This window comes from Bos javanicus, chromosome 18, assembly GCF_032452875.1.
Source record: "Bos javanicus breed banteng chromosome 18, ARS-OSU_banteng_1.0, whole genome shotgun sequence".
Classification (NCBI taxonomy): Eukaryota; Metazoa; Chordata; class Mammalia; order Artiodactyla; family Bovidae; genus Bos; species Bos javanicus.
The window spans coordinates 60,879,919-61,016,365 of NC_083885.1; the positions used below are offsets into that span (position 1 = coordinate 60,879,919).

A 136,447-nucleotide genomic window follows, 5' to 3' on the forward strand; every position below is an offset into this window, starting at 1 on the left:
TGGCTGTATCAATTTACATTCCCACCAACAGTGCAAGAGCCTTCTCCACACCCTGTCCAGCATTTATTGATTTTTAGACTTTTTGATGATAGCCATTCTGACTGGTGTGAGGTGATATTTCATTGTAGTTTTGATTTGCATTTCTCTAAGTGGATGGCATCATCGACTCGATGGACATGAGTTTGAGTGAACTCCGGGAGTTGGTGATGGACAGGGAGACCTGGTGTGCTGCGATTCATAGGGTCGCAAAGAGTCGGACACGACTGAGCGACTGAACTGAACTGAACTGAATAATGAGCAATGTTGAGCATCTTTGCATGTGTTTGTTAGCCATCTGTATGTCTTCTTTGGGGAAATGTGTGTTTAGGTCTTTTTCCCACTTTTTGATTGGGTTGTTAGTTTTTCTGGTATTGAGTTTTATGAGTTGCTTGCATTTTTTGGAAATTAATCCTTTTTCAGTTGTTTCATTTACTATTATATTCTTCCATTCTGAGGGTTGTCTTTTCACCTTGCTTATAGTTTACTTTGCTGTGTAAAAGTTTTTAAGTTTAATCGGGTCCCACTTGTTTACTTTGGTTTTTATTTCCATTACTCTAGGAGGTGGGTCATAGAGGATCTTGCTTTGATTTATGTCATTGAGTGTTCTACCTATATTCTCCTCTAAGAGTTTTATAGTTTCTGGTCTTACATTTTGGTCTTTAGTCAATTTTGAGTTTATCTTTGTGTACGGTATTAGAAAGTGTTCTAATTTCATTTTTTTCATGCAGCTGTCCAGTATTCCCAGCACCATTTAGTGAAGAGATTGTCTTTGCCCCATTGTATATTCTTGCCCTTTTTGTCAAAAATAAGGTACCCATAGGTGCATGGGTTTATTTCTGGGCTTTCTATCTTGTTCCATGGGTCTGTATTTCTGTTTTTGTGCCAGTACCATACTGTCTTGATGACTGTACCCTTGCAGTATAAACTGAAGTCAGGAAGGTTGATTCCTTCAGCTCCATTCTTCTTTCTCAAGACTGCTTTGGCTATTCAGGGTCTTTTGTGTTTCCATATGAATTATAATTTGTTTTGTTCTAGTTGTGTGAAAAATACCATTGCTAATTTGATAGGGATCACATTGAATTTGTAGATTGCGTTTGATAGTATAGTCATTTTCACAATATTGATTCTTCCTACCCAGGAACATGTAATATTTCTCCATCTGTTTACATCATCTTTGATTTCTTTCATTAGTGTCTTATGGTTTTCTATGTACAGTTCTTTTGTCTCCTTAGGTAAGTTTATTCCTAGATATTTCTTTTTGTTGCAATGGTGAATGGGATTGATTTCTTAATTTCTCTTTCTGATTTTTCATTGTTAGTATATAGAAATGCAAGTGATTTCTGTGTATTGATTTTGTATCCTGCAACTTTGCCAAATTCACTGATTAGCTCTAGTAATTTTCTGTCTTTAAGGTTTTCCATGTACAGTATCTTGTCATCTGCAAACAGTGAGAGCTTTAATTCTTTTCCAATCTGGATTCATTTCTTTTTCTTCTCTGATTGCTGTAGCTAGGACTTCCAGAACTATGTTGAATAATAGTGGTGAACATAGACACCCTTGCCTTGTTCCTGATCTTAGGGGGAATGCATTCAATTTTCCACCATGGAGAATAATGTTTGCTGTAGGTTTATCATATATGTTGATGTAGATTTCTTCTATGCCCATTTTTTTTTATTTTTTTTATTTTTAAACTTTACAATATTGTATTAGTTTTGCCAAATATCAAAATGAATCCACCACAGGTATACCCGTGTTCCCCATCCTGAACCCACCTCCCTCCTCCCTCCCCTACCCTCCCTCTGGGTCATCCCAGTGCACCAGCCCCAAGCATCCAGTACCGTGCATCGAACCTGGACTGGCGACTCGTTTCATAAATGGATGCTGAATTTTGTCAAAGACCTTTTCTGCATCTATTGAGATCATCATATGGTTTTTATCTTTCAATTTGTTAATATGGTGTATCACATTGATTGATTTGCATATATTGAAGAATCCTTGCATCCCTGGAATAAACCCAACTTGATTGGGTGTATGAGCTTTTTGATGTGTTGCTGAATTCTGTTTGCTAAAATTTTGTTGAGGATTTTTGTGTCTATGTTCATCAGTGATATTGGCCTGTAGTATTCTTTTTTTGTGTGTTGTCCTTTTCTGGTTTTGGTATCAGGGTGATGGTGTCCTTGTAGAATGAGTTTGGAAGTGTTCCTTCCTCTGCAATTTTTGAAAGAGTTTTAGAAGAATAGGCATTAGCTCTTCTTTAAATGTTTGATAGAATTCTCCTGGGAAGTCATCTGGTCCTGGGCTTGTTTTTTGGGAGATTTTTGATCACAGTTTCAATATCAGTGCTTGTAATTGGGTTGTTCATAATTTCTATATTTTCCTGGTTCAGTCTTGGAAGATTGAACTTTTCTAATAATCTGTCCATTTCTTCAAGGTTATCCATTTTATTGCCATATAGTTGTTCATAATAGTCTCTTATAATTCTTTGTATTTCTGTATTGTCCGATGTAATCTCTCCTTTTTCATTTCTAATTTTGTTGATTTGACCCTTCTTTTTTTTTGATGAGTCTGGCCAAAGGTTTGTCAATTTTGTTTATCTTCTCAAGGAACAAGCTTTTAGTTTTATTAATCTTTACTATTGTTTCTTTCATTTCTTTTTCATTTATTTCTGCTCTGATCTTTATGATTTCTTTTCTTCTACTGTTTTTCTGTTCTTTTTCCAGTTGCTTTAGGTTGTTTAAAGTTAGGTTGTCTATTCGATGTTTTTCTTGTTTCTTGAGGTAGGATTGTATTGCTATAAATTTCCCTCTTAGAACTGCTTTTGCTGCATCCCATAGGTTTTGAGTTGTCATGTTTTCATTGTCGTTTGTTTCTAGAAATTTTTTGATTTCCTTTTTGATTTCTTCAGTAACCTGTTGGTTATTTAGAAACGTATTGTTTAATCTCCATGTGTTTGTGTTTCTTACAGCTTTTTCTTGTAATTGATATCTATCCTCATAGTGTTGTAGTCAGAGTAGATGCTTGATACAGTTTCAATTTTCTTAAATTTACTGAGGTTTGACTTGTGACCCAAGATGTGGTCTATCCTGGAGAATATTCTATGTGCACTTGAGAAGAAGGTGTATTCTTCTGCATTTGGATGGAATGTCCTGAAGATAGCAATGAGATTCATCTAATGTATCATTTAAGACTTGTGTTTCCTTATTAATTTTCTGCTTTGATGATCTGTCCGTTGGTGTGAGTGGGGTGTTAAAGTCTCCTATTATTGTGTTACTGTCAATTTCTCCTTTTATGTCTGTTAGTGTTTGTCTTATGTATTGAGGTGCTCCTCTGTTGGGTGCATAGATATTTACAATTGTTGTCTTCCTCTTGGACTGATCCCTTGATCATTATGTAGTGTCCTTCCTTATCTCTTGTAATATTCTTTATTTTAAGGTCTATTTTGTCTGATATGAGGATTGCTACTCCAGCTTTCTTTAGTGCTGGGGTCCAGCCCCGGCTGATCCAGGGTATTCGAAGCGGGGACAGCGTCGGCGAGGATCAGGATACAATAACTTCAATTAGATATTAATTAAAGATGTAAAGAGTAATAGAATGAGGATAGCTCAGTAGGAAAATTCAGTGGAGAAAAGAGGCTGAGTAGCTTGGTTTACGCGGGAGACCAATAAAACTTCAAGACAAGAAGTTTATGCCACTTATGTAGGCCACAGGCGTCCTTCCATTCTCCCGAAGGAGGGGAGACACTGAGGCCTCCCCGGTCGGATCTTAGAAGCCCAGGCATAATTAGTAAGTATGGTGGGTTCTGCGCTCCAGATGGAGACTCAGCCAGAGTGAGAGAGAGAGAGACATGGGGAGACCAGTATTTCGAGAAACTGATCCCAATTCTTTATTTTCCAGAGTCTGTTTTTATACACTGAGATGTTATACAAAAGTCACGTGGGGACAGCAGTCCTGACTTTTATTAAAGTCAGGTGCTTCACACAAATGTATACAGAGGTCTTAGGGGTGTTACATCATCTTCTGGCCAGGGGGGGCCTGCTGACAATTTACGACCCTCTCCTTGTGACAGCGGTCAGTCAACCAGGACACTTATTTCTCCAGGGGTGATTATTCTTAAAACAGACGCCACCCAAATAAAGTTACATTCCTATAGGGTGAGGGTGTAGTGGGTTTTAGTTAAGGAAAGAATTTACTTAGCCTAACATCTAACATGATTAATATCAAAGGTTAATACTTATTTCTTCTATATATTCATTAATGTGTGTAAGGGCAGGGGAGACTTAGCAACAAACATTGGCTCAACAAATGAAAAACCCTTCACCAATACAATTTCTAATCAGCCCATTATACTTATACTAATAGTTTTCTAACTTTTCTAAGGAACCTGTTTTTAGAAGTTTTAAAGCATCTCGTGCCTCTCACGGTTGGGAGGCTGTGAGCAATCACATGTGGCTGGACAAGGCCATCAGGCAGGCTAGAGAACCTTCAGAGGAGTTTGTAGGTTAAACACTCTTGTCACGCCCAGGAGTTTTTATTAACTCTAAGTTAATTTTTTATTAGCTCTAAGTTAACTCCTTCTCCGAAAAGAGGTGGTGGGGGACAGACCCCCGTAAAGTCAGAGGTGTAGGTGAGAGCACAAAGTAGTGAAGTAGGCAGGCTCTGGTTATGGGGGTAGATGCTCGAGGATTTCCAGGGGGACTCCTGAGGCTCCATCCCGCCTTTGCGTATGTCGAGCCTCCTTCCTCATGACCTTTGCCATGGGCGGAGTACCTCACTCTGGCCCCCAACACTTCAGCTTCCCATTAGCATGGAATATATTTTCCATCCTCTCACTTTCATTCTAAATGTGTCTTCAGGTCTGAAGTGGGTTTCTTGTAGACAGCATATATATGTGTCTTATTTTTTAATCCATTCAACCAGCCTGTGTCTTTTGGTTGGAGCATTTAATCCATTTACATTTAAAGTAATTATTGATTATATGTTCCTATACTGATATATATGTTCCTATTTGTTTCTTATAGAAGAAAAAAGATCTACAAAATCAACCCCAAACAATTAAGAAAATGGCAATAGGAACATATATATCAATACCAGAAAAGGGTTATTGACTGAATGCTATCTACTATGATTTTTCTGATATTTATTTAGACCTTATTTTCTTAAATACTTTTCTATATTTTTTAGATCATTAATTGTTCTTCCCCGTATGAACTACCTAGCATTTCCTGATGTGTATGTTTAGGACAAAACTCTTTCATCACTCATTACATTCGTAGGGTCTCTCCCTAGCATACACTGATGCCGAGTGAGGTGATGGCTCACTTCAAGGCTTCGTCACATTATTTACATTTGTATGAATCCACTTAAGGTTTGAGTGGCAATTAAAGGCCTTCTACATTCTGTACATTAGTAAGGCTTCTTTCCAGTGTGAATTCATTGATGAACAAGATACGAATGCCTGTTAAAGGCTTTGCCACATTTTGTACATTTGTAAGGTTTCTCTCTAGTATGAATTATCTGATGGTTAGTAATATTTGAGTAACAGTTGAAGGCTTTGTCACATTCTTTACATTTGTAAGGCTTCTCTCCAGTATGAATTCACTGTTGCTGAGCAAGAGAGGAATGCCAGTTAAAGGCTTTGCCACATTCTGCACATTTGTAAGGTTTCCCTTCAGTATGAATTTTCCAATGTCTCTTTAGACTTGATGATTTGTTAAAGACTTTCCCACATGTATTACACTTGTAGTGTTCTTTCCTAGTATGACTTTCCTGATGCTATTTTGAAGACAGGTTGAGGACTCCACCACATTCATTAAATGTGCAATTCTTGTCCCCCATGTGTATGCTCTCCTGTGTAATAAGCTTTGAACTTTGATAAAGTATATTATTACATTAATTCCTTTTACCATGGTTCTCTGAACATTTTCTCTGATACTTCATGAGACCAGAGTCTTGGTCAAAGTGATTCCCAGATTCAAAGCTTGGGTAGATTCTGGTTCCATCGTAAATACTGTTGTAATGATTGAAGATGGAGCTGTTGCTTAAGGCCTCACTCGTTGGATTACACATGGAAGGTTGTTCCATGTTATAATATCCATTGAATGATGGTGTCTAGATAAAGACTTTCTCATTATTATCAACATTATAGATATTGGAATAGGGAGAAAATACCTGTTGGTGGGAAAATAATGAGCCCTCACTAAAGGATCTCTCAAATTGATCATAGCGAGATTTTCTTCCTTCATTTTCAAATCTCTGGCTTCCAGACATGTATGACTGACTGTTTAATTCAAACCTATATTCATACTGGTTTGAGTAATTATTTGTAGCATAGGCTAGATGATTTTCCATGTTTTCCAAAATTCATTCAGAGAATATACATATAATTTTTAATCATGTGGGTCTTACAAAAACTTATTTTTCTACCAAAATTATTGACTTCCAATGAAATTTTTCCCAATTTGATGTATATCCTCAATTTCTTTTGGCAATCATGTTTTCATTATGAGTAATTGTCCCAATTGGTTACATCCAAAATAACATCCTTTTGGCCCTTCACAGGCCCCCTTACATTCCCACTCTTTCATTAAGTGTAAATTTCCAAGCCAAGAGCTCTCAGAATTTCCCAGCACATTACACATGAATTTCCTATGCATGGCTTCTTTGGGAACAAACATTGGATGTCATGCGAAGATATCTCTGAAAGATAACAAATAACCAAGATCCCATTTAGTACTTTGAGTGAATATCCTTTACAATTGTATGCAATATTGACAAACCCTTAGCCAGATTAAGAAGCGATGAGATGCAACTAAAATGAGAAATAAAAGGAGAGACATAATAATTGATACCATAGAGCTAAAAGTAATTATATCATGCTACTCTGAACAATACTACAACAAAAAATTGAAGACCTCAAAAAAAAAAAAAAAAGATAGAATTTCTGGAAATAGAACCCCTTAGGTACTAGCATGAATGAATTAAAAATTACAAAATACCTACAACTATTAAATAGACTAAAAGAGTAATCAAAAAAACCAAAAAAACCTGGAGTAGATGAATTAACTGGATTACCCCAGCAACACTAAGAAAAATTAGCATCAATTCTCCATAAGGGATCAATATGTGCACATGGCTATTTTTAAATGGATGACCAACAAGGACCTACTGTATAGCACAGGGAACTCTGCTCAACACTGTGTGACAGCCTGGATGGGATGGAAGTTCAGGGGAGAATTCATACCTACATATGTTGGCTGAGTCCCTTTGTTGTTCAGCTTAAACTATCTCATTTTTGTTAGTTGGCTACATTCCAATATAAAATTAAAAAAGAGAAGTTTAAAAAAATGAATTCTATGAGTCAATAGATATATTAAATGGTTTTACAATTGGGGTATATACACTTAAAATGTCTAATGTTCATTAGTATTATTTTTTTCAATTCCATACATATGCATTAATATACAATATTTTTTTGTCTTTTTCTGAGATAGTTTACTCTATGACAATCTCAAGGAGTGGAATGGGCATGGGAGGGAGGCTCAAGTGGAGTGAAGATATATATATGTGTGTGTATATATATATACATATATATATATATATATATATAACACTATGATTGATTTGTGTTGATGTATGGCAGAGATCATCACAACATTGTAAAGCAATTTCCTCCAATCTAAAACAAAGAAGGGAAATGGAATTTTAAAAAATGTCTACTGTTCATTCATATGAAGTAAAACAAAATTGGGAGGTAGAAATTGAGGATAACACTTTATGACTTTAGGGAGGTGCTTTACATTCTGATGAAATGACTGAGTCTGAACTTTGGAGACTTATGTTTGAAATTTCAACCAGAAATTAGAATGCAGGAAGTATATATCTGTTTCCAGTACTTCAGGAATTTTGTCAGCTAATTTCAGTATCTCCAGGACTCTCCTCACACCTGTCTGACATGAGGCTGACACAGAACTTTAAAAGGGTTTAACACAGAGTTTGTCAGAACTGTTAGCAGCATTTCCTAGGTTCTCCAAAGCAGTGGAAGAGCAACCAGATTATGCAGGTCCTCACAGACCAGTGAATGTGAGGGAAAACCACTGGAGCTGAAGAAGAACACATGTAGGTTTAAGAGCCTAAGGATTAGGCCGGAGAACTCCCTCTATGACAACAACAGAAATAAACTCAAGTTTCTCAAAGATCATTCTAATGAAGCAGATTTTCCCAAACCAAATTTTTAGCCTGGTTTCCTCTGTGATCTTTAGACCTCTCACCTGTGTCATCTGCTTCATTCATTCACACCTAGCCCAGGGATTCTTCCTTTACTCCACAAAGAGGACTGTTCATTAGAAAAATAAACATAATTAGGAGTTGCATGCAAGGTTGCTTCAGTCTTGTCCAACCATAGCCCATGAGGCTCCTCTGTCCATGGGATTCTCCAGGCAGGAATACTGGAGTGGGTTGCCATGCCCTCCCCCAGGGGATCTTCCCAACTCAGGGATCGAACCTGCCTCTCTTATGTCTACCTGCACTGGCAGGTATGTTCTTTACTGCTAGTGCCACCTGGGAAGCCCATATATACTGTAGTATATATAAAATAGATAATCGATGAATGCCAACTGTGTAGCACAGGGAACTATACTCAATATCTTGCAATAACATGTAAGGGAAGAGAATCTGATTTGACTGATGAAAACGTCTGCTTACAAAACTGGGTATCTCTACTGAACACAGTTGCCTGTTCATATTTCAAAGACAACTAAAAACAAAGAAAACTGGAAGAAATGAGCTTCCACATTAACTGGATTGGCTTATGCACATTCTTCACTAAATCTTTCCAAGACCTTTATTTAAAGACAAAGGGGAAATTACAGGCTTCCCTGGTGGCTCAGTGGTGAAGAATTCGCCTGCCAACACAAGAGACATAGTTCAATCCCTGGTCCAGGAAGATCCCACATGCCACGGAGCAACTGAACCCATGTGCCACAACTACTGAGCCCGCAAGCTAGCGCCTGGGCACTGTAACTGCTGAGCCCATGTGCTTCAGCTCCTGAAGCCTGCAAGCCCTAGAGCTGCTGCTGCTGCTGCGTCGCTTCAGTCGTGTCCGACTCTGTGCGTGTCTGCCCCATAGACGGCAGCCCACCAGGCTCCCCCGACCCTGCGATTCTCCAGGCAAGAACACTGGAGTGGGTTGCCATTTCCTTCTCCAAGCCCATGCACCACAACTAGAGTACCCCCCCCCACCAACTGCCTCCTCCCCCCACCCCACAATTAGAGGAAAGCCCTAGCAGCAACAAAGAGCCAGCACAGCATAAATAAATAAATAAAAAGATAAAGGGCAAATTAGGAACTTCATAGTATGTGAATCTGGCATCAAAGTATAACTGGATAAATCAGTGTCTGGTGACTGAAACACTAAGGATGACTCTCATTGGATGGATGTCTTGGGGGAAAATGAGGAAATCTGAATCTTGAAAAAAAAAATCAATTTCCTGCAAATTTCAGTCCATACATACCTCCCATATTCTGTGTCCCTAATAGTGCATTTAAGTAGTAAGACTTTTGTTTTTCAACCAGTGTAGCGAATAGACTGATTTTTTTCTCAGATTTTTTAAGGAATTCTGGAGCACTAAGGCCATTCTGTTAATATGTGCCTTTTCTTCCTTAATCCTATTCTAAGAGCTGATCTTGTGTCGATTTAAGGTTAACTCCTCCACTTTCACTGTATTCACTAAGATCCCAACACCCACATCCAACCTGATGGGAATCCTGCATATCAATGCCTTCCCGTGTTGATCTCTCACAAAGGAAATCTTTTCAATAACTGAAAGTTATTAATTCATGGTGAGAATGCTTCATGCACTATAGGAAGTCTGAATGCAGACAATAGTAAAGAAACTCAGGGAAAGAGAAGAGAGCTGATTGTGACTCATAAGAATAAAAAAAATATAATAATAACATAAGTAGCTGAAAATAACCTTGCTAGGCAAGAATATCATAAGTAGAGAATTAAATATTTGTATGTTTTCAATTCAGGGCATTTCAGGAGGAAAAGCAGACACAGTCTCTGACCCGGATCAGATCATTTACCTGAGAAGCTGCCATTTGCTCCTCCCTCTTCCTCCTGCCCTGGGTAGTTTTCTCACCAAGGTTACATGGAGGAATCACATCAGCATCATGAGAATATACCTTCAAAGGCATCAGCCAGCTCCTTTGCCTACTCCCAACACCCTCACAGGCAGAAGGACCTTAAAAATCTGAGAAGACCAACCTTTCTTGTCCTTGGTCTCAAAAAATATTCAGGAACAATCAGCTTCTATGTGAATTCCCCTCTGTGAGTTGTTCTTTATTTACATCTCTCCTCTCCTATAGAGGTCCCCAAGTTCTGCTCCCCCAGGGTAAGGGCTGCCTGACATGCCCTTCAAACCCATGTTGAAACAGAACCTACTGCCTCTCCTTGGACTAAATGGTCTAAACTCCCTCAGGAGCTCAAGGATTTAATGCTGGCCACACCTCAGAATCATCTGGAGCACTTCATCTACAGAACACTGATGCTCCCACAGGACCAACTGATGGACTCTGTAAGGAGGGCATATGTGATATTACTTATTAATGCTGGTCATGTGATCCTAATGAGAAACCAATAGGAACCACTTAGCCAAATGTTACTCCCACACCCCCCACCCTTGAGGCTTTACAGTCGTGTCCAACTCTTTGATACCTCATGGGCTATAGCCTGTCAGGCTCCTCTGTCCATGGGGATTCTCTAGGCAAAAATACTGGAGTGGGTTGCCATGCCTTAGTCCAGGGGATATTCCCACCCCCAGGGATCAAACCCATGTCTCCCACATTGCAGGCGGATTCTTTACCATCTGAGCCACCAGGGAGACTACAAAGCCCTTTGGGATTAGTTCTTTCCTCTAAGAAGTTAGTCAGCAGGTTGGAGGTGGGGCCATGAAATGGCTCTTTAAAAAGTTCCCTGTTAGTGCTGATGCTCCCTCAAGACCTATCTCCTTTTCAAAACTTCTTGAACCGCCACTGCACTGTATGTTCATTAGCAGTTTCTGGGCCAAATTGTTGTTGATGTTGTCTGTTGTCTTCGCTGCTTTAAGACCCATGTTGAACTCCAATAAAAATGTTGCTCAAATTTGCTTTTTGTCTAACATCATTTCCATAGTCTAAAATAAACAGCAAGTGATGCCATTAGCAAAAAAAATTAAGTGTGAAATGCACATCAAAATGATGTATAACATAACCACGTTTCAGAATGCATTCCAATATCAAATCCCAAAGTTCAACGATGAAAAACTGCAATTACTTTGCACTTCATCTAGAGAAAGCCCCAATCAGCAATGAAGACCCAGCATAAACAAAAATGAATAAATAAATAAGTAAACTATTAAAAATGAGGATACTATATCTTCTTTATATGTTAGTTAGAATTGTTCTCTAAAACAGTCCAGTCATGGGCTTTTTTGTTGTTATCTTTATTACAAATTTAATCTATTAGTGATGGGTCTGTTCAGATTTCCCTTTCTTCCTCAGTCAGTCCTTGCAGGTTGTTTTCTTGCTTTCTCTGAGAGTTTAAAAATTATATGTAGAAATAATTAGGCATCCTGAAAATGTCCTGAAGTCATTGATTAGCTCTCATAGACTCCTGGTGGAGTCTTCAGGGATTTCGATATACAGCATTTTGTCATCTGCAAGTAGTGACAGTTTTACTTCTTCCCTTCTCATAAGGATTCAATTTATTCCATAGGCTGATTGTTATGCTAGGTCTTTTAACACTGTGTTAATAGAAATGGTGAGGGTGGGCATCCTTAGTCTTGTTATTGATCTTAGGGAAAAGTCCCTCAGCGGGTCCTGGATCCATGGAAATGAGGACAGGGTGATGGACTGGATGCTTATGAGGGCACAGATCAGATCAGATCAGTCGCTCAGTCGTGTCCAACTCTTTGTGACCCCATGAATCGCAGCATGCCAGGCCTCCCTGTCTATCACCAACTCCCGGAGTTCACTGAGAATCACATCCATCGAGTCAGTGATGCCATCCAGCCATCTCATCTTCTGTCGTCCCCTTCTCCTCTTGCCCCCATTCCCTCCCAGCATCAGAGTCTTTTCCAATGAGTCAACTCTTCGCATGAGGTGGCCAAAGTACTGGAGTTTCAGCTTTAGCATCATTCCTTCCAAAGAAATCCCAGGGCTGATCTCCTTCAGAATGGACTGGTTGGATCTCCTTGCAGTCCAAGGGACTCTCAAGAGTCTTCTCCAACACCACAGTTCAAAAGCATCAATTCTTCAGTGCTCAGCCTTCTTCACAGTCCAACTCTCACATCCATACATGACCACAGGAAAAACCATAGCCTTGACTAGACGAACCTTTGTTGGCAATGTAATGTCTCTGCTTTTCAATATGCTATCTAGGTTGGTCATAACTTTCCTTCCAAGGAGTAAGCGACTTTTAATTTCATGGCTGCAGTCATCATCTGCAGTGACTTTGGAGCCCAGAAAAGTAAATTCTGACACTGTTTCCACTGTTTCCCCATCTATTTCCCATGAAGTGATGGGACCGGATGCCATGATCTTCGTTTTCTGAATGTTCAGCTTTAAGACAACTTTTTCACTCTCCACTCTCACTTACATCAAGAGGTTTTTTAGTTCCTCCTGACTTTCTGCCATAAGGGTGGTGTCATCTGCATATCTGAGGTTATTGATATTTCTCCCGGCAATCTTGATTCCAGCTTGTGTTTCTTCCAGTCCAGCGTTTCTCATGATGTACTGTGCATGTAAGTTAAATAAACAGGGTGACAATATACAGCCTTGACATACTCCTTTTCCTATCTGGAACCAGTCTGTTGTTCCATGTCCAGTTCTAACTGTTGTTTCCTGACCTGCATACAAATTTCTCAAGAGGCAGATCAGGTGGTCTGGTATTCCCATCTCTTTCAGAATTTTCTGCAGTTTATTGTGATCCACACAATCAAAGGTTTTGGCATAGTCAATAAAGCAGAAACAGATGTTTTTCTGGAACTCTCTTGCTTTTTCCATGATCCAGCAGATGTTGGCAATTTGATCTCTGGTTCCTCTGCCTTTTCTAAAACCATCTTGAACATCAGGAAGTTCACAGTTCACATATTGCTGAAGCCCAGCTTGGAGAATTTTGAGCATTACTTTACTAGTGTGTGAGAGGAGTGCAATTGTGCGGTAGTTTGAGCATTCTTTGGCATTGCCTTTCTTTGGGACTGGAATGAAATATGACCTTTTCCAGTCCTGTGGCCACTGCTGAGTTTTCCAAATGTGCTGGCATATTGAGTGCAGCACTTTCATAGCATCATCTTTCAGGATTTGGAATAGCTCCACTGGAATTCCATCACCTCCACTAGCTTTGTTCGTAGTGATGCTTTCTAAGGCCCACTTGACTTCACATTCCAGGATGTCTGGCTCTAGGTCAGTGATCACACCATCGTGATTATCTGGGTCGTGAAGATCTTTTTTTGTACAGTTCTTCTGTGTATTCTTGCCGTCTCTTAATATCTTCTGCTTCTGTTAGGTCCATACCATTTCTGTCCTTTATCAAGCCCATGTTTGCATGAAATATTCCTTTGGTATCTCTGATTTTCTTAAAGAGATCTCTAGTCTTTCCCATTCTGTTGTTTTCTTCTATTTCTTTGCATTGATCGCTGAAGAAGGCTTTCTTATCTCTTCTTGCTATTCTTTGGAACTCTGCATTCAGATATTTATATCTTTCCTTTTCTCCTTTGTTTTTCACTTCTCTTCTTTTCACAGCTATTTGTAAGGCCTCCCCAGACAGCCATTTTGCTTTTTTGCATTTCTTTTCCATGGGAATGCTCTTGATCCCTGTCTCCTGTACAATGTCACGAACCTCATTCCATAGTTCATCAGGCACTCTTATCTATCAGATCTAGGCCCTTAAATCTATTTCTCACTTCCACTGTATAATCATAAGGGATTTGATTTAGGTCATACCTGAATGGTCTAGTGGTTTTCCCTACTTTCTTCAATTTAAGTCTGAATTTGGCAATAAGGAGTTGATGGTCTGAGCCACAGTCAGCTCCTGGTCTTGTTTTTGCTGACTGTATAGAGCTTCTCCATCTTTGGCTGCAAAGAATATAATCAATCTGATTTCGGTGTTGACCATCTGGTGATGTCCATTTAGAGAGTGTTCTCTTGTGTTTTTCGAAGAAGGTGTTTGTTATGACCAGTGCATCTTCTTGGCAAAACTCTATTACTCTTTGCCCTGCTTCATTCCATATTCCAAGGCCAAATTTGCCTGTTACCCGAGGTGTTTCTTGACTTCCTACTTTTGCATTCCAGTCCCCTATAATGAAAAGGACATCTTTTTTGGGTGTTAGTTCTAAAAGGTCTTGTAGGTCTTCATAGAACCATTCAATTTCAGCTTCTTCAGTGTTACTGGTTGGGGCATAGACTTGGATTACTGTGATATTGAATGGTTTGCCTTGGAAACGAACAGAGATCATTCTGTTGTTTTTGAGATTGCATCCAAGTACTGCATTTTGGACTCTTTTGTTGACCATGATGGCTACTCCATTTCTTCTGAGGGATTCCTGCCCGCAGTAGTAGATATAATGGTCATCTGAGTTATATTTACCCATTCCAGTCCATTTCAGTTCACTGATTCCTAGAATGTCGACATTCACTCTTGCCATCTCTTGTTTGACCACTTCCAGTTTGCCTTGATTCATAGACCTGACATTCCAGGTTCCTATGCAATATTGCTCTTTACAGCATCGGACGTTGCTTCTATCACCAGTCACATCCCCCGCTGGGTATTGTTTTTGCTTTGGCTCCATCCCTTCATTCTTTCTGGAGTTATTTCTCCACTGATCTCCAGTAGCATATTGGGCACCTACTGACCTGGGGAGTTTCTCTGAGGGCACAGGTATTAATAAAAAGGCAAGAAATGAAAGCATCAAAACACACCTCCCATTTATCTACTTTTGCGTTTGAGGAAATTTTGAACACCAGCTGTGGAGAAGTGCAGAAGGAGCCAAACTAAACCCTGATGTTTTCTCATCTGTTCAGTGAGGTGAGGTCCACAGGTGGGCTTACACCTGACACAGCCTCAGGGGTGGTGGAGATTTGTGTAATGTCTGTTTGTAGGAAGTAAAAGAAAACTGGGAGGTAGAAAGTGGGGATTACATTTTATCATTTTAAGGTGCTTTACCCTCTGATGAAATGCCTGAGTCTGAACTTTGGAGACTTATGTTTTAAGAGTCTATTGAAAATTAGAAAGCAGGAAGCATATATCCTTCCCCAGTATTTCCGGAATCTTGTCAACTAGTCCCAGGATCTCGTCAACTGTCCTCACACTTTTCTGACTTGAGGCAGACACAAACATTTTAAAAGGGTTTAACACAGTTTGTCAGAACTGTTAGCAGCTTTTCCTAGGTCCCTCAAACAGTGGAAGAGCAGCCAGATTATGCAGATCCTCACAGTCCAGAGGGAAGGCTTTGGCTCTCAGTGAATGTGAGGGAAAACCACTGGAGCTGAAGAACACATGGCGGATTTAAGAGCACAGAATGGGGTGCCATGTCCCTCTTTGACAGAAATAAACCCAGGCTTCTCAAAAATCCTTCTAGTGAAGCCAATCTCCCCGAACTATCTGAATCAATCTGGCTTCCTCTGTGATCTTTAGACCTCTCACCTGTGTCATCTGCTTCATTCATTCACACCTAGCCCAGGGATTCTCCCTTTCCTCCAAAATGGGGACCCGTTCATTAGAAAAATACACATAATTAGGAGTTTGGGATTAACATATACACTCTAGTATATATAAAATAGATAACCAACAAGGATCTGCTGCTAGCACAGGAAATTATACTCAATACCTATAATAATCTATAAGGGGAAAGAACATGACCTGACTCATGAAAAGCTCTGCTTACAAAACTCAGTATCTCTACTAAAACAATTGCCTGTTTATATTTCAAAGCCAACTAGGAGCAAAGAGAAACTAGAAGAAATGGATTTTCCATATTAACCGGGATAGCTTATGCACTGCTGCTGCTGCTAAGTCGCTTCAGTCGTGTCCGACTCTGGGCGACCCCCTAGACGGCAGCCCACCAGGCTCCCCCGTCCCTGGGATTCTCCAGGCAAGAGTACTGGAGTGGGGTGCCATTTCCTTCTCCAATGCTTGAAAGTGAAAAGTGAAAGTGAAGTGGCTCAGTCGTGTCCGACTCTTCTCGACCCCATGGACTGTAGCCTACCAGGCTCCTCCACCCATGGGATTTTCCAGGCAAGAGTACTGGAGTGGGGTGCCATTGCCTTCTCCATCCCTCACTAAATCTTTACAAGATCTGTTTTAAAGATAATGAGGGAAAACAGGAACTTCATAAGTGTGGGACTCTGACAGAAAACACTTAAATCATGAACTTCAGGTGTAAGGGGAGAAACTGGTGTCAGGTGACTGGAACACTCAAGAGGACTCATTGTCATTGCTCAGGTATTTCTGACAAAAATAAGGAAATATCAATCTATCTTTAAAAAAATGTTTTATGCAAATTTCAATCCATAGATAACTACTCTTTTTCTGTATCCTTAACCACGCATTTAAATAGTTGAGTCTTTATTACCAGTGTATAGCCTCTAATTTTTTTCAGAACTTTCTAAAGAATCCTGGACCACTAAGGTCATCCTGTTTATATGTGCGCTTTCTTATTCCAGCTCTAAAGAGTTGATGTTGTATCCAGATGTAAGGAAATGACTCCACTTTCCCCTTATTCACTAAGATACCAATATCCCACCCCATCCCAGTGGGTATCTTAGATATTGATCCCTTCCTGTGTTGATCTCTCACAAAGGCCGTATTTTCAATACTTGAAATTCACTCATTCATACTGAGAATTCATCATGCTTTACAGGGAACCTGGGTGCAAACAGTGGAGATGTAAGAAAAAGTAGTCTAAAGGGCTGGGTCTTCATTATCGTAATAAATAAAAGTTTAAAAATACACTTTCAAAACAAGCTACCTAGGCAAGAGCACCAAAAGTAGATATAGGTTTGCAGGTTCTCAAACCATGACATTTCAGGAGGAAAAGCAAACCCAGTCTCTAACCACGGGCAGGACATTTACCTGAGAAGCTGCCATTTCTTCCTCTTCTTCCTCCTGCCCTGGATCATTTTCTCATCAAGGTTATGTGGAAGAATCACAATAGATTTGTGAGATTACGCCTTCAAAGGTGTCAGCATAGCTCCTTGCCTGCTCCCAACATACCTACAGGCAGAAGGACATTGAAAAGCTGAAAAGGCCATACTCTCCTGTCCTTTGTCTCAGGAGAGATTTGGGAACAATCAGCTCCTACGTGATCAATCTATGGGCTTTTCCTTGTTGTCAACACTTCTTCTCTCTTCATATAAATACCCCACAAATTCTGCTAACATGGGGTGTGTGGGCTGCACTGACTTGCTCCTTCAAAGCCCATGGAGAGCAGAACTTGTTGCCTGTCCTCAGACTAAAGCATGGTCTAAACTCACAATCATACCCAGAAAGCCATGTGCTTAACCAGGGCCTCCCCTTACAATCCCCTAGAGCCACTTCCTACAAGCCACACTGATGTTCCCACAGGGCCAATTGAGAAGTCTGTGAGGAGGGTACCGGTGAGGTCATGTCTTAACACTGGTCACGTGATCTTCATGGGACACCACCTGGCTGAAAAAAAAAAATTTTTTTTTTTTCTGAACCTTGAAAATGAAGAAAATCTTTGGGATCATGGCCCCAGTTTAAGAAGTTATGAATCTGGAGGTTTGAGGTGGAACCCGTGAAATGAGTCTTTAACTAAAGTTTCCTGTTGGTGCTGATGCTGCTTTCCCAAGATTCATTTTCAGTAGCCCTGAGCTAGAGATACCACACCCAGCACACCTGAGACCTCTAAGCAGTGTGAGCATTTGGGGTTGGAACTTCTAGAAGCACAAGGTCTGTCAGATTGATATCCCGAGGAGAAGGTTTAAACATGGGAAGTTTGCTTAAATAGTTCAATAAATCTTTTTTTTTTTCCCCTATATTTATTGGCCATGGTGGGTCTTTGTTGTTGTGTGTGGGCTTCTCATTGCAGTGGTTTCTTTTCTTGTGGAGCACGGCTTCTAAAGCACCTGGACTTCAGCAGTTGCAGCTCCTAGGTTCTAGAGCACAGACTCAGTAGTTGTGGTGCACGGGCTTAGCTGCCCCAAGGCATGTGGGATCTTCCCAGACCAGGGGCTGAACCAGTGTCCCTTGCACTGCAAGATGTATTTCTTAACCACTGGACCACCAGGGAAGCCACCAATAAACCTTAATTGGTAAACAGGACTCTCAACTTTCCTGTTTCCTACTGGCAGAAATGTGTTCACAGTTTCTCATACAGAAATTGAGGTTCAAGCCATCCAAATTGCCAACAAAGGCACTCAGGCTACATCGTATCCTATCACGCCCCCTACTGGCAGACAGTGGAGGAGCTCGTCTCACTAACTCTTCTGCACTTTACCTGACAGGGATGTTGTTCAGTCCCTCACTTCTATCCGACCCTTTGCCACCCCATGAAAGACCCTATGCAGCACGCCAGGCTTCCCTGTACTTCACCATCTTCCAGAGTTGGCTCAAACTCATGTCCACTGAGTCGGTGAGGCCATCCAACCATCTCATCCTCTATGTCCCCTTCTCCTCCTGCCTTCAATCCTTCCCAGCATCAGGGTCTTTTCCAATGAGTCGGCTCTTCGCATCAGGTGGCCAAAGTATTGGAGCTTCAGCTTCAGTCCTTCCAATGAATATTCATTGATTTCCTTTAGGATTGACTGGTTTGATCTCCATGCTGTTCAAGGGACTCCCAAGAGTCTTCTCCAGCACCACAATTTGAAAGCACCAATTCTTTAGCACTCAGCCTTTTTTATGGTCAACACAAAGTCAGGGAAGTAGTCAATACATCATAGAACACATCAATTCCCGCTATAAATTCTGAAGCAGCAAAGGAAAATAATAGGATGTTGAATTCATCCAAAGGGTTCTCTTTTGTTATGGTAACGTCCTTCCCTGGTGTGCGTGCAGACTAAGTCGCTTTCAGTCATGTACGACTCTTTGCAACGCCATGAACTGTAGCCCGCCAGGTTCCTCTGTCCATGGAATTCTCCAGGCAAGAATATTGGAGTGGGTTGCCAGTCCCCTTCTCCAGGGGATCTTTCCCACCTAGAGATGGAACCCACGTCTCTTCAAGTGTCCTATTTTGGCAGCCGGGTTCTTTACCACTAGTGCCACCTGGTGTAAACCCTTTCCAAAAACAGTAAGTTGATTTTATATATATATTTTCACTAGGGATTTTAACATCTGAAAATATCAGATGCTCTAGCAATATTACAATCGACAAGTGTTCGAAAGGATTCAAAAGGTAGTTATGAAGGGCTATCATGAACAGCTGTCTGGGTCCCAGGGACATTTCATTTTCCTTTGGCTCTTCACCCTGAGATGTCTGTTGCCTATTTCTCTTTGTAGCTGCCACCATCTAGAGAGTGACCAGGATAAGAGGTTTCCCTCTATCTGCCTGTGAATGCAGCTATGCTTAACCCCACCATCCTCGGGGCTTCCAGGCTCTCCTGTTCTGAGTCCTCTCCACAAATGACATCCCGGAAAATAGGATGGCGATCGTTAGGTAGGTAGGATAGGGGAAAGGAGTCCAAAGTGGCGGTGGTTAAAAGACAAAGAAGGGAAAAGCCCGCGAAAATAGAACAAAAGAAGGTCCGAGGACCGGAGTGAGGACCTCAGGTAAAACAAACAACACTCCGGGCTGGCCCAATTTACATAGGACAGGCCCAGGGAGAGATAAACATATAAAAAGAGGAGCCAAAGCTAGCTCTCTCTTTCTCTCTCCCTGCCCCCCCAGCCCCCACCGCGAGATGGGGCGCTCTTCTCTTTGGACTGACATGTCCTCATGCCTCAGAGATGGATTTTCCTGCTATCTTCTAAATAAAATAGAGCTGTAACACTGAGCTGTAACACTGATTTGTCTAAGAGCTATAACATGGTCCTTTCAAGACCTGAGAGCTATAACACGGTCTATCCAAGACCCGAGAGTTGCGACACGCCGAGGGTGCTTTAACGTCCGTCACTCCAAATCTTTATTGTGACGGGACAAAGAACTGAGGAACATACACTCGCGTGACCGTGATACATGTACCTGTGCGGCTTCTCTAGTGGCTCAGGTGGTAAAAAATCCGCCTGCAATACAGGAGAGACGCATTCCACCCTTTGATTGGTCAGGAAGATCCCCTGGAGAAGCGACTGACTTACCCACTCCAGCATTCTTGCCTGGAAAATCCCATGGACAGAGGAGGCTGTCATTCGGTCCATGGGGTCACAAAGAGTTGGACATGACTGAAGCGACATAGCACGCATACACACACACACACACACACACACACACACACTGACTCACAGCAAACAAACCTAAATTAAACTAATGCATAAACTATATAAAACGGCATGATATACAAAAAGAACACATACTAAAATACTTCATGGCTTTCTTTATTGAAAACAATGCCTGTATCATAATTGAAGGAAACCAGGTACATCAACCTAAAATATACCTGACATAAAATTTATTTTGAGCTGAAGGCAATTAAACAGTAAACACACAAAAAGATCGCTCTGTCCAAAGGCAGGAAATCAATTCTCCTTTTGATGAAGATACTCTAATCAGCCTACAGATGGCGCCAGAGGAATTTGCAAATAAACCTCATTAAATGAAGATAAGGAGTTGCTCAGTCATGTCTGATTCTCTTGCAACCCCATGTACTGTAGTCCCCCTGGCTCCTGTGTCCATGGGATACCCCAAGCCAGAACACTGGAGTGGGTTGCCATTTCCTTCTCCAGGGGATCTTCCTGACCCAGGGATCAAACCCATGTCTCTTACATCTCCTATGTTGGCAGGTGGGTTCCTTACCACTAGCACCACCTGGGAAGCCCTTAAGGTAAACATAACCCAAGGACAAAACAGCTTTAATGGAGCTGTAACCACAACGCTGAGATACGCCACACATAAACTCTACTTCAGCTGGGTTCGGGATCCTCTGTTGGCCTTCACAGGGCACGCCTCTGGATTCTAACCACCCAGCCACCCTGTGCCACAGTTCTCCCACTGGCTTTAGCTCTCACCCCAGGTCTCCCAAGCTGCATTCATCCACGGCATTCGAGTCCTCCAGCTCTCAAAGGCTCCCTCTCCATGACTCCTTTTCTCCAGTTCCCCGGACCTGTCTGAGCTCTGGCTGCTCCACCACCCATGCCCGTGAGCCCTGCTCCAAGCTTATCAAACTCACTCCTGAGGGCTCTAGTCCTCCCCCGCCCAGACCCTCAGATTCCCCACCACGGGCTCAAGTCCATGTCTTTCCCCAAGTCAACCCCCATCTTCACCTAGGACTGGCCCTCTTAAGACGGCCGACAAAGGTCCATATGGTCAAAGTTATGGTTTTTCCAATAGTCACATACGGATGTGAGTTGGACAATAAACGCCAAGCACCAAAGAATTGATGCTTTTGAACTGTGGTGTTGGAGGAGACTTGAGAGTCCCTAGAACGGCAAGATCAAACCAGTCCATCCTAAAGGAAATCAGTCCTGAATATTCATTGGAAAGACTGATACTTAAGCTGAAGCTCCAATACTTTGGCCACCTGATGAGAAGAGCTGACTCACTGGAAAAGACCCTGATGCTGGGAAAGACTGAAGGTGGAAGAAGGGGACGACAAAGGATGAGATGGTTGCATGGCACCACCGACTCAATGGACACGAGTTTGCACAAGCTCCAGGAGACGGTGAAGGACAGGGAAGCCTAGTGTGCTGCAGTCCATGGGGCTGCAAAGAGTCAGACACAACTGAGTGACTGAATGATAACTCGTAAGACAGCTCAGGTCCCTTCTGAGTCTACCTGCTCCCTCCACAGTCAGGACTTGACCCTGGGCCCCAGCCCCTCCCCCAGGGAAAATCCACTTGCATCCCTGGAGCATTGGCCTCCCCAACACGCCCAACCCCTTGCTTTGGGACCTCCGGGACCTGGAGAGGTCCAGTGTGCTGCTTCTGTTCCTTCAACAGCCCGTGTGTGAACATTCAGCAAAGACATTGGCTCATATGCAATTTCAATGTCAGCCATTCTGGTGTTTAGTGACTCCCAGGGCAATCTGACTTTGCATATACCTGGAGTGATGACATTTAACTCATCTCCACTTATTTGACATTTGGTGATTTTACATATCTACCTAAGTCTCCTTCCACCTTGTATTTATTATTTTTATTGGCCACACTGTGCAGCTTGTGGGATCTTAGTCCCCCAACCAGGGGCTAAACCAACACCCCCGGCAGTGAAAGCATGGAGTCCTAACCACTGGACTGCCAGGGAAGCGCCCCCCTTCACCTTTTAATTGACTTGCTGTTGTATTATTGACTTGAATTCTTTTTATCCTTTGTGAATCCTTCGTCACATTTAGGTAAATGTCTTCTTCCAGTCTGCTTCTTGCTTTTTCATCACCTTCATGATGCCACTCGATGACTGGAACTTCGAATTTTCAATAAATTCCAACTTAATAACTTTTCATTTCCCATTGAGAGTTTTCTGTGTACTAAAAAATGTTGCCCGCCCCACAGTACGGCAATCTCCTCTATTTTCTTCTTCTTTTTTGGGGGTGCACTGTGTGGTTTGTGGGATCTTAGTTCCCTGACCAGGGACTGACCCTGCGTCCTCCACAGTGAAGCGCAGAGTCTAAGCACTGGACCACTAGGGAAGCCCCTATGTTTTCTTATGGAACTCTGATAGGCTTTTCTCAACTCACTGCTCCTACACGATGTCTTCCTCTAATAACTAATAGCAACGCTAATGCTAATGAGAACAACAACAGCAGCTAATATTTATTGAGCTTACACAATATTCCAGATACATGTTCAGGGAGTTCACATGTACCAAACTCATCTAATCACCATGACAGCAGTATTAGTTAGGTGTGATTAGCCCCACTTCACAAATAAAGCACAGCGGGTAAGAGCTCATTTTTCCAGTGTCTCTCAGGCAGTGAGAGGTGGGAGGGTGGTGGTAACAGGTTGGGGTAAGTGCCACAAGAAAAGCTCTCCCACACACATTCCACTACCAGAGTTTCACCTTAGAACACATTTGAAATACGACAGAGATGAAACGGTACTGGAAGGTTTCTATGCTCTCCTTGAAACTAACCTAATTCAGGAGACAACCGCTGACAGCTGAGTATGCTGTGATCAGTAAGAAAAAGCGATTTCTCCAAATTCACCACTCACACGACTTCTGATAGTCTGTAAGCAGAAGGGCGACCAGTGAAGGCTTCCTTGCATTCACTCTCAACACGAATCTTCCTCATGTCGTGGAAGAAACGAATGTTGAAGGGAGGCCTTTGTACACGAAAGGCTTTTCAACGGTGGGAATCCTCTCATCGTCTCGAAGGTGGATTCCGTGGTTACAGGTGGCCTTTCCACATTCCTTACATTCAGAGGGCTTCTCACCAGTGTGGGTTTTCTGATGCTGTGTCAGCTGGTGGCTGTGACTGAAGGCCTTCCCACACTCCTGACACCCATAGGGCTTAAACCCCGTGTGAATGCGCTCGTGCTTGACGAGGCTCGAGCCATAGATGAAGGCCTTTCCACACTCCTTGCATCTGTAAGGCGTTTCGCCAGTGTGGATCCTCTCGTGCTGAGTCAGGTGGTAGCCGCAGTTAAAGGCCTTTCCGCATTCTGTACATTTATACGGCTTCTCCCCCGTGTGAATTCTCTCGTGCTTCACGAGACTCGAGCCCCAACGGAAGGCCTTCCCGCACTCCTTACACTCGTGAGGCTTCTCCCCGGTGTGGATTTTCTGATGCTGGGTGAGATAGTTGACGCGGGTGAAGGCCTTGCCGCACTCCTGGCACTCATAGGGCTTCTCCCCCGTGTGGATTCTCTTATGCTGCACGAGGCTCGAGCCACAGATGAAGGCCTTCCCGCAGTCCTTACACTCGAAGGGCTTCTCGCCACTGTGGATTCGCTTGTGCTGAATGAGTTTGTACACCCGGCTGAAGGTCTTGCCACAGTCTTTGCACTCGTAGTCCTTCTCACCGGTGTGGAACCTCTGATGCTGGGTGAGCTCGTCGCCGCGCCGGAAGGCCTTCCCGCAGTCCTTACACTCGTAAGGCTTCTCTCCTGTGTGGATTCTCCTATGGATCACGAGGCTCGAGCCCCATCGGAAGGCCTTCCCGCAGTCTTTACATTCATAAGGTTTCTCGCCAGTGTGGATTTTCTGATGCTGGGTAAGCTGATTGCCCCAACGGAAGGCCTTTTTACATTCTTTACATTGATAGGGTTTCTCACCTGTGTGAATTTTCTGATGCTGAGTAAGCTGATAGCCTCGGCTAAAAGCCTTCCCACATTCCTTACATTCATAGGAATTTTCCCTGTTAGGGAGTCTCTGCTGTGGCCGAACAGGGGTGCTTTCTCTATAAGCGGGGGTATCCCCACAGCTGATTATCCTTTGACTGGCACGTCCCTCTTGAGGGGCCCGTGATCTGTCCAGCTCACCTTCACATGTCCACTCAAGGCCACGGGATTTACTTTTTCTATTTGAGGTCCGTTTGGAAAAATTCATCCCATAAGTGTTCTTTTGTGAAGGTAAACTCTTGGTCTCATATGGTGATTCCAAATCTGGAAAAAAAAAAAAAAAACAAAACCAAAACACACACACACACAAACAAAAAAATCCAACATATTTTGTTATTATTTAAGGAAACAAAACCAAAACTAATCACAAACCAAAACCTTCTCTAACAGAAATAAAACTTCTCCAGTGGGAAAAATATGAATCACCTAGAGCTCTTATTAAGATGCAGATTCCATGTCTAGCATCACAATACTTAATGAGGAAGCACTGGAGACATTCCTGCTAAAATCAAACCCAAAAGGCACTGATTATTATTAATAGCTCTACTATTTCCTATCAGCTGTAACAATTAAGCAAAAAAAAAAAAAACCCAAAACAAAAAAACCTGGAGGGACAAATTTCAAAAATGAAGATGAAAAAGATCACAATTTGTAGATGTGATGACAAGCCTGGAAAACCAAGAAAATCAAATATACTATGACTGTAAAAAATAAAAAGATATAGTTGGATGGTTGTATATATATATACACACACACACGTACTATCATTAAAAGTAATTCCTGATACAAAGATTCAACATTCAAAAGATGATGTGTAGAACTAAATTTAATAAGACTGTGAAACATTTATGAGGCAATGCTTAGAGAAATCTGAGCATCGATAAAGATGCTAACTCAAGGGACTACAAAACATCAAACATTTAAATTAATGAGTTCATAAAAACACTAAAAAAATGTTAAATGGCCAACTCAGAGCAGGCTAGGACACCAACCCTTTGTTATTAAAAGCTAATACTTTTTTTCCTTAAAAGAACAAAGATTTACCTTTCAATGTGAGCAGTTTCACCACACCACTAATAAGCAGGTGGATCATGGTTTCTCTCTAAAGAATTATTACAGTGAACAAATGAAGAGGCAATGATAGAATATCATCATTTTGAACCCCAATGAAATACTGAATCTCGGTACTGAGTGTCAGCAACTGCTAATGACACAAAAAGAGACACAAGCAGATGTTGCTTCATGATGGAAGAACAGAGCACCCAAGAGGCAGTATCACCAAAAATAATAATTATTATTATATATATAATGAAGAAAGCACGTGAAGCTACGAAAATAACCACATTTCAGAAACTACTGATGGCACAGGGTCCTATTTCCTATGCCCTTGTCTCTCAACAGGGGTGAAACATGAGAAGGAAAATCAACTGGAAGGGAAACGGGTGAAGATCAAGTTCAAGGTGGTAACTTCTTCCTCAGAGGCCCTGGGCCTGAGACCTTTGTGGGGAGCCCCCCAAACACCTCAGGGGGGCAGCTGCTCCTTGTCCGAGGTCTGCTCTGCATTGTTTTGGTATCTTTCCCCCTCAACCATCAAAGCTCTCTCCCTTGCTTCCATAAGAGCATTGTGTCTGGCATAGAAATGAGATGTCTTGCTTTCAAAAGAAGAAAAACGCCACAAGAGGCAGAACTGGGGAAAAAACTTGTTGGCAAAAGATTTTTTTGATTGCATTTCAGTCAAATGTGTCATAATCTAAATGTCAAAATGATAAAAGACTTCAGGAAACAGAAGGGATTGGAGGACAGAGAGGAAACCAGCTGGGTAGTAGAACATGCCTCTATACAATATGCCTCAAATCTGGGGCATGGATGGATGGATTTGGGGGCCAGAAACCTTAGGTTCCAGTTTTGCTTCTGCCTCCTTGACTGACTGTCACCCTGTGCCCTAGCATACTGATCTATAGTAATATAGTAACTGTTCCTATCTCATAAACTAGTGAGAATGGGATGCAAGGTATTAGTACACACACACACCATGCTCAGGATGCTTCCTGGTGTATAGTAAGCACAATATTAGCCATGCACATTATGGCTGTTATTTCGCCAACAGAAAAGTAAGAAATTTCCTTAGATGTTTACAGGATGATATCATCTGGGGTTTAACTCAGAATTCACAGATTACAACTTTCAACCTCACTTCAGGTCCAGTGTGTAGGGAGTGGAATATGCTCAGTGTGGTTTTACATGGATTCTGTTTGTTCAGTTTGCATCTACAGAGGCTGGTATGCTAGAGAAACTCACGTCATGTGTCAGGCCATCTTCCCTTAAGGTAGGTCCCCACAGTACCACCAACAGCAATCAGGGTGTAAATGTGGGCTCATAGCATGAAGCTTGGTTTCTCCAAAGATGGTCATGAAATAAATAAGTACATTTATTTTCATAAGTTAAATAACCCTAATCAACCCTTTGGTCATTAAGGAAGAGAAATAATTACATGAGGGCCAGACAGCAGTAGGAAGACTGCTGATGGGTGAGGAGGTACAGGTGTACACGTGATGCCCATTTCCGACTAGACAAAGCTCAAAATGTCCCTTGGGAGCAGGAAGAAAGAAATTCAATGAGGCTCTTGAAAGGTGGTCCTGAAGCTCACCGTGGAGGGAGCTGATGGTGCGAGCACAGAGTCTGGGTTGTCCGAGGCAAGGAACTTACCAAGTGAGACCAGGTTACTGTAGTTCTCCAGCATCACATCCCAGTACAAGTCCCTCTGCCTGGAGTCCAGACATGCCCACTCCTCCTGAGAGAAGTCGATGGCCACATCCGAGAAGGTCACCAAACCCTTGCGTCCCTGATGGAGGAGAAGGACATAACTTGAAGATGAAGGAGGGGGAGGGAGGCCCCTACTCAGTGCAGGGGTGGACACAGTGAGCAGATTAGAGGCCTGGGACCTGGGTGGGGGCCAGGGAGGTCACCGCTGTGACTGACGCTTAGCCCCTCCTGCTGCAAGGAAGACAATCGACACCCTGGGGAACTCTAACCATGCCATTCTGCCAGGAAATGGCTAAAACTAGCCCAGGTTTCTCTTGTTCACAAGTACTGAGCCTGCTACATGCCTGTCTCATAAATTCTCAGCAAGTGTGCATTCCTATAGCATTTCTGTTCTCTTTAAGAGAAAGCAAAAAAAAAAAGCCAGGGGTTTGCTTCCTGAATATAAAATCTTTTATCTTAGAAAATCAGGACTGCAGGTTTGAATGTTTTCAAGCTTCAGGCTCATCATTTTGACAGGTTATCTTTTACGTAGTCGGCCTTTGTGATGACAAAAGCAGTTTTTTTTTTTTTTTTTACTCCATCATATTGAGAGGGTAACAGGCAGGAAAGCCAGGGGTCTCCAAAGGAGGAAACAGGCTGCAACTGTTTAATCTCGCCCTGAAGCGGCAGGAAGAAACAAACTACAAGTGTCAGATTTTTTTGTCTATACAAAATTAAAAGGGGGTTTCTCTTAAAATTCTGTGTTGCCATGACGATACCTAGTTCCACCTGAACTCAACTTTTCTCAAACCTTGAGCTAACCAACGTGCTTTTCTTATGGAAATGCTTTTCTTAAGCTATGTTAATGAAATTATGTATTTGCTTTGGAATTTGCCTTTCTTCAAAATGGTTCCACCTAAGACTAACTTTTTTCTTTTCTCAAACCTTGGGGTGATAACAGCTCAACAAACCAGTATTCATATTAATTGTTTTATGGCTGGGGGAGGACACACCTGTTCTATCCTATCTCAAAAATGCATATTGTGGGGGGGGTGGGACTGGTGAAACTCCCTCAGCCTTGAGGTGAAACTCCCTCATCTCTCTTATCTGATTAATAGCTTTCTAACAAACAAAAAGATGGGCTCAATAAAGGACAGAAATGGTATGGACCTAACAGAAGCACAAGATTTTAAGAAGAGATGGCAAGAATACACAGAAGAACTGTACAAAAAGATCTTCACGACCCAGATAATCACAATGGTGTGATCACTGACCCGGAGCCAGACATCCTGGAATGTGAAGTGGAGTGGGCCTTAGAAAGCATCACTACGAACAAAGCTAGTGGACGTGATGGAATTCCAGTGGAGCTATTTCAAATCCTGAAAGATGATGCTGTGAAAGTGCTGCACGCAATATGCCAGCACATTTGGAGAACTCCGAAGTGGCCACAGGACTGGAAAAGGTCAGTTTTCATTCCAATCCCAAAGGAAGGCAATGCCAAAGAATGCTCAAACTACCGCACAATTGCACTCATCTCACACGTTAGTAAAGTAATGCTCAAAATTCTCCAAGCCAGGCTTCAGCAATAGGTGAACGGTGAACTTCCTGATGTTCAAGCTGGTTTTAGAAAAGGCAGAGGAACCAGAGATCAAATTGCCAACATCCACTGGATCATGGAAAAAGCAGGAGAGTTCCAGAAAAACATCTATTTCTGCTTTACTGATTATGCCAAAACCTTTGACTGTGTGGATCACAATAAACTGTGGAAAATTCTGAAAGAGATGGGAATACCAGACCATCTGATCTGCCTCTTGAGAAACCTGTATGCAGGTCAGGAAGCAACAATTAGAACTGGACATGGAACAACACACTGGTTCCAAATAGGAAAAGGAATACGTCAAGGCTGTATAGTGTCACTCTGCTTATTTAACTTCTATGCAGAGTACATCATGAGAAACGCTGGACTGGAAGAAGCACAAGCTGGAATCAAGATTGCCGGGAGAAATATCAATAACCTCAGATATGCAGATGACACCACCCTTATGGCAGAAAGTGAAGAGGAACTCAAAAGCCTCTTGATGAAAGTGAAAGTGGAGAGTGAAAAAGTTGGCTTAAAGCTCAACATTCAAAAAACGAAGATCATGGCATCCGGTCCCATCACTTCATAGGAAATAGATGAGGAAACGGTGTCAGACTTTATTTTTCTGGGCTCCAAAGTCACTGCAGATGGTGACTGCAGCCATGAAATTAAAAGACGCTTACTCCTTGGAAGAAAAGTTATGACCAACCTAGACAGCATATTCAAAAGCAGAGACATTACTTTGCTAACAAAGGTTCGTCTAGTCAAGGCTATGGTTTTTCCTGTGGTCATGTATGGATGTGAGAGTTGGACTGTGAAGAAGGCTGAGTGCCGAAGAATTGATGCTTTTGAACTGTGGTGTTGGAGAAGACTCTTGAGAGTCCCTTGGACTGCAAAGAGATCCATCCAGTCCATTTTGAAGGAGATCAGCCCTGGGATTTCTTTGGAAGGAATGACGCTAAAGCTGAAACTCCAGTACTTTGGCCACCTCATGGGAAGAGTTGACTCATTGGAAAAGACTCTGATGCTGGGAGGGATTGGGGGCAGGAGGAGAAAGGGATGACAGAGGATGAGATGGCTGGATGGCATCACTGACTCGATGGACGTGAGTCTGGGTGAACTCCAGGAGTTGGTGATGGACAGGGAGGCCTGGCGTGCTGCGATTCATGGGGTGGAAAAGAGTCGGACGCGACTGAGCGACTGAACTGAACTGAACAAACAAAAAACAGCTCGCTAAAATCTAACAAGGGGAGCATGCTCCATCCCCCTTCTGATGTCTATGTCAGAAGCTTCTCTGTCTCTTAATAAAACTCTACTACACAAAAGTTCTTGAGTGATCAAGCCTGGTCCCTGATTCTGAAGCTAAATCTTCTTCAGAGATCACAAATCTGACACTGTTCACTGTAAGTTGTCAATATGAACGGATTAGACTGAATTATTACAGTCACACATTTAGATTGAGTCAAATGTCTTTAAGTTCCCCAATTCCAGGAGTATATGGTCATCTATTACTTTTACCTGAAATGACCTTCTTACCTGTTAATCATCCACTAACCCTGCCTTTTCTTTTTTCCTGATTTAGAGGAAATAAGTATTAAACGATTTGGAAACACAGAGACAGGTCTGTTTAAAACAAAATTCATTTCCTGAGTCCGCTGACAGGAACATGATCTGAGCCAGGGCTTCATCACACTCCAATTCTTCGTAAAGGATGATGAGCCTGGGAAGATCAGTGGAGGTGAAAGAGGAATCTCATGTGGTCACATGGGACCAACATCTAGAACTCATCAAATTGTGGACCTGACTCAAATACTTCTCAAGGTAGTTTCTGCTTCCATTGTTGCAATTACTCTTGACAAAAAAAGTGAGCAGAGGAGAGACACTCAGTAACTAGCTCAAGGGTTCAGTGAAAAACTTCAGCCACAGAGGTGGGCACAGGGCTGCATGGCATCATTATTTGCTGGAGCAGGAAGAGCAGGGGAGCAGGTCTTCAGTGGGACTCACTTGGGCGGAGGCTTCACAGTATTTCACTGAAGTATGCACAGGACCCAGACATCACAGCTCAAGATGCAAAGAAAAACATACTCACGTGGGCCATAGTTCTAGAATTCAAGGACTGATCAGTGCTCCTGGGGTCACCTTTACTGAAGACACAAAATCCAGAGATGCCAGATCTACAAGAGGAAAACGAGGCATGAAAATAAGTGCACCCTGGTCCCCAAATGACTTAGTACAGCCTTCTCACTCCTCTACCTTCACTGCCAAAGAACCCCATCTTCTTCCCCTACAAGCTCCCCCACAAAAACACACGTGGAGAAGATTAAAAGGATTCTGGAAAAATCAAGTTCTCCCTGAAACTCCAGGAAACCCAGCTGATGGGGCAGAGGAGCTTTTATTTTATGTCTTGAAATTAAATCTGACACTGGAGTGGGAGGATTCCTGGCCAGCTCCCTGGTCGGGGATATGGTTGAAAATCCGGCCTTGACCAAAGAGAGGTGCAGCCTTGGCCCTCAGCCTCTGAGAGGTAATGGACATTGCACATAACAGGGATGTCTTTGCTGTGGGTAGGGGCAGGCCACACCGCACCTTAGGGTGGGAGCTGGCCACACCAGGAAGACCACTCAGGTGATGGGTGGGGATGGGGAGACCATGGGTCACGGGCTATGAGTTGACTTGGGGACTGAGATCAACATCTGGACAACAAATCAATCACCTATGTCCACAGGACCAATCAATTATGTCCATGTGATGAAGCCGCAGTAAAAACTCCAAACACTGAAGCTCAGGTGTGCTTCCTTGGCTGGCAGTACTCTGAGCATACTGTCACTCGCTGATGTTGGCACAATAGCTGGCGTACTGACTTCACCGGGAGAAGGCACCGGAAGCCCCAGGGTGGGAACTGGCTGGGCCTTACCCTGTGCACCTGCCTCCTTGGCGGCTGTTAGTCTGCATCCTTGCCCTGTCATTCACAGCAACCGGGAATGGAGCAGCGTTTGGTGAGTTCCAGGAGTCCCTTCTAGTCCTGAGTTATGAAACCTCAGGGTGGTTTAGGGAAGCTCCTGAACCTGCCTTTGGTGTGATGACAGAGGGGGGTTTTGTGTGGAGACCAGGCCCTCAAATTTCACTGATGGAGGCTGGGGGACTCTGGGCAGAGGGCCCGTTACGGTCATTCACACCGTCCAGGGTGGGAGGGGCTGCACCATGCCAACTCGAGCTCTTCCGGCCTGTGGTCAGGGTGAAGTCACCAAGACTTGGCAGGCGGACAAGGCGGAGAGAGAACTACCCAGATAGGGTCTGGCATTCGGAATCCAGCAAAGCTGGCTGCATAAATACATGCAGAATATCAAAGTGAAAATGTACTAGAGGGCTATTCAATGCTAAGTCAGAAGAAATACTTGAAGACATGAAAAATTTTTCAGGTTATATTGTCAGTAGGAAAATCAGGCTATCAAAACGATGTTTCTCAATATGCATATATACATATTTATATACAATACACACCATAATCAAGATACCTGTATCTATATAGATATAAACACACATACATGTTGAGACAGATTCTCAAAAGATAAAGTTCCACTCTCTTTTTCAAAGAGGACCTCTTGAACTTGCAGAAATATCTCTGAATACCTTATTTTGGGGATTTTTTTTTTTTTTAATCTGAATAACATCTCATTTCTTTTTACTTCCTAATACCTAAACCAATTCTGTGATGTCTACATCCTCCCACATACATTGGAGGACTGACTGGGAAAAAAATGGCTAAAATGCCAAGATGCCCCGCAGATACTGATAAGTACCTTGATGCTGCTTAGTCTTAGTCTTGAAGGGAGGGTGAACTCTGCTTTTGAATCTGTCCTTCAGCCAGTGTCCTGTAGATAAACACTAAATAACCTAACCCTGTTAGTGTTCTTGTTGCATGCAATGCTATTAGAAGAAAATATGTAAGGTATAAAACATAGAAAATAAATTCATTTATTGACACATAGAATCCATCAGTTGGAAGTACTTTGGTTATGATCTGACATCATGAGAATGAAGCCCTCTTCCTAGCAGCTCTCAGGGTACATCACCCAGAATTCTCCAAACCCGTAAATCCATAAGCTCATGAGGAAAACCTCATTCCAACAGAGGGGCAGCCTACAAAATACCTGACCAGTTCCTCTTAAAACCACCAATGTTGTCAGAAACAAGGGAAGTACGAGAAATCAACACAGCCTAGAGGAGCTTAAGGAGACATGACAACATTACTTTGTGGTATCCTGGATGGGATCCCAGGATCCCACAGATGAAAACCACTGTTTAAAAACTAGGGAAACCTGTGGGACTTCCCTGGTGGTCCAGCGGTCAAGATGTTGGCAGTTCCACTGCAGGGTGTGAGGGTTCGATCCCTGGTGGGGGAACTAATATCCTACATGCCTTGCAGCCAGATAATAACAAAAAAATAAATAAATAAACGTAGTCAAAACTGTTTAAAAAAAAGCACTAAGGAAACCTGAATAAAGCATGGATTTCAGTTAACAGTAAGGTTCCAGAACTGGTTCATTAATTGTAACTAATATCCCATACTAATATGAGTTGTAAATAATAGGAGAAACTGGGTGCAGGGCACCTGGGAATTCTGTGTACTCTTTGCAATTTTTCTGTAAAACTAAAATTGTTCTAACTGGAAAAAAAAAAAGTAAAATGGTTCTAAAGAATACAATCTATTAAAAAGAACAATTTGCAACCACATGTGGCCCACAAACCACAAAATATTTAATATGTGACCCTTTAGAGAAAAGGTTTGCCAAACCCTGCTCGAGATCCAGAACCCACACGCATCATCAAACCATACTGCCTCTCATCATTCGTAAAAAGATGTAACTGCAACTGTCAGACCTCAAATAAGACCCAGCTGATACAACAAATTTCTATTTACTGATTACTAGAGGAAAAAAAAAACCTTGCCTTCAATGACAAAGACCTCTGCTCAAACTCCATTCTAAAAAACCTCACAAAGCTGAACACTTTGTCATTAACTGACTAAAACAATCAAACCCTTCTCCTTTCTTACTGTGCTCTGAAAGTCAGTGCTGTGCAAAAGACCAAAGATATGTAGCCTTTGATTCCACCTAAAAATTAATATCATAATATTATATTATCATATCACATGCTAAAACTGCTAACATTAACCTCCCAGTGGTATCCCTCGATCCTATTGGATTCTTAGAAGATCACACAGGAGGATGTGAACAATTTGCCTACTGAATACGTGAGTACTCATGGGAGAGGGCTGGTCAATGGGGAAGACACCTGCACAATTGCTTGGGAAGCAATTACTGAGTTAATACAGAGGACATTTCAGGTCAAGGAAAGCAAATATTCTTAAGTGCTAAAGATTCAGGTCATTTACTGAACAAAAAGTTCACCTGGGACTTGATGTGAAGATCTGTGATAATCTGTCTTCTTCTTCAGGATGCTTTTTCTGGAGGATAGCTGGCCTGGAGGAAAGAAAGGACAGAATGAGATGCTGGGGCCTTTCCGGAGCACAGACTACATCAGGAAATACCCTCCCATTTCCAGTCTCCAAATGAAGTAATTGCTTTCCTCAAAGACCAAATTGGCAAACCAAAAACTATACTCCCTGATACATAACTGTACTTTTTTGTTGCCTGCTTAAGTTCAGCTATTTCACACCAGTAGTTTTGAACCAAACCCTTTGAGGGAAAGCTGTGTCAGTCTTGAAAAATAGAAGTTACATAGTTAAAGGCCATAAAGAGATATTTTCATTCTTCCTAAAGAGAATAGACTTTAAGCAGTGAGCTTCGCACAGAAAAATCTAATTAAAGAGCTAAAATTAATTTTAAGGGAAGCATGGGCCCAACCCTGGGTGAGAGCATAAGTCTTTATAAAGCTTAAAAAAAAAAGAGAGAGAGAGAGAGAGAAAATACCCTCCAAGACCACACCTAAGATGTGGTACATATGTACAGTGGAATATTACTCAGTCATAAAAAGGAATGAAACTGGATCATTTGTAGAGACATGGATGGACCTACAGTCTCTCAGAGTGAAGTTAGAAAAACCATTATCATATATTAATGCATATGTGTGGAATCTAGAAAAATGGTACAGATGAACCTAGTTCCAGGGCAGGAATGGAGACAGGGACCTACAGAATGGACATGTGGACACAGAGCTGGGGCAGGGAGAGGTGGGTGGGACGAACTGGGAGATTAGGACTGACGTACACACACTACCAAGTGTAAAACAACCAGGGGGCGCTGCTGTATAGCACAGGAGCTCAGCTTGGTGCTCTGTGATGACCTAGAGGGGTGGGACTGGTGGGGGTCCTGGGAGGCAGGTCCAAGAGGAAGAGGATATAAGTATACTTACAGCTGATCCACTTCGTTGTATAGCAGAAACTAACACAACATTGCAAAGCAATTATACTCAAAAAAGGAAAAAAAGCACCAAAAACAAGAAGGGTGCACCCAGATGTATTTCAGAGATTCCGGGAGACTAGGCTCTACTAATTGGGGGTACCCCGCCACCCCGTCCCCGCACCTCCCAGGTCAGGGACCTCTCCCTTTCAAAACAGAATCTCCGCCTCCCCCCCCCCCACCCCCCCGCCCCGAGACCCTTCCATCTTGTCACTCAGGTGGCCTGGACTTTAGAAGGACGGCACCTCTAGCTCATCTGTCGCCATCTCATGACGAGACCTGTGTTAATTCCTGTCATTTTCTTTTCATTACAGGGTTCGCTCCCACGTCTCTTGGAGGCCGCTGTGCCCCCGCAAGTACTGCACGGTGGGAACGTGAGGGCGGAGGGACCAGCGGAGACACCGGAGCTACAGGTGATACCGTCACACACCCCCTCCCCGTGCTCACACACCCGGGGGCCAGCCTGCACCTGTCACAGCTGAACAAACACACACCGCGGCTGCGACACACCGCCTGACGCCCCCGCCAGAGACACGGCGCCCGGCTCCGCCAATCCCACAGACACGTCAAGGCGGCTCTCACGGCCCCGCCGTCCCCGCCAGAGCCCACGCGCGTGGAACTCACGCGGAGCGGAGGCGTCCGAGCCCGAGGCTCACACGCACCGGGGATGGGTGGGGGGGCACAGCCGCGGGGATGGGGCCGGGTCGCCTCCCCCGTTCACACACTCACGCGCAAGTGCGTCACAACCGCAGGGACCCGGCCCGTGTCCCTCACCTACGCCCACGCGCACCTTAGTCTGTAGACAAGGCCGAGCCCCATCACACACACACACACACACACACACACACGCTCGCACTCCCTCCGCAGCGGCTCCCGAAGCCACAGGCCGACGCTCCGTTTCGCGGCTCTTGGCCTTTTCCCTCACCGCCACCGCCCATTGCCTTCCACTTCAGGTTTCCTCCCGGGATGCTAATTACTCACCGCTCTGGGCCCAACAACTAACAGGCAGGGAGGGAGCGCAGGCGTGCAGGTTAACTCCGGACAGCGTCGCCAGGAAACCAGAGCTTGAAAAAAAAAAAAAAAACGACGCGCAGAAAGCGCGTCTCCCAGCATGCAACTCCCGGCGAGGCTAAGGGGCTCGTGCCCTGAGCCCTCTGGGAAACGTAGTCCAAAAAACGGGGAATTTGCGGAGCTGAAACCTCATGGCCTCTTTTCCCCAGCATGCAACTCCGCAACGGCCCCACTAGAGCTGTGCCTCAGAGCCTTCTGGGAAGTGTAGTTCTCATCTCAGGTAATACACACGGTTCCTCAGAAGGCATCCCTCCCTGCATATAAAAAGGAGCTGTGGCCCCCAGACTTGCGACCGAGTGTATTGCAGAGTCGCAGGGTTTGTAAATGTTGGGAGCCCTGCCAGCCGTTCAGATTTCTTTTCTTTTATTACTCATTTTAGTATTAGTATCATTACTGCTGCTGCTGCTAAGTCGCTTCAGTCGGGTCCGACTCTCTGCGACCCCATAGACGGCAGCCCACCAGGCTTCCCTGTCCCTGGGATTCTCCAGGCAAGAACATTGAAGTGGGTTGCCATTTCCTTCTCCAATGCATGAAAGTGAAAAGTGAAAGTGAAGTCGCCCAGTCGTGTCCGACTCTAGCGACTACTACTACTTAAAAAAAGAAAAAACCTTTTTATTGTATACTGGAGTATAAATGCAACCCACACCAGTATTGTTTGCCTGGAAAATTCTAAGGACAGAGGAGCCTGGCGAGCTGCAGTCTATGAGGATGCAAAGAGTCAGACAGGGCTGAGCACAAATTACACTTATAGCTGATTAATAATGTGGTGATAGTTTCGGGTAGACAGCAAAGGGACTCAGCCATGCATATATATGTATCCATTTTCCCCCAAACTCCCCTCCCATCCAGGCTGTCACATGACTTTGAGCAGAGTTCCCTGTGTTATACAGTAGGACCTTGTTGATTATTCATCTTAAATATAGCAGAGCGGGCATGTCCATCCCAAACTTCCTATCACTTTCTTCCTCCTTCTAACAGGAATAAAAGCTTTATTAAGTTCTTACATACACATGTAAGTTCTTACATGTACATCTTGGACTTCCCAGATGGCACTAATAGTAAAGAAACCCCCCTGCAAATACAGGGTTTGATCCCTGGGTCAGGAAGATCATCTGGAGGAGGGCATGGCAACCCACTCCAGTATTCTTGCCTGGAGAATCCTGTGGACAGAGGAGCCTGGCGGGCTACAGTCCATCAGGTCGCACAGAGACAGACGCAGCTGAAGCGACTTAGCATGCACACATGTACGTGAGAGCTTTCAGAAGAGAATGAAGATCTGAAGAATTGACCAGAGCAGTAAGCTTTTATACCTTTTAGACAAAGAAAGGATAAATTTGTTAAGTATTGACAGTGCAATGGGCAAGTGAGAGTCCAATTAGGGCTTGGTAATCAACCAGTCCATTCTGAAGGAGATCAGTCCTGGGATTTCTTTGGAAGGAATGATGCTAAAGCTGAAACTCCAGTACTTTGGCCACCTCATGCGAAGAGTTGACTCATTGGAAAAGACCCTGATGCTGGGAGGAATTGGGGGCAGGAGGAGAAGGGGACGACAGAGGATGAGATGGCTGGATGGCATCACTGACTCGATGGACGTGAGTCTGAGTGAACTCCGGGAGTTGGTGATGGACAGGGAGGCCTGGCGTGCTGCGATTCATGGGGTCGCAAAGAGTCGGACACGACTGAGCGACTGAACTGAACTGAATCCTTATTTTTTAGACTTCCCTGGTGGGTCAGTAGTAAAGAACCCACTGCCTGCCAATGCAGGAGACACAGGAGACTCAGGTTTGATCCCTGGAAGCACCGAGAATGGTGGGGTTAAGCATGGCTGCTTTCATGGGCAGATAGAGGAAAGCCTCTTATCCCAGTCACTCTCTAGATGGTGGTAGCTACAAAGAGAAATAGGCAACAGAGACCTTGGGGTGAAGAGCCAAAGGAAAATGAAACGTCCCTGGGACCTAGACAACCCTTCATGGTAGCCCTTCATAATTACCCTTTGAATTCTTTCAAACACTTGGAAATTGTAATATTGCTAGAGCATCTGATATTTTCAGGTGTTTAGATCCCTCAGTTCAGTTCAGTTCAGTCGCTCAGTCATGTCCGACTCTTTGTGACCCCATGAATTGCAGCATGCCAGGCCTCCCTGTCCATCATCAACTCCCAGAGTTCACTCAAACTCACATCCATTGAGTCAGTGATGCCATCCAGCAATCTCATCCTCTGTCGTCCCCTTCGCTACCTGCCCCCAAACCCTCCCCGCATCAGAGTCTTTTCCAATGAGTCAACTCTTTGCATGAGGTGGCCAAAGTACTGGAGTTTCAGCTTTAGCATCATTCCTTCCAAAGAAATCCCAGGGCTGATCTCCTACAGAATGGACTGGTTGGATCTCCTTGCAGTCCAAGGGACTCTCAAGAGTCTTCTCCAACACCACAGTTCAAAAGCATCAATTCTTCGGCACTCAGCTATCTTCACAGTCCAACTCTCACATCCATACATGACTACTTGGCAAAGTAATGTCTCTGCTTTTGAATATGCTATCTAGGTTGGTCATAACTTTCCTTCCAAGGAGTAAGTGTGTTTTAATTTCATGGCTGCAATCATCTGCAGTGATTTTGGAGTCAGAAAAAATAAAATCTGACACTGTTTCTACTGTTTCCCCATCTATTTCCCATGAAGTGATGGGACAAGATGCCATGATCTTCGTTTTCTGAATGTTGAGCTTTAAGCCAACTTTTTCACTCTCCTCTTTCATCAAGAGGCTTTTTAGTTCCTCTTCAATTTCTGCCATAAGGGTGGTGTCATCTGCATATCTGAAGTTATTGATATTTCTCCCGGCAAACTTGATTCCAGTTTGTGCTTCTTCCAGCCCAGCATTTCTCATGATGTACTCTGCATATAAGTTAAATAAACAGGGTGACAATATACAGCCTTGACATACTCCTTTTCCTATCTGGAACCAGTCTGTTGTTCCATGTCCAGTTCTGACTGTTGCTTCCTGACCTGCATATAGGTTTCTCAAGAGGCAGGTCAGGTGGTCTAGTATTCCCATCTCTTTCAGAATTTCCCACAGTTTGTTGTGATACACACAAAGGCTTTGACATAGTCAATAAAGCAGAAATAGATGTTTTTCTGGAACTCTCTTGCTTTTTCCATGATCCAGCAGATGTTGGCAATTTGATCTCTGGATCCTCTGCCTTTTCTGAAATCAGCTTGAACATCCCTGCTGCTGCTGCTGCTAAGTCGCTTCAGTCGTGTCCACTCTGTGCAACCCCATAGATGGTAGTGACCACTTAAATATATAAATATCAACTTGTTTTTGGAAAGAATTCACACCAGGTGGCGCTAGTGTTAAAGAACCACCTGCGAAAGCAGGAGCTGAAAGAGACACAGGTTTGATCCCTGGGTTGAGATGATCCCCTGGAGGAGGGCATGGCAACCCACTCCAGAATTCTTGCCTGGAGAATCCCATGGACAGCGGAGCCTGGAAGGCTACAGTCCATAGCGTCGCAAAGAGTTAAACATGACTGAAGCGACTTAGCATGCGCTCACAAACAGAGAAGGAAGTTAACATAACAAAATAGAAACTTTTGGACGAATTCAACGTCCTGTTATTTTTCTTTGCTGCTTCGAAATTTATAGCAGGAATTGATATGCTTCATGAAATATTGAATACTTCCCTGTCTTTGTGTTCACCATAAAGAAGGCTGAGCACCGAAGAATTGATGCTTTCAAATTGTGATGCTGGAGAAGACTCTTGAGAGTCACTTGGACAGCAAGGAGATCAAGCCAGTTAGTCCTAAAGGAAATGAATTGTAAGGACTGATGCTGAAGCCGAAGCTCCAATACTTTGGCCACCTGATGCGAAGAGCCGACACACTGGAAAAGACCCTGATGCTGGGAAAGAGTGAAGGCAGGAGGAAAAGGGGAGACAGAGGATGAGATTGGTTGGATGGCCTCACCGACTCAATGGACATGAGTTTGAGCCAACTCTGGAAGATGGTGAAGGACAGGGGAGCCTAGTGTGCTGCAGTCCATAGGGTGGCAAAGAATCAGACATGACTGATCGACTAAACAAAATAAAACACTGTGTCAGCCAGGCCTGTGGGGTTCCAGGTGGGCTAAATCTGTCCATGACAGGATCAGGTGCTCTTTCCTTATTGAGAAGCAGAAAATCATTGTGAAAGTGTTGAGAGCACAAGCACAAAGTCAGAAAGCTGGGTGGGGAGGGGGGAGGGTGGGGAAGTGAAGCTTTTTTGAGTAATAGAAAAATCAAGAAGCCAAAAAATTTCAAAAAGAAAAAACCTCAAGTGGATAAAATAAACTAAAAAAAAAAAAAGTAAAAAAAAAAAGCAAACAACCAAAACAAGAAGGCAGAATATAATAGGGATTAGGGTGGGGAAAAGTGAAGCAGATGGGAATTCCCTGGCAGTCCAGTGGTTAGGACTCTTTTACAGCTGAGGTCTCAGGTTCAATCCCTGGTCAGGGAACAAAGATCCTGCAAGCCAAGGGACATAGCAAAAAAAAAAAAAAAGGAATTTTTAAAGTGATACAAGGAATCAATGGAGCTAGAAGTTGGTTCTTTGAAAATGGGAAAATCTTTAGCTAGATTGACCGGGGCAGGGGAAGAAGAATTGATTATGCAAGAAGTCAAAGTCAGAGATGCTTCTAGTCTCATCTAGGTGTGTGTGCGGCTAAGGTGAAGCATCACAAAAGCAAAGAAACACGAGTACACTGACACTGCAAATGAACAAACCTGAGTTGCACCAGACCAGAGTTTGCCAAAGTGTTTCTCTTGAGAGCCAAATAGTCAATATTTTAGGTTGTTCAGGCCACATATGCTCTGGACCACATATTCCTCTGTATCTTTATTAACAACTTTTTGAAAATAAAAACCACTCAGCCTCTAGCCCATACAAAATCAGGGCCACAGGCAAGATTTGAGCTATGGACCAGAATTTACCTGACTGCTCCCCTGAACCAATAGGTAAGGATGGGGAAGAAAAATTCTAGATCAGCATTATCCAGTATGGTACATGTCTTGAGCACTTGAAATGTGGCTAGGTGGGAAATAAGTGTAAAATGTACACTGAGATTTGAGGACTGTTCAGAAAGAAGATAAAATATCTCATTAGTGATTTTTACATTATATGTTTAAATGATAAAATTTGTATACTCTGAGCTAAATACATTATTAAAATTAGTTGTGTGTTTCTTTTTCCTTTTTTAATGTGATACTAAGAAAATTTTAATTATATACATGGATTTCATATTTGCTTAGACAGCACTATCCTCTTCTGCAATTTGTCAAAATTTTAAAATGTGCCTTTGACTCAACAGTCCCACATAAGATATACACTATTTTATACATTAATTAAAAACTTGCCCATGACATATACATGGACACTTATCACCTTTCCCAAAGAACCTCCTCTTATCCTCAGGAGCTCACATTGACCCAGGGATCCACAATCGTTGACTTTCTGTGGAGTTGGGGATTTTTTTTGTTTTGTTTTGTTTTGGAGAGTTTTGTTTTGGCTATGTTTTGATTTTGTGGAGTGAGGGTTGTTTTGTTTTCTTGTTGGGGAGGGATTTGTTTTTGGTTGTTTGCAGAGTGTGGGGAATATCACAGTATTTGTATGAAGCAGAAAGTGTGTATGTTAGTCACTCAGTCATGTCTGACTCTTAGTGACCCCATGGACTGCCGGGCCCCTCTGTCCTTGGGATTCTCCAGGCAAGAATACTGGAGGAGGTTGCCATTTCCTTCTCCAGGGATCTTCCCAGGGATCTAACCTAGGTCTCCCACATTCCCAGCAGATTCTTTACCATCTGAGCCACTGGAGAAGCAGAACTCATGCACAAATCCATTAGGTTCTGCTGGAGGCTGTCTTCTCCTAGACAGAATTCACCATTTTTGGGGGCTTCCCAGGTGGTGTTAGTAGTAAAGAATCCACCTGACAATGCAGAGGGGTTGATCCCTGAGTTTAGAAGATCCCCTGGAGGAGGAAATGGCAACCCACTCCAGAATTCTTGCCTGGAAAACCCCATGGATGGAGAAGCCCGGCAGGCTGCAGTCCACAGGGTTGGAAAGCGTCAGGCAGGACTCACATTCTTTAAACTTTTATGTAATGAATGACCTGGCCAATTGTGAAATTTCAAATAAGGTGAAAACTTACAGTATTTAAGTTAACTGAAATACTCAGCTGAAATGAACTAAACTGGCCTACAGGCAGGATCTTTGTGGACGTGGAAAACACAGTACAGCTGTACTTCAGGGCTGCTGGCAAACAGATGAGGTGAGGGGAGAAGCTGGTTTGCAGACGCTATGGAAAACAGTATGGAGGGTCCTCAAAAAACCAAAGTAACTACCACAGAACAACAATTCCACTCCAGGTTATATATCCGAGGGAAAAAAATTAACTTGAAAAGATACATGCAGCCCAATATTATTAGCATTATTTACGATAGTCAAGATACAGAAGCAACTCAAGTGTCCACCAAAAGACAAATGGATAAAAAAAGATGTATATGTATGCAATAGAATACTATGAAGGCATAAGAAAGAACAAAGTTCTCCATTTGCAACATAGATGTACCTGAAGGTTATTATACTTAGTAAAATAAAGTAAGACAAATAACTTACATGTGAAATCTAAAAAATAAATGACTCTGTATTAACAAAAGAGAAGCAGAATCACTGATAGAATAAGCCAGTTAGTGGTTACCAGCCAGATGAGAGAAGGGTTAGGGACAAATGTGGTAGAGGATTAAGAGATACAGACTACTGTGTATAAAATAAGCTATGGGATATATGGTGCAGAACAGGAAAATAAAGCCATTATATTAATATATAATTACTCTAAATGAAATACAATCTATAAAATTATGTCACTGTGTTGTACACCTGGAACTAATATAATATTGTAAATCAACTGTACCTCAATCTAAAAAAAAAAATGAATGAATGAATGGGTAAAGACAGCCGATGGTGTATTAAAACATTCCAGTGGAAATATAGACATCAAAAATCCAACGTTTAAGAATCATTCTATGATGATATCATCTTCAAAATGAATGATGAATGTGCTAAAGTCATTCAATTTCCCTATTTTATCTGGGTTCCAGCTTTACTGAGATATAATAGTAAATTTAAAGTTGTATATATTTAGGATTTTTTTAGAAAATTTTAAATAAACACACAAAATTGTGTTTCATTTCAACAGTAAGAAAAAGAAATCACAACAGCATCAATTAAAAAAAAAGATTTGGATATACCACATGGCTTGAAGGACGGTAGTTCCCCCATCAAGGATCCAACCTGAACCCAGCAGTGAAAGTTCAGACTCCTAACCACTGGACCACCAAGGAAGTCCCTCAACATTTTTTAATATTTAGGAACAATTTCCACAGAGTTCTTGGGAAATAAAAACAAAGAGTTAATGAATGATATTAAAGAAGATTAATGAAATGAAGAGTCACATCACAGACAGCTAAATAAACACAGTGCAACCCTTGACACAGTATATAGTTACCCGTATTTTCTTCCTGTGTAGCAATCTATGTGCTTTTGTTGGAAAAAGGCACACGATGATACTTCTCCCTGCAGGTTAGTAGTTTATTTATTTTTTTCTGGTTAGCTTGTTGTACTGTCTATGAAAATTCATCTTGCTGCACAGGTATGAGGTATGCACTTTTCTGTACATATCTATCATGCTTTGAAACATTTACTGAAAAACTAGACAACAGATAAGTCATTTCATCCACTAGCAATGAGTAAAGGGCCCTAAATTCACCCCCACCGTCACAGTCCATAGAGACTTAAAGTGCCCCTGGAACCAGCAGATTCTCCAGTGCCTGGAGGGATTCCACTCAGCATCTATGTCCTGTGGTTAAGATGACTCAGCACCTGGGATGTTCTTGTCAAGAGTCTGGAAAGCGGAGGCTGCTGGATGTTGCTCACTGTTCTCCAAGCTGTGTCGGATCCCGTATCCAAAGTATATGATAAACCCTAGGAGGAAAATGAGACGATGAAAAGGAAAAGTAGGAGCTGCACCCAGTTACACATGCCCAAAAGGCCTCCTGTTATGGCAGCCAAGACAGTTTAGGGGAGATGCTGTAGAAGAGTATTGGGTTCAATCCCTCAAGCAGTCTCTTTATCCTAGAAAACTTCTTACCAATCACATTCCAGACTCCAAATTGGGCCCAAGTCCTAGAGGTCATCTGTATCATCAGGTAAATGTTCACAAAGATGCTCACCAGTGGGAGGACAGGCAGAGCAGGGACCTGTGGGCAGAGTCAGTTCATCCCTGAACACAGCCCAGACGTCTGAAAGGGAGACCCGACCCCAGGTGGGCGAGAAGATCAGTCCTCAGGCTGTGTGTTCAGTGGCTGCTCAGACTGTATATGTAAAGCACATATACAATGTGGACCAGGGAGGTGGTCCAGGAAAGGGTTTTAACAATTCTTCTTCCCTGGTACAGCAAAGGATGATTAGACAGATTTTTTTTTTTTTTTAGTATTTCTTTATTTGACTGCACTATCTCTTAGCTGCAGTGGGTGGGATCGTTCATCTTCGCTGCACTCACAGATCTCTAGCTGTACCCTGTGGGATTAGCTCCTTGACCAGGGAGGGAACCCGGGCCCCCTGCATTGGGAGCTCAGAGTTTAGCCTCTGGACCACCAGGGAAGTCCCAGTGAAGGATGTTTAGACCTAAAGCACACAGACTTCCTTCACTCAAGGTGGACACTCTGGGCGCGTAAGGTCACCTACCTTGAAGTGAAGAGGTCTGAGGCTCTGGGGCTGCCTCCAGATGATGACCGAGACCCCAGTGATGAGCAGCAGCAGCAGCACAGCCACTGTGGTGAGCACGGGGTCTCCAGAGAACACCTGGCTGGGCCACTGGGACAGAATCAGGCTCAGGATGGTCAGCAGGAGAACTGCAAGGGTCAAGGTGGAGGAGAACAGAACAGGTTCGACTCCAGAAGCCAAAGATGTCAAGACCTTGGGTCACACTCCTCCCCAAAACTTCCCACATCATGAAGGCTCATCGTATCTCCAGCATTCCTCAACTGATGAAATACACATTCCCACCTTATCTTGTCAATTTCAGAATACCACTGGCGAGAGATCCCGATGCTCACCAAGCAGTAAGGCACATCCATAGACAATCTGGCCAGAGGTCCGGGTGGGGATGGTGCTGGCAGGGTGACAGAGACTCTTGAGAATCTTTGAGTTTCCCACTTCAGATGCAGTGTTCAAAGGACTTGCTTCAACTACAGACTCCATCTCAGTTTCTTCCTCTGTTTTCTTCTTGCTTAAATTCTCATCCGGTTGATATCTGAATTAGAAATATTAAAGCAATCTTAACAGCAGCCCCTACTCATCCAACTCACACAGCGTATTCCAAATCTCTGCTGCCTTAAACAGAGCAGACATTAAGAAGGCGGCATGAAGCAGAAGACAATTCCCTTCTCATCAATCCCGAGTATCCAAGACCCACCCAAGGTGTCGTGGGGTCTCACCTAAGGACAAGGACAGAAAACTCCACCAGGGAATAAGCCAGCAGGGTCCCGATGGACATGAGGTCCACCAGGTCACGGAGCTCGAAGAGTAATGCCATGACCCCTAGAAGGAGGGCGCAAACAAGGTGGGGAAGGGGAGTGAGAACCCAGGAGAAATATCCAAACTAAGAAAATTGATCAAAGAAGGCGTGGCCATTATTTCTTTACCTGCCAGAATTCCAGAAGCCAAGGTGGCCATGACGGGGGTACGGGTGCGGGCGTGGATGCGGGCAAGTCCCCGAAAGAGGAGCCCGTCATCTGCCATTGAGTAGATCACACGGGGCATGGGGAACATGGCACCCAGGAGGCTGGGAGAGACAACGAGGACATGTGTGGGGACGTGGAGAAGCAGCAGAGACCAGGGCATCCACTCCCTCGTCTACACGGGGCAAGATTATCTTGCTCTCTTTTTCTCCCATTTCCAAGGGCTGGGATACCTGAGCATCTGACAGTCAATGGGCAGAAACCCGTGACACTGACCTGGATGTAAGAGCACAGAGGGTGCCAACAGCCACCACGTATCTGGCAGGGCCCCAGCCAATGTGGAGGAAAGCCTGCGGCAAGGGGCTTCCAGTATGAATCTGGTAGTAGGGCACCATGAGGGTGAGTGCCGCTGAGACACCAAAATACGCCAAAAAGCAGATCAAGAGTGAGATCACGATGCCCAAGGGGATGGACCGCTGGGGATTTCGGGCTTCTTCCCCTGCAGGATTGGAGGAAGTACTGGGTCAGGAAACATGCCAGGGTGAAAGCACAAAATCCCCTTTCCTGTTGAACCTGCAAAAGAAACCCCTACACCCAAGGGCAGCCCAATCTGTGTCCACACCCTGGATGGGACCATGACCACATTACCTGTAGTAGCAATGACATCAAAACCGACAAATGCATAGAAACACGTAGCTGCTCCTTGGACAATCCCATCAAAGCCAAAAGGCACAAACCCTCCGGCACCCAGAGGGCCTGAGCTATGGTGAGAGAAGGAGCAAGATAGAATGTGGTTGAGGTGTGTTCAGCCATCACTTCTGGACTCTTCCCTTCACACCACTAGTCCTGGGCTCCAGGAGCCCCATCACCTGGATTCATCAGCCCAGGTCTGTTTAGTCTCCACCACGTTCCCATCTCTGCACCCTCCTCCACGTGCATTACTAAGGCCCAGAGAACCCTCCTAACCTAGAAGAATCATTGGATCCAGATATGTTCGGTTTGTAGTCCTCTTCCGTGAGCTTCCAGTTGTGTGGGTCTCCCTTAATGATGCCAGAGATGATGACGAAACTGAGAACCAAAAGGTTCAAGCCTGTGAACACTTTGTTAACCAGGGCTGACTCACCAGCTCCCACAACCAGTATTCCTGTGAGAAAGATGGAATATGAGACATCCAAAAGTGGTTACGTGGGGCTGGGGTCCTGAGGAGGTGGACAGTGACTGCTCAGTGGATACAGGGTTTCCTTTTGTTGTGATGAACATGTTTGGAGCTAGACCGAGGTGATGCTTACAGAACACTGTGAATATACCAGGTCCCACTGAATTGCACACTTTAAGATCGTTAATTTCTTACTGTGACTATCATCTCCCAGTAGACAGGTCTATAAAATCATTAGGTTGTACACCTTAAACTTATACAATGTTGGATGTTAATTTTATCTGAATAAAGCTGGGAAAAATAATAAAATGGTTGATTTTATGCTATGTAAATTACCTCTTGATTTAAAAAAAAATCTTTGATCTTAATACAGAGGAAGAAACTTGTTGGTCTAAGTGAATGGTTCTCAGCGGGGTGATCTTGTTCCCCAAGCAGTTGGCACTGTCTGGGGACATTCTTATTGTCACAGTTTGGGGGGAGGGCGGGCATCACTGGTGTCTAGTGAGTGAAGGCCAGGGATGCCACTCAACACCCAACAGTGATTTAAAACAACAAAAACAAAACCCAGGGACTTCCCTGGTGGTCCAGCACTTAAGACTCTGTGCCTCCACCTTAGAGGGCACAGGTTTGACCCCTGATCGGACATGACTGAAGTGACTTAGCAGTAGCAGGGAACAGAAGAGCCTGGCAGGCTACAGTCATAGGGTTGCAAAGAGTTGGAGGTGACTGAAGTGACTTAGCACGCATGCACACAGGGGAACTAAGGGGCTTCCCAGGCGGCACTAGTGGTAAAGAACCTCCTGTCAATGCAGGAGATGCAGGTTCAATCCCTGGGTCTGGAAGATTCCCTGGAGAAGGGAAGGGCAACTCACTCCAGTACTCTTGCCTGGAGAATTCCATGGACAGAGGAGCCTGGCGGGCTACAGTCTATGGGGTCGCAAAGAGTCAGATACGACTGAGAGACTTAGCACATACACGTGCATGCACAGGGGAACCAAGATCCAGCATGCATTGCAGCACAATCAAAAAAAAAAAAAAAAATCAAATGCAAAGGACAACTGCCACACTTACGAATGATCTAGCCCAAACTGTCAGTAGTGCCAATGGTGGGAAACAATGGTCTATGTCTCACCTTCCTGTCTCTCATATCCTAGAGCCTTCAATCCAGTTGTAATTCTTCTACCATTCTTCCATCCCAAGCCTTTCCTACCGCAGGTCCCCACTTCCACACCCCATTCTTCCCATCCTATCTGTGATCCCTGTCTTACCCGTGAGCAGCAGCACCAGGCCCAGTGCAAAAAAGTCTGGGTACTCGGCCAAGAAGTGGGGCACATGCAGAGAAAAAGTTCCCTGTAATGCCTGAGAGATGTGGTCCCCTATCAAGCTGTCAAAGGTGGAGCTCCAGGCCCTGGACACACTGGCGGTACCTGCCGGAGCAGAAGATAGAACATTCATTAGCAAACATTCATTGAACCCCTACCTGGTGTCACTGGATGTCTTTGGGCAGGGGAAGGGGCTAGGGAGAAACATACAAAATGTTCTAATCTCAAAGAGATTCTTTTCACAGGTTGGGAAGAGTAGACTAGGATGATCCACAAAATAGATCAACTGTTTAATGTTAGGAGATCAATGTTATGTGAAAAAAAAAGGAAAACAGGTCATTGGGAGCAGGAGGTCTGGGAGATGAGGGTTGAAATTTTCGATCAAGTAGCAGAGGGAAATCCCATAAAGGCAACAGCTGAACAAAGACCCTCGATACGGTGAGAGGATGAGCCTGTGGGCCCTGCCTCCCTCTCACCCACTTTCTGCAGTTCCCTTCCCTTCTTTGTTCTGGGTCCATCCTTTAAAGGTAACAGGAGAGAGCTGAGAAGAAGGGAGCTATGAGGTTTGCCTGCTGCTATGACCCACGTCTCCCCACCACCACCAAAGTGGATGGTAGCAACGTTTCCCAAGAATGAGAGAAGACCTAAATCCCTGCTCCCAGTTTCTTCATCTGAAGCCCCACACCTCCCCCTCCCCATCAACTCACCGATGACGTAGGACAATATAAGATTCCAGCCAGTGATGAAGGCGCATAGCTGCCCCACGGTGACGTAGCTGTAGAGATACGCAGAACCGGAGCCTGGTACCCGGGCCCCAAACTCGGCATAGCAGATCCCAGACAACATAGAAGACAGGGAGGCCACCAGGAAGCAGATGATGATCGCTGGTCCAGCTTTATCCTTGGCCACGTCTCCAGCCAGGATGTACACGCCAGCCCCCAGGGTGCTGCCCACACCCAAAGCCACCAGATCGAGGGTGTTCAGACAACGAGACAGGAGACTCTCAGACTTCTCTCTGGGCTCCAGTGGCCTCCGGCGGACCAGCTTCTGACCAAACTGGCGAACAGAGTGACGCAGCATCCTAGATGGAGTTGAGGAGACCACGATCTGCTGAGAAAACAAGACACAAAGTCATCAAGAAGGTCCATCTACCCTTGGCCCTGAGAGTCCAGTTCCACAGAGCAATGGAGTGGTGAGGGGCAGGTGGTATAAAGACATATGGATCAAGTTCTCCATCTCTGAGTGTTGCTTTCTTCAAACATAAAGAAGACTTTTGAGATGTTTCAAAGTTACTGGAAGAGCTGCTTGAAGAGAAGTGAGAGGGAGAAGAATACGTCTCCGTAAACATGCCTCTTTGGCTTGTGGGTTGTTTTGAGCTGAAGGCAATTAAGACCCAAAAGATTCAGAAAAATCTCCTTGCTTAGGCTTAAGTTAGTCTCCCTTAACTGGTCAAAATCATTTAGATTAGGGGACCTACGGCAGGAAGAGAGCTGTTACCAGAGATAACTCTTTATCTCAGGAAGACTTACCTGCAGTGAGTGGCAAACATTAATTTACCAACCTTCCCATCTTCCTGCGGGTTCTCTTCTCCTTGAAGCCCCAGATCCCAACCCACACTCCACCCCCACCCCCGGCCCCCGACCTTCTCCTTAGCTCAGGGGAGCCTTTAAACCTCAGTTGCTTGTCTTTGAACCTCAGCGCGTTTATGGGACTCCCATACATAGGAGTTTATTTAATCTGTCTTATATAAGTTTAATGATTAGAACCTAGAAAGAAAAGCTTCCCACCCCTGCACTGAACAAATGGTGGCAACCCACTTCCAGTATCCTTGCCTGGAAAATTCCATGGACAGAGGAACCTGGTGAGCTATAGTCCATGGGGTCACAAAGAGTCAGACATGACTGAGCGACTAACACACACACACACAGAAGCAAAATCTTTCAACAAAGAGCCTAGCACACAGTAGCTGCTTAAATGGTATTAGTTAAATGGGTAAGAATGCTGGATTTTTTTTTTTTTTTAATCTTTTGGCCCTGCAGCATAGTTTGTGGGATCTTAGTTCCCTGACCAAAGCTCGAACCCATGCCGTTTTCACTGGTAGCACTGAGTCTTAACCTCTAGACCACCAGGGAGGCCCCAAGAATGTTGATTTTTAAAGCAAAATCACCCAGCTCTGCTGGTTCAAATCTGGCACTGTGATGTGTGGCTTATGTGACTTCCCACAAGCTACATACTGCTGTGTCCTCCTTTCTCCTATAAAACAGGGAGATTAATTATTACCAGCATTATTCCCCCCTGCCCTATTATGTGTGATATGACAGCTGAAGGGACTCAGTGATCAGAGCAATGAAACCAAGTCTGCCAGTAACCAAGTTCACTTGCTGACTCTATGATTCATCTCTCCATCCAAAACTGTATTCCCTTTCTGGTCCCAGTCCTATTCCCCTCGGGGAATCCAAAAAAAGAGGGCTGGGGGTGGGGGAAAGACTAGGGGGAGGAGATTGTTAGGCAATTTGGGATGGACATGCACACACTGCTGTATTTAAAATGGATAATCAACAAGAATCTACTATATAGCAGGGAACTCTGCTATACAGGGAACTCTGCTCAGTGTTATGTGGCAGCCTGGATGGGAGGGGAGTTTGGGGAAGAACGGATACATGTATGTATATGGTTGAGTCCCTTTGTCTACCTGAAACTATTACATTGTTAATCAGCTATATTCCAATAAAAAAGCTTAAAAAAGGAAAAAAGGAGGGATTCAACTCAAAGAGGACCCTGCAGGACCCTTCCGGTACAAAAGTCTCCCCATCCTCTCATTTATTTGTAGACAAAAGATTTAATCTCCAAGGTCTTACCTGGGTTCCAAAATGCAGAGTCCACAGTACTAATTAAAGAAGTGACAGAAACAAAGAAAAAGTAGCACCAAATAGTCTCCAAGGGAAAAACAGCTTGATGTTCTTATTTGTTCCCCAGGCTCTAAGTAAATAACACAGTGCCTCAACCATTGTTTTTGCTCTCCTGGAAAGAAGTTGAGGGATCCCAGAGATCCTGATTTGCTAGTTTATCTTGCAGCAACACACAGATCAATCACAATCGCCAATGACCCATTGAGTCACAAAAATGCTGACAGGATGTCTGCAACTGAGATCTTATCCAGAAGCTGAAATCACAAAGACCACCCCTTCTCTGGGCTCCCCAGGTGGCTCAGGGGTAAAGAATCCACCTGCCAATGAAGGACTTCCCTGCCTGGGTCAAGGAGATGCCCTGGAGGAGGAAATGGCAACCGGCTCCAGTATTCTGAATATGTGAACCGTGAACTTCCTGATGTTCAAGCTGGTTTTAGAAAAGGCAGAGGAACCAGAGATCAAATTGCCAACATCCGCTGGATCATGGAAAAAGCAAGAGAGTTCCAGAAAAACATCTATTTCTGCTTTATTGACTATGCCAAAGCCTTTGACTGTGTGCATCACAATAAACTGTGGAAAATTCTGAAAGAGATGGGAATACCAGACCACCTGATCTGCCTCTTGAGAAATCTGTATGCAGGTCAGGAAGCAACAGTTAGAACTGGACATGGAACAACAGACTGGTTCCAAACAGGAAAAGGAGTAAGTCACGGCTGTATATTGTCACCCTGTTTATTTAACTTATATGCAGAATACATCATGAGAAACACTGGACTGGAAGAAACACAAGCTGGAATCAAGATTGCCGGGAGAAATATCAATAACCTCAGATATGCAGATGACACCACCCTTATGGTAGAAAGTGAAGAGGAACTCAAAAGCCTCTTGATGAAAGTGAAAGAGGAGAGTGAAAAAGTTGGCTTAAAGCTCAACATTCAGAAAACGAAGATCATGGCATCTGGTCCCATCACTTCATGGGAAAGAGATGGGGAAACAGTGGAAACAGTGGCAGACTATTTTTTGGGGCTTCAAAATCTCTGCAGATGGTGACTGCAGCCATGAAATTAAAAGACGCTTACTCCTTGGAAGGAAGGTTATGACCAACCTAGATAGCACATTCAAAAGCAGAGACATTACTTTGCCAACAAAGGTCTGTCTAGTCAAGGCTATGGTTTTTCCTGTGGTCATGTATGGATGTGAGAGTTGGACTGTGAAGAAGGCTGAGTGCCAAAGAATTGATGCTTTTGAACTGTGGTGTTGGAGAAGACTCTTGAGAGTCCTTTGGACTGCAAGGAGATCCAACCAGTCCATTCTGAAGGAGATCAGCCCTGGGATTTCTTTGAAAGGAATGATGCTAAAGCTGAAACTCCAGTACTTTGGCCACCTCATGGGAAGAGTTGACTCATTGGAAAAGACTCTGATGCTGGGAGGGATTGGGGGCAGGAGGAGAAGGGGATGACAAAGGATGAGATGGCTGGATGGCATCACTGACTCGATGGACGTGAGTGTGAGTGAACTCTGGGCGTTGGTGATGGACAGGGAGGCCTGGCGTGCTGTGATTCATGGGGTTGCAAAGAGTTGGACATGACTGAGTGACTGATCTGATCTGATCTGATCCAGTATTCTTGCCTGGAGAATCCCGTTGACAGAGGAGCCTGGTGGGCTACAGTCCATGGGATCAGTCAGACACCACTGAGTGACTAAGCAGACTGTGCATCAGGCACAAGATTCTACAACAAGTCTCACACTCCACCCATCTCCCCACCAAGGATCCTAAAATCTGAAGCTTTCTCCTCCATGGCTTGCAGAGTTGACAAGGAATTGGAACTCTGCTTTGGGGCAGAGAAGGAAATGGCAACCCACTGGAGAAGGAAATGGCAACCCACTCCAGTATTCTTGCCTGGAAAATTCCATGGACAGAGGACCCTTGTAGGCTACAGTCCATGGGGTCGCAAGGAGTCGGACACGACTGAGCGACTTCACTTCACTTTGGGGCAGAAAGCAGATGGAATTCACAGGGAGGGACAGATTGTGGCCCAGCTCAGTCAAAGCATCAAACCAGAGTGCCCTCCCAGCTGCCTAGAGGAAGAGGGAACTAGCCTCCATTCTGGATCAGAAATGGCAGGACTCTGTTTCTTGCTGCTGTGGAGCCTGAAACGTCTCCTCCCTACATGGCTCCACAGGGTTAGGCTGATTCAGAGACCACGAGTCACCGTCAGGGGCTTCCACCCTGATACTCCAAAGTCCAAGGTTAGCGTTTTGATTTAGAGTCAGGAAACTCACTAGAATTTTGGCTCCTCAAACACTCCTGTGGAGTCATATACTCCTCTGAACCTGCATTGCCTTCTTGCTCAAATGCTGCTGCTGAATACTTTAGCCCTGTTTGCAGGAATACAAATGGTGCAGCTGCTCCTGATAAAGTATGTTTTTTCCAGGGACTTTGCTGTCTGTCCAGTGGTTAAAAGAGTCCACCTTCTAGTTCAGGGGATACAGGCTCAATCCGTAGTCAAGGAATAAGATCCCACATGCCCTGCTGTGTAGCACAACCAAAAAATAAATTCAGTCAGTTCAGTCGCTCAGTGACCCCATGTTGTGTCTGACTGTTTGTGACCCCATGGACTGCAGCATGCCAGGCCTCCCTGTCCATCACCGACTCCCGGAGTTTACTCAGACTCATGTCCATCGAGTCAGTGACGCCATCCAACCATCTCATCCTCTGTCGTCCCCTTCTCCTCTCGCCTTCAATCTTTCCTAGGATCAGGGTCTTTCCCAATGAGTTCATTCGAATCTTTCTTTAAAAAAAAAAAAAAAGTATGGTGGTCCCTTCAAAAACTAAAAATGGATTTATCACTATGATCCAGCAACTTCTCCTATGGGTGTCTACCCCAAAGAACTGAAAATAAGATCTCAAAGAGATATTTGTACACCTATGTTCAAAGCAGTAGTATTCACAGTAGCTGAAAGATGGAAGCCTCCCAGAAGTTCATCCTCAAAAGAATGGATAAACACTATACAGACAATGAAATATTACTCAGCCTCAAGAAGGAACTCGGAGAAGGCAATGGCACCCCACTCCAGTACTCTTGCCTGGAACGTCCCATGGACGGAGGAGCCTGGTAGGCTGCAGTCCATGGGGTCGCTAAGAGTCGGGCATGACTGAGTGACTTCACTTTCACTTTTCACTTTCCTGCATTGGAGAAGGAAATGGCAACCCACTCCAGTGTTCTTGCCTGGAGAATCCCAGGGACAGAGGAGCCTAGTGGGCTGCCATCTATGGGGTCGTAGAGTCAGACATGACTGAAGCAACTTAGCAGCAGTAGCAGCAGCAAGAAGGAACTAAAAAGAGCCTCTTGACGAAGGTGAAAAAGGAGAGTGAAAAAGCTGGCTTGAAACTCAACATTCAAAAAACTAAGATCATAGCATCCAGTCCCATCACTTCATGGGAAATAGATGGGGAAACAATGGAAACAGTGACAGACTTTATTTTCTTGGGTTCCAAAATCACTGCAGACTGTGACTGCAGCCATGAAATTAAAAGACACTTGTTCCGTGGAAGAAAAGCTATGACAAACACAGACAGCATATTAAAAAGCAGAGACATCAGCTTGTTGACAAAGGTCCATTTAGTCAAAGCTATGGTTTTTTCAGTAGTCATGAATGGATCATAAAGAAGGCTGAGCACTGAAGAATTGATGCTTTCGAACTGTAGTGCTGTAGAAGACTCTTGAGAGTTCCTTGGACAGCAAGGAGATCAAACTAGTCAATCCTAAAGGAAATCAACCCTGAATATTCAGTGGAAGGACTGATGCTGAATCTCCAATACTTTGGCCACCTGGTGTCAACATTGGAAAAGACTCTGATATTGGGAATGATTGAGGGCAGGAGGGAACAGCAGAGGATGAGATGGTTGGATGGCATCACCAATTCAATGGACATAAGTCTGAGTCAACTCCGGGAGATACTGAAGGACAAGGAAGCCTGGCGTGCTGCAGCCCATGGGATCACAAAGAGTTTGACACGACTGAGTGACTGAATAACAACAAAGAATAAACAGGAAAGGGAATTCTCTGGTGATCCAGTGGTGAAGACTCTGGGCCACCGCTGCAGGGGACACAGGTTGGATACCTGGTCTGAGAATTAACATCCCACGTGCTGGGCGGTGCAGTGGGGGGAATGAGGGGGTGGGAAGGAAATTCTGACACAGGCTACAACATGGAAGAACCCTGAGAACATTATGCTAAGCGATGTTTGCCAGGCACTAAGACAAAAGTTGTATGATTCCACTTCTATGAAGTACCTAGTTAAAGTTACTTGACTAGAGACAGAAAGCAGAATGGTGCTTTTCCAGGGTCTGGGTGAGAGGGAAATAAAGAGTAATTGTTAAGGGAGGACACGTTTCAGTTTTACAAGAAGAGAAGAGCTCTAGAGATGGGCTGCCCGGTAATGTGACTATACTTAACATTACTGAACTGAAAGCCTAAAAATAGTTAAGATGGCAAATTTTACGTCACACGGTATTACGTGTATTTCTGTTGTTGCTTAGTTGCAAAATCACGTACAAGCCCATGGACTGTAGCCCATCAGGCTCCTCTGTCCATGGGATTCTCCAGGCAAGAATACTGGAGCGGGGTGCCATGCCCTCCTCCAGGGGATCTTCCCAATCCAAGGATCGAACCCACATCTCCTAATTGGCAGGCGGATTCTTTACCACTGAGGCACCTGAGAAGCCCCTACGTGTATTTTTAAAATGTTTAAAAAAATTCTGCCAATGATAAATAATAGAGCCAGCTTCACAGAATTGCTGGGTGTAAGGAACCTGAAAGTGGTTTAAAGTAAATCACCACACAGCCCTCCTCCATAGGAACCAAACGCTAGACGATTAGGTCCCTTATAGTTGCCCCAGGATCCATAGAGGAGGAACCTACAGAAATGGACAGTACACAGGAGACTGAAATCAGTGGCCCACATGTCATAAATCCAAATAACAGCAATCTTCACTAGTGTTTAAACACCAGTGAAAAAATTAGTCTAAGAGCCTCCAGATCTGATGCAATCTCCTCCCCTGCCCACCTCTCCTCACACAAGCCTATCAACTCCTAACTCCTTCTGCTCTCATCTGGAAAATGGGTCTTTCCACCCTCCAGCTGGAGCCAACTGCACACGTGGGTGGATTGAAGTGGTCTCCTTAGGTGAGGATTCAGTCGTTTTCGACTGTCTGCGACCCCGTGGATTGTAGCCGGCCAGGCTCCTCTGTCCATGGGATTCTCCAGGCAAGAGCACTGAAGAGGGTTGCCATTCCCTTCTCCAGGGATCTTCCCAACCCAGGGATGGAGTGGTCTCCAGTGTCGCCTGCATTGGCAGGCAGGTTCTTGACTGCTGAGCCACATGGGAAGCCCTTAGGCTTTTAGGAGGTCTCTTTAGGAGGATCTGAACTCAGCACCCAGTCTCCGACAGAAGAGGGGGTGACCCAGGACTTACCAAATCTTAGGAGCAGAGCCTGGAGCACGGATATCCGTCAGTGCGGTTGAGTTTAAAGCTGTGTAGGGTTGGAGCTGATAGATCTGGAAAAACCAAACCTGGGAACCCTCCCACAACAAAAAGACAATTCTTAAGCCCTGGGTGGGGATGGGCGGGGATGGGAGGGGCAAATCTGCAGTGGTGCAATCAGCCACTTCTCTTCTGAGCTTGCCCTCAGGGGACAGTTCTGGGATTCTTGAGTCTGCAAGTGGTAAAAATACACAGAACGTAAAATTTAGCCGCTTCAGTCGTGTTAAGTACATTCACATCTTGTGCAATGGAACCCCAGGACTTTTTTTAATCCGGCAAAATGGAACCTCTGTCCCCATTCAACCACAATTTCCTCTTTCTCCTCCACCAGCTCCTGACAATCTCATTTCCACTCTGTCATTATGAATCTGACCACTCCAGGTGTTTCATTTAAGTAGAATCACTTAATTTCACTTACCAATATGTCCATAAGATTCACTAACACTGTAGCATGTATTAGAATTCCCTTCCGTTCTCTTTTTTTTTTAGCTGCCGGACACCTGGCATCTTAGTTCCTCAACCTGGGATCGAACCTGCGACTCCTGCTTTGGAAATTTGGGAGTCTTAACAACAGAACCACAGAGAAGTCCCCCCTTCTATTTTTTAATGCTGAATAATACTCTAGTATATGTGCCTGCCCCACCGGCTTATCCATTGTTTGATCATGGGCATTTGAATTGCTTTCATGCTTTACTTACTGTGAGTAATGCTGCTCTGAACGTGGGTGTACAAGGCACCAGAGTGTGCTTTCAATTCTTCTGAGTATTTCCTCATAGGTAGAATTGCTGGATTGTATGGTTCTAAGACTTTTATATCCTGTGATGGAGAAAATGTTCACATACTGAGGTATGGGGGAGTAGATTTGGTTTATACATGGTTCAGCCTGAACTTTATGTGAACTAAGACAGCCTGTCAGACTCTCACAACACATCAGCTTTAACTGTTGGAGTAAAGAATGTCTGTCCTGCATGTAAAGATGGACCCCTCTTCTCATGGTGTCCATGTTGACACTCTCTGGAAGATAAGGTTTCCTTCCCAGACCCCAGGGTCCTGCTGTCTCACTATCTGTGTACGAAGTCTGTCTCTTAAGAAAGCTTGAAAGAAAAAAAAAAAAAAAAGAAAGAAAGCTTGAAAGAATATACTCTGTCATGTGTGATGTGTGTTCTTTGCTTGGATGAGGTGCAGGATTGTGCCAGACACCATGTTTCAATGGAGCAGCTCCTCAGAGCTCTCTGAGAAGGTGCCTCCCAGACTACAACCCTCAGTTTGGCTCAAATAAAACTCTTTCCTATTTCTATCAGAGATTGTTTACTGACTATTTCTATGGACACTTGCATTCACTTGTTCATCAAGGACCCCGAGAATTAGGGTCTATAAAACTGAAGACCCTGCTCCCACCTTCCCTATCTTTTTGCACTACTTGACTCCCTACAGCCTGCACATTACTTGAGACACTCCAGTGTGGGGACCCCCAAGCCCAGCTGGACCCCAGCCAGGAGAAGGGGAGCTTAACATCTCTGATGTGAATTCAAACAACACAAGCATGGAACAAGCATTGGGCCTGCGTCCAGACTTGCACAAAGGATTGGAAGAGGATAAAGGGGATGTGACTTGGTTCCCTTCTTCAAGTTTGCTGGGAGAGCTGAGCACAGAGGCAGGGAAGCGGAACAGGGTGTAAGGTGTCAGGAGCTCTACACATAAGAGAAGGAGCAAAAACCCAGGAGCAAGTGAGGTGGGTCACTGGTGAGGGGCTGAGAAGATTTGGACACACATCAAAAACCCTGGATACAAACCACTGAAATGGGATTTAAATGCCAGAATTGACTCTTATAGGGCTTCCCAGGTGGCTGGGTGATAAAGAATCCTCCTGCCAATGCAGGAGACACAGGAGACTCGAGTTCAACCCTGGGTGGGGAAGATCCCCTGGAGAAGGAAATGGCAACCCACTTCAGTATTCTTGCCTGGGGAATTCCATGGACAGAGGAGCTTGATGGGCTACTGTCCATGGGGTCGCAGAGTGGGATACAACTGAGCGACTGAGCATGCACACTTACGTTATAATGTTGATGCTCACATCAGGTTTTGAAAAGTCAGCTCCACAAGATTAAATTGCTTAAGCTGTTGTGCAGAGTTTTAGTTGGTTGTGTGGGGACTCACGGGAAACCCCAGAGCTGGTTGAAACAATTATTTTAAGGGAAGACATTTGAGATGCAAGGGACGTAGAAAGAAGCCTTCTCTGAGCCTCCCTTTTCTGACTCAAAGCAAAAAATTCTGGTTAAGTACGGCTGCCAGAAACTGCCTCTTTGGGGAGAGGCTGCTCCCGAGAGGGTGATGGTAAGTTAAACTATGACAATAACTATGCTCTCTTGGAGTTTTCTAGCCTGAAGAAGCTGGAAAGTCCACTTACACCTGCAGAGATAGCATTATCACAAAGTATCTGACCTCATGTTTGCTCTCTCAACCTATTTGTTTTTCCTCAAGGAACTCATTGAAAAAAAAAGAAACACATTTGTTTTTCCCATAGAAGCCTTTTCTCCCTACCCCCACCGCCTACTCCCCTGCTCCCTACTGAGCTGGGTGTTGTTTTTTGTTTACTCGCTCAGCTGTATCCGTGTCCAACTCCTTGCGACCCCAGGTACTACAGCCCACCAGGCTCCTCTGTCCATGGAAATCCCCAGGCAAGAATACTGGAGTGGGTTGCCATTTCCTTCTCCAGGGGATCTTCCCAATGCAGGGCTCAAACCCGTGTCTCTTGCATTGGCAAGTGGGTTCTTTACCACTGAGCCACCCGAGAAGCCCAAGTTGGATATATAAGCCTGTAATTTTAATCATTTTAGCAAGTTATACCTTCTTTTAGCTTCCATACAGAATCATTTTCTCCTGTTAATCTGTCTTCTTTTTTTTTTTGACAAGGTTCAGTCATAGAACCTAAGAGGAGAGAGGAAATGTTTTTCTGCTCCAACAGCGGCAAGGTTTAAATGTTTCAACAATGTAATGTGCTACAGAATAAAATATGCGGCCAAGTTTAGGAAGTAGAGTCTAGAGTTCATCCATTTAACGGTGCCAAAGGGACCTCTCTGTGCCAGACGCTAAACTAGGCGTCAGGGATTTAGAAGCAAAGAACACTGTCAACTTTAACAACAGTGGGACATTTGGAGACACCTTATACTGAAATAAATTTCACATGGTTAAAAGATTAGGCCATGCCGCACAGCATGTGGGATCTTAGTCCCCCGATCAGGGATCAAACCCACACCTCCTGCATTGGAAGGGCAGAGTCTAAATCACAGGACCACCACGGAAATCCTTAATGATGATAACTTTTCAAAACAACAAGAACGTAATAGGAGAACCCACACAAAGCGTTTAAAATAACTCTTTGAAATTGTTGCCATTCCCTCGATAAGTAGAGTCCAATTCTTTGTGACCGCATGGACTGCAGCACGCCAGGCTTCCCCGTCCTTCACCATCTCCCTGAGTTTGCTCAAACTCATGTCCATTGAGTCTGTGATGCCATCCTACCGTCCCATCCTCTGTCACCTCCTTCTCCTCCTGCCCTCAGTCTTTTCCAGTATCAGGGTCTTTACCAGTGAGTAAAGTCTTCCCATCAGGTGGCCAAAGTATTGGAGCTTTAGCATCAGTCTTTCCAGTGAATATTCAGGTTTGATTACTTTTAAGATTATATTAGGACAGATATTTAAGCCTTGAGAATTTTTATGTCCAATATCACATTGATCACATTGTGTAGAATTTAGAAGATCCCAATTGTCAGGCTGTTATGATTCATGTGAGCTTTTTTTTTTTGCTGCAGACTTGTGGGACCCTAGTTCCCCAACCAGGGATCAAACCCAGGGCCTCCACAGTGAAAGCACAGAGTCGTGACCAGTGGACCTCCGGGGAGTTCCCAACTCAGGAAAATGCAATGCATATCCATCCCTGCCGCTTTCTCCTCACCCTCTCATCTCTCCAGTGTCGTTTACCTTTGCATTCATCTCACGGTTACTGTAAAAATGTAAGAGAGATGCTTACATTGCTTTTTCATTTTCATTCAACAATTACCCTTTTTTTTCTTTTTTAATTTTTACTTATTTTTGGCTGTGCTGGGTCTTTGTTGCTGCCCAGACCTTCGCTAGTTGTGATGAGTGATGGCTGCTCTCTAGTTGCAGTGGGCAAGCTACTCCCTGGGGTGGCTTCTCTTGCTGGCGGAGCACCGGCTGTAGGGCCCATGGGCTTTAGTAGTTGTGGCTCACGGGCTCTAGAGCGCAGGCTCAGTAGTTGTGGTACACGGGTTTAGTTGTACCGTGGCATGTGGAATCTTCCTGGACCAGGGATTGAACTCATGTCTCCTGTATTGGCAAGGGAATTCTTTACTATTGAACCACCAGGGAAGCCCTACCCTTACGAGATGGCTCACTCTCTCCGCTGGTTTCCCAGCCTCATGACCTCTATCTCTTAAATAGTAGCATCTGTTCTTTTTCATATACATCTCCAAGTTTATGAAATTAAATCTCAGATGTATAACCATGGTTGAGATTGGGTACTTTGTGTATATATTCAGTTCAGTTCAGTCACTCAGTTGTGTCTGACTCTGCATTAAATATGAATATTTTAAGTTGACCCTGAAAACACTGGCCTGTGATTCACAAGCAGAAGACCTGTCCCCCGTGGCATACACTGATTTTGTCTCACATCCTGTACTACATAAATGGACTCAGGACTCCCCTGGTGGTCCAATGGTTAAGATTCCAAGCTCCCAATGCACAGGGCCTGGGTTCGACCCCTGGTCAGCAATCTAGATCCCATATGCCGCAACTAAGATCCAGCACAACCAAATAAATATATATATTTTTAAAAAGTAAAAAAGATGAATGGACTCAGGCCATGTGCTCTTTTTGGCTTGGTTTCTTTCACTCCGTTTTGAGTTTGCAGGTCCTTCTGCGGGACTGTTGCATGAAGCTAAGATGACCCCTACTCATCACGGCAGTAGGGTCCTACATCATGTCATCATATTGGACACCTTAAACCTACCCAGGGCTATTAGTCAATTGCATATTAGTAAGGCTGAAAGGGAAAAACATGGCAATGTCACAGAGTACCCATAAATCATGTAGACTTTTTAATTTTTGCTTCTTTTCATTCTTTGTCCTTTGTACACACTATTGAAAATTCCTATCCTCTAATCCACTTATTACTTATTTATTTTTGGCCAGGCTGGTTGGCCTGCAGGATCTTAGTTTCCTGACCAGGGATTGAACCTGCACCCCTGCACTGGGAGCTTGGAATCTTAACCATTGGACCACCAGGGAAGTCCCTAACTCACTTATCATCTTTTCCATTTTCTCTGCTCTCCTACAGATGCTCTTGAGATGTTAGATAGCATCAGTGACTCAGTGGACGTGAATCTGAGCAAACTCTGGGAGATACTGTAGGACAGGGGGAGCCTGGCATGCTGCAGTCCATGGGGTGGCAAAGAGTCAGACACGACTTAGAGACTGAACAGCAACAACAGATGCTCTGTACTGTATTTTTCTTCTCCTCCATTGAGTTTCTCAGCTCCAGAATTTCTGTTTGGTTCTTTAAGATCTGCATCTCATTGGCAAAAATTCCACTTTATTTTTTTGAGATTTCATTGAATTTTCCTTTGGTGTTTTCTCATGGAGTTTCTTCAAAACAGCATTTTTGAATTGCTTATCTGCTTGTTCACAAAATTCTGTGTCTTGAGGAACCCAGTGATTAGGATTCTGGGCTTCCACTGTCGGGGGGCCAGGTTCAATCCCTGGTTGGGGAACTAAGATCCCACAAACAGAGCAGGCAGAAAAGGAAAGAAAAAGTTTGTATGCCTATGTGCCTTTCAGATCGATTATTGGGAAAGTGTCACTTTCTGTTTGTAATGACATGTTTCTTTGATTTTTCTTTTCTTTTTTTGGTAGTTTTCCATTGGTGCTTTCGCATTTTAAGAAGCAAGCACCTCCTTAAGCCTTTGCTAGCCACATTCAGTGGGGTATTCTTTTTAATGATAGTGGTGTATTATCTGGGGCTTTCTCTTTCTCTCCCTACACTTGCTCCACTTTTCTTGCTCCCTCTGTGGGAGAGTTCTTAAGCTTTTCTGTCTCTCTGCTCTGACAACTCACCAGGCTGCCTCCTGGAAGCCTGCCTCTGGATTCCCAGAAGGTGGCTCTAGAGCTCCAGTCTGTGGGCGCCCTCGCCCAGAGCAGGAGCCGGTTTGCTGAGCCTGCTTCTTGTCTGTAGAGTTCCTATGGGCACTGCAGGTGGAGGGTCCCACAAGGAGCCCCTGGAGAGAGGGGGCAGGTGTGGGTCCAGCCCTTGGGGCACTGAGGGCGCCCGTGGACCCTGTAGGGAGATTCCCCTGTGTGCTGCTCCCAGAGGCTCGTGATTGGACTCACCGTTGAAAGCAATTGTTTTAGTGCCCTTTGGAATGCCTGTCTGCCTCTTTTCCAAGATCCTTTGTCTCCATCATGGAGGTCCCGCCTCCGGAAGCTGGTGGCGCTGTAGACAAACCGGTGTCTCCAGCGGTGCCCTGCCTATCTCGGGGAGCAGAGCACTTACTCACCACTTTTCTTCTCCTTGGTGGGAGAGGTGGTCTCTGGGTAGATCAGCCCCCGGAGATGTTCCCTGGGAAAGAGGGCCAGGCTGAAAGCTGAGAAATCCTCTCTTGGCCCCCTCTGCTGTGACTACATTGTCTTGGCACGCTGGAATCTCCCCCAGGGAAAACTCACTTTCTGTGATTACTTTCTCTGTGTGTCGGAATTTGCCCAGGTCAATTTTCCCCACCGCCACCACCGCAAGGGAGATGGGGGCAGGCTCACTGGCCCTGCAGGTTCTGCAGCCCATGCAGAGGTCCATCTGCCTGGCACTAAGATGCACAGATAGGCGAGATTCCTCCCAGGTTCCTTGACACGTGGCGCTAGGTCTCACAGGCCCCCGCTTTTGTTCTGTCTGTTGTTTTGTGCTTCGTCGCTCAGTTGTGTCCAACTCTTTGCCACCCCATGGACGGTAGCCAGCCAGGCTCCTCTGTCCCTGGGGATTCTCCAGCCAAGAATAGTGGAGAGGGTTGCCATCCCCAACCCAGGGATTGAACCCCGGTCTCCTGCATTGCAGGCGGATTCGTTTTAGAAAGAGGCTAAAAGGAGGCAGCAGAGGATGAGATGGTTGGATGGCATCACTGACTCAATGGACATGAGTCTGAGCAAACTCTGGGAGATAGTGGAAGACAGGGAGGCCTGGCGTGTTGCAGTCTATAGGGTCACAAAGAGTCCGACACGACTGAGCACACACGTATATTTGCACCACGTCTCACCATCTAAAAATATTAATTTGTGTATGTTTACTAATGTTTTTGGAGTGCCCCTCCACGGGAAAAGCAGCCTCCCTGAGAGCAAAGATTGTTTTTCATCCTTATATTCGCAGAGATTAGACATAAGAAGCTCAATTCATGACTGAAGATCAAATGAATGAGGCTATTAGTTGATTGCTTGAATCAGCTTAAAACATTTCAGTGTATTAGTTGCATTCCATCTGAAAAGACTGTAATCTTCTTAAACTATAAACTCTTGTGGGTTGGCCTGTGTCTTCTGTTTCTCTAGAGAAATGGAGACTCATGGGTACTTTTATTTTATTTGCGGAGAGGGGAGGGGGTTGCTGTGCTAGGTTTTGTTGCCGTGTGCTGGATTTCTGTAGTTGCAGTGAGCAGGGGCTACTCTCTGGTTGAGGTGCTCGGGCTTCTCATGGCGGTGGCTTCTCTTCTTGCAGAGCATGGGCTCAGTAGTTGTGGCACACGGGCTTAGTCGCCCTGCGGCATGTGGAATCTTCCCAGACTGGGGATCAAACTCATGTCCCTTGTGTTGGCAGATGGATTCTTAGCCACTGAGTCACCAGGGAAGTCCTGGTGGGTGCTTTTTAAGGTAATATGCTTAGGATAGTATTTGTTTTGGCTTGGGGGTTTGGGGGTGGGTTTCGGTGGGTATTTTTGTTTGGGGGAGATGATATCTTAGAGATTTAGATGAAGTGACAGAAGAAGCCATGTAACTATCTGGTAGAAGGACATTTTAGCCTTCAATCTATAGGGAGAAGTTATCAAGATAAGCATAGAGAGAGCCTCTATAAGTACAGCTAAGGCAGGGCTTCTTAACCTTGTTACTATTGACATTTGGAGACTGATAGTTCTTTGTTGTGAACACTGTAATGTGCGCTGTAGAATGTTTAGAGCATCCTTGACTTCTACCGACTAGATCAGCAGTCTCCAACATTTTTGCCCCCAGGGACCAGTTTCACGGAAGACAATATGTTGATTCAATAAATTTATATATTGCAGAAAGATTACCACCACAGCATTAGCTAGCACCTGCATCCCATATTTAACCTTTTTTTTTTTTTTTTTTGTAGTGAGAACATTTAGGATGTATTGCCTTAGCAACTTTCAATGCACAATACAGGATTATCAGCTATAATCATCATGCTGTACATTAAATCCCTAGAACTCGTCAATCCCGTAGCTGGAAATTTGTACCCTTTGAACAACAGGCAGAGATTCTGCATTTTAACAAGCTCCTGGGTGATGCCATGAGGTTGGTTTGTGGGTTTCACTTTGAAAAGTAAAATTAATCTGTAATGAAAATTGTTTTCCAGATACCCACTGCTCAAAAATCAATAAAGAGGCCAGGTTGGTGGAAAGAAATATTTACTTTATTTTGGATGTTGGCAATTGGGGGGAGAGGGTGGGATGTGGAATCCTGCCCCAAAGTCCAGCTACCCCCACCCCACTGACAACCAGTGGGTGAGAGCTTTTTTAGATGGGGGGAGGGAGCCATCATGAAGAAACAGCACAGTCAGCTCTGACAGTCATCTTGAAATTAATTGGTCATCCATCAGTGGTCAGATCAGCATCATCTCAATTGTTTTCAGTGCTGTTTGTCTTCAGCTCCAGGATTGGATGGTTCCCATATCCTTAAGCGGAGAAGGCAATGGCACCCCACTCCAGTACTCTTGCCTGGAAAATCCCATGGACGGAGGAGCCTGGAGGGCTGCAGTCCATGGAGTCCCTGAGGGTCGGACACGACTGAGCGACTTCACTTTCACGCATTGGAGAAGGAAATGGCGACCCACTCCAGTGTTCTTGCCTGGAGAATCCCAGGGACGGGGGAGCCTAGTGGGCTGCCATCTATGGGGTAACACAGAGTTGGACACGACTGAAGTGACTTAGCATTAGCATATCCTTAAGGCCAGTTCTCAGAACTGTGGCAGCTGTTGTCATGGCTGCAGTCTGGTCATCATGTCCTTAACTTCTTTCACCTGGTGGGGGTTTCAGTCTCTACAGGACAGCTCATAGGATATGGCTCAGAATACTGTCTATAGACCTGGAGAAGGAACTAAAGGTTCTTGACTTTGCTTAATGACTAAACTGGCATTATTTGGTCTCCTTTGACTGTCTTCCTTTGTGTCTGCATCTTCTTACTTCTCTGACTAAACTTATTCCTTGGCTGAAGTTTCCCCGCAGACAACAGACAGGTGGAGGATGAGGTTGGAGAGGGGAGGATCATAGGGTCCTGCTCCATTTCAAATCTGTGCTTAAAAAACATCAGATTAATGACAGAAATGGGAAAGATCTACAGGCTCCAGAAGACCAGGGATCAGATTAGTGGATGAGGATGGAAGACATGGAGCGGGCGGGACTAGGGTATGGCTGTCAAGGGATGTATTTAAGTCTTGATGCGAGTTTTGCCCGTTCTTATTACTAGAAGCACATTTGGATAACAGGATGTCAGATGCAGACGACACTTCAGAAGGTAAGTCAGGGCCTCCCTGGTGGGTCTGTGGTAAAGAATCCACCTTCCAATGCAGGAGACATGACTTCAGTGCCTGGTCTGAAAAGATTCCACATGCTGAAGAGCAGCTGAGCCCGTGTGTTACCACTACTGAGCCTGTACTCTAGACCCACCCCATGAGCTGCAACTACTGAGTCCACGTGCTGCAACTATAGAAGCTCGCATGCCCTAGAGTCCATGCTCTGCAATAAGACAAGCCCTTGAATGGAGATGCTCACGCAGTGCAACAAAAAGTAGCCCCTGCTCGCTGCAACTAGAGAAAAGCCTGTGAAGCAAGGAAGACACTGCACAGCCAAAAATAAACAAATAAATGAAATTACTTTTTAAAAAAAGGTTAGTCAGAGGAGAGAGAACTGAAGGAAAGGTATGTGAAGAAGTTGAACACAATTGACAAGGCTGGTGGAGACGGCTTAGTAGCTGTCATCTGAGGGCAAATCCAGTCAGAGGCAATGCCAAGTCTGAGTCTGAATTCCAGATCTCCCCTTTGTTAACTCATGATTCCTCTGATCCTTGAGAAATGGGCACTCTGATCCCTCTTGAAAGTGAAAGTGAAGTTGCTCAGTCATGTCCCACTCTTTGTGACCACGTAGACTGTAGCCCACCAGGCTCCTCCATCCATGGGATTCTCCAGGCAAGAAAACAGGAGTGGATTGCCATTTCCTTCTCCAGGGGATCTTCCCAACCCAGGGACTGAACCCAGCTCTCCCACATTGCAGGCAGACGCTTTAACCTCTGAGCCACCAGGGCAACCCTTAGGAGGATGATTATGTCATGGTATATAGGCTCCACCAAGAAATCTGGTTTGGAGAAGCAGCTAAGCATCTCCCTGTGAGCTGAACAAAGGACTTCAGTCTTCAACAGTCAGGTTGAAGGGAGGGGTTCTCTGAGGCTGGCCATTATGTATGATTATAGGTGGTTCTAGCAGTAAAGAAACATCTGCTGGATCATGGAAAAAGCAAGAGAGTTCCAGAAAAACATCTATTTCTGCTTTATTAACTATGACAAAACCTTTGACTGTATGTATCACAATAAACTGTGGAAAATTCTGAAAGAGATGGGAATATCAGACCACCTGATCTGCCTCTTGAGAAATTTGTATGCAGGTCAGGAAGCAACAGTTAGAACTGGACATGGAACAACAGACTGGTTCCAAATAGGAAAAGGAGTACGTTAAGGCTGGATATTGTCACCCTGCTTATTTAACTTATATGCAGAGTACATCATGAGAAACGCTGGACTGGAAGAAACACAAGCTGGAATCAAGATGGCCGGGAGAAATATCAATAACCTCAGATATGCAGATGACACCACCCTTATGGCAGAAAGTGAAGAGGAACTCAAAAGCTTCTTGATGAAAGTGAAAGTGGAGAGTGAAAAAGTTGTCTTAAAGCTCAACATTCAGAAAACGAAGATCATGGCATCTGGTCCCATCACTTCATGGGAAATAGATGGGGAAACAGTGGAAACAGTGTCAGACTTTATTTTTCTGGGCTCCAAAATCACTGCAGATGGTGACTTGGTGACTGCAGCCATGAAATTAAAAGACGCTTACTCCTTGGAAGGAAAGTTATGTCCAACCTAGATAGCATATTCAAAAGCAGAGACATTACTTTGCCAACAAAGGTCCGTCTAGTCAAGGCTATGGTTTTTCCTGTGGTCATGTATGGACGTGAGAGTTGGACGATGAAGAAGGCTGAGAGCCGAAGAACTGATGCTTTTGAACTGTGGTGGGTTGGAGAAGACTCTTGAGAGTCCCTTGGACTGCAAGGAGATCCAACCAGTCCATTCTGAAGACGATCAGCCCTGGGATTTCTTTGGAAGGAATAATGCTAAAGCTGAAACTCCAGTACTTTTTGGCCACCTCATGCGAAGAGTTGACTCATTGGAAAAGACTCTGATGCTGGGAGGGATTGGGGGCAGGAGGAGAAGGGGATGACAGAGGATGAGATGGCTGGATGGCATCACCTGCTCCATGGACGTGAGTTTGGGTGAATTCTGGGAGTTGGTGATGGACAGGGAGGCCTGGCGTGCTGCTATTCATGGGGTCCCAAAGAGTCGGACATGACTGAGCAGCTGAGCTGAACTGAACTGAACTGAGCAGTAAAGAACCTGCCTACCAATGCAGGAGACACAGGAGACTCGTGTTCAATCCTTGGGTCAGGAATATGCCCTAGAGAGGACATGGCAACCTAATCCAGCATTCTTGCCTGGAGAATTCCCATAGACAGAGGAGCCTGGAGGGCTACAGCAGTTCATGGGGTCACAAAGAGTCCAACACGACTGTAGAGACTTAGCACGCATGCATAATAACAACAGCAATGAAAGCAAGTCAAAGAAACAGTTCCAACATGGAGTCAGAATTGGCTCTTCCTTGCAACAATCTTAGTTCGCCAACCAGGGATCAAACCCATGTGCCCTGCATTGCAAAGCAGATCCTTAACCACTGGGCTACCAGGGAAGTTCCAGCAAAGCCTTTTTAAAGACAAGAAGAGAGAGGGGCTCCCTGGTTAGCTTATGTACAATTTTCTGGTTAATGGTGGAGTAACAGGGCTTCCTAGGTGGCTCAGCAGTAAAGAATCCACTTACCAATACAGCAGATGCAGGCTTGATCCCTGGGTCGGAAAGATCCCCTGAAGAAGGAAATGGCAACCCACTCCAGTGTTCTTGCCTGGGAAATCTCCTGAATAGAGGAGCCTGGCAGGCTACAGTCCATGGGATTGCAAAGAGTTGGACCTGACTTAGTGACTAAACAAGAGGGTGACGTCACAGGGATTAACATTATCCATCCTTAGGCATCAGTAGGTCTGGGGGCTACAGGCTCATGGTCATCAAGTAGTTAAAATCTTCCATTTGAGTTCGGGGGTGGTTCTACCTTCTGTACAACAACTCAAGAAATGTGCATGCGATATTATTATCTTGATACTTCAGAGAAGAGCTAAAGGAGAGGATATGGGGGAGAGTCTCCTCAGGCAAGCCCCATAGAGCCCTCCTTGGTCACGTTAGCAGTATTTAATACAGTGTGTATATATATTTTAAATATTTTATTTTATTGGCTGTACCATGTGGCATGTGGGATCTTAGTTCCGCAACAAGGCATTGAACCTGTGGCCCCTGCATTGGAAATGTGGAGTCTTAACACCGAAGCATCAGGGTTAGTCCCTAATATAGTGTATATTTTAATATTCTGTGTATGTGTGGTTCCACTGAAGTGTGATGTCCATGAAAACAATATTATCATTATTAGACTTTTATTAGAGTAGGTTTAGCTTCACAGAAAAAATTGAACAGAGGGACAGAGATCTCTCTCAAACCTCCTGTGCCCACACAGGCATTGCTCCTCCCTGTAGCAAGATACCACACTGAGTGGTACATATATTCAGTTCAGTTCAGTTGCTCAGTCGTGTCCAACTCTTTGCGATCCCATCAATCACAGCATGCCAGTCTTCCCTGTCCATCACCAACTCCCGGAGTTCACTCAAACTCACGTCCATCCAGCCATCTCATCCTCTGTCATCCCCTTCTCTTCCTGCCCCCAATCCTTCCCAACATCAGGGTCTTTTCAAATGAGTCAACTCTTCCCATGAGGTGGCCAAAGTACTGGAGTTTCAGCTTCAACTTCAGTCCTTCCAATGAACACCCGGGACTGATCTCCTTTAGGATGGACTGGTTGGATCTCCTTACAGTCCAAGGGACTCTCAAGAGTCTTCTCCAACACCACAGTTCAAAAGCATCAATTCTTCAGTGCTCAGCTTTCTTCACAGTCCAACTCTCACATCCATACATGACCACTGGAATTACTGTTGATGAACCTATATCAATAGGTCACAATCATCCAAAATCTATAGGGTTCATTCTATGGGTTTAGGAGAGCAGTGATCTTGTTTTCCCATTTCATTGCTGGTGTTCCTAAAAGAATACCTGAATTTGAGAAAAGTTATTAGTAAAAATGGGATGAATGACAAGGATAAAATGACGTACATTGGATTGAGTTGTTTGTATTCCCTACTTGCAGAAAAAAAAAAAAAAAAGAATCCAAACTGGGGATTCAAGGAATCTATATTTAGATGATCCTTTCCTGTGGTGGGACTTACCTTGTGGCTCAGTTGGTAAAGAATCTGCTTGCAATGTGGGAGACCTGGGTTCGCTCCCTGGGTTGGGAAGATCCCCTGGGGAAGAAAAAGGCTACCCACTCCAATATTCTGGCCTAGAGAATTCCATGGGCTGTATAGTCCATGGGTCCGCAAAGAGTTGGACACGACTGAGTGACTTTCACTTTCACGTTTCCTGTGGTGGGTATTTAGATAGCAACAGTGACAACAGAGGAGGCTTTAGAGAAACCAGTAAGAAAGTCATTGTCAACTACAAACTGGCACTTACCAAGAGCACTGCCAGTGACTGAACGAAAAAGGCATTTGCCATCTGCCCCTTCGGAGATTGAACCCAATGCTGCTATAGCTGTTGACCTTCAACAATCTCTGAGGGAGTTCAGGGCACAGTGAGGCACTCCATGCTCCAGGGAATCTGGTGGGACAGGTCTTCAGATAGTTAGATGTTTTCAAGAACAGATTTTATGAACTCAAGGGCTTCCCTTGTAGCTCAGTTGGTAAAGAACCTGCCTGCAGTGCAGGAGACATGGGTTCGATCCCTGGGTCTGGAAGATCCCCTGGAGAAGGAAATGGCAACCCACTCCAGTATTCTTGCCTGGAAAATCTCATGGATAGAGGGGCCTGGTGGGATGCAGTCCATGGGGTCCCAAAGAGTTGGGCACAACTGAACTACTCACACTTACTTTATGATCTCAATCCTTGCATCTCCTCATACCTAAGGAAGCAATAAATCCCTTCATGGTGACATCAGATCTTCATGACTAACAAAATCCTTTTGTAAAATGAGTGCTAAGCTGGGAGGACCCTATGCCCGAAGGGCGGTGGCCAAGAGGAGTTACCCCATGTCCGAGGTCAGGGGCAGCAGCCGGGAGGACCAAACCCACGTCCAAGGAGCAGTGGCTCGCGGGTGCAGGAGGGCCTAGAGGAGCTATCCCACGTTGAAGGTCAGGAAGGGCAGCAGTGAGGAGATACCCCTCCTCCAAGGTAAGGAGCAATGGCTGCGCTTTGCTGGAGCAGCCGTGAAGAGATACCCCATGGCCAAGGCAAGAGAAACCCAAGTAAGATGGTAGGTGTTGCAAGAGGGCATCAGAGGGCAAACACACTGAAACCATACTAACAGGAAACTAGTCAATCTAATCACACTAGGACCACAGCCTTGTTTAACTCAATGAAACTAAGCCATGCCTGTGGGGCAACCCAAGATGGGTGGGTCATGGTGGAGAGATCTGACAGAATGTGGTCCACTGGAGAAGGGAATGGCAAACCACTTCAGTATTCTTGCCTTGAGGACCCCATGAACAGTATGAAAAGGCAAAATGATAGGATACTGAAAGAGAAACTCCCCAGGTCAGTAGGTGGCCAATATGCTACTGGAGATCAGTGGAGAAATAACTCCAGAAAGAATGAAGGGATGGAGCCAAAGGAAAAAGAATACCCAGCTGTGGATGTGACTGGTGATAGAAGCAAGGTCCGATGCTGTAAAGAGCAATATTGCTAGGAACCTGGAATGTCAGGTCCATGAATCAAGGCAAATTGGAAGTGGTCAAACAAGAGATGGCAAGAGTGAATGTCGACATTCTAGGAATCAGCGAACTGAAATGGACTGGAATGGGTGAATTTAACTCAGATGACCATTATATCTACTACTGCGGGCAGGAATCCCCCATAAGAAATGGAGTAGCCATCATGGTCAACAAAAGAGTCCGAAATGCAGTACTTGGATGCAATCTCAAAAACGACAGAATGATCTCTGTTCATTTCCAAGGCAAACCATTCAATAGCACAGTAATCCAAGTCTATGCCCAAGCAGTAACGCTGAAGAAGCTGAAGTTGAACGGTTCTATGAAGACCTACAAGACCTTTTAGAACTAACACCCAAAAAAGATGTCCTTTTCATTATAGGGGACTGGAATGCAAAAGTAGGAAGTCAAGAAACACCTGGAGTAACAGGAAAATTTGGCCTTGGAATACGGAATGAAGCAGGGCAAAGGCTAATAGAGTTTTGCCAAGAAAATGCACTGGTCATAACAAACACTCTCTTCCAACAACACAAGAGAAGACTCTGCACATGGACATCACCAGATGGTCAACACCGAAATCAGATTAATTATATTCTTTGCAGCCAAAGATGGAAAAGCTCTATACAGTCAGCAAAAACAAGACCAGGAGCTGACTGTGGCTCAGACCATGAACTCCTTATTGCCAAATTCAGACTTAAATTGAAGAAAGTAGGGAAAACCACTAGACCATTCAGGTATGACCTAAATCAAATCCCTTATGATTATACAGTGGAAGTGAGAAATAGATTTAAGGGCCTAGATCTGAGAGATAGAGTGCCTGATGAACTATGGAATGAGGTTCATGACATTGTACAGGAGACAGGGATCAAGACCATCCCCATGGAAAAGAAATGCAAAAAAAAGCAAAATGGCTGTCTGGGGAGGCCTTACAAATAGCTGTGAAAAGAAGAGAAGCGAAAAGCAAAGGAGAAAAGGAAAGATATAAGCATCTGAATGCAGAGTTCCAAAGAATAGCAAGAAGAGATAAGAAAGCCTTCCTCAGCGATAAATGCAAAGAAATAGAGGAAAACAACAGAATCGGAAAGACTAGAGATCTCTTCAACAAGATTAGAGATACCAAGGGAACATTTCATGCAAAGATGGGCTCGATAAAGGACAGAAATGGTATGGACCTAAAGAAGCAGAAGATATTAAGAAGAGGTGGCAAGAATACACAGATCAGATCACATCAGTAGCTCAGTCATGTCCGACTCTTTGCGACCCCATGAATAGCAGCATGCCAGGCCTCCCTGTCTATCACCAACTCCCGGAGTTCACCCAGACTCAGGTCCATCGAGTCAGTGATGCCATCCAGCCATCTCATCCTCTGTCATCCCCTTCTCCTCCTGCCCCCAATCCCTCCCAGCATCAGAGTGATTGCCAATGAGTCAACTCTTCGCATGAGGTGGCCAAAGTACTGGAGTTTCAGCTTTAGTATCATTCCTTCCAAAGAAATTCCAGGGCTGATCTCCTTCAGAATGGACTGGTTGGATCTCCTTGCAGTCCAAGGGACTCTCAAGAGTCTTCTCCAACCCACCACAGTTTAAAAGCATCAATTCTTCAGCACTCAGCTATCTTCACAGTCCAACTCTCACATCCATACATGACCACAGGAAAAACCATAGCCTTGACTAGATGGACCTTTGTTGGCAAAGTAATGTCTCTGCTTTTGAATATGCTATCTAGGTTGGTCAAAACTTTCCTTCCAAGGAGTAAGAATCTTTTAATTTCATGGCTGCAGTCACCATCTGCAGTGATTTTGGAGCCCAGACAAATAAAGTCTGACACTGTTTCCACTGTTTCCCCATCTATTTCCCATGAAGTGATGGGACCAGATGCCATGATCTTCGTTTTCTGAATGTTGAGCTTTAAGCCAACTTTTTCACTCTCCACTTTCACTTTCATCAAGAGGCTTTTTAGTTCCTCTTCACTTTCTGCCATAAGGGTGGTGTCATCTGCATATCTGAGGTTATTGATATTTCTCCCGGCAATCTTGATTCCAGCTTGCGTTTCTTCCAGCCCTGCGTTTCTCATGATGTACTTTGCATATAAGTTAAATAAACAGGGTGACAATATCCAGCCTTGACGTACTCCTTTTCCTATTTGGAACCAGTCTGTTGTTCCATGTCCAGTTCTAACTGTTGCTTCCTGACCTGCATACAAATTTCTCAAGAGGCAGATCAGGTGGTCTGGTATTCCCATCTCTTTCAGAATTTTCCACAGTTTATTGTGATCCACATACTCAAAGGCTTTGTCATAGTCAATAAAGCAGAAATAGATGTTTTTCTGGAACTCTCCTGCTTTTTCCATGATCCAGCAGATGTTGGCAATTTGATCTCTGGCTCCTCTGCCTTTTCTAAAACCGTTTTGAACATCTGGAAGTTCAAGGTTCACATATTGCTGAAGCCTGGCTTGGAGAATTTTGAGCATTACTTTGCTAGCATGTGAGATGAGTTCAATTTTGTGGTAGTTTGAGCAGCCTTTGGCATTGCCTTTCTTTAGGATTGGAATGAAAACTGACTTTTTCCAGTCCTGTGGCCACTGCTGAGTTTCCCAAATTTGCTGGCATATTGAGTGCAGCACTTTCACAGCATCATCTTTCAGGATTTGAAAGAGCTCTGGAATTCCATCACCTCCACTAGCTTTGTTCGTAGTCATGCTTTCTAAGGCCCACTTGACGTCACATTCCAGGATGTCTGGCTGTAGGTCAGTAATCACACCATCGTGATTATCTGGGTCATGAAGATCTTTTCTGTACAGTTCTGTGTATTCTTGCCATCTCTTCTCAATATCTTCTGCTTCTGTTAGGTCCATACCATTTCTGTCCTTTATCGAGCCCATCTTTGCATGAAATGTTCCCTTGGTATCTCTAATCTTGTTGAAGAGATCTCTAGTCTTTCCGATTCTGTTGTTTTCCTCTATTTCTTTGCATTTATCGCTGAGGAAGGCTTTCTTATCTCTTCTTGCTATTCTTTGGAACTCTGCATTCAGATGCTTATATCTTTCCTTTTCTCCTTTGCTTTTCGCTTCTCTTCTTTTCACAGCTATTTGTAAGGCCTCCCCAGACAGCCATTTTGCTTTTTTTGCATTTCTTTTCCATGGGGATGGTCTTGATCCCTGTCTCCTGTACAATGTCATGAACCTCATTCCATAGTTCATCAGGCACTCTATCTCTCAGATCTAGGCCCTTAAATCTATTTCTCACTTCCACTGTATAATCATAAGGGATTTGATTTAGGTCATACCTGAATGGTCTAGTGGTTTTCCCTACTTTCTTCAATTTAAGTCTGAATTTGGCAATAAGGAGTTCATGGTCTGAGCCACAGTCAGCTCCCTGTCTTATTTTTGTTGACTGTATAGAGCTTCTCCATCTTTGGCTGCAAAGAATATAATCAATCTGATTTCGGTGTTGACCATCTGGTGATGTCCATGTGTAGAGTCTTCTCTTGTGTTGTTGGAAGAGGGTGTTTGCTATGACCAGTGCATTTTCTTGGTGAAACTCTATTAGCCTTTGCCCTGCTTCATTCCGTATTCCAAGGCCAAATTTTCCTGTTACTCCAGGTGTTTCTTGACTTCCTACTTTTGCATTCCAGTCCCCTATAATGAAAAGGACATCTTTTTTGGGTGTTAGTTCTAAAAGGTCTTGTAGGTCTTCATAGAACCGTTCAACTTCAGCTTCTTCAGCGTTACTGCTTGGGCATAGACTTGGATTACTGTGCTATTGAATGGTTTGCCTTGGAAATGAACAGAGATCATTCTGTCGTTTTTGAGATTGCATCCAAGTACTGCATTTCGGACTCTTTTGTTGACCATGATGGCTACTCCATTTCTTATGGGGGATTCCTGCCCGCAGTAGTAGATATAATGGTCATCTGAGTTAAATTCACCCATTCCAGTCCATTTCAGTTCGCTGATTCCTAGAATGTCGACATTCACTCTTGCCATCTCTTGTTTGACCACTTCCAATTTGCCTTGATTCATGGACCTGACATTCCAGGTTCCTAGCAATATTGCTCTTTACAGCATCGGACCTTGCTTCTATCACCAGTCACATCCACAGCTGGGTATTCTTTTTCCTTTGGCTCCATCCCTTCATTCTTTCTGGAGTTATTTCTCCACTGATCTCCAGTAGCATATTGGCCACCTACTGACCTGGGGAGTTTCTCTTTCAGTATCCTATCATTTTGCCTTTTCATACTGTTCATGGGGTTCTCAAGGCAAGAATACTGAAGTGGTTTGCCGTTCCCTTCTCCAGTGGACCACATTCTGTCAGATCTCTCCACCATGACCCGCCCATCTTGGGTTGCCCCACGGGCATGGCTTAGTTTCATTGAGTTAAACAAGGCTGTGGTGTTAGTGTGATTAGTTTGACTAATTTCCTGTCAGTATGGTTTCAGTGTGTTTGCCCTCTGAGGCCCTCTTGCAATACCTACCGTCTTACTTGGGTTTCTCTTACCTTGGGCGTGGGGTATCTCTTCACAGCTGCTCCAGCAAAGCGCAGCTGCTGCTCCTTACCTTGGAAGAGGGGTATATCCTCACTGCTGCCCTTCTTAACCTTCAACGTGGGATAGCTCCTCTAGGTCCTCCTGCGCCCGCGCAGCCATGGCTCCCTGTACGTGGGGTGCTCCTTCAGGCCACCTCCCCCGACCTCGGACGCGGGGCAACTCCTTTCGTTGCCACCCCTGACCTCAGACACTGGGCATATCCTCTTGGCCGACCCCACTGACCTCGGACGCGGTGTAGCTCCCCTCGGCCATTCCTGAGCAGTCACAGTCCGGCACTCTCTGCCGATGCCCCTGACCTCGGACTCGGGGCAACTCCTCTCGGCCACCGCCCTTCGGGCATGGGGTCCTAATCACGATGGTGTGATCACTGACTTAGAGCCAGACATCCTGGAATGTAAAGTCAAGTGGGCCTTAGAAAGCATCACTATGAACAAAGCTAGTGGAGGTGATGGAATTCCAGTGGAGCTCTTTCAAATCCTGAAAGATGATGCTGTGAAAGTGCTGCACTCAATATGCCAGCACATTTGGAAAACTCAGCAGTGGCCACAGGACTGGAAAAGGTCAGTTTTCATTCCAATCCCAAAGAAAGACAATGCCAAAGAATGCTCAAACTACTGCACAATTGCACTCATCTCACACGCTAGTAGAGTAATGCTCAAAATTCTCCAAGCCAGGCTTCAGCAATATGTGAACCTTGAACTTCCAGATGTTCAAGCTGATTTTAGAAAAGGCAGAGGAACCAGAGATCAAATTGCCAACATCTGCTGGATCATGGAAAAAGCAAGAGAGTTCCAGAAAAACATCTATTTCTGTTTTATTGACTATGACAAAGCCTTTGAGTGTGTGGAGCACAATAAACTGTGGAAAATTCTGAAAGAGATGGGAATACCAGACCACCTAACCTGCCTCTTGAGAAAACTTTATGCAGGTCAGGAAGCAACAGTTAGAACTGGACATGAAACAACAGACTGGTTCCAAATAGGAAAAGGAGTACGTCAAGTCTGGATATTGTCACCCTGCTTATTTAACTTATATGCAGAGTACATCATGAGAAACGCTGGACTGGAAGAAACACAAGCTGGAATCAAGATGGCCGGGAGAAATATCAATAACCTCAGATATGCAGATGACACCACCCTTATGGCAGAAAGTGAAGAGGAACTAAAAACCTCTTGATGAAAGTGAAAGTGGACAGTGAAAAAGTTGGCTTAAAGCTCAACATTCAGAAAACGAAGATCATGGCATCCTGTCCCGTCACTTCATGGGAAATAGATGGGGAAACAGTGGAAAGAGTGTCAGACTTTATTTTTCTGGGCTCCAAAATCACTGCAGATGGTGACTGCAGCCATGAAATTAAAAGACGCTTACTCCTTGGAAGGAAAGTTATGACCAACCTAGATAGCATATTCAAAAGCAGAGACATTACTTTGCCAACAAAGGTCCGTCTAGTCAAGGCTATGGTTTTTCCTGTGGTCATGTATGGATGTGAGAGTTGGACTGTGAAGAAGGCTGAGCACCGAAGAATTGATGCTTTTGAACTGTGGTGTTGGAGAAGACTCTTGAGAGTCCCTTGGACTGCAAGGAGATCCAACCAGTCCATTCTGAAGGAGATCAGCCCTGGGATTTCTTTGGAAGGAATGATGCTAAAGCTGAAACTCCAGTAGTTTGGCCACCTCATTTGAAGAGTTGACTCATTGGAAAAGACTCTGATGTGGGGAGGAATTGGGGGCAGGAGGAGAAGGGGATGACAGAGGATGAGATGCCTGGATGGCATCACTGACTCGATGGACCTGAGTCTGGGTGAACTCCGGGAGTTGGTGATGGACAGGGAGGTCTGGCGTGCTGCGATTGATGGGGTCAAAAAGAGTCAGACACGACTGAGCCACTGAACTGAACTGAACTGTGGCATTGAACTACCCCTTCACCAAACCTTATATGTTGACTTTCCCCATTGCTGCTTTGGAGCAGTCTCTCTGAGCTATCTGACATGCTGCCTCCCAGGCTGCAGTGCTCATTTTGCCCCAAATAAAACTTAACTCAGAACTCTCAATTTGTACATCTTTTTTTTTTAGCCAACATCATCCACATTGTGTATGAATATCTGGGCATTTCAGTCGCTGGAGAGGCAGGCTTGACCTGTGGCGAGAGGAAGGGGGAAAATCAGGCTTTTGAAAATGAAACTGACTTTAGCATCTCATTCCTGCCTTTCTCTCTTTCCTAGAAAGTACCGCAAGCACTCAAAAAGGAAACAAACCATGTTCACGGAGAAACAGTTGGCATATTTAAATTTTCTTAAAAATTAAAAAACCCATACCCCATCCTTGGCCTCCAGAGAGAAATGGCCTCAAAAATGGAGCTACACCTAACAGTCCTGCAGGTCAGAAAACAAGCCCCATCTCACCAGGCCACCTCATTTGTTGTTCTTCTTCAGTTGCCAACTCATGTTGCAACCCTGTGGACTGCAGCCTGCCAGGCTCCCCTGTCCTTCACCATCTCCCAGAGTTTGCTCAATTCATCCTCATTGAGTCGGTGATGCTATCTAAACATCTCATCCTCCGCCACCCCCTTCTCCTCCTACCTTCAATCTTTCCCAGCATCAGAGTGTTTCTCAATGAGTTGACTTGTTGCATCCAGTGGCCAAAGTATTGGAGCTTCAGCTTCAGCATCAGTCCTTCCAATGAATAACCAGGGCTGATTTCTGGGATAATTCCTGAAGCTTGATACCATTGCAATCCCCAAGACTCTGAAGACCCAGACTACTACTCATACCCTATTACATGCTCTCCTAACCTCTAGAGCAAGATGGGCAAAATTTTTGTGTAAAGGACCAGATAATAAATACTTGTGAGCCATACAGTCTCTGCCACAACTGTTAAATTCTGCCTTGATAGCAGCATAGGAGCAGCCATCGAGGTTGTGAAAACAAATAGATGTGTCTGTGTTCTCAAATGGGCTTCCCTGGTGACTCAGATGGCAAAGAATCTGCCTGCAATGCAAAAGACACCTGTATGATTCCTGGGTCAGGAAGATCCTTTAGGGAAGGAAATGGCAAACACTCCAGCATTCTTGCCTGGAGAATTCCATGGATATTTTGTGTTCCATATGACTTCATGGACGCATATTAGAAGTTCATATGTTATTGACATGTCATCAATTCTTCTTCTTCTTGTGCTGGTTTTTTTTTTTCTTTCCTCCCAACCATTTCAAAATGTAAAACCTCTTAACTCATGGGCCATACTGAAACAGATGGTGGATCATAGAATTACCTTTAAGTGGCTTATCTTTAGTCTCTCTCTTTATGTCTCCAAATTCCAGCTGCAGTGTTTGTACCATTGCCATTTATTGTTTAGTCATTCAGTCATAGCCCTCCAGGGCTTCCCTGGTGGCTCAGATGGTAAAGTGTCTGCCTGCAATGCGGGAGACCCGGCTTTGATTTCTGGGTCAGGAAGATCCCCTGGAGAAGGAAATGGCAATCCACTCCAGCACTCTTGCCTGGAAAATCCCATGGATGGAGGAGCCTGATAGGCTACAGTCCATGGGGTCGCAAAGAGTCGGACATGACTGAGAGACTTCACTTTCACTATAGCCCTCCAGACTCCTCTGTCCATGGGATTCTCCAGGCAAGAATACTGGAGTGGGTTGCCATGCCCTCCTACAGGGGATCTTCTGAAATCAGGGATCAAACCCATGTCTCCTGCATTGGCAGGCAGGTTCTTTACCACTGAGCCACCAAGGAAGCCATGTTTTCTCCCTCAGCTCGGCTCAGTTGCTCAGTCATGTCCCACTCTTTGCAACCCCATGAATCACAGCATGCCAGGCCTCCCTGTCCATCACCAACTCCCTGAGTTCACTCAAACTCATGTCCATCGAGTCGGCGATGCCATCCAGACATCTCATCCTCTGTCTCCTCTTCTCCTCCTGCCCCCAATCCCTCCCAGCATCAGAGTCTTTTCCAATGAGTGAACTCTTCGCATGAGGTGGCCAAACTACTGGAGTTTCAGCTTCAGCATCAGTCCTTCCAATGAACACCCAGGGTTGATCTCCTTTAGGATGGACTGGTTGGATCTCCTTGCAGTCCAAGGGATTCCCAAGAGTCTTCTCCAACACCACAGTTCAAAAGCATCAACTCTTTGGCACTCAGCTTTCTTCCCAGTCCAACTCTCACATCCATACATGACCACAGGAAAAACCATAGCCTTGACTAGACGGACCTTTGTCGGCAAAGTAATGTCTCTGCTTTTGAATATGCTATCTAGGTTGTTCATAACTTTCCTTCCAAGGAGTAAGTGTCTTCTAATTTCATGGCTGCAGTCACCATCTGCAGTGATTTTGGAGCCCAGAAAAATAAAGTCTGACACTGTTTCCACTGTTTCCCCATCTATTTCCCATGAAGTGATGGGACAGGATGCCATGATCTTCGTTTTCTGAATGTTGAGCTTTAAGCCAACTTTTTCAGTCTCCTCTTTCACTTTCATTAAGAGGCTTTTTCGTTCCTCTTCACTTTCTGCCATAACGGTGGTGTCATCTGCATATCTGAGGTTATTGATATTTCTCCTGGCCATCTTGATTCCAGCTTGTGCTTCTTCCAGCCCAGCGTTTCTCATGATGTACAAATAAGCAGGGTGACAATATACAGCCTTGATGTACCCCTTTTCCTATTTGGAACCAGTCTGTTGTTCCATGTCCAGTTCTAATTGTTGCTTCCTGACCTGCATATAGGTTTCTCAAGAGGCAGGTCAGGTGGTCTGTTTTCTCCTTACCTTTCACCAATACTCTTTTCACAATCTCTTTAGCAGTATTTCCTGAATTCTGCCCCTTGTCTTTATTTCAAGGTCAATGCTTTGTCCTAGATTGTGTAAACACTTTTCTTATCTAACTTAGTGGCCTTCGCAAAGCTCTCCTTACCATCAGTTCATCTCCAGTCAACCTTGGAACATGCCATCAGATCAGTTATCAATGGTTTTGCTTAGAAGTTTGTTTTTGGGGAAAAAAAAATTGTTTAGGGACCGTCCGGTGGTTAAGACTCCACCTTCCACTTCAGGGGGCGTGAATTCTACCCCTGGTCGGGGAACTAAGATCCTGCAGGTTGAGCAGTGCAGCAAAATATATATATATATATATATATATATATATATATATATATATATTTTTTTTTTTTTTAAGGGATTTCCTTGGTGGCCCAGTGCTTAAGACTTCACCTTCCAGTGCAGAGGGTGCAGGTTCAATCTGGTCAGGGGCCTAATATCCCACATGCCTCGGGGCCAAAAAAACCAAAACATAAAACAGAAGAAGAAAAAAAGAAAAATAAAATAGAAGAAATATTGTAACAAATTCAATGAAGACTTTAAATACGGTCCACATCAAAACATCTTTGTAAAAAAATTGTCACTTAGCCTTTAAGGTCCTTCATGCTGCTAAGTCGCTTCAGTCGTGTCCGACTCTGTGCGACCCCATAGACGGCAGCCCACCAGGCTCCCCCGTCCCTGGGATTCTCCAGACAAGAACACTGGAGTGGGTTGCCATTTCCTTCTCCAATGCATGAAGGTGAAAAAAGAAAGTGAAGTCGCTCAGTCATGTCCGACTCTTAGCGACCCCATGGACTGCAGCCCACCAGGCTCCTCTGCCCATGGGATTTTCCAGGCAAGAGTACTGGAGTGGGGTGCCATTGCCTTCTCCAAAGGTCCTTCATAATCTGACTCAAATCCTTTTGTTTTAGAATATAACTTTTAAGTTTACATGTTTTTTTTTTCAACTTTACATTTTCAAGTACAATTTTCCCAGGCAATTTAAAACAAAACAAACCAAAAAAGAAAACAAAAACAAGTGATGGTCAGACTTGGCCCAGCGGCGGACCGTGTACAGATATCCGTGCTATGGCACCCCCTAGTGCTGACCACTTTGCTTTCCCATACCTTGCCTTACCTTATAATTTAAGCTATAGTTTTTTCCAGAAATCACGTAGGGACGAGAGAACTGGGCCGTAAATAAGGCTGAGCACCTAAGAATGGATGCTTTCCAATTGTGGTGCTGGAGAAGACTCTTGAGAGTCCCTTGGATGGCAAAGAGATAAAACCAGTCAATCTTAAATGAAATCAACCCTGAATATTCATCAGAAGGACTGATGCTGAAATGGGATCTCCAATACTTTGGCCACCTGATGCAGAGAGTAGACTCATTGGAAAAGACCCTGATGCTGGGAAAGATTGAGGACAAGAAGGGGGTGACAGAGATGGTTGGATGACATCACAGACTGAATGGACATGAGTTTGAGCAAACTCCAGGAGATAGTGCAGGACAGGGGAGCCTGGTGCTGCAATCCATGGGGTCCAAAGAGTGGGACACGACTTAGGGGCTGGACAACAGCAGCAAATATCTTGCTCTGGGGGTTCAGATCCTTGCTTCACTTTCTGTGCCCATAGCCTCATTCCTGCTTCTCCCTGGCCATAGGTTGGCAGGGGTTCCACAAGCCAAGATGTGGAACAAGAGCCGTCCTCAGCTAGAAACATCAATTAAATGATTGAGTAAAATAAAAATGCTTCTGAAATCCTCTCCTCAGGATTGGTTCAAGAATTGTAGAGTGAAATCCAAGAAAGCCAAAGATGAGGATTTCCCATCAGAACAGCGAAAAGTTCTACAGCCATTCGCTGAGGTCATGGTCAAGATCGGCTCCGCCAAGGAGAACGTGGTCGCACCTCCAAGGTCCTCTCTGGCGCCACCCCTGAATCCCTAGTTTGTGCAGATCCTCTGATACCTTCCTTCCAGTTCAGCATATGGCCTGCCCTGAAGTCTCTCACAGACCATTCACTGGGCCACAAAATGGTCCACTTTGGCTGTTGCCAACACCCGAATATATACTACCTCTATCCCATTGTAGAATCCTGAGCTGTCTCTACAAACCTCAATTCTAATTCTTTGGGCTCTTTTTTTTTTTTTTTTTGCCACAAAGCTCTGTGAGAAGCTAGGCCCAGAAAGTCACATGTTATGATATGTCATGATTCCCATCCCAAGCTGGAATCAAGATTGCTGGGAGAAGTATCAACAACCTCAGATGTGCAGATGACACCACCCTTATGGCAGTAAGCAAAGAGGAACTAAAAAACCTCTTGATGAAGGTGAAAGAGGAGAGTGAAAAAGGTGGCTTCAAATTCAACATTCAAAAAACTGAGATCACGACATCCGGCCCCATCACCTCATGGCAAATAGATGGGGGAAAATGTCCTCATCACAAAAAAGAAACGAGAATTGTGTGATGGGATGGAGATGTTAACTAATGCCATGGCAGGAATCATTTTGTCATTTATAATTATATCCAATCACCATGCTGTACACCTTAAACTTATACAATGTTATATGTCAATTACATCTCAATAAAACTGGAGAAACAAATTTTAAATAAAATCTGTGTATTTTATTTTGCATAATTTATACCTTGATAAAAAATAAATATATAATAGGACTAGTAAGGACAGTTATCTTTTTTCCTGCTTCTTTGTTTTGATTTTGTTTCTGTTTTTTTTTTTTTCCTTCAGTATTGTTCAGCTAATAAGATTTAGTCATGAGACTTTCCCAGTGGTCCAGTGGCTAAAACGATGTGCTCCCAACGCAGGGGGCCTGGGTTCAGTCCCTGGTCAGGGAACTAGATCCCATGTGCCACAACCAAGACCCAGCACAGCCAAATAAATGGACAAAAATTTTAAAAAAATTAGTTGGTGTTGGCTTTTCTACTTCCTACACTTTGGTCACCTCCCCAATTATTTTATATCTGATGACAACCCAAATATCTCCAGTCTCCCAACATTTATGTTTCTTTTCTCTTTTGCTCTTTTTTCCCCCTTCTCCCTCTACTTTTCTTAAGACTATGGAAGGGACTTCCCTGACAGTCCAGAGGTTAGGACTCCCAGCTTCTACTGCAAGGGGCCGAGGCTTGATCCTGGTTGGGGAACTAAGATCCCACAAGCTGTGGGGCATGCCCGCCCACCCACAAAGACAATGCAGCACTGGAAAATCTTCCAAAGAGTTCTCAGGCTCTTGATTCCTTCCTACTAACCCCTCTCCCTGCATGTTGGGCATTTATGAATACAGTAAAGCGTGATCGACAAATCATGTACTTTGACGTGAACCTGTAGGATTTTGTACTTGCTGCTGTTGTTCAGTTGCTCAGTCATGTCCAACTCTCTGCGACCCCATGGTCTGTAGCCCGCCAGGCTCCTCTGTCTCCACTACCTCCCAGAGTCCTCCCCTATCTCCAAGAGGTTGCTCAAATTCGTGTCCATGGAGTTGGTGATGCAGGTAGCATGTGTCAGACCTGAACATGGCACTCTTGCAGGTAGACACTGATAGCCCTGCGCACCTGTCTCACAAATGCATCCTACATTTGTGTGTCTACAGTGCTGAAGTTTTGGGGTTAATTTTTGTGTTTTTCGGGGGGGGGGGGCGGTGAACTATAGTTGATGTGCTGAGATTTTGTCATTTCTAATCCACACAGGAGCTTCAGAACAGTGAGTGGGCTTCACCTCCCTGCTTTCCAGCCCTCTCCTCAATGTGTACTCCCCACCCGCAAGTTCCCTCTTAGATGCGACCCTGCACTAGAGGTGGCCTAAGAGAATTCCAGTTTCTTTCTGTCATTCTCTTTCCCACCAGAGGCAACCATTCTAACATGTTTCGTGTTCCTCATTCTGCTGTGTGTGTTTTTATGTCTGATGCATGTTCAGTGGCTCAGGCATGTCTGACTCTCTGCAACCCCCATGGACTCTCACCGGGCTCCCCGGTCCATGGGATTTCCCAGGCAAAAGTACAGGAGTGGGTTGACATTTCCTTCTCCAATTAATTATACATATACAAATTTTAATATGTATACATACATACACATGTATACATTCAGTGGACATGAACTTGAGCAAACTCTGGGAGGTAGTGGAGGACAGAGAAGCCTGGAGGAGTACAGCCCATGGAGTCACAAAGAGTCAGACGTGACATGGTGACTGAACAACACGTACACATGGACAGGCATACCTCCCTTTTCTGCCCTTTGGAGATACTGCATTTTTTACAAATTGAAGGTTTGCGGCAACCCTAGGTTATCAGATGGTTGTTAGCTCTTTTTTTTTTTTTTTGGCTGTCCTGGGTCTTACTTGTGGCATTCAGGATCTTTGATCTTAGTTGCGACATGCGGGATCTAGTTCTCTGACCAGGGATCAAACCCAGGCCACCTGCACTGGGAGCAGGGCGTCTTAGTCACTGGACCACAAGGGATGTCCCAGCATCTGTTTTTTGGTAATAAAATGCTTTTTTTTAACTTTTATTTTTATTTATTTATTTGACTGTGCCAGGTCTTAGTTGTGTGTGGGATCTAGTTCCCTGACCAGGGATCGAACCTGGGCCCCCTGCATTGGGAGTGCAGAGGCTTAGCCGCTAGACCACCAGTGAAGTCCCAAGTGCTTTTAAATTAAGGAGTGTATGTTGTCCTTTCGGACAGAATGCTTTGCACACTGAATAGACTACACTGTAGTGTAAACACAACTTTTACATGCCCTGGAAAACTAAAACTTGTGTGACTCTTTATTACCGTGTTCTCTGTATTGTGGCCATCTAAAGCCAAACTAGCATATCTCGAGATACGCCTGTATTAGCCCTTCACTTTGAGTCATATCATTTATTTATTTAATTATATTTAAATTTATTTATTTTTAATTGGAGGATAATTGCTTTACAATATTATGTTGGCTTCTACCATACATCGCCATGAATCAGCCAGAGGTACAGGTATGTCCCCTCCCTCCGCGGCCTCCTCTCCCACCTCCCACCCCATCCACCCCTCTAGGTTGTCACAGAGCACTGGGTCTGAGCTCCCTGGGTCATAGAGCAACTTCCCATTAGCGATCTGCTTTATACATGGTAATGGAAATGTTTCAATGCTCCTCTCTCAATTCGTCCCACCCTCTCCTTCCCCCACTGTGCCCACAAGTCTGCGTCTCTGTTGCTGCCCTACAAGTATGTTCATCAGAACCATCTTTCGAGATTCCATACTTATGTGTTAATATATGATATTTGTTCTCTTTCTGACTTATTTCACTCTGTATTAAAGGCTCTAAGTTCATCGACCTCATTAGAACTGAGTCAAATGCACTCCCTTTTATGGCTGTGGGTCATATCATTTAATTGGTATAAAAAGGGGACCATATTTCTGCACTGGAGAATTGTCAACATGTTGGTTTTGGTTGATTGTGTTTTCGGTTGAAATGTGAATCCATCCCTTATATTCATGATGAGCTGTAGTTCATCTAGAGGCTTGAGGACTTTCTGATTCAGCTTTTCATCAGGACTGTGTTCCGGGTGGTGTTCTGTGTTGCCTGTTACAGCACATGGGATAGCACAGGATATCTGGTTGTCCCCCAGCAGTAAGGGAAGAACAGCAATCAGGTGATGTCAGCCTCTTCCATCAAAGTTTCACCTAACAGAATCAGTCACATTCAGATCAGATCAGATCAGTCACTCAGCCTTGTCTGACTCTTTGCGACCCCATGAATCACAGCATGCCAGGCCTCCCTGACCATCACCAACTCCCAGAGTTCACTGAGACTCACGTCCATCTGTCCTAAATCTGATTTCATTAGAACTTGCAAGACAGTGAAAGTGAAAGTGAAGTCGCTCAGTTGTGTCCAACTCTTTGTGACCCCATGGACTGTAGCCTATCAGGCTCCTCTGTCCATGGGCTTTTCCAGGAAAGAATGCTGGAGTGGATTGCCATTTCCTTCTCCAGGGGATCTTCCCAACCCAGGAATTGAACCCGGTCTCCCCCATTGCAGGCAGACGCTTTACCGTCTGAGCCATGAGGGAAGCCCTGCAAGACAGTGACTTTGTCTAATTTTATTCATCCTCCTCCATCTAGTTTTAAATTCATTTAATAACTTTGCTACTCAATATCTTGATCTCCAACTCTCCTTCACTCTACTTCAGTTGCTCATTCCCACAAACAGTCCTCCACTTCATTATTACCAACATCTTCAATGTCTATAATCTCAAGCATTCTGTTCTGCAGCAACACCTTTTTATTTTGACTTTCCAGTTTCTAGTCCCATCTTTTAATTCCACAAAACTGTAACCATTTATCAGTCAACTGCTACTTCCCATCCCCTTCACCCACCTTTGGCAATGCAGGAGGTTTTGTTTTCAGTTAAGAGCTTTTCCTCATCAACTCTACTGTGTAACTCTAAGGGTCTGTGACAGCAAAGTAAAGTGCTTATTACAGTGTGATTCTATATCTCAGGGAAGCTGGAGGAAAAGATGAAAATGACCTATTATCTTTCTCACTGTAAAATAACTCACTTTATCTGTTACTATGCTCTTTTTCTTAAAATCTACTTTGTCTGATATTAATATGGCTATGCTAGCTTTCTATGTTACTCTTTGCACAGTGTATCTGTTCCTTTCCTTCTACTTCCAACCTATCTCTTTTCTCATGTTTAAACTGCAGCTCTTTTTTCTAAAGAAAAATCTGAGTTGCCTTATAACAGGAACGAGAATTGGTAATTATAAATCCTCCCACAAAGCAAAGCCCAGGCTGAGATGACTTCTCTGATTAAATTCTATCAAACATATAAAGAAAAAATAATATGAACACTTTATAAGCTCTGTCAGAAAAAGAGGGAGCATGAGAACATGTTTAAATTCATGAATAGTTGAATAAAGCTGATTAGATTTTCAATTTTTTTAAGTGAAATTGTTAAAGTTCATTTTTTAATCATTTTTTCTTTTCTTTTCTTTTTTTTTTTTTTGCCACATTGCACAGTTATTAGAATCTTAGTTTCCTGACCAGGGATTGAACCCTGGCCAAGGCAGTGAAAGCACTGAGTCCTGACTCCTGGACCTCCAGGGAATACCCTAAGTGTAACACTTTGTCTTTTTTTTTAATATGTGTTTTTTTTACATGGACCATTTTTAAAGTCTTTATTGCTTCCGTTTTATGTTTTGGTTTTTTGATTTGAGGCATGTGGGATCTTAGTTCCCCAACCAGGGATTGAACAAGCACCCCCTGCATAGGAAGGCAAAGTCTTAACCACTGGACCGCCAGGAAAGCCCCCTAAAGTGCAACTCTTGTCACAATATGGGCTTCCCTGATAGCTCAGTTGGTAAAGAATCTGCCTGAAATGCGGGAGACCCCAGTTTGATTCCTGGCTCAGGAAGATCTGCTGGAGAAGGGATAGGCTACTCACTCTAATATCTTGGGCTTCTCTGGTGGCTCAGCTGGTAAAGAATCCACCTGCAATGTGGGAGACCTGGGTTCGATCCCTGGGTTGGGAAGATTCCCTGGAGAAGGGAAAGGCTACCCACTCCAGTATCCTGGTCTGGAGAGTTCCATGGACTGTATAGTCCATGGGGTCACAAAGAGTCAGAAACAACTGAGCGACTTTGACTTTCTTGTCACAATATGTGGCTACCTGTGTTTCCTTCCACGTGACAGTCTATGTGTTTTCACTGGAAACAGGCACAAGGAGGCAGTGCTCATGTTCAAGTTAATATTTTATTCCTTTCTCTGGTTCTGGTTACATTTTTGTATATTTTGCATGAAAATTCACTTTTCTGGATGTGTATTATGCTTTTCAGTGTTAACTTCAGCATTTAAATCATTAAAGTCACTTTGTCCACTGGCAATGATGCATCTACCTTCATGCTCCATAGAGACTCACAGTGTCCCTTGAACCAGCAGATCCTCCAGTGCATGGAGGGATTCCACACAGCATCTCTTTCCTGTGGTTAAGACGATTCATCACTAGAGATGTTTCTGTTAAGTCTTGGAAGTGGAGGCTGGTGACTATGGCCCATTGTTCTCCCCCAGGCTGTGTCGGATCCCATATCCAAAGTATATGGCAAATCCTAGGAGGGAGATGAGACAGTGAGAAGGGAAAGTAGGTGCTCTCCTTATTTACAAATGCCCAGTAGGCTTCCTTTCATGGTGTCTGACACAGTTCGGGGAGAGGAAGTAGAAAGAATATTGGGCTGCATCACTCAAGAAACCTCTTTATCCCAGACAACCACTTACCAATTGCCATCCAGATGCCAAATTGGGCCCAGGTCTGAGTGGTCATCTGAATCATTAAGTAAACATTCACTAAGGTGCTCACCAGGAAGACGGCAGGCAAAGCAGGGACCTGTGAGCAAAGTCAGTTCATTCCTGAACACACCCCAGATGTCTGAAAGGGAGACCCTACCCCTTGTGGGCAGGAAAACTCCAGTTCTACTCAGACTGTGTACTCAGTGCTTAGTGAGACTGAGTTTGTAAAGCACTGAGTGTGGATCAGGGGACAGTCCATTGGTTTCAGCAAATCCCCTCATTGCCTGTCCAGCAAAGGATGTTTAGACCTAAAGCACACAGACCTTCACTCAAGGTGGACACTTTGGGCCCATAAGGTCACCTACCCTGAATGTAGGTTCAAGAGGAGAGGGGCTCTGAGGCTGCCTCCAGATGATGACCGTGACCCCAATGGTGAGCAGCAGCAGTAGCATAGCCACTACTGTGAGCCCGGGGTCTCCAGAGAACACCTGACTGGACCACTGGTACAGGATCAGGCTCAGGACTATCAGCAGGAGAACTGCAAGGGTCAAGGTGGAGGAGAACAGGCTGGACCCAGAAGACAAAGATGTCAGGACCTCGGGTCACACCCCTCCCCAGGCTGTCCACATCAGGAGGGGCCATAATATTGCCAAGACTCCTCAACTGACAAAATACACACTCCAGTACCATCCTGTCAATTTCAGAATATGACCAAAGAGAAACCCCACTGCTCACCAACCAGGGAGGCACATCCATAGACAATCTGGCCAGATTTCTGGGTGGGGATGGTGCTGGGAGGGAACCACAGACTCTTTAGAATGTTTGAGGTTCCTGCTTCAGGTTCAGATTCCAAAGGACCTCCTTCAACTTCAGGCTCCACCTTAGTTTCCTCCTCTGTTTTCTCCTTCTTGCTTCCATTCTGGGCTGGTTGATACCTGAATTAGAAATACTAAGGCAATATTAGTAACAGCCCCTATTGCTGATCCAACATTAACCAGTCTAATGCCTCTCTTTCCCCAATCAATGGTAGCAGGACATTTAGGAGGCAGCAGGAAGGTAGAAGATGATTCCCTCCCCATCAACCCTCACAAGTCGAAAAGCACCGCCCCCCCCCCCACCAAGTCAAGGTGTCATGGGATCTCACCTGAGGACAAGGACAGAAAATGTCACCAGGGAGTAAGCGAGCAGGGACCGAAGTGACATGAGGTCCACCAGGTCAGTGAAGTCGAAGAGTAACGCCATGACCGCTGGGATGAGGGAGCAAAGACGGTGGGGGGAGAGTTAGAAACCACTGGAAATACGCAAGTTAAGAAGTATGATTTTAAAAGGGTGAGTTTTGTTTATTCACCTGCAAGAGTTCCAGGAACCAAGACAGCCATGATTGGGGTTCCTCTGCGGGCAATGGTGCGGACAATGATGCGGGCATCGGTGTGGACATCGGTGGGGGCAGGGATCCAGGCAAGTCCCCGGAAAAGAAGCCCATCCTCTGCCATTGCATAGGTCAACTGAGACATGATAAACATGATACTCAGAAGGCTGGAAGGGAAAATGGGAATGTGTGAGAAGGCGCAGAAGCAGGAGAGACCGGGGCTTTTGCTCCCTGGTCTACCTGGGGCAAGATGTCTTTCTCTTTCATCTCTCAGTCCCAGGGGCTGGGCATACCTGAGCATCTGACAGTAGATGAAGAGAAAACCATGACACTGACCTGTATAAAAGAATGCAGAGGGTGCCAACAGCCACGACGTATTTGGCAGACTCCCACCCAACATAGACGAAAGCCTGCGGCAAGGGGCTCTCGAGCTGAATCAGGTAGTAGGGCACCATGAGGGTGAGGGCCGCCGAGACACCAAAACACACCAAAAAGCAGATGAAGAAGGAGATCACGACAGCCAAGGGCATGGACCACTGAGGATTTCTGGCTTTTCTCCCTTCAGGATGGGAAGAGGTATTGGGTCACTGGGGTTTCACTGGGGTGAAATCACAAAACCCACTTTACTCTTCAAGCTTCAAAAGTAGCCTAACCTTCTACCTGCCCCTGTGCCCAAGGGCACCCTGTTCTGTTCCCAAACCATGATGGGACACAAGATATGCATGTTACCTGCATTGACAATGTGAGCAAAACCAACAAATGCGTAGAAACATGTAGCTGCTCCCTGGAGAATTCCATCAAAGCCAAAAGGCACAAACCCTCCAGAACCCAGAAGGCCCAAGCTATGGTGAGAGGAGGAAAGAGGAGGAACATGGATGAGGTGTGTTCGGCCATCTCTACTGGGCTCCTCCCTTAGTACCACAGGTCCTGGGCTCCAGGAACCCCCAAGCTTGGACAATCACTCCAGGTCTCAGTCCCCACCATGTTCCCAACTCTGCACACCACACACACATGCATTAATACAACCAAGGGTACCCTCCTAACCTATCGGCATCCCCAGATCCAGCTGCAGCCAATGTGTAGTCCTGTTTCGTGAGCTTCCAGTTGTGCAGATCTCCCTTAATGAAGCCAGAGAGGATGATGAAGCTGAGGACCAAAATGTTCAAGCCTGTGAACACTTTGTTAATCACGGTTGACTCATAAACTCTCAGAGCCAGGAGTCCTGTGAGAAAAATGGAAAATGAGACAACAAAATAACTAAATCCAGCACTCCCCTAGCAATCCATTGGTTAAGACTCTGAGCTTCCACTACAGGGAGCAGAGGTTCAATCCCTGGTCTGGGAGTTCCCCATGCATTGCAGTGAGGCTAGAGAAATAAATAACCAAATCCATAGAGACAGAAAGCAGATGAGTGGTTGCCCAGGGCTGGTGGTTGGTGGTTGGTGGTTGTGGACAGATGGACAGTGACTGCTCAGTGGGTACAGGGTTTCCTTTTGCTGTAATGGAAACGTTTGGTACTGGATGGGGGTGGTGGTTACACAGCACTGGGAATGTACTAAGTGCCACTGAATTGGACACCTGCTGATGGATATTTTCTTACTGTGACCATCATCTCACAATATCCATGTTTATCAAATCATCTTAAACTTTTACAATGCTGTTTGTCAGCTGTTGTTGTGGTTCAGTCGCTCAGTCATGTCTGATTCTCTGCAACCCCATGGACTGCAGCACGCCAGGCTCCCTTGTCCTTCACTATCTCCCACAGTTTGCTCAAACTCATGTCCATTGAGTCGGTGATGCCATCCAACCATCTCATCCTCTGTCGTCCCCTTCCCTTCCTGCCTTCAGTCTTTCTCAACATCAGGGTCTTTTCCAATGAGTCAGTTCTTCTCATCAGGTGGCCAAAGTATTGGAGCTTCTATTTCGGCATCAGCTCTTCCAATAAATATTCAGGACTGATTTCCTTTAGGATTGACTGGTTGGATCTCCTTGCGGTCCAAGTGATTCTTGAGTCTTCTCCAGCACCACAAGCAAAAGCATCAATTCTTTGGTACTCAGCCTTCTTTATGGTCCAACTCTCTCATCTGTACATGACTACTAGAAAAACCACAGCTTTGACTATATGGACCTTTATCGGCAGTGATGCTTCTGCTTTTAATATGCTGTCTAGGTTTGTCATAGCTCTTCTTCCAAGGAGCAAGTCCCTTTTAATTTCATGGCTGCAGTCACCATCCACAGTGATTTGGTAGCCCAAGAAAATAAAGTCTCTCACTGTTTCCAATTTTTCCCCATCTATTTGCCATGAAGTGAATTATATCTCAATAAAGCTAGGAAAAATAATAAAATGGTTAAATTTATGTGGATTTCCTCTCAGTTAAAAAAAAATCTTTGATCTCAGTATAGAGGAAGAAACTTGTTGGTCTAGGTAAGTGATTCCCAGATGGGATGATTTTGTGCCCCAAGGGATATTGGCACTGTCTGGAGACATTCCAATTGTCACAATCTGGGGGCTGGGTGTCACTGGTATCTAGCACATAAAGATCACAGATGCTGCTCAACATCCAACAATGATTTTTTGGAGGGTACCCCTCTTGGCATGTGGGATCTTAGTTCCCTGACTGGGGATTGAACCCAAACCTTCAGCAGTGAAATCACAGTGTCCTAACCATTGGACCACCAGGGAATTCACCCAACAATGATTTTTTTATAAAGCAGAAATGCATAGGACAGCACCCCACACCAAAGAATGATCCAACCTAAATTACCAATAGTCCAAGGGTAGGAAAAAATGTCTTGCCTTCCTTTCTCTCTTATTCCAAACCCTTTTTCCCAGTCCAAATTCCCCACCCTTCTGCCACCCCAAGCCTTCCCCATGCCAGCTCCCCCTCCATACCCTGTTCTTCCCTTTCTGTCTCTGGTCCCTTCTCACCTGTGAGCAGCAGCACCAGGCCCAGGGCAAGAAAGTCTGGAAATGAGGCCAGGAAGTAGGGCATTTGCAGAGAGAAAGTTCCCTCTAATGCCTCAGAGATGTGGTTCCCAATCAGGCTGTCAAAGGTGGAGCTCCAGGCCCGGGCTATACAAGCAATGGCTGCAGCAACAGAAGAAGGAAAGTTTACAAGCAGACAGAAACTGAACCCCTATTATGCACGTGTGAGATATTTGGGGCAGGAGGTGAGTAAAAAAACACCTGATCTCAAAGAGCTTCTCATGGGGTGGACAGGGGAGACCCAGGTGATTCACAAAAAGGCCAACTACTTAATATGCTAGGAGACAGAAGTGATGGAAAACAAAGAAACACAGGTAAATGGGACTAGGAGGGACTAGATCAGAGTTGAATTTTTAAGTTGAGGTGTAAGGGAAAATCCAGGAAGGCAACAGCTCAGCAAAGACTTCACTGTGGTCAGGTGATGAGCCTAGGGACGTGCCTCCCTCTCACCTGCTCCCTACAGTTCCCTTTCCTCTGGTTTCTCGGTCCATCACTTAAGGAAAGCAGGACAGACCTGCGTGCAATGAGGTTGTGCAGTTTTCCTGCCACCATTACCCCTCTCCCAACCCTGCCCCGAAGGTGGATAACAGAGTTCTGAGGAATGAGTGAAGCCCCCACTCATCTCTCCAACTTTCTCCATCTTAAGGCCCACTTCTCCCCTCTCCCCATCATCTCACCAATAATGAAATACAGTAAGAGGTTCCAGCCAGGGATGAAGGCGTACAGTTGTCCCATTGTGACATAGCTGACATAATACCTAGAAATAGGTACTTTTACTCTGGCTGCCAACTCGACATAGCAGAGCCCAGACAACACGGTAGTCAGGCCGGCCACCAATAAGGAAAGGATGATTGCTGGTCCAGCTACGTATTTGGCCACTCCCCCAATCAGGATGTATATGCCAGCTCCCAACATGTTGGCCAAACCTATCACCACCAGGTCCACGGTGTTCGGAGGAGGGGACTCAGAACTCTCAGGTTCCTCCCTGAACTGTGGCTTCCTGCGGACCAGCTTCTGACCAAACTGGTGAAGATACTGACCCAGCATTGTAGACATAGTTGAGAAGGCTACGATCTGCTGAGAAAGCAAGACACGAAGTCATCAATGATGTCCATCTGCCCTTGACCCTGGAAGCTCAGTTCCACAGAGGAATGGAGGGATGGGGAGCAGGTGGTAAAAGGACACACTGGGCAAGTTCTCTCTGTGGGAACTTTGGTTTCTTCAAATAAAGAAGATTTTTAATGTTTCAAGATTACTCGAAGATTTGCTTGAAGAGAAGTGAGGGCGACGAGAATATGTCTTCCCAAATGTGCCACTTTGGCTCAAGGATTTTTTATGAGCTAAGGTAATTAAGACCCAAAAGGCTTGGAAAAAGCTTCCTGTCACTCCCTTGTCTGTGTGTATTAGTTCCTCAGTCACGTCTTTGCAACCCTTCTGACTCTTCTGTCCGTGGGGTTCTCCAGGCAAGGATACTGGAGTGGGTTGCCATGCCCTCCTCCAGGGGATTGTCCCGACCCAGATCTCCTGCATTGTGGGCAGATTCTTTACCATCTGCGCCACCCTTAAGCCACTCACCAATATACAAATATTGTATGGTTCCATTTCTATGATGTATCGAGAGGAGTCAAAGCCATAGAGACAGAAAGTCGAATGGTGGTTTGCCAGGGGCTGGGGTTAAGGGGGAAATGGGAGGTATTGTTGAATGGGGCACAGTTTCCATTTTACAACATACAAAAGAGCTCTTCAGATTGGCTGGACAGCAATGTAAATATACTTAACATTACTGAACTGTACACTTAAAAATGATGTAGGTGGGAATTCCCTGGCAGTCCAGTGGCTCGGAGTGAGACTTTCACTGCCATGGACCTGTATTTGATCCCTGGTGGAGGAACTAAGATTCCCCCACCCACAGATCCCCAAGGGGGAATTGTGAACCATGTGGGTGTTGGGGCTGAATTTTTCAAAAAACGGTTATGATGGTAAATATTATGTTGTGTATATTTTACTACCTTTTTGCTGTTGTTGTTGCCAATGATAAATATTAGAGACGAGCTTCAAATTGTTGCTGGGTGTAACAAACCCTAAGGTGATTTAATATAAATCAACATAACATTAACTTGAGCAAACTCAGGTGATGGTGAAGGACAGGGAAGCCTGGTGTGCTACAGTCCACAGGGTCGTGAAGAGACGGACATGACTGAGTGACTGAACAACAACCTACCATCATCCCCTACAGACACCAACATGCAAGTCCTTTACAGTTCCCTCATATCAGCAGATGAGGATAGATTCAAAAGGTGGACGGTATACAAGAGACCAAAATTGGTGGCCCACATATTATAGGCCCTGTATAAGGACAATCTTCACTATTGTTTGAGCACAAGTACCACCATCCCCCACAAAAAAAGAGTGATAAATAGCGTGCCTGCCAATGTAGGAGACGCTGGTTTGATCCCTGGGTTGGGAAGATCCCCTGGAGGAGGAAATGGCAATCTACTCCAGTATTCTTACCTGGAGAATCCCATGGACAGAGGAGCCTGGCAGGCTATAGTCCATAGGGTCGCATAGAGTCAGACAAGCTGAAGTGACTTAGTACACACACAAGAACCTCCAGGCACTGATCTAACCTTCCCTCCCATTGCCCCCAAACACCCCACCGATTCTCACATAAAACACAAGAGCTTCCAGATCCTGTTTTCATCTCCACGGAAAACGGGTCTCTCCACCCTCAGTCAGGAGCCAGGCTGACCCCTCTGCACTCTGAGGTTGCAGAGGTCTCTTTGGGAGGACGTGAACTCAGCACCCCAGTCTCCCACAGAAGAGGGTGACCCAAGACTTACTGGATCCTTGGAGCAGAGCCTGGAGCACTGGGTCAGTCAGGGAGGCTGAGGGTAAGCCGTGTGGGGCTGGAGCTGAGACATCTCCAAAAACCGAAGCAGGGAGTCCTGAGCACAGAAGACAGTCCTCAGCCCTGGGTTGGTGGGGTGGAGATGGGGCTGGGCGGGCGGGGAGCATCTGCTGTGCTGCTATCAGCCCTGACTCCTCTGTGGTTACCCTCGGGGGAGGTTCTGAGAGGGTTTTGTTTTTTTTTTAAGTAGTTAAGATGATTTTTTGTTAATTAATTAGATTACTGATTGGTTGTGCTTGGTCTTTGTGGCTGCGCGCAGGCTTTGTCTAGTCACAGCGAGTGGGGGCTACTCTGCGGCGGTGCAGGAGCTTCTCACAGCTGCGACTTCTCCTGTTGTGGAGCACAGGCTCTGGGCGGGCGGGCTGCACTAGCTGTGCCTTGTGGCCTCAGTAGTCCCGGCTCTAGAGAACGGGCTCAGGAATTGCAGGGCACAGGTTTAGTTGCTCCACACCATGTTCAATCTTCCTTGATCAGGGATCAAACCTGAGTCCCCTGCAGTGACAAGCAGATTCTCTACCACCAGGGAAGGCCCTGAGATGTTTTCTTTGTTGTAGTAAAGTACACACAACAAAATTTACCGTTTAATTCATGTTAAGTGTCCATTTCAATCATGTTTTGTGTGTGTGTGCTGAGTCACTTGAGTCACGTCCGACTCTTTGCAGCTCCGCCAGGCTGCTCTCTGTGGGAGTCTCCAGGCAAGAATACTGGAGTGGGTTGCCATTTCCTCCTCCTGGGGATCTTCCCAACCCAGGGATTGAATCCAGGTCTCCTACATCTCCTGCATGGGCCCCCGGGTTCTTTACTAGTGCCACTTGGAAAGCCCCTCAGTCATGTTAGGTATATTCATATTTTGTGCAACCAAATTCCAGAACATTTTCATCTGTCAATGCTGAATCTCTATTTCTATTAAACAACAATTCCTTCTTTTTCCTTTTCCGGTTCCTGGCAAGCATCATTCTACTTTTGGTCTCTATGAATCTGATGACTCTAGAGCCTTCACTTAAATGGAATCACACAATAGTTCTCAAGTGTAGTCACGCTTATTTTACTGAGTATGATATCGACAAGGTGCATCCCTCATGTGTTAGAATTCCCTTCCTTTCTAGTACTGTATAGTACTCTGTTATTGGTACATATCTGGTCAGTGGGCACTTGGGTTGCTTTCATGTTTTAATTATTGTGAAAAATGCTGCTGTGACCATGGGTATACTCTCAGTTCTTTTTGGTATATCCTCAGAGGTAGAATTGCTAGATCATAAGGTTTTAAGATTTTTATCTGCTTGTGATGGAGAAGACGTTCACATATTGAGGTATGGGGAAGTCATTTTCCTTATACATGATTCATCTTGAACTGTGCATGAACTAAAACAGCCTGTTTAACTCTCACAGCTCATCTGCTTTAACCATTGAGGTAAAGAGCATCTGTTTTGAAGATAAGAATGAGTAACTCCCTTTGCATGGTGTCCAAGTTAACACTCCCTCCAAGATAAGGTTCCCTTCCCGGATACCAGGGCCCTGCTGTCTCACTGTCTACATACTAAGTCTGTCTCTTTTGAAACCTTGAAGAAGTACACCCTGTCATGTGTGATGTATGTTCTCTGTTGGATGAGACATAAGACTGTGCTGGAAACCATGCTTCAGTGGGACACTTCTGAGAATTCCCTGGCAGTACTCTGTGTTCTCACTGCAGTGGGCATGGGTTCGATCCCTGGTTTGAGAACTAAGGACCCTGCACACTCCCCTCCTCCCACATGCCATGCAGCTGGGCCAAAAAAAAAAAAAAAAAACCACAGCAGTTCTTCAGAGTTATTTAAGTGATTGCCTCCCAGGCTATAGTGCTCAGCTTGGCTCAAATAAAACTCTTTTATTCCTGTTAGATTGTTTATTGATTCTTTCCATGGACACTTGAACTCATTTGATCATAAAGGACCATGAGACATGTGGGCTGTAAGACTTGGGACCCGACTTACAACCCTGCTCCCTCCCAGTCCTCTTGCTCGATACCCACTGTCTGCACATGACCTGAGACACTCCAGTGCGGGGGAACACACAAGCCCAGCTGGACCCCAACCAGGAGAAGGGGAGCTTAACGACTCTGATGTTAATTCAAGCAACGCAAACATGGAACCAGCATCGCGCCTGCACCCAGCCTTGCACAAAGGATGGAAAAGGGTAAAAAGGGTGTGACTTGGACTGCTTCTTCAGGGAGCTCTGTTTGCTGGGAGAGCTGAGCACAGAGACAGAGAAGGAAAATGATGCAAGAGATCAGGAGCTCTGCTCCTCTTGGAAGGAAAACCCGAGAGTGAGAGGGGAATGTTGCAGTTTTGGAGGATGCTAGTGAAGTGGTGACTAGATTCTGACCTGAGTCAAGTGACCCACATGCTAGAACACTGGGCACAAACCAGCAAAGTGAAATGAAAGTCGCTCAGTCGTGTCTGACTCTTTGTGACCCCATGGACTATACATTCCGTGGGATTCTCCAGGCCAGAATACTGGAGTGGGTAGCCTTTTCTTTCTCCAAGGGATCTTCTCAAGCCAGGGATCAAACCCAGGTCTCCCTCATTGCAGGTGGATTCTTAACCAGCTGAGACACAAGGGAAACCCAAGAATACTGGAGTGGGTAGCCTATCCCTTCTCCAACTGATCTTCTTGAGTCAGGAATTGAATTGGGGTCTCCTGCATTGCAGGAGGATTCTTTACCAACTGAGCTATCAGGGAGTAAAAGGAGACATAAATGCATACTTGATTGACTCTCACATTAACTTTTTTTAACATTGAAGTGTAGTTGATTTATAATATTGCAAATTAAACAAAACAAAAACCCAAACAGCCACACAAGATGAAATGGCTTAACCTATTCCAGAAAGTTTTAGTTGGTCGAGTGAAGACTCATTTGAAACCCCAAAGTTGGTAGGAAAAGTGTAGTGTTAGTTGCTCAGTCATGTCCAACTCTTTGTGACCTCATGGACTGTAACCCACCAGGCTCCTCTGTCCATGGGATTCTCCAGGCAGGATTACTGGAGTGGGTTGCTGTTTTGTTCTCCAGGGGATCCTCCCAACTCAGTGTTTGCACCAGGGTCTCCTGCATTGCAGGCGGAGTCTTTTCCATCTGAGCCACTTCTGTGTTTCTTTTTGGCTGGGAAGGGTCTTTGTGCTGCGGGGGCTTTCTCCATTTGCAGTGATGGGGGAGGGGGCTGCTCTCTAGCCACGGTGCTCAGGCTTCTCTTGTTGGGGAGCACGGACTCTAGGGTCACAGGCTTCAGCTGTGGCACAGGGGCTGTAGAGCACAGGCTCAGTAGTCAGGGGGATTACTTTAAAAGAAGACATTGGAGATGCAATGGATGCAGAAAGAAGTCTTCTCAGAGCCTCTCTTCTCAGACTTGAAGCAGAAAGTTCTGGTAAGTACAGCTGCCAGAAAGTCCCTCTCTGGGGAGAGGCTGCTCCCAAGAGGACGGTGAGTGAAACTATGACAATAATTGTGGACATGGGGAAGGAGATGGTGGGATGCATTGAGAGAGGAGCATGGAGACATACACGTGACCATGTGTAAAGCAGATGGCCAGTGGACATTTGCTGTATGACTTAGGGAGCTCAGACCTGATGCTCTGTGACACCTAGAGAGGTGGGATGGGGTGGGAGGTGGGAGGGAGGCTCAAGAGGGAGGGGACACATGTCTACCCAGGGCTGATTCACGAGGATGTATGGCAGGAACCAACACAAAGTTGTAAGGCAATTATCCTCCAATTAAAAACAGAGACATTTACATTAAAAAAAAATTCACCCTCTCAGAGTTTTCTAGCCTGAAGAAGCTGGAAAGACCACTCACACCTGTAGAGACAAACATTATTACAAAGCGTCTCATCTCTGGTTTCTTATTTGCCTTTCCCAAAGAAACCCATTTGTTCTTCCCATAAAACCCTTTCTCCCTACACCCCTCTATTAAGCTAGGTACAGAAGCCTGTAGCTTTAATCATTTAGCAAGTTATACTTTTGTTGTCTCCTGTATATAATCCTTCCTCCTGGTAATTTGCCTTTTCTGTGTCTTTTTTGCAGACTTCAGTCAAAAAACCTAAGCGGATAAAGTGGGGAAGTGTTTCTGTTCCAAGAGCAGCAAAGTTTAACTGTTTCCACAATATGATGTTGTTACTGCATAAAATGTGTGGCCAGGTAAAGGAAGTAGTGGACAGCGTTCACGCATTTAACGTTGCCATAGAGACGACTATGTGCCAGGAACTAAAATAGGCATCAGAGACTAAGGAAAGAGCACTCCCACTTTACAACAGGGGGCATTGGAGACAGTTTATCTGGAATACATTTCACACATCTTTTTTTTTTAATTTTTAATTGGAGGATAATTGCTTTACAATGGCTTATTGGTTTCTGCCATATATCACCATGAATCAGCCATAGGTACATGTATGTCCCCTCCCTCTTGGGCCTCCTCTCCCACCTCCCACCCCATCCACCCCTCTAGGTTGTCACAGAGCACTGGGTCTGAGCTCCCTGGGTTATAGAGCAACTTCCTATTAGCGTTCTGTTTTACACCTGGTAATGGAAATGTTTCAATGCTCCTCTCTCAATTCGTCCCACCCTCTCCTTCCCCCATTGTGCCCACAAGTCTGTTCTCTATGTCTGCATCTCTATTGCTGCCCTACAGATAGGTTCCTCAGTACCACCATCTTTCTAGATTCCATACACATGCGTTAATGTAGGATATTTGTTCTTTTCTTTCCGACTTACTTCACTCTGTAGTAAAGGCTCTAAGTTCATCCACCTCATTAGAACTGAGTCAAATGCATTCCTTTTTATGGCTGTGGGTCATACCATTTAATTGGTATAAAAACTGAACCATATTTCTGCCCTGGAGAATTGTCAACATCCTGGTTTTGGCTGATTGTGTTTTCACTCAAACTGTGAATCGATCCTCTATGTTCACGATGAGCTGTAGTTAATCTAGAGGCTTGATGACTTTCTGATTCAGCTTTTCATCAGGACTGTGTTCTGGGCGGTATTCTGTATTGCCTGTTACAGCACACTGGGTACCACTGGATATCTGGTTGTCCCCCAGCAGTTAGGGAAGAACAGCAATCAGGTGATGTCAGCCTCTTCCATCAGAGTTTCACCCGACAGTTTCAGTCTCCATTGTTTTCCCAGTCTGTATTTCAGTAGACCTTGCAAGACAGTGAACTTGCAGAATTTTCCTAATTCTGTTCATCCTCCTCTATTTATTTTTAAATTCATTTAGCAACTTTGCAGCTCAGTTTCTTGACCTCCATCCCTCCTTCTCTCTACTGCAGTTTCTCATTCCCACAAACAATCCTGTACTTCATGATTACCAATATCTTTCATGTCCATAATCTCTGTTTCAAGCATTATATTCTTCAGTAACACCTTTTTATTTTTACTTTTCTAGTTTAACTTCCTGTCTTTAGTTCTACCCATTCATAGACCAACTATTACTTCCAACCCTCTTCCCTTACCTCTGGCAATGCAGGGTTTTTATTTTTTCAATTAAAGAACTTTTCCTCATCAACTCCACTACATAAATCTAAGAGTCTGTGACAGAAAATAAAGTGCTTATTATACAATGTGATATATATCTCAGTAAAGCTGGGGGAAGAGATAAAAATCACCATTTCTCTTTCTCATTGTAAAATAACCCATTTTATTTATTATTATTCTCTTTTTCTTAAAATCTCTTTTATCTGATATTAATATGGCTGTGCTAGCTTTCTTGTGTTACTGACTGCACAATATATCTCTTCCTTCCCTTCTGCTTGCAACCCATCAGTTTTCTCATGTTTAAAATGCAATTCTTTTTTAAAATTTGTTATGTATTTTTTTTCTTATTTTTTGGCCACACTGCACAGTTTGCAAGGTCTTAGTTTTCTGACCAGGAATTGAACCTTGGTGATGGCAGTGAAAGTGCTGAGTCCTAACTCCTGGGTCTCCAGGAAATTCTCTAAAGTGCAACTCTTTTTTTTTTAACATGGACTATTTTTAAAGTCTTTATTGCTTCTGTTTGTGTTTTGGTTTTTTGGCTGTGAGGTATGCCCACACACCTTAGTTCCACAACCAGGTATTGAAAGAGCACTCCCTGCATTAGAAGGCAAAGACTTAGCCACTGGACTGCCAGGGAAATCCCCTAAAGTACAGCTCTTGTCACAATATATGGTTACCCGTGTTTCCTCCCCATGTGACAATCTATGTGTTTTCCCTGGAAACAGGCACAAGAAGACACTGCTTACATGCAAGTTAATATTTTATTTCTTCCTCTTGAAACAGAAGAGGACTCTTATGATCATTGCCCCCCTGCCCCACCATGTTCTCTGTCTGCCTTTTGCCTGTGAAACACTTTAGTCAAAGAAGAAGTGAGAAATGCTGAAATTTTCAAAGGATAACAGTCTAAGGAGAATAAATAATAATAATATAGTCATTAAGCACAATCAAGGATCTTCAGTCCTTTCTCAAGGGCTGTAGATAATATTGTGAGCCACATCCTGTGAGCTGTCTTATAGATACTAAAATCTCAGGTGGAGAAGTTAACTACATGATGGCCAGACTGTACCCAGGACCTGAGCTGCCACCATTCCGAGAATTGACCCCAAAAAATGGGAACAAGTGCACCCCAGAACTAAAGATAAACTGTACCTAAAACAACCAAAGCTATGGCCAACCTAGACAGCGTATTAAAAAGCAGAGACATTACTTTGCCAACAAAGGTCAGTCTAGTCAAAGCTATGCTTTTCCCAATAGTCATGTATGCATGTGAGATTTGGACTATGAGGAAAGCTGAGAGCTGAAGAATTGATGCTTTTGAACTGTAGTGTTGGAGAAGATTCTTGAGAGTCCCTTAGACTGCAAGGAGATCAAACCAGTCAATCCTGAGGGAAATCAGTTCTGACTATTCATTGGAAGGACTGATGCTGAAGCTGAAACCACAATACTTTGGCCACTTGATGCGAGGAACTGACTCACTGGAAAAGACCCTGATGCTGGGAAAGAGTGAAGGCAGGAGGAGAAGGGAATGACAGAGGATGAGAGGGTTGGATGGCATCACTGACTCCATGGCCATGAATTTGAGCAGGCTCCGGGAGTTGGTGATGGACAAGGAGGCCTGGCATGCTGCAGTCCATGGGGTCACAAAGAGTCGGACATGACTGAGTGACTGAACTGACTGAAAACAACCAAGATGATGGTAGTCAGACCACTGAAGACCAATTGAAGATATAGAAATGACTGTACTGTTTCTGCATGTAACCCCCTCCCCCAACTCTGTCTATAAATGCTCTTACACTCTGCTTGTCAGCTAGGGGAGTGGGGGAATTGGCTTTTGGACAGATGTCTGCCACCCTCCCCTCCCACCCTCCCCTCCAGTTGCCAGCATCTGAAATAAAGCAAATTTTCCTTTCCACCAGCCTGGCCTGTTTACTGGCTTTTGAGCAGTGAGCAGCCAGACCCCTCCAGTTGCCAGCATCTGAAATAAAGCAAATTTTTCTTTCCACCAGCCTGGCCTGTTTACTGGCTTTTGAGCAGTGAGCAGCCAGACACCCCCCTCCATCCCCCGTCCCCATGCATACCTTTCAGTAACAGATTTGGGTGCCCAACGTGAGGTCAGCTACTGCTGGCTATGACTGGCACCTGAGCTTTCATGATGCTTGACTCTTCTGGGTCTTCCAGGGGAGAACTATGTCTACGACAGTGAGTCAGCCTGCTGCTCATGGCTAGCTAGCCTGGAGTAGGGGATTTGGGAGACATTCCTAGAAGCTGCCAAAACCATTTGTTTTGAGGATGCTCCCTGTTTCTGTCCTGCTTGGCACTGGCTGACAACTTAGCTCTTCTTGGTGGGATGGAAACTTGCATGTGGAATAAGTGGATGAGCTCCAAGACCTGGTAAGTCCACCGGTGTGCACACAGACGGCCTTCCTATTTGTGAGTGCTAGTGCTGTTTGGACATTCTTGCCAGTTGCTTCTGATGTGTGTCTGATGTTGAGAACTGTTTGGGACACGAGGTGTTATTTGGGCATTTTGCCAATTGATTCTGACATCTGAGTATGATTGCGGACTGTTTGTGTCAGGGAAGTGTTTCTCTGGGACTCTGTACTGGTCACTCTCAGAGAGGGTTTATGACAGATCTGTCGTTTGGTGCGTGAGTGTATATTCCATTTGTGTGACTGGTACTCCTGTTGCCTTATGTAAAATGGGAAATTCAGATTCAATTCATTAAGAAAAATTTAGCTGTGAAATTATGACTGAAAAAGAAAGATGATTTTTTTGGACAATGTATGGCTACAGTATTCTTTAGACTCCAGAGAAAATTGGTTAAGATGAAGGTCTTGAAATTCAAAAAAACAGTTCTTTTTGCATATGCAGTTAGTGAAAGCTAGCTTGATAAAACACTTTTTTCAGACCCTGAGGAAATAGAAAAATGCCTAGGAGAAAATTTGAAGTTAATGCTTATCATGTCCTTGAAATACAAACACCATCCACTTTGCTTGGATCTTCAGCCTTGGGTAAATTGTTAAACTTCAAATCAAAGAAAAAAAGGAGAAAAGCCTTTAAAATTAAATGTATAATTTGGCTATTCTGGCTCTATTCCATAAACTGATTACCTACTTTTGTCTTTTTCTAAGACAAAGAGGAAAACTAAAGATGTTTGGGTTTATCATACATACCCTACCACTGAAGAAAAATCACGCTATGAAAAAAATGTATGTTTTTTGAGGTTATGAAATATGTTCTTAAGTTGTCAATCAGAAAATGCTGGTGTAACATTTCAATCACTCGTTTCTTGGTGTTGTTAAAATTTTCAAGGGTTAAAAACTGTGATATGTAAGAATGATAAGTGAAACATTTCGGTATGTAAAGCAAGTAGGATACATGTAGACAAAGAGAAGATATAAAGAATGGAGATATTTTTGTTGAGGAAAAATGATGATAATAATTTTGTCTTATAGTTGTTTATTTCTGGATGAAGAAATGCAGAGCAAATTTGTTTGGATCTAGAAAGTGGCAAAAGGTTTGTGAAAAAGGAATTTTGAAAAAAAAAATTTGTATGTTGTCAGGATTAAGATTAGAATGACTTTAATTAGGTAAATGAATTTTGTTACTAACAGTAAACTGATGCAAGACTGAAGTTGGTTTTTCTCTGTTAAGAAAACAAAGTTCTTCTGAAATATTGATCTGATTTTGGTAACAGAGACTTCTAACGGGAAGTAATAGTTTTGTTTCTAATCATACTTTTGACCCCAAGATTCAGGATGGAAAAGTTGTCCAGTAAAGCTGTCTCAGAGTAACTGCTCATGATGTGTAGCACTACTGGCTTTAAGCGTACTGCTTAAAGTGCTGGTATGGATATGAATGATAAAGTGTATGCTGCTGCTAAGCCGCTTCAGTCGTGTCCGACTCTGTGCGACCCCATAGACGGCAGCCCACCAGGCTCCCCCGTACCTGGGATTCTCCAGGCAAGAACACTGGAGTGGGTTGCCATTTCCTTCTCCAGTGCATGAAAGGGAAAAGTGAAAGGGAAGTCACTCAGTTGTGTCCAACTCTTAGTGACCCCATGGACTGCAGCCCACCAGGCTCTTTCGTCCATGGGATTTTCCAGGCAAGAGTACTGGAGTGAGGTGCCATTGCCTTCTCCGGATAAAATGTATAGCATTTCCCTATTAACCTCCGAGTCTGTTCATGATATCTGATTAGTTAACTAGGCAAATATAAACATAAAAAGGAGGTCTAGCACCGAGGGATGTGGATGGACCCAGAGCAGGCAAATGAACCACTCTGGCATCGTTAGAAAAAACATATTGATTATCATTGCTCTCCATGGAAAGAGTTAACAACTTAAAAGGTGAAAAATGAGGGAAGAAATAGTCACGTTTTGAGGTATGGGGAAGTCATTCTGGCCTATACATGATTTAATTTAAACTTGAGGCTAAATGAAACAGCCTGTTTGTGGCCTCTTAAACATATATTGTATATCTGCTTTAATCATTAAGGAAAAAAAAATAGTACAAAGGTGGATTTTTATTATTGTACTCATTGAACTATGTCTCCAGGAGTTGGCAATGGAAAGGGAATCCTGGCGTGCTGCAGTCCATGGGGTCACAAAGAGTCAGATACGACTGAGTGACTGAACTGAACTGATGGATGAGGTGGGCATCTCATGGAAAGCTGTGAAGAATTTTTAAAATGATTTATTCTTGGTGTAGATTGATTAGGGGGATAAAATAGTCTGCAAAAGCAGGAGATGGAGCGATTCATGAACGTGTTATTCCACTGAAATTCATAAAGATGGGTGGTTCCCACAGGGCAGGGAGTCAGTGAATGGTTGTGAGCAGGGCAAAAAGGTGAAGAAGGGGTTTTGGGAGATGACTGAGGATCTGCTGTCTTTCCAGGGACTGCAGTGCATCATGGACACCTTCCAGGCTTTATACATTCCTCTTCTCCCACCACAAGCCTCCCACTTTACTGGCCACATAAGCCTAGAAAAGTCACCTAACCTTCCCTCTAACCCTCTAAAGGTTTGGCAAAGAAGTGGAGAAATAAGACAAAGGATGAGTCCTTACATAACCTATGTAAGATGGTGTTACCGAAAGGTACATGTGGGGTGATTCGGCTGCTTGCCGGTCAAAAGCTAATAAACAAATCAGGTTGGTGGAAAGGAAAGTTGGTTTTATTTCAGATGCCAGCAACTGGGGACAGGGGGAGGGTAGCAGACATCTGTCCAAAGGCCAACTCCGAGTCTGCCCTGACAAGCAGTGTTGAGGGCATTTACAGACAGAGTTGTAGGGGGTTCCATGCAGAAACAGCACAGTCATCTCTAACAGTCATCTTTAAATAGGTGATCACTGGTCTGACCAGCATCATCTTGGTTGTTTTCAGTTCAGTTCACTTCAGTTCAGTCACTCAGTCATGTCCGACTCTTTGCGACCCCATGAATTGCAGCACGCCAGGCCTCCCTGTCCATCACCAACTCCCGGAGTTCACTCAAACTAATGTCCATCGAGTCAGTGATGTCATCCAGCCATCTCATTCTCTGTCATCCCTTTCTCCTCCTGCCCCCAATCCCTCCCAGCATCAGAGTCTTTTCCAATGAGTCAACTCTTCCCATGAGGTGGCCAAAGTACTGGAGTTTCATCTTTAGCATCAGTCCTTCTAATGAACACCCAGGACTGGTCTCCTTTAGGATGGACTGGTTGGATCTCCTTGCAGTCCAAGGGACTCTCAAGAGTCTTCTCTGGCACCACAGTTCAAAAGCATCAATTCTTCGGCACTCAGCTTTCTTCACAGTCCAACTCTCACATCCATACATGACCACTGGAAAAACCATAGCCTTGACTAGACAGACCTTTGTTGGCAAAGTAATGTCTCTGCTTTTTAATATGCTGTCTAGGTTGGTCATAACTTTCCTTCCAAGGAGTAAGCATCTTTTAATTTCATGGCTACAGTCACCATCTGCCATGATTTTGGAATTCAAGAAAATAAAGTCCGTCACTATTTCCATTGTTTCACCATCTATTTGCCATGAAGTGATGAGACCAGAAGGAAAGTTATGACCAACCTAGATAGCATATTGAAAAGCAGAGACATTACTTTGCCAACAAAGGTCCGTTTAGTCAAGGCTATGGTTTTTCCAGTGGTCATGTATGGATGTGAGAGTTGGACTGTGAAGAAAGCTGAGGGCCAAAGAATTGATGCTTTTGAACTGTGGTATTGGAGAAGACTCTTGAGAGTCCCTTGGACTGCAAGGAGATCCAACCAGTCCATTCTGAAGGAGATCAGCCCTGGGATTTCTTTGGAAGGAATGATGCTAAAGCTGAAACTCCAGTACTTTGGCCACCTCATGGGAAGAGTTGACTCATTGGGAAAGACTCTGATGCTGGGAGGGATTAGGGACAGGAGGAGAAGGGGACGACAGAGGATGAGATGGCTGGATGGCATCACCGACTCGATGGACATGAGTTTGAGTGAACTCCGGGAGATGGTGATGGACAGGGAGGACTGGCGTGCTGCCATTCATGGGGTCGCAAAGAGTCGGACAAGACTGAGCGACTGAACTGAACTGAACTGACTGATGAGACCAGATGCCATGACCTTAGTTTTCTGAATGCTGAGTTTCAAGCCAACTTTTTCACTCTCTTCTTTCACTTTCATTAAGAGGCTCTTTAGTTCCTCTTCACTTTCTGCCATATGGGTGGTATCATCTGCATATCTGAGGTTATTGATATTTCTCCTGGCAATCTTGATTCCAGCTTCTGCTTCACCCAGCCCAGCATTTCACATGATGTACTCTGCATATAAGTTAAATAAGCAGAGTGATAATATACAGTCTTGACACACTCCTTTCCCAATTTGGAACCAGTCTGTTGTTCCATGTCTGGTTCTAACTGTTGCTTCTTTACCTGCATACAGATTTTTCAGGAGGCAGGTCAAGTGGTCTGGTATTTCCATCTCTTTAAGAGTTTTCCAATTTGTTGTGATTTACACAGTCAAAGTCTTTGGCATGGTCAATAAAGCAGAAGTATATGTTTTTCTGGAACTCTCTGGCTTTTTTTGATCATCTGACAGATGTCGGCAATTTGACCTCTGGTTTCTCTGCCTTTTCTAAATACAGCTTGAACATCTGGAAGTTCACAGTTCACGTATTATTGAAGCCTGGCATGGAGAATTTTGAGCATTACTTTGCTAGCATGTGAGATGAGTGCAGTTGTGCAATAGTTTGAACATTCTTTGGCATTGTCTTTCTTTGGGGTTGAAATGAAAACTGACCTTTTCCAGTCCTGTGGCCACTGCTGAGTTTTCCCAAATTTGCTAGCATATTGAGTGCAGCTCTTTTACAGCATCATCTTTTAGGATTTGAAATAGCTCAACTGGAATTCCATCACTTCCACTAGCTTTGTTTGTAAGTGATGCTTCCTAAGGCCCACTTGACTTCACACTCCAGGATGTCTGGCTCTAGGTGAGTGATCACAGCATCATAGTTATATGGGTCATTAAGATCTCTTTTGTATAGTTCTGTGTATTCTTGCCACCTCTTCTTAATATCTTCTGCTTCTGTTAGGTCCATACCATTTCTGTCCTTTATTGTGCCCATCTTTGCATGAAATGTTCCCTTGGTATCTCTAATTTTCTTGAAGAGATCACTAGTCTTTCCCATTCTATTGTTTTCCTCTATTTATTTGCACTGATCACTGAGGAAGGCTTTCTTATCATTCCTTGCTATTCTTTGGAGCTCTGCATTCAGATGGATATATCTTTCCTTTTCTCCTTTGCCTTTCCCTTCCCTTCTTTTTTCAGCTATTTGTAAAACCTCCTCAGACAACCATTTTGCCTTTTTGGTTTTCTTTTTCTTGGGGATGGTCTTGATCACTGCCTCCTGTACAATGCCTGTGGTATTTGCTTGCAGTGTCCCTCCCTCCCCGCAACACAACTGAACAAGTGACCCTAATTAAATAGTCACCTTCATCCCCTTGTGTGAGGGCAGAAATTAGACACTGAAGAGACTTGCAAACAGAGGAAGCCAAAATAAACAAAGAAGGGGGGGACCACTCTGGAAGTGACAGGTGCAGCAGATTAAAACCCCGCATTTATGTATTTATTTTAAATTTATTTATTTTAATTGGGGGCTAATTATAATATTGTAGTGGTTTTGCCATACATTGACATGAATCAGCTATGGATATACATGTGTTACCCATCCTGAACCCCCCTCCCACCTCTCTCCACATCCCATACCTCAGGGTCATCCCAGTGCACCAGCCCTGAGCACCCTGTCTCATGCATCAAACCTTGACTGGTGATCTGTTTCACATATGATAATATACATGTTTCAATGCTGTTCTCTCAAATCATCCCACCCTCGCCTTCTCCCACAGAGTCTGAAAGACAGTTCTTTTTCATCTATGTCTCTTTTACTGTCTCACATATAGGGTCATCATTATCATCTTTCTAGATTCCATATATATGTGTTAGTATACTGCATTGGTGTTTTCCTTTCTGACTTACTTCACTCTGTATAATAGGCTCCAGTTTCATCCACCCCATTAGAACTGACTCAAATGCATTCTTTTTAATGGCTGAATAATATTCCATTGTGTATATGTACCACAGCTTTCTTATCCATTCATCTGCTGATGGACATCTAGGTTGCTTCCATGTCCTGGCTATTGTAAACAGTGCTGCGATGAACATTGGGGTACACGTGTCTCTTTCAATTCTGGTTTCCTCAGTGTGTATGCCCAGCAGTGGGATTGCTGGGTCATATGGCAATTCTCAGGGAAGGCAGTGGCAACTCAGTCCAGTACTCTTGCCTGGAAAATCCCATGGATGTGGACAGAGGAGCCTGGTAGGCTACCGTCCATGGGGTCGTGAAGAGTTGGACACGACTGAATGATTTCACTTTCACTTTTCACTTTCATGTATTGGAAAAGGAAATGGCAACCCACTCCAGTATTCTTGCCTGGAGAATCCCAGGGACAAAGGAGCCTGGTGGGCTGCCGTCTATGGAGTCGCACAGAGTTGGACACGACTGAAGCGACTTAGCAGCAGCAGCACCACCACCACCAGCAGCATGGCAGTTCTATTTCCAGTTTTTTAAGGAATCTCCACACTGTTCTCCATAGTGGCTGTACTAGTTTGCATTCCCACCAACAGTGTAAGAGGGTTCCCTTTTCTCCTCACGCTGTCCACCATTTATTGTTTGTAGACTTTTTGATAGCAGCCATTTTGACTGGCATGAGATGGTACCTCATTGTGGTTTTGATTTGCATTTCTCTGATAATGAGTGATGTTGAGCATCTTTGCATATATTTGTTAGCCATCTGTATGTCTTCTTTGGAGAAATGTCTGTTTAGTTCTTTGGCCCATTTTTTGATTTGGGTTGTTTAATTTTCTGGAATTGAGCTGCAGGAGTTGCTTGTATATTTTTGAGATTAATTCTTTGTCAGTTGCTTTGTTTGCTATTCTTTTCTCCCATCCTGAAAGCTGTCTTTTCACCTTGCTTATAGTTTCCTTTGTTGTGCAAAAGCTTTTAAGTTTAATTAGTCCCATTTGTTTATTTTTGCTTTTATTTCCATTACTCTGGGAGGTGGGCCATAGAGGATTCTGCTGTGATTTATGTCAGAGAGTGTTTTGCCTATGTTTTCCTCTAGGAGTTTTATAATTTCTGGTCTTATGTTTAGGTCTTTAATCCATTTAGAGTTTATTTTTGTGTTTGGTGTTAGAAAGTGTTCTAGTTTCATTCTTTTACAACCAGTTGATCAGTTTTCCCAGCACCACTTGTTAAATATATTGTCTTTTCTCCATTGTGTATTCTTGCCTCCTTTGTCAAAGATAAGGTGTCTATAGGTGCATGGGTTTATCTCTAGGCTTTCTATTTTGTTCCATTGATCTATATTTCTGTCTTTGTGCCAGTACCATACTGTCCTGATGACTGTAGCTTTGTAGTAGAGCCTGAGTTCAGGTAGGTTGATTCCTTCACTTCCATTCTTCTTTCTCAAGATTGCTTTGGCTATTGGAAGTTTTTTGTATTTCCATACAAATTGTGAAATTATTTGTCCTAGTTCTCTGAAAAATACCATTGGTAGCTTGATAAGGTTTGTATTGAATCTATAGATTGCTTTGGGTAGTACACTCATTTTCACTATATTGATTCTTCTGATCCATGAACATGTTATATTTCTCCACCTATTTGTGTCATCTTTGATCTCTTTCATCAGTGTTTTATAGTTTTCTATATATAGGTCTTTTGTTTCTTTATGTAGTTTTATTCCTAAGTATTTTATTCTTTTCATTGCAATGGTGAATGGAATTGTTTCCTTAATTTCTCTTTCTGTTTTCTCATTTGTTAGTGTATAGGAATGTGTCAGGAAGCATTTAACAGGAGGCTTTCTGTGTGCTGTTTCAGATCTTTCAGGAATCCTCTGTACCTTATTAATTCCTGAATATTCAGGAATTAAGAGGAGAGGCAAGCCTCTCCTGGGGCTGAGGAATCCAGGCATTTCCTTAGTTAGTTTTTCAATATGGTGATAAGTACCCTCTTCCTTCTTATGAACCATACGGTAAAAGTGATTGTTTACAACTCTCCCTCTCTTTTTAATATGGATCGCCTATGTTTTGTAAGTCTGGAATTTTAATCTTTATCTTTGCTGAGAATAACTACAGTATATATGCCCACACCATGTAATTAAAACACCTTTGCTCCATCAGAGCTTTGGTCCCTGTGTCTTGCTTTCTCTCTCTCTCTCTCTCTCAGACTAATTCTTTTGGAGCACAGAGACCTGTCGTGCTCATTCTCCTGCCCAGGCTTCACCCACTAAATAGGGCATCAGGTGCCTTCGTGAGTGACACAAAGCCCTGTGTTATTGGTTTTCTGCATAAACCAAGGAAATATCAGCCTCTTTCTTTCTCTTTTTTACTTTCTTATAGTTGACTCCTGACCACCAGGTTCTGGTCCATTAAAGGACCTCAACAGGAATGCAAGGGATTTCTGTATGTTAATTTTATATCCTCCAACTTTACTATATTCATTGATTAGCTCTAGTAATTTTCTGGTGGAGTCTTTAGGGTTTTCTATGTAGAGGGTCACATCATCTGCAAACAGTGAGAGTTTTACTTCTTTTCCAATCTGGATTCCTTTTATTTCTTTTTCTTCTCTAAGTGCTGTGGCTAAAACTTCCAAAACTATGTTGAATAGTAGTGGTAAGAGTGGGCACCCTTGTCTTGTTTCTGACTTTAGGGGAAATGCTTTCAGTTTTTCACCATTGAGGATAATGTTTACTGTGGGTTTATCATATATGGCTTTTATTATGTGGAGGTATGTTCCTTCTATGCCTGCTTTCTGGAGGGTTTTTATCATAATTGGATGTTGAATTTTGTCAAAGGCTTTCTCTGCATCTATTGAGAGAATCATATGGTTTTTATCTTTCAATTTGTTAATGTGCTGTATCATATTAATTAATTTGTGAATATTGAAGAATCCTTGCATCCGTGGGATAAAGCCCACTTGGTCTTTTTAATATGTTGTTGGATTCTGTTTGCTGAATTTTGTTAAGGATTTTTGCATCTATGTTCATCTGTGATATTGGCCTGTAGTTTTCTTTTTTTGAAGCATCTTTGTCTGAAAACCTCACATTTAATACTGGAGGCTGTGCATTTGGGTGGCACCTATAGACCCCTCAGTCATGTCTGACTCTTTGTAACCCCATGGACTGTACAGTCCATGGCATTCTCCAGGTCAGAATACTGGAACGGGTAACTTTTTCCTTCTCCAGGGGATCTTCTCAACCCAGGGATCGAACCCAGGTTTCCCACACTGCAGGCAGATTCTTTACCAGCTGAGTCACAAGGAAAGAAATATCAATAACCTCAGATATGCAGGTGGTACCACCCTTACGGCAGAAAGTGAAGAGGAACCTAAAGAACCTCTTGATGAAAGTGAAAGAGGAGAGAGTGAAAGAGGAGAGTGAGAAAGTTGGCTTAAAACTCAGTATTCAGAAAACTAAGATCATGGCATCTGGTCTCATCACTTCATGGCAAATACATGGGGAAACAGTGGAAAGAGTGGTTGGCTTTATTTTGGGGGGCTCCAAAATCATTGTAGATGGTAACTGTAGCCATGAAATTAAAAGATGCTTGCTCCTTGGAAGAAAAGTCATGACCAACCTAGGCAGCATATTAAAAAGCAGAGACATTACTTTGCCAGCAAAGGTTTGTCTAGTCAAAGCTGTGGCTTTTCCAGCAGTCTGGTATGGATGTTAGAATTGGGCTATAAAGAAAGCTGAGTGCCAAAGAATTGACGGTTTTGAACTGTGGTGTTGGAGAAGACTCGAGAGTCCCTTGGATTGCAAGGAGATCAAACCAGTCCATCCTAAAGGAAATCAGTCCTGAATATTCATTGGAAGGACAGATGTTGAAGCTGAAACTCCAATACTTTGGCCACCTCATGTGAAGAGCTGACTCATTGGAAAAGACCCTGATGTTGGGAATGATTGAAGGGAGGAGGAGAAGGGGACGACAGAGGATGAGATGGTTGGATGGCATCACCAACTCAATGGACATGAGTTTGAGTATAATCTGGGAGTTGGTGATGGACAGGGAGGCCTGGCATGCTGCAGTCCATGGGGTCACAAAGTGTCAGACATGACTGAGTGACTGAATTGGACTGAACTATAGACCCCACAAGAGACTGACCCAGACATGCCTGTGAAAGTTCAGGAGTCTCTGTGGAGGCGTGGGTCGACAGTGGCCCGTTTCAGGATCACGGGTACTGAATACCACAGTTCGTGCACAAGACCTTTTGAAGGAGGTTGCCATTATCTTCATTACCCAGGCCATAGTCTCAGGCCAAACAACAGGGAGGGAACACAGGCCCACCCATAAACAGAAAATTGGATTAAAGATTTACTGAGCATGGCCCCCCTCGGAACAAGGCCCAGTTTCCCCCATAGTCAGTCTCTTCCATCAGGAAGCTTCCATAAGCTTCTTATCCTTATCCATCAGAGTGCAGACAGAATGAAAACCACAATCACAGAAACTAATCAAATTGATCACATGGACCACAACCTTGTCTAACTCAATGAAACTATGAGCCATGCCATGTAGGGCCAACCAAGATGGATGGGTCATGGTGGAGAGTTCTGACAAAATGTGGTCCACTGGACAAGGAATGGCAAACTACTTCAGTACTTTTGCCTTGAGATCCCCATGAAGAGTATGAAAAGGCAAAAAGATATGACCTCATCCATCACTTCATAATTTTCATATGAAAGTGAGGCCAGATCAGGGAATAAGTTCTCATCTCACAGAGTCCCTTCATCACCTTCTCTTCACTCCCTCTTCTCTCTCCTTGCCCCAATTTCTCTCTGCATTTCTTTCCTCCTGCAACACAATCTAGGCCTCACCATTGATAAATGAGACATGACTTTAAAGACTCATTTTGTATTCTAAGTAGTTTAACAAAATGTTTCCTCTACAAATCAAATACTGTGGTCTCCCTTTGATAATTTCTGGTAAATGAAAGGTTCCTCATCTTGGGTCATGTAAAATATTATGTGTAGGTGAGATTCTTTCATTATATGGCTCATCAAATGTAACTGAGCACTTACTGTGTTCCAGACCCTATTTTAGCTACTGGGAAGCAAAAGCGGGGCTCAAGTGTTATGGTCTGAAGTTCTCCCCACTTTTGAATTCATAGGTTGAAGTCTTAACTCCTACAACCTCGGATTGTGACTGTATGTGGTGGTAGCGACTTAACGAGGGAATGAAGGGACTTCCCTGGTGGTCCAGTGGTTAAGTATCCACCTTCCAATACAGAGGATGTGAGTTTGATCTTTTGTTCAGACTAAGTCCAAATGGCAACTACTGAGCCCAAGCACAGCAACTAAGACCTGACGTAGCCAATAAATAAAGGTGAGACTTAAATGAAGAAAGGTTTTCCCTGGTGGCTCAGCAGATAAATAACCTGCCTGCAATGAGAGAGACCCGGCTTCGATTCCTGGGTTGGGAAGATCCCTTGGAGAAGAGAATAGCAACCCACTTCAGTATTCTTCCCTAGAGAATCCCATGGACAGAGGAGCTTGGCAGGGTACAGTCTATGGAGTTGCAAAGAGTCGGACATGACTGAGCGACTAACACTTCACACTTCAAAAGAAGAAAATTATCTTGAAACGAGGTAATTAAAGTTAAATGAGGTCATAAGAGTGAGCCCTAAAGAAATAAAACTAATGTTCTTATACCAAGAGGATATTAGAATGCAGAGAACATACACAGAGACCAAGGGGTGAGAGATTTAGCAAATAATATTACAAGACAGCCAGATACATTGAATTTAGGTAAAGAATGAACACATATATTTTAATACATATATTATATACACATATCTTATGCATATTAATTATACTTATTTTTATATGTATACATACACAGGTGCAGGCATATATAATTTTACTATGCTTTACAGATACTGCATTTTTTTGCAAATTGAAGGTTCATGGCAACCCTGAGTTGTCAGATAATGGTTAGAATTTCTTAGCAATAAAGTATTTTAAAATTAAGGTATGTACTTTTTTGGGGGGGGGGCGGGGGCATACTGCATGGCTTGTAGGATCTTAGTTCCCCAACCAGGGATCAAACCTGTATCCCTTGCTTTGGAAGGCAGATTCTTAACCACTGGACCGCCAGGGAAGACTTTTGTCTGTTCAGTCTCAATTACTACCTTTTAATCCCAACCAACTATTTATCAACTAACCATTACTTCCCACCCACTTCTTCCACCACTGGAAATGCAGGTTTTTGGTTTTTTTTTTAAAGAACTTTTCCTCATCAACTCTATTGCATACCTCTAAGAGTCTCCTACAGAAAAGAAAAGAAAAAAGACCATTTATACCATGTTACACTACACCTTAATAAAGCTAGGGGAAAAGATACAAATGATCATTTCTCTTTCGCATTACGAAGTGATCCACTTTATTATTATTCTCATTTCATCAAAGTCCATTTTTATAGTAAATAGCTAGCCTAGCTTTCTCATATTGTGGTTGACACAATGTATACACTCCTTTCCTTTTATTTCTGACACATTTGCATCCTCATATTTAAAGTGCAATTCTTTAAAAAAATTTTTTTTCACTTATTTCTTTTTGGCTGTGGCAGGTCTTCTTTGCTGTGCAGGCTTTTCTCTAGTTGTGGTGAGCAGGGGTTACTCTTTAGCTGCAGTGTCTAGGCTTCTCATTGCAGTGCCTTTCCTTGTGGTTCCCAGGCTCTAGAGCGCAGGCTCAGTAGTTGGTGCACCAGCTTAGTTGCTCCACGGCATGTGGGATCTTCCTGGATCAGGGATTGGACCCATGTCTCCTGAATTGGCAGGTGGACTCTTTACCACTGAGCCCCCAAGGGAAGCCCTGAGGTATTGTCTTTCGTTATTGTGGACTCATTGTTGTTTACTCACTAAGTCATGTTTGACTCTTCTGTGACCCCATGGCCTGTAGCCCACCAGGCTCCTCTGTCCATATGATTTCCCAGGCAAGAATACTGGAGTGAGTTGCCATTCCCTCCTCCATAAAGTGCAACCCATGACACAATACACTGATTGAGTTTCTTTCCTATGTGAGTTTCTTTCCTCTTGCTGGAAATAGGCACAAGGAGGAGATTTTTATGTGCTAATTGATATTTTATTTCTTCCTCCAGTTCCTGCTTACATTCTTGTACATTGTTTTGTGAACTTTTATCTTGTTGTATGCTTATGAAACATGGACTTTTCTGTATGTATATTTTTAATTTATACAACTTTAAAGTCATTTTATCTTCTGTCAATGAATACACAGCTATAAGTGCATGCTGTGTTCATACTGTATCGAGGCTCACAGTGTCCCATGAACCAACAGACTCTCAAGTGTGTGGAGGGATTCCACACAGCAGCTGTTTCCTGTGGTTAAGATGACTCAGGACCGGGGATGTTTTTGTAAAGAGTTTGGGAGGTGGAGGCTGGTGGTTATTGCTCATTGTTTTCTTCCAGGCTGTGTCAGATTCCGTATCCAAAGTATATAACAGATCCTAGTAGGGAAATGAGACAGTGAGAAGGGAAATTAGGCGCTCTACTCACTTACAAATTCCCAGTTGTTCTTTAGTCACTAAGTCATAAAAGGCCTCCTATTATGGCATCTGACGCAGTTTGGGGATGAAGTAAAAGGAAGTGGTTCAGTCACCCAAGAGGCCTCTTTAGCCCAGAAGGCAACTTACCAATGGCATTCCAGACTCCACATTGGGCCCATGTTGCAGGGGTTAACTGCATCATCAAGTAAACATTCACAAAGATGCTCACCAGTGGGAGGACAGGCAGAGCAGGGGCCTGTGGGCAGAGTCAGTTCATCCCTGAGCACAGCCCAGACGTCTGTAAGGGAGACCCTACCCCATGTAGGCAAGAACACTAGTCCTCAGCCCATGTGTTAAGTCCCTACTGAGACTGGATTTTTTTTTTTTAATTTTATTTTATTTTTAAACTTTACATAATTGAATTAGTTTTGCCAAAATCAAAATGAATCCGCCACTGGTATACATGTGTTCCCCATCCTGAACCCTCCTCCCTCCTCCCTCCCCATACCATCCCTCTGGGTCGTCCCAGTGCTCTAGCCCCAAGCATCCAGTATCGTGCATCAAACCTGGACTGGCATCTCGTTTCATACATGATATTTTACATGTTTCAATGCCATTCTCGCAAATCTTCCCACCCTCTCCCTCTCCCACAGAGTCCATAAGACTGTTCTATACATCAGTGTCTCTTTTGCTATCTCGTACACAGGGTTATTGTTACCATCTTTCTAAATTCCATATATATACGTTAGTATACTGTATTAGTATTTTTCCTTCTGGCTTACTTCACTCTGTATAATAGGCTCCAGTTTCATCCACCTCATTAGAACTGATTCAAATGAATTCTTTTTAATGGCTGAGTAATACTCCTTTGTGTATATGTACCACAGCTTTCTTATCCATTCATCTGCTGATGGACATCTAGGTTGCTTCCATGAGACTGGATTTTTAAACACTGAGTGTGGATCAGGGACAAGTCCACTGGTTGTAGCAGCTCCCCTCAATTCCTTGTCCATTGAAGGATTTTAGACCTCAAAGCATGTGACTTTATTCACTCAGGTGGATATTTTCAGCACGTAAGATCACCTACCTTGAAGTGAAGAGGAGAGGGGCTCTGGTGCTGCCTCCAGATGATGACCGTGACCCCAGTGATGAGCAGCAGCAGCAGCACAGCCACTGTTGTGAGAACAGGGTCTCAGGAGAACAACTAACTGGGCCACTGGGCCAGGATCAGGCTCAGGATGATCAGCAGGAGAACTGCAAGGGTCAAGATGGAGGAGAATGGCCTGGACCCAGAAGACAAAGATGTCAGGACCTTGGGCCACACCCCTCCCCAGGCTCCCCACATCAGGAATGGCTATCATATTTCCAAGATTCCTCCTCAGCTGACAAAGACACAGAATTCCACCCTATCCTGTCAGTTTTAGAATGCGACCAAAGAGAAATCCCACTGCTCACAGAGCAGGAAGGTACATCCCTAGACAATCTGGCCAGATTTCCAGGTGGGGGTGGTGCTGGTAGGGAACCACAGAGTCTTTAGGATGTTTGAGGTTCCTGCTTCAGGTACAGAGTTCAGAGGATATTCTTCAACTTTAGTCTCCATCTCAACTTCCTCCTCTGTTTTCTCATTCAGGTCTAGCTGGTACCTGGATAGAGGTATTAAGGCAATAATAACAACAGTCCCTACTAATCCAACATCAGACAGTTTATTTGTCTCTTTCCTGCCTTACGAAGGACAGGACATATAGAAGGCAGCATGAAACCAGAAGAGGATTACCTTTCTATCCACCCCCAGGGGTCCAAGACCCCCAGCCAAGGTATAGGGGACTCTTACCTGAGAACAAGCACAGAAAAAGTCCCAAGGATGTAAGCAAGCACGATCCCAGTTAACATGAGTTCCACAATATGACCAAGGTCCAAGAGTAACACCTTGATGGCTAGAATGAGGACAGGAGCAAGGTAGAGAAGGGGGTGAGAAACCACTAGAAAAATCCAAGTTAAGTAAATTGGTTGGAGAAAGAGTGGGTTTTGTTTACTCACCTGCAAGACTTCCAGAAGACATGATGGCCATGATGGGGGTGCTTGTGTGGGCATGGATCTGGGCAAGGCCCCGGAAAAGGAGCCCGTCCTTAGCCATTGCACAGGTGAACCAAGACATGAAAAATATGCTAAACAGAAGGCTGGAAAAGAAAATAGAAACACGTGTGGGGACGTGAAGAAGAGGGATAGACTAGGGCATCTCCTCTCTTGTCTTCATGGGGTAAGGTGTCTTCTCGCTTGTCTGTCAATCTCAAGGGCTGGAACACCTGAAAACCAGACAGTAGACAGGGAGAAAACCATGGCACTGACCTGTATAAAAAAGAACACAGGAAAAGAACAGCCATGATGTAGCTGGCAGGAGCCCACCCAATTTGGAGAAAGGCCTGCGGTAAAGGATTGTAATGATGAATCTGGTAGTAGGGCACCATGAGGCTGAGTGCTGCTGAGACTCCAAAATATGTCAAAAAGCCGACAGAGATGGAGATCATCATGCTCAAGGGGATGGAATGCTGAGGATTTCGGGCTTCTCTCCCTGCATGGTGAGTAGAAGTCTTGGGTGAGGAAAACACACTGGTATGAAAGGAAAAAAAAAAAAAAAAATCCCCTTTCCTCTTGCATCTTCCAAAGCAGGCTAACCATCTACCAACCCCTGTGCCAAAGGGCAGTTGAAATTGTGCCCAAGCCCCAGATGGGACACATAATGACCATGTTACCTGTAGCAACCACGGCTTCAAGAGCAAAACATGGGTAGAAACATAAAGCTGCTCCTCGGAGAATCCCATTAAAGCCCAAGGGCACAAACCCTCCACCACCGAGAGGGCCCAAGCTATGATGAGAGAAGGAATGAGAAAGAACATGGATGGGATGTGCTCAGCTGTCTCTACTGGATTCCTCCCTTCATACCACAAGTCCTGGGCTCCAGCACCCCCATCATCTGATCATGTGGCTTCACCAGCCCAGATCTCTCTAGTCCCTACCGTATTCCCAGCTCAGCACTGCCCCCTCCCCCACTTCACAAGCATTACTCTGGCCAAGGGTCATAGCGTCCTAACCTATAGATGTCACTGGATCCGGATGTGTTCAGTCTATAGTCCTGTTCTGTGAGCTGCCAGTTGTGCAGGTCTCCCTTAATAAAGCCAGAGATGATCGTGAAGATTGGAACAAAAAATTTGATGCCTGTGAACACTTTGATAATCAGGGGTGACATATGAGGTCCCAGAAGTGTTACTCCTATGGGAAAAAAAGGAATATGAAACACTAAAAAAAAATAAATAAAAACTATATATAGAGAAAGTAGACAATGGTTGCTAGAGGTGGATAATTGGCAGACTGCAGTGAGGTGGTGGACGAATAGTGACTGCTCAGTGGGTACAGGAAGCAGTCTTTCCTTTGAGGAGATGAACATGTTTGGAAGTAGATGGAGGCGATGGTTGCACAACATGGTGAATGTACTAAGAGCCACTGAATTGTACACTTTCAGATGTTTGATTTTTTATCTCACAATACATGTCTATGAAATCATCAGGTTGTATACCTTAAACTTATACAGTGCTGGATGTCATATAGATCTGAATAAAGCTGGGAGAGAATAATAAAATTTTTAATTTTATGCTATGAGAATTTCCTTTAAATTGAAAAAAAAAATTACTTTTGGTCTCAATGCAGAGGAAGAAACTTGTTGGTCTAAGTAAAAGATTCTGAGCAGGGGTGATTTTGTTCCCCAAACAGTTGGCTCTGTCTGGAGACTTTCTGATTGTCACAGCTTTTTGAGGGGATGGGTGTCACTGGTATCTAGTGAGTAAAGGCCAGGGATGCTACTGAACACCTGAAAATGGTTTCTTAAAAACCGTACAATGCACAGGACAGCCCCCCCCCCCACACACACACACCAAGAATGATCCGGCCCAAATTGTCAATGGTGCCAAGGATAAAAAAAACAGTTATGTTCTCCCCTCCTGGCACCTTTGTTTCTAGTCCTAACCCCCCTTATTCTGCCACCCAAGCCTTTCCCTCCCAGCTCCTGCTCCACACCCCACTCTTCTCATACTGTCTCTGTCCCCTTCTCACCAATCATCACCAGCAACAGGGCCAGAGCGACAAAGTCTGGGAACGTGGCCAGGAAAGAGGGCATATACAGAGAGAAAGTCTCCTCTAATGCCTGAGAGATGTGGTTTCTAATTAGACTGTCAAAGGTGAATCCTCCACACTTTGGACAAACTGGCAGTGGCTGCAGAGGCAGAAGGAATACTCACTAACAAGCATAAATTGATTCTTGACTATGTGTCATGGGATGTATTAAAAAAAAGAAAGACAAAATACCTAATCTCAAAGAGCTTCTCTTGGAGTGGGAAGAGCAGACCCAGATAACTCACAAAATAGGTCACTATTTGATATAATTAGGAGATCAACGTTATGCAAGAAAAGAACACAGGAAAGTGGGACCAGGGAGGCTGGGAGATGAGGGTGGAAATTTTATATCTAGTGGTAAAGGAAAATCCCACGAAGACAACAGCTGAGCAGAGGCTTCAATATGGTGAAGGGATGAGCCTGTGGGACATGCAACCCACTCCCTACAGTTTCCTGTCCTTTGAATTCTTGGTATATCATTTAAGGAAAACAGGATAGAGCTGAGTAGAATGAAGTGGAATTTTCCTGCCACTATTATCCACCTCACCCATGAGGTAGATAACAAAGTGCTTATGAATGAGAGAAGACCCCAATCCTCCTCTCTCCTAGTTTCCTGATCTTAAGTCCCAGGCCTTCCTCCCCATGCCCCTCCACCCCATCACCTCACCAATGAGTAAGGTCAGGATGAGGTTCCAGCCAGTGATGAATGTGCGCAGTTGTCCCATGGTGACAAGCTGTAGAGATACACAGAACCGGAGCATGGTACCCTGGCCCATAACTCAGCGTAGCAGAGAGCACACATCACACAAGGCAGGGCGGCCACCAAGAAGGAGATGGCAATCGCTGGTCCAGTTATGTATTTGGCCACTATACCAGCCACGATGTATATGCCAGCTCCCAGGGTGTTGGCCACACCCAAGATCACCATCTGCAGGGTGTTCAAATGAGCCACAGGACTCTTAGTCTCCTCTCTGGGCTCCAGCCGCCGCCTGCGGACCAGCTTCTGACCAAGTTGGTGAACATACTGACGCAGCATCCTAGATGGAGTTGAGGAGGCTACGATCTGCTGAGAATGCAAGACACAAGGTCATTAAGCATGTCCATCCTAAACAACAGGTCCTACTGTGTAGCCCAGGAAACTCTTTTCGATATCCTGTGATAAAGCATAATGGAAAAGAATATGAAAAAGAATGTATATATATGTATCACTGAATCACTTTGCTGTACAGTATAAATTAATACAACACTGTAAACAGCTTTACTTCAATTAAAAAAAAAAAAAAGGTTCCATCTGCCCTTGACCCTGGGAATCCAATTCCATGGAATAATGGACTGATGTGGAGCAGGTGGTAAAAGGACACACTGGGTAAGTTCTCTGTCTCTGAGCTTTTGTTTCTTAAACATAAATACATCTTTTAATATGATTCAAAATTACTGGAAGGGTTGCTTGAAGAGAAGTGAGATAAAGTGGATTATCTCTGCCCAAATGTGCCTCTTTGGCAGGTAGACTGTTTTGAGTTGAAGGCCGTTAAGACCCAGCAGACTCAGGAGAAGCTCCTTGTCTCTCCCTTCAGTTCATTTCAGTTCAGTTCAGTTGCTCAGTTGTGTCCGATTCTTTGTGAGCCCAGGGACTGCAGCACACTGGGCTTCCCTGTCCACCACCAACTCCCGGAGCTTACTCAAACTCATGTCCATTGAGTCAGTGATGCCATCTAACCATTTCATCCTCTGTCGTCCCCTTCCCCTCCTGCCTTAAATCTTTCCCAGCATCAGGGTCTTTTCCAATGAGTCAGTTCTTCGCATCAGGTGGCCAAAGTATTGGAGTTTCAGCTTCAGCATCTGTCCTTCCAATGAATATTTAGGACTGATTTCCTTTAGGATGGACTGGTTTGATCTCCTTGCAGTCCAAGGGACTCTCAATAGTCTTCTTCAACACCACAGTTCAAAAGCATCAGTTCTTCAGCACTCAGCTTTCTTTATAGTCCAACTCTCACAACCATACATGACTACTGGAAAAACCATAGCTTTGACTAGACGGACCTTTGTTGGCAAAGTAATGTCTCTGCTTTTTAATACACTGCCTAGGTTTGTCACAGTTTTTCTTCCAAGGAGCAAGCATCATTTAATTTCATGGCTGCATCCACCATCTGCAGTGATTTTGGAGCCCCCCAAAATAAAATCTGTCACTGTTTCCACTGTTTCCCCATCTATTTGCCATGAAGTGATAGGATCGGGTGCCATGAATGTTTGAGTTTTAAGGCAGATTTTTCATTCTCCTCTTTCACCTTCATCAAGAGGCTCTTTAGTTCTTCTTTGCTTTCTGCCATAAAGGTGGTGTCATCTGCATACCTGAGGTTATTAATACTTGTCCCACAATCTTGATTCCAGCTTGTGCTTCATCCAGCCCAGCATTTTGCATGATGTACTCTGCATATAAGCTAAATAAGCAGGGTGACAATATACAGCCTTGACGTACTCCTTTCCTGATTTGTCTCTCCCTTAAGTCTCAAAATAATTAGATTAGTGGACCTATGGCAAGAAAATAGGTATTACCAGAGAGAACTAATAACCTCAGAGAGACTTCCCTGCCTGGAGTGGCAAACATTTTTTCACCAAGCACTTGCTCTGTCCATCACCCTATGGATGTCCTCCCTTTTGAAGCCCCAGATCCTTACCTCATTCTGTTAAACTAATGGTACATATGAGCCTCCACTGACTGACTCTCTTGAGCCTCAAGTTTTTATGGGGCTCTCAAAACACAACAAATTAAATTTATTAATTTGTCTCATGTCAGCTTAATTATTAAACCAGCCAAAAAACCTAGAAAGAAAGGTTTCCTGCTTCTTGAGAAGCCAAAGATTCAAATGCAGTGTTGACACACAGTAGGTAATTAACTGGTATAAGTTGAGTGGATAAGAGGGGCTTCCCAGGTGGTTCAGTGGTAAGGATTCCGCCTGCCAATGCAGGAGACGCAGGAGACATAGGTTCACCCTGCATTGGGAAGATGCCCTGAGGAAGAAATAGCAACATACTCCAGTATTCTTCTCCTGGAAAGTTCCATGGACAGAGGAGCCTGGTGGGCTACCGTCCATGAGATCACAAAGAGTCAGACATGACTGAGTGACTGAGCATGCATGAATGAATGAACGGATGAGAATATATTTTTTTAACTTAAATCAACCAGCTCTGCTGGTTCAAATCCAGCTCTGGAACATATAAATTTTTCTGAGTTTTCACAAACTACCTAACATCTTTGCCCTCCTGTCCTGTATAACACAGGGAAAATTGCTATCATCATTATTCCCTTCCCTCTTTGATGTGTGTGAAATGACTCTTTTAGGAGCTTGGTAATCAAAGAGCTCAGACTCCATACATTTCTTCAGCAAGGATCCTGAAACCTAATAGCTTTCTGCTTCATTGCTTGCAGAGTGACATGAAATAGGAACTCTGCTTTGGGACAGAAGAATATGGAATTTGTAGGAGGGACAGACTCTAGCCCAGCTCAGTCAAAGCATCAAACCAGAGAGGTCTCACAACTGCCTGGAGGGAGGGCAACTAACCTTCATTCTGAATCAGAAATGACAGGACTCTGTTTCCTGCTCCTTTGAGGCCTGAAATGTTGCCTCACTATACTGTTCTGCGGGGCTAGGATGACCCAGTGACCACAAGTTACCTTCAGGGGGCTCTCTCTTCCCATGCTCTTAAGCTCAAGCTCAGCATTTGGGTTAAGAGCAAGGATTACATGTGTTCCCCATCCTGAAACCCCCTCCCACCTCCCTCCCTGTACCATCCCTCTGGGTCATCCGTATACACCCATGGCGGATTCCTGTTGATGTATGGCAAAACCAATATAATACTGTAAAGTAATTAGCCTCCAATTAAAATAAATAAATTTATATTTTAAAAAAAGAGCAAGGATTATGAACCCAGGAGAATATTATTAGAATGTTGGCTTTCTCACCACCCCTATGGCTTTGAAGAACTCATTTGCTTCTCCAGATCTCCGTTTTCCTCTTTTTTATGTTCTGCAGATGAATCCTTGTGCATATTAAATGGTGCATCTGCTATGGACAAAGTATGATAATTTCCCCAAAAGCTAAAAGTGGATTGATTTAATATATGATCCATTCACCCTATGGGTGTATACCCAAAATAACAGAACAGAGATTCTCAAAGAAATATTTGTACACACATATTCAAAAGAGAATTATCACAATAGCTGAAAGTTGGAAGCAACCCAAATGTCCTTCCACAAAGAATGGATAAACACAGTGTGGTCTGTATATACAGTGAAATATTATGCAGCCTTAAAAAGACAGGAAATTCTGATGTGTACTACAAGGTGGAGGAAACCTGAGGATATTATGTTAAGTAACCTAAACCAGTAACAAGAAGACAAATACTGCATGATTTCACGTCTATGAACCTCCGAGAGTTATCCAATTATAGAGACAGAAAGCAGAAAGGTGATCTTCCAGGGGCTGGGATGAAGGGGGAAGTGGAGAGTTATTGTAAAGTGGGGACAAAGTTTTAGTTTTACAAGATGAAAAATGGTCTAGAGATTGGCTGCACAACGATGTAAACATACTTAGCATTAGTGAACTGTGTACTCAAAAAGTTTTTTAATTGGAGGATAATTGCTCTACAATGTTGTGTTGGTTTCTGCCACACAACAAAAGGAATCAGCTGTAACTATATATGTGTTCCTTTCCCTCTTGACCTTCCCTCCCATCCCCCCATCCCACCCCTCTAGATCATCACAGAGCATCAGACTGGGCTCCCCATGATATACAGCAGCTTTCCATTAGCTATCTATTTCACACATGACAGTGTATACATGTCAGTGTTGCTTTCTCAACTTTCCACCCCCCCTCCTTCCCCCACTGCATACTTAAAATCATTAAGATGGTTAATTTATGCCATGTGTATTTTACAACCATTAAAGAAATTGCTGCCAATGATAAACAACAGAGCCAGTGTCACAGAGTTCCTAGATGTAGCAAACCCAAAACTGACTTAATATAAGTTACCATGCAGTTGTCCTCCACACTTACCAAAATCCATAATTTTTCATGTTGATACGGTTGCCCCAATATCTGCAGTGGAGGAACCCATAGATTTGGAGGGCCAACAGTATACAGGAGACTGAGATCAGATTCACATAATGGAAACCCTAGATAAAAGTAATCTTTTTTTTAAGAGTAATTTAACCTTTTTATTTTGCATTATAGCCGATTAATAATGTTGTGATAGTTTCAGGTAGGCAGCAAAGGGACTCAGCCACACATACACATGTATTAATTCTCTCCCAAACTCCCCTCCCATCCAGGCTGCCACATAACACTGGGCAGAGTTCCCTGTGCTATACAGTGGATCCTTGTTGGTTATTCATTTTAACCACACATAGCAGTGTGTGCATGTCCATCCCAAACTCACTAGCTATACCCCTTCCCCCTATCCTAAAGGTATTCTTTCATATTGTTTGAACATCAGTCTAAGAAGAGTTTCCCAACCTCCAGACTTGATCCAAATCCCGACCCCTACCCATTCACTCACAAACACAAGAATTCTCAGCTCTTCCTCCTTTCAACTAAAAACTGGTCTCTCTTCCCTCAGGCTGGAGCCGGGCTGACCCCCTGCACTCTGGGGTTGCAGAGGTCTCTTTGGGAGGATGTGAACTCAGCACCCAGTCTCCTACAGAAGAGGGTGACTGGAGACTTACTGGATCCTTGGAGCAGAGCCTGGAGCACTGGGTCAGTCAGCGATACTGAGGTTAAGCCATGCAGGGCTGGAGCTGAGGCATCTCCAAGAACTGAAGCGGGGAGTCCTGAGCACAGAAGACAGTCCTCACCCTTGGGTTGTTGGGGTGGAGATGGGGCTGGGCCAGAGGGGAGTTTCTGCAATGTTGTTATCAGCTCTTGACTCTTCTGTTGTTACCCTCAGGGTGGGGGGTGATTCTGAATTTTTTTTATTGTGTAATATATAGTACATAAAATTTACCATTTTAACCATCTTTAAGTGTGCAGTTCAGTCGTGTTAAGTATTTCACATTTTGTGCAACCAAACTCCAGGACTTTTTTCATCTGGCAAAACTGAAACTCTACCCATTCAACAAAATTTCCCCTTTCTTCTTTCCCAGTTCCTGGAAATCACTACTACTTTCTCTCTCTATAAATATGACCGCTCCAGGTACTTCATTTAAATGGGATCAAATAGCTTTTGTCGTTTTTTGTCACGATTCTTTTACTTAGTACAATGTCCACAAGGTCAGCTGCATTGTAGCTTATATTTCCTTCTTTAAAAGAACATTTTTTAAAATTTTGGCTGTGCTGGGTCTTTGTTGCAGTGGGCAGGCTTCATTTAGTTGCAACTCTCAGACTTCCTCTATGGCATGTAGGATCTTAGTTTCCTGACCAGGGGATGAACCCACATTCTCTGCCTTGCAAGGCAGATTCTTAACCACTGAACCACCAGGGAAGTCTCTTCCCTTCTTTTTAAATGCTGAATAATACTTTATTATTGGTACATACCATATTTGGTTTACTTATTCTTTGGTCAATGGACACTAGGGTTGCTTTCATGATTTAACTATTGTGAATAATGTGTTATGAACATGGTTGTTCAAATATCTCTCCCCAAGTGTGCTGTCAATTCTCTGGGTATATCTTCAGAGGTAGAATTGCTGGATCATAATGTTCTAAGATTTTACCTGCTTGTGATGGAGAAGATGTTCACATGTTGAGGAATGGGGAAGTGATTTTGACTTATCCATGGTTCACCCTGAATTGTGTGTGAACTAAACAGCCCGTCTAACCCTCACAGCTCATTTGCTTTAACCGCTGAGGTAAAGAACATCTGTTTTGAAGATAAGGATGAGTAACTCCCTTCTCATGACATCCATGCTAACATTTCCTCCAAGATAAGTTTCCCTTCCCAGACATCAGAGTCCTGCTGTCTTGCTGTCTATGTACTAAGTCTGTCTCTTTTGAAACCTTGAAGGAGTACACCCTGTCGTGTGTGATGTATATTCTCTGGATGAGGCATAAGACTGTTCTGGAAACCATGCTTCAGTGGGACACTTCTGAGAATTCCCTGGCAGTACTCTGTGCTTCCACTGCAGTGGGCATGGGTTCAGTCCCCGGTTTGAGAACTAAGGACCCTCCACCCTCCCCTCCTTCTTCATGCCATGCAGCAGGGCCAAAAAGAAAGAAAGAAAGAAAGAAAACCAGAGCAGTTCTTCAGAGTTATTTAAGTGGTTGCCTCCCAGGCTATAGTGCTCAGCTTGGCTCAAATAAAACACTTTTATTCCTGTTAGATTGTTTATTGATTCTTTCCATGGACACTTGAACTCATTTGATCATAAAGGACCATGAGACGTGTGGGCTGTAAGACTTGGGACCCGACTTACAACCCTGCTCCCTCCCAGTCCTCTTGCTGGATACCCACTGTCTATACATGACCTGAGACACTCCAGTGTGGAGGGACACACAAGTCCAGCTGGACCCCAACCAGAAGAAGGGGAGCTTAAAGACTCTGATGTTAATTCAAGCAACACAAACATGGAACCAGCCTCTCACGTGCACCCAGCCTTGCACAAAAGGATGGAAGAGGGTAAAGGGGATGTGACTTGATCTGCTTCTTCAGGGAGCTATGTTTGCTGGGAGAGCTGAGCACAGAGACAGAGAAGGAAAATGATGTAAGAGATCAGGAGCTCTGCTCCTCCTGGAAGGAAAGCCCAAGAGTGAGAGGGGAATGTTGCAGTTTTGGAGGATGATAGTGAAGTGGTGACTAGATTCTGACCCAAGTCAAGTGACCCACATGCTAAAACACTGGGCACAAACCAGTAAAGTGAAGTGCAAGTCTCTCAGTTGTGTCCTACTCTTTGCGACCCCATGGACTATGCAGTCCATGGAATTCTCCAGGCCAGAATACTGGAGTGGGTAGCCTTTTTCTTCTCAAGGGGATCTTCCCAACCCAGAGTCTGAATCCAGGTCTCCTGCATTGCAGGCGCATTCTTAACCAGCTGAATCACAAGGGAAACCCAAGAATGCTGGAGTGGGTAGCCTATCCCTTGTCCAGAGGATCTGCCTGATCCAGGAATTGAACCGGGGTCTCCTGCATTACAAGTGATTCTTTACCAACTGAGCTACCAGGGAGCAAAAGGAGACATAAATGCTTGACTGACTCTCACATTAACTTTTTTTTTTTAACATTGAAGTATAGTTGATTTACAATATTGTAAATTAAAAAAAAAAAACAGCCACACAAGATGAAATGAAGTGGCTTAACCTATTCCAGAAAGTTTTAGTTCATTGAGTGAAGACGCACTTGAATCCCCAAAGTTGGTTAAAAAAAGCAGTGTCTCAGTCCTGTCTGACTCTTTGTGAGTCCATGGACTGTAGCCCACAGGCTCCTCTTGTCCATGGGATTCTTCAGGCAAGAACACTGGAGTGGGTAGCCATTTCCTTCTCCAGGGAATCTTCCCAAACCCTGTGTTTGCACCAGGGTCTCCTGCATTGCAGGCGGAGTCTTTACCATCTGAGCCACGTCTGTGTTTCTTGTTGGCTGGGAAGGGTCTTCATGCTGCGGGGGCTTTCTCCATTTGCAGTGATGGGGGGTGGTGTGGGTGCTGCTCTCTAGCCGCCTTGATCAGGCTTCTCTTGTTGGGGAGCATGGACCCTAGGGTCACAGGCTTCAGCTGTGGCACAGGGGCTGTAGAGCACAGGCTCAGTAGTCAGGAGGATTACTTTAAAAGAAGACATTGGCCCATTATTTGATTGGGTCATTTATTTTTCTGGAATTGAGCTGTAGGAGTTGCTTGCATATTTTTGAGATTAGTTATTTGTCAGTTGCTTCATTTGCTATTATTTTCTCCCATTCTGAAGGCTGTCTTTTCACCTTGCTTATAGTTTCCTTTGTTGTGCAAAAGCTTTTAAGTTTAATTAGGTCCCATTTGTTTATTTTTGCTTTTATTTCCAATATTCTGGGAGGTGGATCATAGAGGATCCTGCTGTGATGTATGTCAGAGAGTGTTTTGCCTATGTTCTCCTCTAGGAGCTTTATAGTTTCTGGTCTTACATTTAGATCTTTAATCCATTTTGAGTTTATTTTTGTGTATGGTGTTATAAAGTGTTCTAGTTTCATTCTTTTACAAGTGGTTGACCAGTTTTCCCAGCACCACTTGTTAAAGAGATTATATTTAATCCATTGTATATTCTTGCCTCCTTTGTCAAAGATAAGGTGTCCATAGGTGCATGGATTTATCTGTGGGCTTTCTATTGTGTTCCGTTGATCTATATTTCTGTTTTTGTGCCAGTACCATACTGTCTTGATAACTGTGGCTTTGTAGTATAGTCTGAAGTCAAGCAGGTTGATTCCTCCAGTTCCATTCTTCTTTCTCAAGATGGCTTTGGCTATTCGAGGTTTTTTGTATTTCCATAAAAATTGTGAAATTATTTGTTCTAACTCTGTGAAGAATACCATTGGTAGCTTGATAGGGATTGCATTGAATCTATAAATTGCTTTGGGTAGTATACTCATTTTCAGTATATTGATTCTTCCAATCCATGAACATGGTATATTTCTCCATCTATTAGTGTCTTCTTTGATTTCTTTCATCAGTGTTTTATAGTTTTCTATATATAGGTCTTTTGTTTCTTTAGGTAGATATATTCCTAAGTATTTTATTCTTTTCGTTGCAATGGTGAATGGAATTGTTTCCTTAATTTCTCTTTCTATTTTCTCATTATTAGTGTATAGGAATGCAAGGGATTTCTGTGTGTTGATTTTATATCCTGCAACTTTACTATATTCATTGATTAGTAAATCAATTAATTTAGTAAATCAATGAATGGGCCAAAGAACTAAATATACATTTCTCCAAAGAAGACATACAGATGGCTAACAAACACATGAAAAGATGCTCAACATCACTCATTATCAGAGAAATGCAAATCAAAACCACTATGAGGTACCATTTCACGCCAGTCAGAATGGCTGTGATCCAAAAGTCTACAAGCAATAAATGCTAGAGGGGGTGTGGAGAAAAGGGAACCCTCTTACACTGTTGGTGGGAATGCAAACTAGTACAGCCACTGTGGAGAACAGTGTGGAGATTCCTTAAAAAACTGGAAATAGAACTGCCTTATGATCCAGCAATCCCACTGCTGGGCATACACACTGAGAAAACCAGAATTGAAAGAGACACGTGTACCCCAATGTTAATCACAGCACTGTTTATAATAACCAGGACCTGGAAGAAACCTAGATGTCCATCAGCAGATGAATGGATATGAAAGCTATGGTACATATACACAATGGAGTATTACTCAGCCATTAAAAAGAATACATTTGAATCAGTTCTAATGAGGTGGACGAAACTGGAGCCTATTATACAGAGCGAAGTAAGCCACAAAGACACCAATACAGTATACTAACGCATATATATGGAATTTAGAAAGATGGTAACATAACCCTGTATATGAGACAGCAAAAGAGACACTGATGTATAGAACAGTCTTTTGGACTCTGTGAGAGAGGGAGAGGGTGGGATGATCTGGGATAATGGCATTGAAATATGTATAATATCATATATGAAACGAGTCACAAGTCCAGGTTCGATGCACGATACTGGATGCTCGGGGCTGGTGCACTGGGACGACCCAGAGGGATGGTATGGGAAGGGAGGAGGGAGAAGGGTTCAGGATGGGGAACACATGTATACCTGTGGCAGATTCATTTCAATATATGGCAAAACCAATACAATATTGTAAAGTTAAAAAATAAAATAAAAGTTAAAAAAAGAAAAAAAAGGATTACTCTACCAAAATATGATTATTCTTAATAGAAGCAATTTGTGTGCATTAGTTGCTCAGTCACATCTGACTCTTTGTGACCCTATGGACTTTAGCCTGCCAGGCTCCTCTGTCCATGGGATTCTCCAGGCAAGAATATTGGAGTGAGTTGACAGTTCCTTCTCCAGGGGATCGTCTCAACCCAGGGATTGAGATGTCTCTTTCTTCAGTGGCAGGAGGAAAGAAACTACAAGTGTCCCTCTTTTCCCCTTCTCTATACAAAATTAAAAGGAGGTTCCTCTTAAAATTCTGTGTTGCCATGATGACACCTGGTTCCACCTGAACTTGTATCAAACTTTGAGCTAACCAATGCGTTTTTCTTACGGAAATGTTTGTCTTAAGCTATGTTGAAGAACTATGTATTTACCCCAGACTCTGTCTTTCTCCAAGTCAATTAGGGGCTTAACAAACCAGTATGTTTTGCTCATACCTTGTTCTCCTAATCTATGTTAATGAAACTATATATTTACTTGGAAACCTGCCTTTCTTCAAGATTCATGTCAATCATTTTATGGCCCAGGACAGCTCGCCTTGTGCCAATGTTATCTCAAAATGCATGTTGTGGTTGAGGGCCTGGTACTAGTCTTTGAGTTTTGAGAATTCCCTTTCTCTAATTAGCAGCCTGCTAGTAGCTATATAACATCTGGCTAAAGACGTGCAGGGGGGCACTGTTTCTGCCCACTTCTGAAGTCTATGTCAGAAGCTTTTTCTATCTCTTTTATGCTTTAATAAAACTTTATTACACACACATAAAAAAAATAATAAAAGAAGACATTGGAGATGCAACAGATGCAGAAAAAGCTTTCTCGGAGCCTCCCTTATCAGACTCAAAGCAGAAAGTTCTGGTAAGTATGGCTGCCAGAAAGTCCCTCTCTGGGGACAGGCTGTGCCCAAGAGAAGGACGGTGAGTAGAACTAGGGCAATAATTGTGGACACAGTGGGGGAAGGAGAGGGTGGGACGCATTGAGAGAGTAGCATGGAGACATACACGTGATCATGTGTAAAGCAGATGGCCAGTGGAAATTTGCCGTATGACGCAGGGAGCTCAGACCTGATGCTCTGTGATGCCTAGAGGGGTGGGATGGGGTGGGAGGTGGGAGGGAGGTTTAAGAGGGAGAGGACACATGCCTACCCAGGGCTGATTCATGCAGATGTATGGCAGAAACCTACACAAAGTTGTAAGGCAATTCTCCTCCAATTAAAAACAGAGACATTTACATTTTTTAAAAATTTCACTCTCTTGGAGTTTTCTATCCTGACGAAACTGAAAAGACCACTCATACCTGCAGAGACAAACACTATTACAAAGCGTCTCATCTCTGGTTTCTTAATTTATTTGTTTTTCCCAAAGAAACCCATTTGTTCTTCCCATAAAAGACTTTTCTCCCTACACCCCTCTACTAAGTTAGGTACAGAAGCCTGTAGCTTTAATCATTTAGCAAGTTATACTTTTGTTGTCTCCTGTATATAATCCTTCCTCCTGATAATTTGCCTTTTCTGTGTCTTTTTTGCAGGCTCCAGTCAAAAAACCTGAGGATAAAGGGGGGGACGTTTTTCTGTTCCAAGAGCAGCCAAGTTTAACTGTTTCCACAATATGATGTTGCTACTGCATAAAATGTGTGGCCAGGTAAAGGAAGTAGTGGACAGCGTTCACGCATTTAACGTTGCCATAGAGACGACTATGTGTCAGGAACTAAAATAGGCATCAGAGACTTAGAAGGAAAGAGCACTCCCACTTTAACAACAGGGGGTACTGGAGACAGTTTATCTGGAATCCATTTCACACACCTTTTTAAAAAAAATTTTAATTGGAGGATAATTGCTTTACAATGGCTTATTCGTTTCCGCCATACATCGCCATGAATCAGCCATTGGTACACGTATGTCCCCTCCCTCTTGGGCCTCCTTTCCCACCTCCCACCCCATCCACCCCTCTAGGTTGTCACAGAGCACTGGGTCTGAGCTCCCTGGGTTATAGAGCAACTTCCCATTAGCCATCTGTTTTACACCTGGTAATGGATATGTTTCAATGCTCCTCTCTCAATTCGTCCCACCCTCTCCTTCCCCCACTGTGCCCACAAGTCTGTTCTCTATGTCTGCATCTCTACTGCTGCCCTACAGATAGGTTCCTCAGTACCACCATCTTTCTAGATTCCATACACACGCGTTAATGTAGGATATTTGTTCTGCTCTTTCTAACTTACTGCACTCTGTATTAAAGGCTCTATGTCCATCCACCTCATTAGAACTGAGTCAAATGAATTCCTTTTTATGGCTATTGGTCATACTATTTAATTGGTATAAATACTGGATCATTTTTCTGCCCTGGGGAATTATCAACATCCTGGTTTTGGCTGATTGTGTTTTTACTCAAACTGTGAATCTATCCCTTATGTTCACAATGAGCTGTAGTTGATCTAGAGGCTTGAGGACACTCTGATTCAGCTTTTCATCAGGACTGTGTTCCGGGCGGTGTTCTGTGTTGTCTGTTGCAGCACACTGGCTAACACGGGGTATCTGGTTGTCCCCCAGCGGTAAGGGAAGAACAA

At 44.1% G+C, this 136,447-nt stretch overlaps 5 protein-coding genes across 15 annotated transcripts; 1 reads left to right on the plus strand and 4 right to left on the minus strand.

Moving 5' to 3' along the window:
• Positions 1-20,793: 20,793 nt before the first annotated feature.
• Positions 20,794-36,178, minus strand: ZNF331 (zinc finger protein 331). The gene is given in 6 exon segments (XM_061389151.1): positions 20,794-23,444; positions 23,446-24,724; positions 27,167-27,302; positions 30,871-30,955; positions 34,193-34,264; positions 36,050-36,178. Coding segments are annotated over 6 exon segments (1,716 nt in total). The 5' UTR covers positions 36,142-36,178; the 3' UTR covers positions 20,794-23,392.
• A 3,105-nt stretch (positions 36,179-39,283) lies between these two features.
• On the minus strand, positions 39,284-57,063 carry LOC133230998 (cationic amino acid transporter 3-like). Of its 4 annotated transcripts, none has more exons than XM_061389148.1 (12): positions 56,899-57,058; positions 49,219-49,618; positions 48,458-48,616; positions 47,000-47,177; positions 46,682-46,794; positions 46,310-46,532; positions 45,998-46,137; positions 45,791-45,893; positions 45,410-45,606; positions 45,039-45,205; positions 44,443-44,551; positions 43,513-44,276 (listed from the first exon to the last, which is right to left on the minus strand). In XM_061389148.1, exons 2-12 carry the CDS (start codon positions 49,589-49,591, stop codon positions 44,158-44,160), a joined length of 1,881 nt encoding a protein of 626 aa, XP_061245132.1. In that variant the 5' UTR covers positions 49,592-49,618; positions 56,899-57,058; the 3' UTR covers positions 43,513-44,157. The 4 variants fall into 4 exon arrangements, with proteins under 4 accessions (XP_061245134.1, XP_061245132.1, XP_061245131.1 ...); XM_061389147.1 differs by having other exon boundaries at positions 49,219-49,621; XM_061389150.1 differs by lacking the exon at positions 46,682-46,794 and having other exon boundaries at positions 39,284-44,276; positions 47,000-47,101; positions 49,219-49,621; positions 56,899-57,063.
• Positions 57,064-79,140: 22,077 nt separating this feature from the next.
• Positions 79,141-83,862, plus strand: DPRX (divergent-paired related homeobox). Its single transcript, XM_061386638.1, is given in 4 exon segments — positions 79,141-79,279; positions 79,282-79,356; positions 83,536-83,680; positions 83,683-83,862. Coding segments are annotated over 4 exon segments (525 nt in total). The 5' UTR covers positions 79,141-79,153; the 3' UTR covers position 83,862.
• A 7,879-nt stretch (positions 83,863-91,741) lies between these two features.
• LOC133229468 (cationic amino acid transporter 3-like) lies at positions 91,742-95,441 on the minus strand. The gene is made up of 3 exons (XM_061385836.1): positions 95,163-95,441; positions 94,329-94,536; positions 91,742-92,621 (listed from the first exon to the last, which is right to left on the minus strand). Exons 1-3 carry the CDS (start codon positions 95,439-95,441, stop codon positions 92,416-92,418), a joined length of 693 nt encoding a protein of 230 aa, XP_061241820.1. The 3' UTR covers positions 91,742-92,415.
• Positions 95,442-117,365: 21,924 nt separating this feature from the next.
• On the minus strand, positions 117,366-132,025 carry LOC133231000 (cationic amino acid transporter 3-like). 8 transcript variants are annotated; one of them, XM_061389158.1, is made up of 10 exons: positions 128,768-132,025; positions 123,713-124,111; positions 121,971-122,148; positions 121,632-121,744; positions 121,228-121,450; positions 120,919-121,058; positions 120,713-120,815; positions 119,969-120,524; positions 119,029-119,137; positions 117,366-118,842 (listed from the first exon to the last, which is right to left on the minus strand). In XM_061389158.1, exons 2-8 carry the CDS (start codon positions 123,819-123,821, stop codon positions 120,356-120,358), a joined length of 1,035 nt encoding a protein of 344 aa, XP_061245142.1. In that variant the 5' UTR covers positions 123,822-124,111; positions 128,768-132,025; the 3' UTR covers positions 117,366-118,842; positions 119,029-119,137; positions 119,969-120,355. The 8 variants fall into 8 exon arrangements, with proteins under 8 accessions (XP_061245142.1, XP_061245140.1, XP_061245141.1 ...); XM_061389156.1 differs by having other exon boundaries at positions 123,713-128,218; XM_061389157.1 differs by lacking the exon at positions 128,768-132,025 and adding an exon at positions 128,602-128,755 and having other exon boundaries at positions 123,713-128,218.
• Positions 132,026-136,447: the final 4,422 nt, after the last annotated feature.

Coding starts and splice junctions, on each gene's coding strand:
- LOC133230998 (XM_061389148.1), bottom strand. CDS start 49,591: ATGCTGCGTCACTCTGTTCGCCAGTTTGGTCAGAAGCTGGTCCGCCGG. Junction 46,795..46,999: donor GGATCCAATGATTCTTCTAG/GTTAGGAGGGTT, acceptor CTCTCACCATAG/CTCAGGCCCTCTGGGTGCCG. Junction 46,533..46,681: donor TGATGTCATTGCTACTACAG/GTAATGTGGTCA, acceptor CCAATCCTGCAG/GGGAAGAAGCCCGAAATCCC.
- LOC133229468 (XM_061385836.1), bottom strand. CDS start 95,441: ATGTCTACAATGCTGGGTCAGTATCTTCACCAGTTTGGTCAGAAGCTG. Junction 94,537..95,162: donor ATGTCGAGTTGGCAGCCAGA/GTAAAAGTACCT, acceptor CGTGCATAATAG/GGGTTCAGTTTCTGTCTGCT. Junction 92,622..94,328: donor CCTGGTGCTGCTGCTCACAG/GTGAGAAGGGAC, acceptor TTTTTCTCACAG/GACTCCTGGCTCTGAGAGTT.
- LOC133231000 (XM_061389153.1), bottom strand. CDS start 122,359: ATGTTGTGCAACCATCGCCTCCATCTACTTCCAAACATGTTCATCTCC. Junction 121,745..121,970: donor GGATCCAGTGACATCTATAG/GTTAGGACGCTA, acceptor CTCTCATCATAG/CTTGGGCCCTCTCGGTGGTG. Junction 121,451..121,631: donor TGAAGCCGTGGTTGCTACAG/GTAACATGGTCA, acceptor CTCACCATGCAG/GGAGAGAAGCCCGAAATCCT.